General features: G+C 38.9%; 15 protein-coding genes across 20 annotated transcripts; 4 read left to right on the top strand and 11 right to left on the bottom strand.

Moving 5' to 3' along the window:
- The first annotated feature begins 8,194 nt into the window (after positions 1–8,194).
- LOC121749582 (rhamnogalacturonan I rhamnosyltransferase 1-like) lies at positions 8,195–11,835 on the top strand. The gene is made up of 8 exons (XM_042144152.1): positions 8,195–9,117; positions 9,638–9,705; positions 9,792–9,880; positions 10,004–10,169; positions 10,250–10,539; positions 10,619–10,823; positions 10,913–11,070; positions 11,199–11,835. The coding sequence occupies exons 1-8, from the start codon at positions 8,799–8,801 to the stop codon at positions 11,455–11,457; spliced, it is 1,554 nt and encodes a 517-aa protein (XP_042000086.1). The 5' UTR covers positions 8,195–8,798; the 3' UTR covers positions 11,458–11,835.
- Positions 11,836–13,685: 1,850 nt separating this feature from the next.
- Positions 13,686–19,296, bottom strand: LOC121748826 (transcription factor BIM1-like). Of its 2 annotated transcripts, none has more exons than XM_042143359.1 (12): positions 18,977–19,296; positions 18,602–18,859; positions 18,423–18,503; positions 16,803–17,162; positions 16,205–16,319; positions 15,919–16,064; positions 15,740–15,848; positions 15,119–15,188; positions 14,944–15,039; positions 14,349–14,722; positions 14,136–14,265; positions 13,686–14,051 (listed from the first exon to the last, which is right to left on the bottom strand). In XM_042143359.1, the coding sequence occupies exons 2-12, from the start codon at positions 18,624–18,626 to the stop codon at positions 13,968–13,970; spliced, it is 1,590 nt and encodes a 529-aa protein (XP_041999293.1). In that variant the 5' UTR covers positions 18,627–18,859; positions 18,977–19,296; the 3' UTR covers positions 13,686–13,967. The 2 variants fall into 2 exon arrangements, with proteins under 2 accessions (XP_041999293.1, XP_041999294.1); XM_042143360.1 differs by having other exon boundaries at positions 14,349–14,719; positions 18,977–19,295.
- A 25,909-nt stretch (positions 19,297–45,205) lies between these two features.
- On the top strand, positions 45,206–46,901 carry LOC121749110 (glutathione S-transferase T3-like). The gene is made up of 2 exons (XM_042143713.1): positions 45,206–45,852; positions 46,889–46,901. The coding sequence occupies exons 1-2, from the start codon at positions 45,206–45,208 to the stop codon at positions 46,899–46,901; spliced, it is 660 nt and encodes a 219-aa protein (XP_041999647.1).
- Positions 46,902–48,035: 1,134 nt separating this feature from the next.
- Positions 48,036–48,870, bottom strand: LOC121747616 (gibberellin-regulated protein 14-like). Its single transcript, XM_042141682.1, has 3 exons — positions 48,785–48,870; positions 48,515–48,695; positions 48,036–48,400 (listed from the first exon to the last, which is right to left on the bottom strand). The coding sequence occupies exons 1-3, from the start codon at positions 48,839–48,841 to the stop codon at positions 48,216–48,218; spliced, it is 423 nt and encodes a 140-aa protein (XP_041997616.1). The 5' UTR covers positions 48,842–48,870; the 3' UTR covers positions 48,036–48,215.
- Positions 48,871–49,755: 885 nt separating this feature from the next.
- On the bottom strand, positions 49,756–52,133 carry LOC121749756 (uncharacterized histidine-rich protein DDB_G0274557-like). Of its 2 annotated transcripts, none has more exons than XM_042144381.1 (5): positions 51,949–52,133; positions 50,723–51,771; positions 50,596–50,634; positions 50,159–50,435; positions 49,756–50,075 (listed from the first exon to the last, which is right to left on the bottom strand). In XM_042144381.1, the coding sequence occupies exons 2-5, from the start codon at positions 50,777–50,779 to the stop codon at positions 49,909–49,911; spliced, it is 540 nt and encodes a 179-aa protein (XP_042000315.1). In that variant the 5' UTR covers positions 50,780–51,771; positions 51,949–52,133; the 3' UTR covers positions 49,756–49,908. The 2 variants fall into 2 exon arrangements, with proteins under 2 accessions (XP_042000315.1, XP_042000314.1); XM_042144380.1 differs by having other exon boundaries at positions 51,674–51,771.
- A 155-nt stretch (positions 52,134–52,288) lies between these two features.
- LOC121749755 lies at positions 52,289–56,544 on the bottom strand. Of its 2 annotated transcripts, XM_042144378.1 has the most exons (10): positions 56,458–56,544; positions 56,165–56,363; positions 55,396–55,554; positions 55,161–55,220; positions 54,468–54,566; positions 54,025–54,117; positions 53,607–53,750; positions 53,266–53,373; positions 52,750–52,801; positions 52,289–52,658 (listed from the first exon to the last, which is right to left on the bottom strand). In XM_042144378.1, exons 2-10 carry the CDS (start codon positions 56,261–56,263, stop codon positions 52,624–52,626), a joined length of 849 nt encoding a protein of 282 aa, XP_042000312.1. In that variant the 5' UTR covers positions 56,264–56,363; positions 56,458–56,544; the 3' UTR covers positions 52,289–52,623. The 2 variants fall into 2 exon arrangements, with proteins under 2 accessions (XP_042000312.1, XP_042000313.1); XM_042144379.1 differs by lacking the exon at positions 56,458–56,544 and having other exon boundaries at positions 54,468–54,563.
- A 752-nt stretch (positions 56,545–57,296) lies between these two features.
- On the bottom strand, positions 57,297–59,638 carry LOC121749624 (ankyrin repeat domain-containing protein EMB506, chloroplastic-like). 2 transcript variants are annotated; one of them, XM_042144206.1, is made up of 8 exons: positions 59,346–59,638; positions 58,826–59,251; positions 58,647–58,726; positions 58,435–58,533; positions 58,269–58,367; positions 58,080–58,178; positions 57,905–58,003; positions 57,297–57,777 (listed from the first exon to the last, which is right to left on the bottom strand). In XM_042144206.1, exons 2-8 carry the CDS (start codon positions 59,211–59,213, stop codon positions 57,673–57,675), a joined length of 969 nt encoding a protein of 322 aa, XP_042000140.1. In that variant the 5' UTR covers positions 59,214–59,251; positions 59,346–59,638; the 3' UTR covers positions 57,297–57,672. The 2 variants fall into 2 exon arrangements, with proteins under 2 accessions (XP_042000140.1, XP_042000139.1); XM_042144205.1 differs by having other exon boundaries at positions 58,826–59,285; positions 59,346–59,637.
- Positions 59,639–60,210: 572 nt separating this feature from the next.
- On the bottom strand, positions 60,211–62,927 carry LOC121748811 (xyloglucan glycosyltransferase 4-like). Its single transcript, XM_042143343.1, has 4 exons — positions 62,042–62,927; positions 61,648–61,956; positions 61,174–61,578; positions 60,211–61,083 (listed from the first exon to the last, which is right to left on the bottom strand). Exons 1-4 carry the CDS (start codon positions 62,696–62,698, stop codon positions 60,448–60,450), a joined length of 2,007 nt encoding a protein of 668 aa, XP_041999277.1. The 5' UTR covers positions 62,699–62,927; the 3' UTR covers positions 60,211–60,447.
- A 20,034-nt stretch (positions 62,928–82,961) lies between these two features.
- On the bottom strand, positions 82,962–83,444 carry LOC121749109. The gene has a single exon (XM_042143712.1). It carries the CDS (start codon positions 83,442–83,444, stop codon positions 82,962–82,964), a length of 483 nt encoding a protein of 160 aa, XP_041999646.1.
- A 2,581-nt stretch (positions 83,445–86,025) lies between these two features.
- Positions 86,026–90,458, bottom strand: LOC121746635 (potassium transporter 8-like). Its single transcript, XM_042140540.1, has 8 exons — positions 90,089–90,458; positions 89,515–90,001; positions 89,339–89,392; positions 88,006–88,266; positions 87,879–87,931; positions 87,660–87,783; positions 87,319–87,573; positions 86,026–87,243 (listed from the first exon to the last, which is right to left on the bottom strand). Exons 1-8 carry the CDS (start codon positions 90,125–90,127, stop codon positions 86,255–86,257), a joined length of 2,262 nt encoding a protein of 753 aa, XP_041996474.1. The 5' UTR covers positions 90,128–90,458; the 3' UTR covers positions 86,026–86,254.
- Positions 90,459–98,603: 8,145 nt separating this feature from the next.
- Positions 98,604–102,121, bottom strand: LOC121746515. Of its 2 annotated transcripts, none has more exons than XM_042140391.1 (6): positions 101,788–102,121; positions 100,314–100,592; positions 100,057–100,163; positions 99,822–99,954; positions 99,493–99,687; positions 98,604–99,321 (listed from the first exon to the last, which is right to left on the bottom strand). In XM_042140391.1, the coding sequence occupies exons 2-6, from the start codon at positions 100,581–100,583 to the stop codon at positions 99,010–99,012; spliced, it is 1,017 nt and encodes a 338-aa protein (XP_041996325.1). In that variant the 5' UTR covers positions 100,584–100,592; positions 101,788–102,121; the 3' UTR covers positions 98,604–99,009. The 2 variants fall into 2 exon arrangements, with proteins under 2 accessions (XP_041996325.1, XP_041996324.1); XM_042140390.1 differs by lacking the exon at positions 101,788–102,121 and adding an exon at positions 101,679–101,784.
- An 8,178-nt stretch (positions 102,122–110,299) lies between these two features.
- LOC121746897 (photosystem I assembly factor PSA3, chloroplastic-like) lies at positions 110,300–111,596 on the top strand. Its single transcript, XM_042140851.1, has 3 exons — positions 110,300–110,764; positions 110,834–110,998; positions 111,072–111,596. The coding sequence occupies exons 1-3, from the start codon at positions 110,402–110,404 to the stop codon at positions 111,393–111,395; spliced, it is 852 nt and encodes a 283-aa protein (XP_041996785.1). The 5' UTR covers positions 110,300–110,401; the 3' UTR covers positions 111,396–111,596.
- Positions 111,558–113,481, bottom strand: LOC121746898 (uncharacterized protein At4g28440-like). Its single transcript, XM_042140852.1, has 3 exons — positions 113,327–113,481; positions 112,634–112,868; positions 111,558–112,105 (listed from the first exon to the last, which is right to left on the bottom strand). The coding sequence occupies exons 2-3, from the start codon at positions 112,854–112,856 to the stop codon at positions 111,915–111,917; spliced, it is 414 nt and encodes a 137-aa protein (XP_041996786.1). The 5' UTR covers positions 112,857–112,868; positions 113,327–113,481; the 3' UTR covers positions 111,558–111,914.
- Positions 113,482–114,478: 997 nt separating this feature from the next.
- On the top strand, positions 114,479–118,445 carry LOC121749524 (protease Do-like 1, chloroplastic). Its single transcript, XM_042144096.1, has 8 exons — positions 114,479–114,948; positions 115,332–115,454; positions 116,071–116,242; positions 116,766–116,803; positions 117,185–117,383; positions 117,469–117,621; positions 117,747–117,881; positions 118,157–118,445. The coding sequence occupies exons 1-8, from the start codon at positions 114,554–114,556 to the stop codon at positions 118,232–118,234; spliced, it is 1,293 nt and encodes a 430-aa protein (XP_042000030.1). The 5' UTR covers positions 114,479–114,553; the 3' UTR covers positions 118,235–118,445.
- Positions 118,446–132,350: 13,905 nt separating this feature from the next.
- Positions 132,351–133,082, bottom strand: LOC121749108. Its single transcript, XM_042143711.1, has one exon. It carries the CDS (start codon positions 133,080–133,082, stop codon positions 132,351–132,353), a length of 732 nt encoding a protein of 243 aa, XP_041999645.1.
- Positions 133,083–142,064: the final 8,982 nt, after the last annotated feature.

The following is a 142,064-nucleotide window of genomic DNA, read 5'->3' as shown; positions in this document are numbered from 1 at the left end:
TGAATGAAGAGTAAACCAAAATGTTGAAATCCTAAATAGACTTGATAGGATTAAAGAATTGAGACGTGCACACAAATATCAATTATACTAATCAAAACATGAGCTATACTGAGCATGGCAAATATCGAAAGTTCTTATTTTGTTTTCTTATTTGTTCCTCCTGTCATATTTATTCAAAAATTGATTTTCAAACTTTGTTTTCTCAAAATAAAATCCGTGCTAATTTATGATGACCGAGCCGACACTCCCGCCACCGCCACCGCCACCGCCATCAATATCTCCCCCAATTTCCCATCTCGTCATCTCTCCATTTTATCGCCTCACTACCACTAAAATTTAAGCTCCATCTTTCGTGTTAATTGTGTTACATTTTCTATAATTACAACACCAACTTTGAAAATCTCTAATTATGCCTCATCAACTTATGCTCAATTAAAAAATACTCCACATACTACATGTTTTCTATACATATTTTTACCAATTGGACTCTATGGCATGAGGAAAACATTAATTCGTCATGGAATGCACCATTTATATGATTCCTCTAAATTAACTTATGTATATATCTAAATTTATTTGTTAGCTTATTTGTTACGCTACCCCTTATCTTATGTGCTGTATAACTATTCATACTTTAAAGTTTTGAATTAATGCAATATCCCACCACGGCTCCTCGCACGACAACCATCGAATTATCTTATTACTCCCTATATTTGCTTAATTTTTTTATAAAGTAAATGTAGAGCATCATCATCTGAGATACATTTGTGTTGTCCAAATCTTGGGTTGGGATAGTCTGCTAATCATTTTTTCACTTATTAATCGTTTCTTTTTATAAGGATTTAGTAATTTATAATTAAATTTTAATAATCAATAATATGATTTTGTAATCCAATATTAAAAATATTCATTTAGGGACATCCAAGAAAGTGAGACCTCGTTGTGTGAATGATGAGGGAAATTCAGAATCTCAGATCTATTCAAGACTAGGCATTTACCTATAGTGTTAAATGTGGGTGATAATTAATTTGGTACTATCTCAAATTCAATGGTTAGGACTTATTAGGAGATGAAGAAGGCATGAAACTAGTCATTTCAATTTAGAGTAGTAGTACACGTTTGCATTTAGACTTGTGATTAGTTGAAATTTTGTGCCTGCAAAGCCTTTACTTATGTGCATTCTTAATTGATTTCTTTCAATGAGGAAACAAGGGTAAAATAGATTAGGCACGTTAGTATAGATAAAAAAAAAGTCTAATACTGGCGTTAGTAAAGGGTTAATGATTGAATCTATCTATCACAAATTTTAATGATTTTACCGAGTTTATCCCAATCATTAAATATTACTGTATAAATTTTATCTCAAACCTTTTACGGTTATATCAAGCCTATATCATTTCATCCCAATATTTACGGCACAATTTATGTATGATTATGAATTATATATAAATCTGTTTCAAAAAGCAAACTTATCTTGTAATATGAGAAAATAAGTAGTGTGTCATAAACAACGAGACCGGATAACAATTTGTTGTAAAATGGCTGTAAAGGTTATAATACCACCCAATCATATCAATACGACAGAGCCACTCATCATTGTATAATTTGTATTTGCATTCTAGTTTTTTTTTCATGTGTATACTCCACTATTTATTTATCCTCGTTGATGCTGCAAGGGGAAATTCGGTAATTGTTTTATTTTATATAAAGTTAATTAAATAATTATTGAAGCATCAGATAATTAATTATTTAATCACTTCTCGATCGCCTCTCGTTTAGTATTGGTACTATTTGGTAAAGTAGTGATGTGAGTATGCTAGTTTATACATTGATATGGTTTTCTGTATACATAATGTTGAAAATTTCGACAGATTTTAATTTGATGAAACCCCAATTGAACATGGCAGAGCAAATTATTCATGTGTAGTATATATTGTTTTCATTATATTTCCCCTTTCATTAATTGTGTAGCAGTGCCATATAAATGACCTAACAATATTACACATGCAATCCATGCCGTTGAATATTTGGAGACATTTAGAGGGTACATGTATGTTGGATGTCCCTCAATAATATAACTATTTTTAGTGCCAAGATATACTATCATACTATGACTATCTTCTATCATATACATATCTACCCCAATATTAGTGCTCTACCTTTTTTATTCGAAAGAAAAGCTAAAATAAAGGGCAGTGATAAATGCGTATAAGTTATACATACATAATAATTGAACTTTTTCAATAAAAAATAAAGGGCAGTGATAAATGCGTATAAGTTATACATACATAATAATTGAACTTTTTCAATAATTTACAATGAAAATTAATTTATAAATATTAATTAATTTAAAATAAATTACATACAGTACTTATCATTTGCGATAATTTAGTGAAAAAAAATTATTTTTTTACTAAATACTGATTCGAATCAAGCTCAAAATCATGTTAAATTTTGATATAAAGTTTCCATGTCATTTCTTTTATTGGTATAGAATAATACTCCATAACAAAATTAATTTATAATTTAGTTGGATTAAATCTAAAAATTAAGAGTATTATGTACATATATAATTTATGTACATTTATCTTTATTCATAAAGTCATTAATATATTGGTGAGCACAGAATGTTTATTACAATCAAAGATTCAAATTACTACAAAGGGAACAACTAGAATGCGTAAAGAACATAACCCCACCCAAGAAAACAGCTATCACATGTATTAGATGATAGTATCATAATTAAATTATAACACAGATAAAACAAAATATTGTAGCATACACTGGAAAAATATGAAAAGTGTACTTCTCGTAATAATACAATTTTCAAATAACAATAGAAAAATAACAAATAAAATTTAGATTGTCCTTGAGCCTTTAATAATGATTTAAAACATTTGTATTGAACCTTGATTAAAAATGTTGTTGGACTTTATTTGAAATGTAAAGTAATATTGTGAGCTTTCGTAATAAGATAAACCTAGGACTTAGCATGTTGTACAAGAATAAAAACCCTATAGTTATTCTAAAAGTATTAATAAAATTCCTTCAATTAGATTATTTCGATGACAAGTTTAAAAATAAGATTATGTAGCATATATTTGGACACGTAAGCCAAGCACTTGGTATTTTTATAAAACAAATAGACACGTAATAATATCATGCCCACCACTTTCTGTGAGATACGAATATGCAACCACCATGTTTTACAGTCTTCATACAAATATTTGAAAGGAATGGCAACAATAATAATGAAGGTGGGAAGAACAAATTTTTTTTCCACAACTCATTAATAAATGTGAAGCCAACACGGACAATAACATGGTTTCAGTTATATATAGTATTTATTTTTCTTTTCTCTTGCTTACCAATTACTCCCTCCGCCCTCCCAAATTTTATCATAGTTTGACCGGACATGCATTTTAAGAAATGTAATAGAAAGTAAGTTAGAAAAAAGTTGGTAATATGTGGATCCAATTTTATGGGACGGACGGAAATGAAAAAATGCGACAAAATTTCAGGGACAATGGAGTATATGTAAAAAACTTGTGTTATTATTAATATATTTATGTTCATGTGACGATTATTTACTTTGCTTCCCGAAACACAGAGTTTGCCCTATATAAAAATGAAGAGATGATGATTATATCGTGGCGTGAGATATAAGGAGAAATTGTCGGTTTGGTATGTATAGACGGCAGACAATGGGCGATTCTGGGTTTGTTGTACTGTCATCTCGTATCGCCACGTAGCGCCTCATTTCCGCTCGATGATTGACACGTCTGCCAAAAAACTTAATTCTCGTGGGCCCACTTAGCTGGCTTTCATTTATTGGGTGTTTTGCCATTCGATTCAATTCTCATTGGCTAGAGAAGTAATCCACCACGGACGACCTCATGCTGCCAATCCAATCACCGATGTACTATTCTTACCTTTTTTTGAAAAAGTGAAATACAGTGACTAATCTCTAATTCCAAAAAGTAATAAAAAAGAAATCATCGACTATATATTCGGTGGTTTCAATTAATTTCACAAAATTGCATATCCACAGTGATACGGCTATTATTATTATAATTATTTAGTTAGATAATTATGGATTTTCATATCTTTTTCATATCTTTTGTCTTGCTCATTAAGTTAGTATCCACTATTATAAATAGTGGACATTGTTCTTTAGTTCTATCATTCAAGAAATATCAATTATCCTTCTATTTTATTTTCTCTTACTCTCTTTCCTTTCAAACGTGCAAAACGCACAAAATCATAATTTTGACGCCGGATTGATCGACGGGCAAAAGCTCCCGCGACGTTCGACGCAAAATCTACGAGTTAAGGAACTTCATCCTTAACAATTGGTGCTTTCATCGTGATCTCTTCCTTCGAATCGCTGACATGTCGTACAACTACACCGGATATCAACTCCGGCAGGCGGATTGCCACCCATGGCAGCCTGTATCTCAACCCCTGCTCCATCCGATCAGAGATGGGAGACTCCACCCACAACACCATCCCTACCAAGCCCGTCAACCCACTTCCTGGGACCCGCCATGGCTGCGCCAGGAAACTGCGTGTCAGCAACCATCGTCCTACGAGACAGATTTGTACTCGCCACCACCGCCCTCTTGTTGGAACCCGCCAAGGTTGTGCACGCAGCAGGGATACTCTCAACCTTATCAACCGCCTCAGCAGCCACACCACACCGCGCTCAGACAACCCACTAGTTGGGATCCACCTGCCTACTGGGAGACAACGGGACAACGCCCCTTCCACGAGGTCTCGGCATACGATCATCCGCTGCCCCCCAACCATAACTCAGGATGGAATCAACCCGCGCCGCAGCCACCTTGTCCAGCCACCACCACGGCACATCCGAATCTCGCACAACTTCAACAATTGTTGGAAGCTTGCTACAGGATGGAGTCTCTCCTTGTTGCAGCCGACCGACGCATCGACAACATGCTTCCTCCCGAGCTGCCTGAACCCGCGCAGCCCTACGGCTCCCAAATTTTCAGGTTTGGGGACCTCGTTCAGCACCTTCCTCCATCAGGAAATAGCAAGGCTTCGCCGGGGCCGTCGGGTTTAGTCCCCTACGACTCATTGGCTCCGCCGCAGCAGTCGAGTACATCACCACCACCCTTTGCGCTGCTTCCCAATACCGTCCTCGATCAGTCGCCGCCACCGTCGACGTTGATTCCTGATTGTGATCGAGTTGAGGAAGGCTTTGCTGATTCTGCCAAGATGATTCCTGTTTCTTCTGTTAGTTTTGGTGGACTTGAAAAGGTTGAGAAGATAGAGAAGTCCAGTCCGGATTCCGCACGTAAAGAGAAACCGGTTCACGGTTGCATCAAGATTCTGTGTGCGCGACAATTGAATGCTTCTCAATTCAAGATTCCCCAAGTCCAGATTGGTTTGGGTAGTTCCATTGTGGACAACGCATCGCTGAAATTATTGAGTGATTCATCTCATGTAAGAGTTGTCGCAAGTATGAATCATCGATCAACATCGCTCGACGCCGATGCCCGGTTGATTCCTCCGCAAAATGACACTTTATGCTTGAGCATTCATGGACGCATTGCTGCAGGGAGACGCTCAACTATTCGGGGTATGTTTGACCCAGGAGGATTCCTCGACACTCATCGTTGCTTCATGGTGCCCACCTTGAGGACAAGGTGGATTTGAACCGTGGGGGAGTTGATACGGCTATTATTATTATAATTATTTAGTTAGATAATTATGGATTTTCATATCTTTTTCATATCTTTTGTCTTGCTCATTAAGTTAGTATCCACTATTATAAATAGTGGACATTGTTCTTTAGTTCTATCATTCAAGAAATATCAATTATCCTTCTATTTTATTTTCTCTTACTCTCTTTCCTTTCAAACGTGCAAAACGCACAAAATCATAATTTTGACGCCGGATTGATCGACGGGCAAAAGCTCCCGCGACGTTCGACGCAAAATCTACGAGTTAAGGAACTTCATCCTTAACACACAGTCTGTGTGTGGAATAGTTTCAACTTTTAAAAGACCTTCAATATGGAGTATAAAAGTAATTAATTTAGTTTTCTTGAATCTAGATTAGTCTTAAACTTATAAAAAATCTAATTGACCAATGCTTCCCGAAAAATCCAATCCCAATCTCATTTTTTTTTTATCTGACCATACAAATTTTAATCCGAAATTAATAAATAAGAGTTAAAGTTGTATATTACTTCATTAGTAGAATGACATGTGCTAAAGAGATTTAAAAAATAAAATAGACTAATTTTATTTGATGGACTAAAATGACAAAAAAAGCCTACTCTGTATTTATTAGAGACATAAAGTATAAGGTTTGAGGGAAATTTCGAACATAATAGTAATTGTTAATGGGTATTTATATATGAAACTCGCAGTTATGTTTTAGATTTAACAATTAATCCACAAAAATATGAATTAAACATTTAATTTATCACCTCCTCTATATCTATACTTGATGTTGCCCACAACGTCTCTTGCAGTGGTCAAACATTTAAGCAATCATAATTAATTATGGTGTGAAGTAAGTCCATATGTTTTTCTATTTAAAAGTTAGGGAGCAATTTAATCGCAATTGTGTCAATTTCTAAGCGGTCAAATTCATACCCCTTCGTATTAAATATCATCATAAATACATTTCCTATTTTACCACAATTTTGGAGGGGAAAAAAAATCTTATCGGTTGTAGAAGCTATTTTATCCGATTTTGAATATCGATTGGTTAAGATTTAAGAATGTTGGTGTGTCGTAATAAATATTGTTGGGCAGCAAGATATTACTCTTAAATTAATACACACTAATAAAATTTATAAAAAAACAAAAGAAACCAACCTTAATTATGTGATAGTGGTAGGGCATCAAGGCATGTAAGTGTATTTATCTTACAAATTTTACTATGTGGAAAAACTACTAATATGGAAATTATATGCGTAATTTTTTTTTAAAAAAAAGAATCAGAGCTCTTACAAGATGCTGACCATGCTTTGAACTTATTAGGGATGATTATTTGAAATCCAACTTACAATATTTGTTATTTAGTGCCTAAGATAGAGATTGCATCACGAGAAAGCTTGTAACTAATCGAAAATAGGGAGACATAGTATATCCTAAGTGTGAAACACATTTTAGTGATGATTAACGACTCTATCTTCTTCCTATTTGGCCGATTTTTTTTTGTTAACATGAAAAGATTATGATGCTCTTTAGGTGCTGTCAAAGCTACATTAGCCGTCAATTATTGAAATTGTTAACTGTTTAAGCCTTAATGGGAAATAGTATTAGTATATTTTTATCCTAAGTTAATCAAACGTTAGGCCATCCACAATGGCACCTAGCGCACCGCCTAGCCGAGCCCCGGCGCTAGACGGTCCGCTAGGCGAACCATTGTAACCGCCGAGCCGGTTTCCGGAAAAAAAATTGCCTAGTGCTAGGCGATGTGTAGGCGCTGGGCGATCCGCGGCGCCATTGCAGGCTCTGGATCACCGAGCGCATCGCCCGGCGGATTTTTTTATTTTTTTTATTTAATGTTTTTTTTTATGAAACTCATTCTTGGTTGTTTCTATTTTATAGAGACACCCGTGAATGTTTTATATTTCACTTTTGATGTGGGATAAACTCATTCTTGGTTGTTTCTCTTTTATAGAGACATCATTGAATGTTTTATGTTCCACTTTCGATGTGGGACAAACTCATTCTTGGTTGTTTCTCTTTTATAGAGACATCCTTGAATGTTTTATATTCCACTTTCGATGTGGGACAAACTCATTAATGAAGATGTTGTAATGTTATTTTAATTTTAATGAAGTGTGTTTTTTTAATTAATGCACTTTTTAAAATTTTAATATTATTATTGAATTTTTCCGTATCTGTGTTGTAAATTTAATTCCGTATTTTGTGTGATTGTTAATTATTTGTTTTATATAATTTTGAGTGATGTGGCTAGGCTATGGCTAGGCTATTTGCTTGTTTTGATAATGTGACAAGAGGATTTTTAGTGTTGATGATGGGGCAGGAGAAGTTTGTGGCTGGACTATGGCTGGACTATTGCTGGGCTATTCCTATTGTAGATGGCCTTGATATAGATTAAGAGAGTGATTCGTGTGGAGACGAGCACAGCAGATTAGAGCCCAGAGCAAAGTTAAATTGTTTTGACAGTATCACAAGATTTCACTTTCCTCTGATTTGCATAACACACACACACACAGCTTCTCTCTCTCTCTAAATACACACGCACTTGCAAATTGCAATACACCAAACCGACACAGTTCTTCATTGTTATCTCGCTCTCCTTCTTCTCTCTCAATATCCCTCCTTTTCCTCATCCATCTTCGCTCTGTGGCTTGCCTTCAGATGCCGTTTCCTCTTCTTACACTTTAAACCTCTACGCCGCCGACTTTTTCTAAAATCCTTTTCTACAACTTTGGATTCCTCAAAATTCTCTTTTCATGTCTTTCGATCTGTTGCTGGAGATCCACACAAACAACCACAATTACACTAATGCACCTTTTATTTAACCATTTTTTTTTCGATTTTCCGTCGGCTGGAACAATAATCCTGCTGAATCTGCCAGCTAATTTTCCCCCATTTCTAATTTAGATTTGGAATTCAGTTTCACCTCTGCGACGCCCCCAATTTTGGTGCATTTATACGCCCATTGTGATAGATTGGATTTTTGGGATCACGAAACTGTAAACGAAGTGGTCAGATAAAATTGGAGTTGTTTGAGTTAGCGAGGAGGAGAGATAAATATACAGGGGGAGAGTGTTTGAGCGTATTGGGATGTGCAGATTAAAGGACTGCGAAGAGAGCAACCGACGGAGAAAGTGGGGGATAATGGGGCTCAAAACGGCGGCGTTTGGGGGCGATAGATTGGAGAAGCTGAGAAATAGCGGCGTTGTATCGCGATCGAGAATGAAGCTTTGGATAATTAGAGCGACTACATCGATTTTGCTGTGGACTTGCTTAGTTCAATTGACGGCATTGAGCGAAACTCGGGGGCTTCGTGTTTTGAAGGGCTGGCCCTCTTGCTTCTCGCAGGAATCGTCGGCCGTCGCCTTGGATGGTCAATCGCATCTTCTCAGAGTTTTGCCTCCAAAGAGTGAGTGTCGGCTCTGTTAAATCTTGATTTGATAACAAATTAAACTTAGTTTATGGTTGGATTTAATTGCTTAGGTGTTTTTTTTCCTTCTAGTTCGGTGTGGATGCTTGCCTTGATCATCTTTGTAGTTTTAGTTGGCTATTTTTTGTCGAAAATTGATGGATGGTCTTGTTTTGGGAATTTGGAATATGATGATAGTGTTTCATTTGCTGCACTGATTTCCGTGCCTGATTAATTAAATGTAATTATTGTAGAGATCCGGATTTTAGATGTATTGAGTTATACGTTTTCTTTCAAAAACTTGGTTCAGTAATTGATTTTCAAAGAAGATGAACTATTCTCTTTTGATGATAGCAATTTGTGTGCTTTGATTATCACTATCATGTTCTTCTAGTTCTTGTGATTTCGACATGCTTTGTCGATCGTGTTTGTTTCTCAAGAATTGACTAAGAAATCAGAAGACTTGCCACATGAATATCGTGTGCTGACCTATGATGTGAAAACCATATGTTTCTGATAGGGATCTACAAGAACAATGGTTACCTGATGGTTTCATGCAACGGAGGCCTGAATCAAATGCGGGCTGCGGTGGGTATCTTTTTTTCCCATGATCAGAGATTGAGCTCGACGTCTATATCAAATGGTTGTCTAACCTTATCCTTTTATGCCTGTAGATATGCGACATGGTTTCCATTGCAAGATATCTGAATGTTACATTGGTAGTTCCTGAACTTGACAAGACTTCATTTTGGAATGATCCTAGGTTTGTTTACTGATGCACATGCATATCCAATTAGTTATTCTAAAATTTTTTATTTCATTCACGAGTCATGATCAACAGACAACATGTTTCGCCAGCTAAAAAGAGCTGTTTGAGTGTTTGCAGTGAGTTCCAAGACATATTTGATGTTGACCATTTCATTACATCCTTGAGAGATGAAGTTCGGATACTCAAGGAGCTGCCTCCAAGGGTCAAGAGGAGGGTTGAGCTAGGGATCATCTATACCATGCCCCCCGTTAGTTGGTCAGATATTTCTTACTATCACAACCAGGTCAGCGAATATCTGGTTGCTGCTTGTTTTCTGCTCTTCTGGATTTCAAATTTATTCACATTTCCTTCTTCTTGCTTCAGATTCTTCCACTGATCCAGAAATATAAAGTTGTCCATTTAAACAGAACAGATGCTCGGCTTGCCAATAATGATCAGCCCATGGACATTCAGAGGCTCCGTTGCAGAGTTAATTTCAATGCTTTAAGGTTTACTCCTCAGATAGAAGAACTGGGCAGAAAAGTTATTAAAATTCTTAGGCAAAATGGTCCATTCATTGTGCTTCATCTGAGATATGAGATGGACATGCTTGCCTTCTCTGGTTGTACACAGGGTTGTGGTGCGGACGAGGTGGAGGAACTAACACAAATGAGGTAAGTCTTAAGCCCTTTTATGCGTATTTCAATGATGTATACTGATTGTGCCGTAGCTAATTTGCACATTATTTTAAAGATACGCCTACCCGTGGTGGAAAGAGAAGGTTATAGATTCTGATATGAAACGGAAAGAAGGTCTATGTCCTTTGACACCAGAAGAAACTGCTCTCACATTACGGGCACTGGACATTGATCGCAATATCCAGATTTACATAGCTGCTGGGGAAATCTATAGAGGAGAAAGAAGACTATCTAGTCTTAGAGCATCATATCCAAATCTGGTGAGTATATACCATCGCTGTATATGCTGTAGTTTTTCTATGTTATGCTGTATTCATCTTCTCTTCTGTCTACTGTCTATTTATAATAGGTGTGGAAGGAAACATTGCTGGAGTCTTCTGACCTTAGGTATTTCCAGAACCACTCGTCTCAGATGGCAGCACTTGATTATCTTGTTTCACTGGAGAGTGATATCTTTGTTCCCACATATGATGGAAATATGGCTAAAGTTGTTGAAGGACATCGCAGGTATTGACCATGATCATGTTTTCTATATCTACGATTTATTTATTGATCTTGTTTCCTATAGTTGAATATCATAGTACTGTCTCTTGAGCTCTTTTATGAGACTGTTGCATTTGTCATGTGGGTTTTAGACATCTTGGATACAAGAAGACCATTTTACTGGACAGAAGGCTGCTAGTCGAATTGATAGACAAATATAATTCGGGGTTACTGAATTGGGATGAGTTCTCTACTGCTGTTAAAGATTCTCATGCTCAACGTATGGGAAACCCGACCAATAGATTGGTGATTCCTGATCGACCTAAAGAAGAGGATTATTTCTACGCCAATCCCTGGGAGTGTTTGCAAATGCAGAATGAAGACGAACCACAAAAAGTGAGTAGTATTTGAACCTTGATAGGAAGAGCAGTTGTGTGATGGACCGGGAGCACCACAGAGCAGAGCAGAGCAGAGCAGATTGACCTCTCAAGAAGGCGGCTTTTGATTGGAAGGGCACTTCTTGAAGCTTGTAGGTAAAATATGCAACTTACAGAAAATTGCAAAGAGAGGGTTTTAGGGAAGTGCTTGATGAAGTTGTTCTTTTTTGTCTAACTCAATAATTACAATTCTTGTATAGAGAAAATCTACCCCCTCATTTAAAGGGGGTTTATATCGATTCCTCCCTCTGCATTGTACACAAAGAGAAGCAAATATACAGATTTGATTTACTGTCAACTATGTAATTTAAAATTTTTCTCATTTTACATATTATATTATTTTATTTTATTTTGTGATGTGGGTTCTTTTTATTTTGATTTTCTCTAACTAGTTTTTGTATGAACGATGAAGATGACTAAGAATTAACTATAGTTAATGAATTTTCCTTTCTGAAAGTATACAAATCAATGGCATCATTTTCGCCTGAACTCATTCTTAAAGCGTGTAGAGAAAATGTGATTCATTCTGGAATTTTATTTAGAAAATAAGAGACCACATTTTAATTTAAAACAAGAGAAGAAGTCATCTTGAGTGTTGACCAATGCCAATTATAAACTTGAAGAATATCTCTTGCGATGTCATCAACAGCAACAAAGAATGTCAAATGTCCATGTGCCATCGTAATATATTTAAGAAGGAATATTCCCTCTCATGCACTTTAACCTAATTCTTGAATTTCACATGAATTAAAATTTAATTGGACAATACATTTATTTGATTTTATCACGAAATTAAATTCTGTACTATGTATTCTGTATGTCTTATCTTTTAAAAAATATAGACACAAAGTGCAGCTACTCCAATTCAATATATATATTTCAAACATCAATACAATGTTCCAATGTACATACATCGATTATTGCAGCCACACACTCCATCTTAAAATAATTAAGGAAATATTCGAATGTTAAAGACTACGATTTTGTAGAATAGAAAAGGATAAAGAAATGGATGAAGGGCGAAGTGCAATATCATGTTCTATCATTTTATTTGGTTGATAAATAATTGAGGAGGTTAGATTATTGGTCTTGTTTTTCTGGTTATTAATGCGGATCAAAGTAAATGGAACAACAAAATATTCAAGCTTATAATAGTTGTCATGAAAATATCTTCAATTATTAGTTGCATTTACTATTATAATTGGGCTCTATAACCTATATCCTTGTCTCAATTTGGCTTTACAACTTGCAGTGAATCATGATTCATGGACATTGCAATTTAAAAAAAAATATTACTAGATTTAAATCCTCTTCATGTAATCAAGAATAAGTAACAAATTGATTTTATATAAATACTTTACATTTGTTAAAATAAGAATTAGTCTAGTGTGGAAGATTTTGAAATCTAAAACCAAAAATTGATATAATTATATTAACTAAGTCTTTTCTAATATTTTAAATATTCTCCCATTTCATTCTATTTGATTTTAAAGATTGTAAGCATAAATTATAATTTAAAAAGTAAGTAGTGGAAAAAATAGTGGACCACTCAATGATTAAGGCGAGTGAAGAATTCAAGAAACTAACTTGATTGATCCCCAATAAATAAACGTTTTTACCTGAAATACATGATTTGTATGATCCAAGAAATTAGCCTCGAGTGTATACAACTCATAAGAATTTTCGAAATAAATATATGCAAACAGATATGATGATTAAATTACATTGAAATAGAATGGTTGCTTTGAGAGTACACCAAGTTTGGCTGAAGGTATTCATAACTGAATGGTTACTAAACTAATTTAAAAATCGCGACATTTCGAAGAAAGGAGAATTAATTGATTAATGGTTTATTTCCCTTCACCTTAAAGTAATAGGCTCCATCATTTTTTCCAATCATAATGCGCCTAGTTGAGTTTAAAAAAGAAATTATCCATGAGCTATACTATATTATATGCATAAAATAATAAAATAAATGACAGTTATACTTATTTTTCTTGTTAAAATGAACTTGTTGAGAGCTTTTTATTGTTAATAAAAAACACAAACAAAAATATGGCCCTATTGGCTGCAAACATAAAGAGAATATCCCTTTTATAAAATATCAGTACCTTTGTAAAATGATTATTTTTTTTATGAGGCAAAGTATTCAAGAAGTCTAAATTCAAACTGATACGATAAGCATAAATAGTAAACCAAGACTTGAAATCAAAAGCAGGGCTTCCTAATATGAGAATGGAAGCCTCTTACATATAGTAATAAATTATAGTAACATACAGATTGTAGTACATAGTAACACAACATTTTTGTGTGCTGAGATATGTGTATCCCAAAACTGGAGTTAAAACATCTGGAGACTGGAATCATAAAAAACACATGTACAACGGTTCCTGATTTTGGCGTACCTCTCTGTCGAAAACGGAACCCCGAAAAAATGAACAAATAAAACTACCAAAGAATATTACTACACTGTTACACTAGGCTTCAGCTAGTCCTTAGTTTCTTCGTACCACGCCCTGACTCCTTCCCCGTTGCAGAACGCGGTAAGGTGACATCGACTTCATCCTCCTGCCATGGTCATATTTTATAGTATCATGCCATTCAAGTTTAAATTTATACTAGTAAAGAGAAGAAAAGAAAGTCGTTTCACACCTTGGAGACGAAAGTTGAAGAATGTGTGATGCCGTTTGCTTTCTTCCCCAGATCGATTTGTACTGAGATGCTGGCCTGGGATAGATCCACTCCAGAGCTCTGTAATGCTTGTGTAATAGTATTCAACAGCCTGACATGTCGAATATACTAAGCTTAGGCAGGAATTTAAAACTATCAGTTCCTCAGGACATGCAAATCAAGAGAAGCACTCACCCTTGGGAATAGGCGCTTGAGATGTTGATCGTGCCACTTTCAATAGTCGGTTCCTGTTCTGTCATTTTATTGTCGGTGGTACATGATCGAACCTGGGATGGAGGCCTTGCAATAGTTTTCTCCACACCAGATGCCTGTTTTGGTGAAATTGGGGAAGCTGGAATGCTTGTTGTCCTACTACCAAGAGTGAAGATATTTGGCGAATGCACTGCCCCAGCTTTAGATGTTGATTCAGGAGGTTGAACCACTCTTTCTCTCAAAGTAGTAGCAGTGCTCTCATCAAACTTCTTGCCAAATACTGATGCTGGAGCAGAATCAGTGCTTGTTCCTCGTGCAAGTTCTACAAAGCCTTCGTTTCCATGACAATTCCTCTGCTACAAAGTGAAAAATCTCAGTAATTAAGTCATTTTTCTTTGCAAACACTACAATTTAGGACTAGTAATGGTGTTAGAAACCAGAAACTAGTAATTGGTGTTAGATCTTACCTCATTATTTTCATCTCATATTATCTACTAGCATAATTTTTTTTATATATACCAAAGAATTATCACACTGTTCGCCTACAAAACATTTTATCAATTGAAACCTTACTTACCCATTGCATCATTTTGGATGGCTCATGATTCCAGATGTTATATGAACTGTCATATCTGGTTACTTTCTCTTGTAAAAACTGGATGTATTCGATAACCTGTAAATGTAGTACAGCCTCAGTTTTTCAAGTTAATAAATCCTGTCTCGTTAGATGGATTTTTTGAAACTGCAGTTACCTCTAAGAGAAACGATGCCTTGTCTCTCTTCTGGTCGCTATTAGGAATGATCTCTCTCAGTCTTTGAAATCTGCATAACACCAAAAACCATCTTAGAATGTAGTAGGTTCTAAGAGATGCAGGATTGTTTTTGTGACACACTTTTGACGAGACAATACAAATCACATTAGGAATGCTGAGAAAGCAAATACTTCTACTTGCCAGTACCATCCGGAAAGATTAAAGCCTATTACATCTCCAAAAGATATTTGACAAAATAAAATGGCATAGAAAGAACTCGAGATGTAAATTACGATGCCATTTCTGTAGAAAGAAAGTTATTCAGCCCATCAAATATTGGCATAATAGAATATATTCATATTCAATTTAGTAGCAACCTTTTAAACACACATGCATCAAGATGTGAATATGCAATATTCGGGGGAAGAGAACTCATCCTAGTTTCAGAATTCAGAAAAGAGAATGTGATATGGAACTGGAAATCATTTTAAGTAGAGATATGACATATTTTGTAATAATTAAATCGAAGTTTTACGACGTTAAGATAATAGTTCGTTATAATATTCTAAACAAAGTGCATACAGTTCTTGAACTTTAAATTGTGAGGGTTGAGAAGCGTGCCTGTCATTAATCTTGCTCCTCCTTCGTTGCTCTGTAGCTGAGTGTTTTGAGCGTGGTGTATTAGGCTTCTGATCTATAGTTTTTGCTTCAATTTTCACAGGCAAATTACCTGTCAAACTTGAATATGTCAAAAAATGCAGACATGTTACACAACTAAATTTTAATGAGAAAAAACAAACCTTTCAAATGGGGCGATGGCTCTTTCTTGATGGTGAACTCTTCTTCATCTTCTTCTTCTTCATCATCATCATCGTCTTCTTGTTCATTCTTAGATGTCATTATCATATCCATGAAACTTTGGTTCTTCTGATGAGAAGATGATGGCCTGAGAAAACACAATAAGGTCCAAATAATATGATATACTATTTACTGTAGTTATATGATGGGGACATAATTTGCTCAGAATAGTGATGTTCTAAGACTACAAAGAAAAGAAAAAAAAAACTGGAATAAAAAGTCACTGACTGAGAAGATGAGAAAGAGCTGAAGTTTGTGGCATTGTTCTTATGGTTAAACGAGGATTGTGATGGATTTTCCATGAATGGCGCCCATTGCCCTCCAACCACATTAACACCCGCTTCTGTTGATCATCAACAACTTCAGCATCAGTAAAAATCCAAACTAGTGTTTCATAGTAATAAAAATACAATGGCCACCTGCAATGATAGAATATTATCTTATCTACTCTAAAATTAGTGAGGCACTGAGGCTCTGAGATGGCCCTGTTTGTGCAGCATATAAAAAGCAAGCATGATTTCACAGAATTTAGAGAATTAAAAAAAACGTTCCTTATATAGTGTCAAGACATAAAATATGGAAGACCAATATATAACTGGATGTGTCAATTTCCGCGTCGCACCATCAAAGCTTAACTATGAACTAACTAGGTCTCATCCCAAACAATGAACACAACAATAGATGTGAGCTAACTAGTGAGTAAGTAACTTGAAACAACTAATTTCACAAGAGATGTGACCAGGAATATTCCTAACTGAAAAATATAACAGCTTCTTGTTGAAAAGTAGTCACTGAATTTGCATTTCAAGAATGCAATTAAACATACCTCGCAGAATATGTCTTTCTGTGGCAATATTCTCCTTCCCTGTCTTTCCCTTTTTAACTGCAGATTCATTCCACAGAGTAAAACTAGAACTGCAGTTTGAGTTTCCGTCGTTCCTAGTAGTACTACTCGGCTGAGCAGTAAACATGCTCCCCTCAGGCTGTAACACCATTTTATTGAAATAAGAGATGCTATACGTCCCAATGCCACCAGGAAGAATATGCTCCACCGAGGCCGGAGGAGCTGGCAATGGAGGCCTATCAACAGCAACCACCGTAGCTTTAATATCTTCTTTCGTTGTTGTCACATGCTTCCCCACCCGTTCCAATGGTTGCAGGAAGTCATGCGTTTTAAGGTAGCTGCCTACAGTTTATGTAGAAAGAAATGCAGAGCGTTAAGCAGTATGATTCACATGCTACCATTTCTGCGGGACACATGTTTTGGAATACTGAACCCACCAATAGACCAGGCATGCACCCATGAAGCCTTTCATATTTTTCTTCTTTTGAAGATGTTTTAAGATGAAACGAAATACTTATACAAAGACCAAGACTTTACAAGAGGAGTATTAAGTATTAACACACAGTAAAATTCTTGATGACACTAGCACCCTTATTTCTACTTCAATTTGTGACATATTACTTGTTATTCATATTCTGGCGAGAAAAAGGAGACGACACTAAAATAAACGCCGTCTTATATAGAAAGAAAAGACCAAAAAATTCATACTTTCAGTTATGGCCAGATTAGGTTGTACTTATATTTGAAATAGGCTGCAATTCTAAACATTTTCTTAGGACTGAGTTAATACAATTTGTGTCTGCAATTTATAAGTTCTGCACTACATATCAAAATTCACTGCCTAAATAACTTTTACAAAGAAAAAACTAAAAAAATAAGTTTATGCATAAAGCCAGACATATGCCCCAGAATTTATGGGATCAACAAAAATGGAGTAAAATAATGAATTGACGAAAATGGGCAGCCCAGCAGCAGGATGGAGATGAGCTAATCGCTAAGTTCTAACCTGAGCCTTTTTGGACTAGGCAAAATCAGCCAATCCAAGGGATGGCCCACTCTGCCCAGATCTAACATACGCCGATGGGGTCACGGGTACATTTACTGCGCCACTCGTGGGTTGCCCTCCCAATATATTTTCCTATTTCCTTTTCCCCACCAACAATTACCCCACTCATTTTTCACTTATTTTTTCGATTCCTTTTCTCTTTACTTTTTAGTTTATACTTCCTCCTTCGATTCAAACCACACACCATAGGGTTTGCGAATCATCACCACTCTTAAAAAGAGTAACAACATATATATGTTGTAATTTACTAAAATAAGAAATGGAGTAATTTTTGATTGTTTATCAGTCAAATTTAGAGGAGATGTTGAATCGATCGGACTCTTATGATAAGGAACGAGATTTATCCATCTAATTTCGGAGCTTTTTCCGGAATTGATATCTCATAAAAATTTCCAGAGTTTTTGACGCGACCAATTTTGCATAAAAAGCATCGTAAAAAATAACTGCAGCATGCAAAATAAATAAAAAAGGAAAAAAAGTACGGAATTTCGCCATGGAAACTGCTTGACTGAAAACCGGCGACAAATAATATGTACCTTGCGTGGGAGACGGATCTTGTTGGGTATGTGCAGCTGATGACGAATACAGTGAGAGAAAATCATGAGTTGCCTTTCTTCCTGTTTGGCGACAAAATTCAATCATCACACCAAAATTAAAAATCACACTAGCCAATCCAATTTCCCCAGAATTTTGGTTATGAATTCGTTGTTTTTACCTTCAGTTCCAAGAGGTAATTCCATGTATAATTAATTCCTCAATCTGCAGTTTTTTTAAAAATTTTTGTTTTGGCCTGTACAATTCGAGCTCCGATTCAGATCCGCCTCCAACGTAAAGATCGGAGGCGCATTCGCCGCAAATCTTCTTCTCTCTCCAAAAATCCTCACGGAGAATCGCAAACGGCAATTCAACTATACACGAGTAGCTCCAATTCAGATGAACAGCACCAGCATGACATCCTCCACCTTCATCGAATCTGCAGTTGGACACAATTCAACTGAATTACACGCAATTCAACTCAAAAACAATGAAAAAATCGGAAATTAAGAGTCGAAAGAAGGCGTTGAGCTTGAATCGAGATTCATTTACGCACACAAAGAAAACTTAGGATGAGAAACGCAAAATTGAGCTTCAGATTCTCCAAAAGCAACACCGAGCAGTGGCTTTCGCGGGATCGATGGTAGGTCCAGCTCGAATCAAACACAATTCCCTAACAAAAAGAAATACAGAGAGTTTTGAGAGAAAGAAATTAAAGAGAAACGGAATTTCAATTATGCGTTTCTCTCTCTAAAAACTCTCATCTGTAGATGGAGAAGTCTCCTTTGTTTTACTGTATATGTATATGTATATGTGTATGTATATATGTAAGCAGAAAATGGTGGTGGGGAGGGGAGGCGTTTTCGTATTTCCGAATAAAGCGTTATTGGTAGGTTTATTGGGCGAGAGAGAGTGGAACGGCGTTGAGATAACGACGTTGCGGCGGTGTAAACGCCGTTTGGCAGCTCAAGTGTTATACTGGCACATCACACGGAAAATGATTTAATTTTTATTTTATTCTATTCGGAATGGATTATTTTAAGAGATTTTGGTGATCCCGATTAACCTTTTTTTACTACTCCATTATAACTAAATCTTGTTGTAGTAATGTGGCCATTTGCAACGGTCTCTTATCCGTCCTCTTAAGTCTTAAATTAATATTCTTGGGCATCACTATACTTTTTATTCTATCTTTTAATTAAGGAAGAGAACCTACAACCCTCAATCTATTATTCGTCTCTTAACCATCTCTTAAATTACTATTCATTCATTTTTATTTTTTTTTTATTTTTATTTCCAACAAATTCAATTAATAAAAACACATTTCATTAATAAAATAAATTTACAACATAAAATTCTTAAAAAAATAAAAATACATAATTATAGATTTGGAGTGGAAAGAGAGATGATTTGAGAAGAATAGATGTGTATTTGTGTGTAAAATGAGGATGAAATAGGGATATTTATAGAGTAAAAAAATTTTAAAAAATTGGGAAAACGGTCGAAAAACGGTAATATTACCGCTTTCGAATTGAATTTTTTTATTATTAAATAAATCATTTTTAAAGAAAAATAATTTATTGTGTCAGCGTGACGAAACCCACTCGTGGACCGGCGAGTGGGCGTCACGCATCGCGCCGGAGGGCTCCACGTCGCGCGCGTGTGGTGAGGCATCTCGGCGGGCTATCTCGGCAGGCTGGGGACGAGATGGGACTCTGCAATGCGTCCCGCGCCCGTCTCATCATGGAGGGACGGGATTCGAGCCACCCTCGTAACGCCTTGCGGGTGGCCTGACGCATCTCTCTGCACTCTATATATCTATAGGATTATTTCATTTTAAACTATTCTTATGCTAGTACTACAATGTCACATGTCAAAGTAATCATCAAATTAGATGTTCAATTTCAAATGTGTTTGTATCTTCATACATATTGACTTTCATGTTTAATTGCTTTAGAGAATTCATGTCTTTATTAATGTTAATCATGTCTTAATAAAATATGTAGCTACAGTTGCCTAAATTACTAGCCACAGTTATTGAATGGATATGAATTCCTATAAAAGGGGTTTGTGAATGGATATGTATTTACCTGTTACATCGTGCTCATAGTATATTACTTTTTTGTTTAATTAATTAGATGATAAATTGATGAGATGATCGACGAGAGGATAGGTGGCCAGAATAGTGAAATAGACTTTACAGAAAACTCTAACGGGTTGAATAAGAGAAAATTTTGAATATATTTCCTAAATTAAAAGCATTAACTTTTTTTGAATAAAAATTAAATGTATTAATACGAAAAATAAAAATAGTAACATGAATTAAATATCAGGGATATTCAGGGCAAATTATTAGAGCATCATTAACCCAAACCCAATTTCATGCCCCAAGTCCCCTCCACGTCATCATTCTCCTAAATTTGAATCTCAGGCCCCCAAGTGCTCTAACCCCGCAGGCCCCAACCCGGACCGCAACTAATAAATGACACTATTTACAACTTCAACCTATTTGACTCGTAAATGCAATACGTTGAACAATTCAAACCGGGAAAATAAATTGTTCATTCGAAAAAAGAAATTACAAATCCTAGAAAAAAAATTAAAAGTCCTAGGAAAAAAAATACAAATCCTAGAAAAACTACTTCTTCATTTGGGCGCGAAGATAGGCGATCATCTCATTGTGCAATTCGAGGTCGAACTCCGACATTGTCGAGGTATCCCTCGATGTCAACTCCGTAAGCTGGCTCATCCGCCAGGTAATACTCATCTCCGACATAGAGTCGGTGATCTTGTCCAGAGACTGATTGGCCGGCTGTGGCGGCATAACGGAGTAGCTCGCAGTTGCCTTCCCCTTCGCTTTCCTCTTTGCCGTCTTTGTTCCCATCGGACGGCTTTGAGTGCTAGGGGATGAGAAGAAGACGTCATCGTCCGCCACGTTGAGGTCGATCGCCGGACCTCCTTCACTCGAAGAGTAGTTTCCGGCGGCGGAAACTTTGGTTCTCTTCGGTGCCCTACTTCTCGTCGGTTCGGCACCACCGGTGTACTTCGGGCTCTTCTCGACAATCTTCCAAACGCCGAAGTACTTTAAGTGCTTCTTCCCGTCAGGGAAGAACTCCTCCTTGGCCTTCTCCACGAGGTCCATCTCGCTGTGCCCGCTCGGCCACATCCGGACGATGTTAGTCCACTTGCCATTCCACTTGCTCATCTCCTTCTGGACCCGACCCCAATGCTTGCGCGCAGCTTCACGTAGCTACGCTCGAATGTCCCTTTAGGACCCCCAACGTTGTACTTCTCAGCAATCCGCTCCCAGAACACATTGCCGCTCTGCTGGTTGCCGATGATAGGATCCTCGGCGACGACGACGTAGTTCTTGGCCAGCCACAATGTCTCTTGCGGATTATACTTCTTCGGCCCCTCATCATCCGCAACCTTGCCCTTGCCCCGCCCTTCAGCGGGCTCCATATCACTAATCTCGTACTCATCAGTGCTAACTGGCGATGTTATGTCGATGTTGCTACCCACTCCCGGACTAGGCGTCGGTTACGACGGGGGTGATGCCGGCACGTACCAATTGTTGACGTTGACGAACTCGTTCATCTGACGTCCATCGCTGTTAAACCAATACATTGAAGCCGAAAATATGAGAATACTAGAGGATTGAAATGAGTAATGTACGTAAGAATGGTGCACAATAGTTCCGTATTTATAGACACAAAACTCAAAAAAATAAAAAATAAAAAAATTGGGGACTTGCGGCCCGGGCCGGGACTCGCGATTTGCGGCCCGTGCACGTCTAACGCCGGCCAGGCCGGACCCCGGGACTGTCCCCAGGCCGCAACTGCGGCCCCATGACCGGCCTGGGCCGGAACTCCGTCGCCTCCAACGCGCAGCTCAGGCCGGGACTCACGATTTGCGGCCCGACCTGTTGCGTTAATGATGCTCTTAGAGAGGGTGTGTTTTATTGTTGGTGCGCACGTGCAATTGGACAAGGCAAAGCAGAGTCGCGCTCATTATAATTCGACCTTAAAACTGCCGCACTGTAAATGTGTGTGGGGTGTCACGTGACTCAGATGCATCTCTGCAGTTACTTGCACTGCAATTACATACAATCTTACTTAATACGGAGTAACACTTATCTTGGTTGACCTTAAAATTAATTAACTTAACACTAACATTTTCATTAATAACCCCCAAAACCAACATCATTACTGCACAGATCCCCATTCACAAATTTATCCTATATCCTCTCTCTTCTCCGCACAACCTTTTAATTAAACAATAGTACTAATACACTAATACTGGTAGTATTAATATTAATTCCCTCTCTTGTCGGTGCCTTCTCAGAGTAAATCCAAATTTCATACCATACCTCAACAACTACTAGTAATTAACAACTACTGTAGTACTTAACAAAAGATTAAATTTGGAATCTGATTTCGAAATTCAAATACTTGCCTCATGTACCATTCATTTGTCTTCTAACTTTTACTCTTTTTATGCTCTCATTTTATTAGTATTAGCTTTTATACTTGTATTATCTTAAAAGTAGTACTTCTTCCGTCCAACTAAGTTGAGTTAAAACTTTTGAGTACTTATGTTGAAAATGACATTTCAAAAAGGAATACTTTGTACGACCTAATTTAATTGGGATGGAGGGCGTTCTAAATTGTAATCTTATTATACGAAAACATTTAACTCACTCTCACGGAAAAGTACCTCTACAAAAATCTGAAACATGATTTAACGATGCAGAAAGTAGCTAATACTTTTTATTACTACCTCCGTCCCTAAAAGTTTGTCCCATTTTTCTATTTCCGTCTCACAAAATTTGTCTCATTTCACTTTTTACCATTTTTTTGTAGTGGACCTCATATTCCACTAACTCATTCATACTCACATTTTATTATAAAATTAATATATAAAAGTAGGACCCACATTCCACTATATTTTTTAACCCACTTTTCATTACGTTTTTTAAAACCAGTGCCGGGTCAAAATGGAACAATATTTAGGGACAGAGGTAGTATATTTTACATTGGTGTTGTTCATTTTAGGATTAAAAAAAGGCCATCACACTTCACACCCATGCGATTGATCTCAAACTCTAAATTTGTCAAAACAAAAAATTAATCGAATATTAATTCATTTTTGCAACTAGAAAAAATATAAGAAAAAACGTACATTTACCATACCAAAATTTTCAGTGCACCGAACTATTTTATATATAACGAATTTTGATATTGTTACCGCATCTCATTTTCGATATGTTGTGCCAAAGTTCGATATATCGCACTTTTGCGGTATATCGTACTTCAACATTAATGAAAATTGAATATTTGAATTTTTAGAATTTATAATTTAAAAAATATATTAAATATATTTTATATAATTATATTTATATTTTACATTAGATTTTGTAATTTTAAAATATACTATTAAATATATACCATATTCGGTATATAACGTAATTTACTGCATATACCGAATTCCAGTATGTCGCGGTATATGAAAATTCATGCAGTTATTTACCGAAATCTTTTGATAACTTATCATATCATACCGAAAATCAAGATATACCAATAATTTGATATTTTTAGTATTTTATCGATAGGATAATGCAGTTATTTTGGTACTTTTCCCCACCTATAGCAACTACCGCGAATAGTTATCTAGATCAAACAACAGTCAAGTGGTACATTGATTCACTCCATCAACGAACAAATTAAATCATTATTTTGTTTTAGTAATAGAAAATATAGTACCAAGTACTATGATGCTATGCACCTGAACTTAACCTAATTAAGATGGTTTAATATAATCCCTCGGTTGATATATTTTTGTCCATTTATAGTTGAGTCGTATTTCTTTTTACGTTGTCTCATTATAGTAGGTTCATTTCAATTTTTGTCAAAAAACAACAAATTTCTTCACTTTTATTTTATTATCTCTCTTATTTTATCCTCAATTTAATTTTTAAAAAAATGTGTCTACTGCGAAGCGAAGAGAAGAGACAGAGGGAAGTATTAGACCATCCACAACGGGTCTCGCCGGCGTCTCGCGTCTCGTCTCAGCGAGACGAGACCCCGGCGAGACGCGTTGCAGCCTCCATCTCGTCCCGTCTCGTCGCGCGTCTTGTCGCGCGTCTCGTCGCGCGTCTCGCCTCGGCGAGCCACGAGACGAGCTGTCTCGCCACGCGCCTAGGCGACGTGGCGCAGCCCGGCGTCGTGCGTGACGCCCACTCGCCGGCCCGCGAGTGGGCGTCGTCACGTGCTGACGCAATAAATATTTTTTTAAAAAAAAATTCGAATTTAAATAAAAAAAAAATTTTGTAACGGTATTATTACCGTTTTTTTTGTTTTTTTTTTTATATTTTTTTTGTTTTTTATTAAATTTTTTACTCTATAAATACTCCTAAACCCATCCTCATTTACACACAACTACACATCTATTCTTCCTATCATCTAAATTTTCTCTCAAATTTTCGCTGAAATTTTCATAACCCAACTCAAGATGTCCGGCGACGGCGAGGGCAACTATGGCGGCTCCGGCTCCGGCGGGTGGGATCTCAACTCATTCGGCGATTGGGAGAACATGATCAACACATTGGGCGGTGGAGGTTCGTCAACGCCGGGGACCCAGGGTTCGGCGACGCCGGGGGGGTACCAACCACCCAATTTTGACCTTGATGCATATGTTCGTCCCAACGTCCCGCGGTTTTCGCAGGGATTATCCCAGATCCGGGAGGATTTTCCAGTTGATCCCACGCCGGGAGTAGGCCGAGGCGGTGGAAGTGGGCGAGGCGGTGGAGGTGGCCGAGGCAGTGTACAACCCCAGACGGGCGAGGACGAGGAGGAAGAAGAGGAAGAGGATCTTGGCCGACATCCGTACAACAACCTCGAAACGATGGCGGTGTACAACGCCTGGATCACGGTCTCGTACGATCCCATCGTCGGGAATCAACAAACCCGGAAGTGTTTCTGGGAAAAGGTTGTCGAGGTCTACCACCAAATAAAGCCGAACCGCTCCCGCAAGCGCACAGTTAAAATGATCCGCTGTCACTTTGACCGAGTCGACCGACAGGTCAAAAAATTCTGCGGCATCTACTCGGCGGAAGAGGCGCGCTACCACAGCGGCGCCACGGCCACCGACATTTTGACGTCCGCTTTGCGCGCCTACTCCAGCTCGGGCTCAACCTCGAAGCGCACGAAGCATACGGCGAGTGGCCTATACTCGTCTAGTGCTGGTGCGTCTAGTGGTGACACTGCTGAAGGCATCAACCAACATGATGTTGAATCCCAGGAGTTTGCGGGTACAGTCGGCGCTGCAGGAGGATCCGCGAGTGGGCGCCGTCGGCCGCAAGGGATGAAGGCGGCGAAAGCGGCTAGAGCAAGGAAGGGCCGAGGCGAATCAAGCCAGTCGGCCTCAGGATCGGGCTCGCGAGGAGGCTCGGACACACTTATGGTGGCGTACATGACCGCCACAATGGCGGACACTTCCCGCTTCTCGCACTCCCAATTCGCGGCCTGGTGGAACGGAATTGTGCATATGGCAGCACAACTTGGCCTTCCGACTCCCCCTCAACCTCGACCGCCTCCGGAGGATGATTAGCCCTTCCGATTAGTTTTTTTTTTTATTTTGTGTGTTTTTTTATTTTATGTTTTTTTTTTAATTTTTTTTTTGTGTGTTTTTTTTATTTTGTGTGTTTTTTTTTTGTTTTAATTTTAATAAAGTGTGTTTGTTTAAATTGAATTGGGTTTTAAAAAAAAATTATAAATTAAATTGAATGAATAGTAATTAAGAGACGGTATAGAGACGGTTAAGAGACGGAGCGTTGCAGGTTCCGTCTCTTAGTTAAGAGATGGAGGAAAAAAGGACAGTGGGGCCCTCAAATAGTACTCAAATAGTAGTTAAGAGACGGTTTAAGAGACGGTATAGAGACAGCGTTGTGGATGGCCTTAGTCTTTCCAATTTTAAAGAAGCAGTAATTGAACAGAATATGCAAGTACTATATATGGATGTGGTTAGTAAAGTCACGTGCTGTAGCCCTTTCTCTGCAACTTGTGTTGCCCTCTCTATTGCACTGGAATTCGCGGGGCCTCCCTTACCCACGTGCTCCCCTTTATCTCTCTTAATCTATATCTTTATATAAATACTCCCTCCGTTCCACTATTTGTGAAGTGTTTCTATTCGGACATTGTTTTACAAAAATGATACTCTAATAAATAGTTAGAGTGAAAAGAGTAAACTAAGTAAGAGAATAATGTATATACGATTTTCTTTTATATTATTTTCTCTCTTACTTTACTTTATCTTAACTCTAACTATTTATTATCATTTTTGCAAAACAACGGCTGAAAAGAAATATCTCACTTGTAGTACTCCTACAAACTTTAGAAACTTGATTAACACGTTATATATTGAATAAGATGTTTTTTTGAGAAGATAGTCATACCATTTCGGAAGAATTCAGAATGCCCACTTTAGAAATATATAATACGAGAATGATAATAAATCCTAATATTCCCTCAACAAATACAATAATACAAGCTTGAAATAGTGGTCTAGGCATATTTTGGAGAGATTACCCAACAATAGTGATCCAAGTTCAAGATGCTACACTTCTTTGATCACTAGATTGGAAGTCAATTATATCAATAAGATTCAAATGTGATTTTTACGTAAATTCCCAAAATTGACTTTTCATCATTCATATAGAGTGAAGGCGTGAAGATAAATGTTGTACTAATTCAAGTCAAATTCAAAAGTCTTACCACATAAAGTTGTGCTCTTAATTTCTTGCAAATAATCGAATAAGCACAAAATTGGGCAATTTAAAGTTAAAGTTTTGCCAAACCAAGTCGTTTGACACTGAATAAACCAAAATCAAATCAACTTGATTTGGAGATAAATGTTGATTCATTCATGCAATTATATCGATCACTTCAAGTATGTTAGAAACAAAACATGCAAACAAGTTTAAAGGAGCATCCGGATTTATCGTTAAATTCTAAATAGATTGGATATAATATTCGAATATTACTAACCAAAAGCTTTTTATGGTTAAGAATGAAAGGACGAACATACCTATAATATTTGCCTATTTGGTAAGGAACCAAACACATATTTAACAAATTTATTACCCATTTTCCAATTCCAACTAATAGTAATATTTGACGGAAGAATTAATCATATGAATTCTAAATATTGCATCCATAAATTTGTAGATTTTGTTCGTATTTAAAAATGTAGTAATTTTATTTAACAAATTGCGACAGCACTATGGAGATTTCCACTTTAACTTATTAGGAAATCAAGTTTGAAAATAACCACTCATATACACATAGAAGCAAGAACAAATAAGATCCAAAATCAAATACTGTAGTAAGATTATATTCAAGGGATTAGATGTCTCATCGACCTTAAATAGGCTCTAAACATCAAATCACAAATGTAAATCTCCGGATTTTTCATTAATATAGGATCTTTGTATGTAATAATAAAATTGAAAGTTTAAAAATAGAAAATAGTTTATAATATAGCTAGGATCTTTGTATGGAATCTCGTGAAGCAATAATTAGGCAATTGTATGAAAAAGCATGGTGGTTTAAGTCCGACAATCAAGCTAAGCTTTTACATTAAATAAATAGTAGCAGTAGTATTTAATCAATGGTATAAGGGGGGAGGGTTAGAGCCCAAAACAGGCTGGCATCAAAGATAAATACACTTTCTTAGAATCAAAGTATGCTAGAACATGGCTTATACCACTTCCATGCACAGCTTGTTATTCCAATATCCAAATATTTTACCACTATTTTAATTTAACATTAGAGCCTCCACAATGGATGCCCGATCGCCCGAGATCGGGCTCAGGCATCCTCGGGCATCCATTGCAAACACCCGAGCCCGAGTCGCGCGACCGAAAGGTCGGTCGTCCCGATCGGGCATCCATTGCAGCGTCGAGCCCGATGACGCGGATGCCCGATCACGCGTTTTCCCTTTTTTTAATTTTCTATCTATAAATATACCTTATTTTCACTCATTTTTCACACATCTCTCAACCCTCACACAACATCTCTCTATTCCAATTTCTTTCTTTCACTCACTTTTCCAGTATGGCGGAGAATATATAAGTCGGGCTATGGAACGCGCAATGTTTGCTTTCGGGAACCAGATTCTCGCAGGTATTCGTGCAATACAAGAGCAAGAGCAAGCCGAAGAGCAGGTCCCGCGGCCCATCCACCACCGGACATCCGTCCGTCGAGAGCATCGTCTAGCTCATCAACGTCTGTTCGAGGACTACTTCGCTGATGAGCCCTGTTGGGGAGCGACGGTTTTTCGCCGATGATTTAGGATGCGACAAGAACTGTTTCTCCAGATTGTTTACGCATTGGAGGTGCGCGACGAGTACTTCCAGCAGCTGCAAGATGCGGCCCACATAAGCGGTCTATCCCCGCTCACGAAGTGCACGGTTGAGCTTCGTCAGTTGGCATACGGCACCACGGTGGACATATTCGACGAGTATCTTCACGTCAGGGATACAACTGGCCAGGAGTCTGGTAAAATTTTGTGCGGGAGAGATTGACGCCTTCGGTGCCACACATTTGCGCAAGCTGAATGCCGAAGATTGCCAGTTCCTTATGAGGATGCACGATATGGTGCACGACTTTCCTGGAATATTAGAAAGCATTGATTGTATGCATTGGGAGTGGAAGAATTGTCCGGCAGCGTGGAGAGGCCAATTCACCAGTGGGTATAAGGGTACCCACCTGACGATGATCCTTGAAGCCATTGTTGACCACCGTCTTTGGATTTGGCATGCTCACTTTGGCGTGGCGGGGTCAAAAAACGACATCAACGTGTTGAACACGTCGAGTCTCTCCACCAAGCAATGCAATGGCAATGGTCCGGTTATCAAGTTCACTGCCAACGGACGGCGGTATCATATGAGGTACTACTTAGCCGATGGCATATACCCGAGATGGCCAGTTTTCTTGAAGACGATCTCCTGCCCAACGGATGCGGGGAGAGGCCTTTTTGCACAGTGGCAAGAGTCTGCATGGACGGGCGTGGAGTGAGGATTCGGTGTTCTTCAAGCACTTTGGGCAATAGTGAAAGGCACGGCTCGGTCCTGGTATAAGCATCATATCGCTAATGTCATGTACGCGTGCATCATCTTGCATAACATGATTATTCACGATGAAGGTGTTGGAACTACCGCAGCGGAAGACACGGAAAACAAACAGGTCCTTACGGATCTATTTAGGTGATTATGCATTCGATTCCAATTTCATGCGAATAAGCTAGATCTATAGATGAACACATCAAATAAACACATAGACATGCAATTTGATGCAGATTCGATTGTTACCTCTTGATCCATCATAGGATTGACGTTGCTTGTTGATCCACCCGGAAATCCTTGATTTATCGACTACAAATCATCCATGCTATTCCCACTTCCTTGATTATTCATCCGTGTGGGTGGATCTCGAAGAATCAAATAAAAGTGATATGAGATCTAGGGAAAACCAAACCAAACACAAGATTGTCTTGATCTAATCCTATGAATTAGGATAGAACAAGAATAAAAACCAAAACTCTAATCTCCCACATGTTAGGGCACGAAAATCGAGACCAAGAGGGAGAGAGAGGAGCAGATTTTAGGCGGCTAGGGTTTCCCATCTCTACACTATTTATAAGCTTGGACTTGTTGTGCTAGAATGGGAATCCATGGAATGACTTAGATGTTGGGTTCACCCATTAGATAAATATCTAATTAAATCAATTGACCCATGATTTAATATATTATCAATGGAATATTATTTTGTTCCACTAAAGAATAATATTGCACTCCCATCTAAATCACCAAATTACAAATAACTTGGGTCCATTTTATTTTACAATATTTCCCGCGTTTAAGATTATCGTAATCCATCAATTTAATTCTTTTGTCTGCTACGTGACTTGAATTAAATTAATTCTCCAAAGAGTTTTTTATCTTAAAACTTTATTTATTATTCGTGGAATAAAATTCCAACTGCGCAGATTTCTGAATAATAAATTCCTTTTTCGAACACCTCTTGGGGATTTAATCATACCACACTAGGCACACGGATTCTATGAAATAATATTCTAATACCTTCATTTTATTCAATTACTATCACCCGAGATATCATGTTTGAGTTACGTACAAACTCTCCCATATTAATAAGTCAAAGTAGTGTATGACTGAATAAACAATATTGATATTAATATCATAGACTAGAAAATACTAAACTTTTTGAAATATATTATTTCAAAAGATAGCAATAAAGAATGCATTTCGTATTAGATCCTTTCAATGCTTTAGCACACTTGTGTTACTAATCTCTTCTTAGGCAAGAGAGAATTACCACAAACACCGCAACCTTACCAATATGTAGCCAAGACCTATCTAGGTTGTGAACTCGTTTTTCTTCTTACTAGATCTGGTCAAGTCCCCTACTGGTGAACACATGAAAGTCACCGTATTCCCCTACTTTAATTTTCTTAGTAAGAAGCCTTAAACTTGTTTATTATATATCAATAATAAACCATTATATTATATTATGTGATCTCATAATTAGGTAAACAAGTGGATGTGGCGTTTCTTGTATACATGCATGAGCTGACTGTACAAAGGCATATACGCTCGAAGCATCTTTTAGTATACAAACCCCAATAGAAGGTGCAAGAGCTGACGATTGGACCGACGATGAAGTTGAATCGATCGCAAGCCATGCAACCCCGCCGGTCGTTCGAGGTTTACCCTATGGAGTCAATCTTACACTTAGGGGGTGTTCGGTTTGCAAGATTGTATCCGAGATTAAATATGTAGTGTGTTTGGTTCATGAGATTTAATCCCACAACTCAATTATAGATGAATAATCATAGAATGATTAGTCATAGCTAATCCCCTATGACTAAAATAATCTCACAACATCTTGGTACGTATTAGTTTATCTAGAAAACCAAACAAACGTTATACTATTGTTAACACTATAGTTGGAATTTTTAATGTCAAATTGTCCATTGAAGCTTACGTATATCACCAGAAGCTGACTTGACAACACTTTTATCTTTTTCACAAAATATATTACTATACAAACTTCAATCGCATTCAATCCTTCAATGCCGAAAATCAACTTCCGGCAATGTTAGTCGGTCGAATTGTGTGAGAGTTTGCTGGTTCAACGGGAAGTTAGCTCAAACCGAGCTAATAAGAATGAGAATGCACAGAAGCCGTCAGATTGAATTAGTTAATGAACTTCTAATCTGAGCCGTAGATCCTAAACTAGCCGTTGTGTTTGAGTCTGTAGATAAAAATGATAGTTTGTTGAGTTAGTTATCATTAGCTCATTTTGTACGCTTTCAATAAGGAAATTAATAAGAGTTTTTCTCTGTTTTCTCATATCTCTTCTTCACAACAACACCCAATCTCTAACAATTGGCGCCGTCTGTGGGAATCGATCAAATTCCCGATAATTCTACGGTTGGAGACGGATCCACGGCAAAAAGGATGGCATCAAGATTTGAAGCCGAAAAATTCACAGGCAAGAATGACTTCGCCTTGTGGAGAATGAAGGTTCGTGCGATGCTGACGCAGCAAGGCTTATCTTCGGCCCTGAAGAAAGAGGCGAAGGATGATAAGGAGGCGGAGGCCTCGGATCCTAAATCTGCTTCGAAAGATGAAGAGATTGAAGCGAAGGCATTTAGCCCAATTGTCCTATGTCTGGGTGATAAGGTTCTAAGGGAGATATCCAGAGAAACTACCGCGGCAGGTATTATGGCTAAACTTGAGGATTTGTATCTTACGAAATCTTTGGCAAATAGGCTGCTAATGAAGCAGCGATTATATTCATATAAATTTGTGGAAGGAAAGGGGGTTTTGGAGCAATTGCAGGATTTCAATAAAACTGTAGACGATCTTGAAAATATAGATGTCTCTATTGGTGATGAGGATAAGGCTATATTGTTGCTAAACGCGTTGCCTCACAGTTATGACCAATTGCGTGATGCAATCTTATATGGCCGTGAGAAAACTATCACACTTCTTGAGGTGCAATCGGCTCTGAGATCAAAAGAGCTGCAGAAGGAAGAAGTGAGATTCACTGATTCAGTCTCAGAGAGCTTGAATGTTAAGAAGTTTAAGGGGAAGAGGCCGTTCAAGAAGTTCAGTGAAGCCTCCAAGAATCCACCAAGTGATCAAAAAGAAACCCGTTCCTGTCATTGGTGTAAGAAGCCCGGCCACTTGAAGAAGGACTGCTACGGTTGGAAGAGAAAACAGGAAGAAATGGCTGGAAAGAATGTGAACTCTACTCAAGCACTGGAAGGTGATGATGATACTCCAGTAGCTCTGAATATCATGGAGTATATGGAGGTTGGTTCTTGGATTATGGACTCGGGGTGTAGCTTCCACATGAGTCCAAATGTTCATTGGTTTGATGATCTAAAAGAAACCTCTGGTTCTGTGATTCTTGGTAACAATCAAATATGCCAAGTGGCCGAAGCATTATCTTGCACTCTGTCAGATACATACCTGAAGTAAAAAGAAATTTGGTATCCCTGGGATCTCTGGAGAGTAAGGGGTGTAGGGTGGTATCTGAGAATGGAGAAATGACAGTGAGCAAGGAAGGGAAGGTGCTCATGAAGGCAAAAAGGAGGGGAAGCTTATACTACATGACTGCTAGCATCATGGTGGTGAACTCCAATGAAGCACATGCTGCATTATCTTGTAGCATGGGATTATGGCATACAAGGCTTGGTCACCCTGCCATGGGAACTATAAAGGAGCTGGCAAAGAGAGGGTTGGTTGAATGTAGGGATTCTGAGGCTGATCCAGCAGAATGTGAGGAATGTATGTTAGGCAAGGCCAAGAAACTCCCATATCCAAAGGCAATGCATACTTCTTCCCAGCCTCTGGATTATGCTCACTCTGATCTATGGGGACCAGCTCAAGAAAAATCCATTGGTGGAGGTAGATACTATATGAGCATTATTGATGATTTCTCAAGAAAGATTTGGATTTACATATTGAGAGAGAAGTCAGAGGCTCTAAGCAAGTTTAAAGACTGGTGTATGGAGGTAGAAGGTGAGAAAGGGCTGAGGCTTGGTTGTCTAAGGACTGATAATGGCCTAGAATATGTATCTAGGGATTTTGATGCATTTTGTAGGTCTAAAGGCATCAAGAGACACATGACAGCACCTATGAATCCTCAGCAAAATGGAATAGCAGAGAGGGCCAACCGCACCATTCTTGAGAGGGTGAGGTGTATGTTGCTTGCATCTGGTTTGGAGAAAAGATTTTGGGCTGAGGCAGCCACCACTGCAGTAAAGCTACTAAATATGTGTCCTTCTTCAAGTATAAATGGTGATATCCCTGATGTTAGATGGTTTGGCAGACATGGCAATTATGAGAACTTGAGAACTTTTGGGTGTAGGGCTTTTGCACATGTTAAGCAAGGGAAGCTAGAAGCTCGAGCTCTCAGGTGCATTATGATTGGATATCAACCCGGTGTGAAGGGATACAGATTATGGTGTGTGGAGCCTGGAAATGGTAAAGTCATCATTAATAGAGATGTTGTTTTCTGGGAGCATGATTTACCATTCAAGAAAAGTTCTAAGGTTTCTGGAACTGAGCATGTACTGATTCCAGAAATTATGGTGGAGCAGGCACAAACTCAAGGGAGGCAGAGTACTGAGGTGATTAATACTCCATCATCACCAGAGCAAGAGCGGCAGAATACTGAGGTGATTAATACTCCATCAACACCAGAGCAAGAGCAGCAGATCACTCCAGCAGCTCAAGGTAGCTGGAAATTAGCCAGAGACAGATTGAGAAGAAATACAAGGCCATCAACCAAATATTCTGATGCTGAGTATCTATTCTTTTGCTTAATGGTGGCAGAAGATATAGAATACTCAGAACCTAGCAGCTATGAGGAAGCTATGGACAGTAAGGAGAAGGATAGCTGGATGAAGGCTATGGTGGAGGAAATTTACTCATTGTTAAAGAATGGAACATGGGTATTAGTTGAAAAACCTGATGGAAGAAGAATTGTCAGCTGTAAATGGGTCTTCAAGAAGAAGATAGAAGCTGCTGGTGGAGATAATGTGAGATATAAGGCCAGGCAAGTGGCCAGAGGCTTCACCCAAGAGCATGGGATTGACTATGATGAAGTTTTTTCCGGGGTGGTGAAACACACATCCATAAGAATCTTGTTGGCAATTGTGGCAAGGAGGGATTGGGAACTTGAGCAATTAGATGTCAAGACAGCCTTCTTGCATGGCGATTTAAGGGAAACTATATATATGTATCAGCCAAAAGGATTTGTGAAAGCTGGAGATGAGGCCAAGGTATGTCTCCTAAAAAGAAGTATCTATGGTTTAAAGCAGGCTAGTCGCCAATGGCACATGAAATTCAATAGCCACATGATCAAGAGTGGTTTTTTGAGGTCAGCCTATGATGAATGTGTGTACATAAAGAGAGCAGGTGGAGCTGTGGTTGAATATCTACTCTTATATGTAGATGATATGTTGCTAGCAGGTGCTGACATGAAAGAGATTAAAAGGGTAAAGTCTAATCTTCAATCTGCTTTTGAGATGAAAGATTTGGGGCCAGCAAGAAAGATTTTGGGCATGTCCATAGTAAGGAAAAGAAAGAGCAAGCAAATCTGGCTGACACAGGCTGATTATGTGTCAAGACTGATCAGCAAGTTCAAGATGCAGAATGCTAAAGAGGTTTCAGTACCAATGGGTCAGCATTATAAGCTTACTGCTGAACAGATGCCAAAATCTGAGAAAGAGAAAAGGGAAATGCAGAATGTTCCATATGCGAACATCATTGGAAGTGCAATGTATGCAATGATAAGCACTCGGCCTGATATGGCTCAGGCAATATCTGTAACCAGCAGGTATATGTCAAATTATGGTAAGGAACATTGGGCCGCATTGAAATGGTTGATGAGATACTTGAAAGGAGCAAGGGGTTTTGGGATTATGTTTGATGGAGAAATGGTGCTTGAGGGTGATCCTTTGGTAGGCTGGAGTGACTCGGATTATGCAGGGAATTTGGACACCAGAAGATCTCAGTCAGGATACTTGTTTTGTCTATATGGATCTGTGATAAGTTGGAAGAGTAGTCTTCAAGGAGTAGTGGCATTATCGACTACTGAAGCAGAATTCTTGTCCCTGACTTCTGCTGTCAAAGAGGCATGTTGGCTTAGAGGAATCCTGTCTGATTTTGGTGTAATTCAGGAAGTTGTGAGCATTGGTTGTGATAACAACAGCGCATTATGCTTAGCCAAGCATTCAGTATACCACGAAAGGAGTAAGCACATCGATGTACGTTTACATTTCATAAGGGAGAAGATTGAGCAAGGTGAAATAAAGGTGTTCAAAGTTGATACATCTGAGAACCCAGCGGACATGTTAACAAAGCCCATACCGAAGCAGAAGCTGGAGCTATGCATGAGGTTGATTAGCTTGCAAAAGGGGTTAAGCAATGGTTGACAGTTGAAACCATCAAGGTGGAGCTTGTGAGAGTTTGCTGGTTCAACTGGAAGTTAGCTCAAACCGAGCTAATAAGAATGAGAATGCACAGAAGCCGTCAGATTGAATTAGTTAATGAACTTCTAATCTGGGCCGTAGATCCTAAACTAGCCGTTGTGTTTGAGTTTGTAGATAAAAATGATAGTTTGTTGAGTTAGTTATCATTAGCTCATTTTGTACGCTTTCAATAAGGAAATTAATAAGAGTTTTTCTCTGTTTTCTCATATCTCTTCTTCACAACAACACCCAATCTCTAACAAATTGACTCAAGTTTTAAGTGAACAAAATACGCTAGTAATATTTATAAATTTGGAATAAATTTATAATAAATGGATTTTTTGTGAAAGTACAATAAAATTGCAGACTGTGTTATATTTTTACATATTCAATACTATTTGAAGTAGTAAAAATACATAAAGTGATGTATGTAGAGTCCCATCCCCGCAAAATTTGGTGCTGAATTAAAAGGAGTGTCGTATAGTTTTAGAAATACATTTTGATTCTGAATATTCATTTTATTTTATATAGTCCCTGAATCCGACAGATTTAATGGAATCGATTTTTTTCTAAAAAATGTGTATATTAGTTATTAATGAGTAACCGCATCGACCAAGTGTAGAAACATTGAATCGCACAATTATATGTTTCCATCTTAGTTATTACTTTCATATTTTTCTATAGTTATTAAATGTAACAAATTCATTTTTATTTGTGTGTTCAATGAAATAGACTGAAAGGGCTGACTACTTGACTAGTGGGAATCGGGACAAGACGGCGTAGGTTACTTTATATAGAGATATAGGAGTATATTTTGACCATATATAGGGTAATATACAAAATTCAGTAATTTGTGCCTTCAAGAATTTATTAATTCTGTAAAATAATTGTTCAATTTGCAGCGTTAAGTGCATTACTTGCATAATTTAAAATCATGTTAAGTGGGAAACTGTATTATTCTTTTTCTAAAGTCATTATCTAGACAATTGTGATATTGACATATTTTTAAGCATATTTAATTTACAGCCGCTAATAGTGATCAACGGAGGGGGAATTGACAGTGGGATAGTTAGGCCATTCACATCTCTGTCTCAATATCGTCTCATTCCTTAACTATTTATGAGCCTCATTGCACTTTTTACCCATCTCTTAATTAAAAGACAACACATGCAACCCTCACTCTCTTAACCATCTCATCCCTTAACTATTCATTCAATTTCATTTTTTATTTTTATTTTCAACAAATTCAATTAATAAAAATACACTTCATTAAATAAAAGAAAATTACAATTTAAAATCCTAAAAAAATAAAAAATACATAATTAAAATCTTAAAAAAATAAATAAAAAAGACATCATTTAAAATATTAGAAATTAAAAATTGCACACTTAAATTATAAAAACATTGTACATGCCCCCAGTCGACAAACGCGTTCAAGTCGTAGCCTCCCTCGCCGCCGGAGTTTTCATCACCAGACATTTTTGCAGAAATTGGAGAGGAAAGAGAGATGATATGATAGTGATGAGAAGAAAAAAAAAGATGAGAGATAGTGTGCTTGTGTGTAAAATGAATGAGGTAATGAGAGTATTTATAGAATAAAAAAATAAAATTCAACCGGTAATATTACCGTTTTAACATTTTTATTTTTAATTTTTTTTTCAGAAAATCGATTTTTTTTTAAAAAAATTATTTATTGTGTCGGTATGACGACGCCCACTCGCAGGCCGGCGAGTGGGTGTCACGCCTCGCGCCAGAGCTCGCCAGCTTCATCGAGGCGGAGGGACACGCGACGCGATGGGAGGGCTGCATCACTATCTCAATGCAGGCTCGTCTCGCCGAGATGAGTCCGAGCCCGCATCGAGATGGCGATGTGGATGCTCTAAGAGCCCACATGGAATTTCTAAAAAATCTAGATTGTTTTACAATTGTATTGTTAATACTACTAATTTATAATTCTAAAAAATCCTTATGAAGGTTCCCCCATTATTGCTATTAATCTGATTTAACTAACATTTCATTCTTAAATTTGGGACAGATGTAGTAGTAGTACTACTGTACCATAGAAACAATAATTATCTTTATATTTAACTAAAATCAATTTGGGATGAAGATAGATATAACATAACAAAACGAAAATGTGACATCAGTACTAATCACTATTGCACGATTTAAATAGCACAATAAACAAACGTTTTTATCTACTGTGTCATATGACACGACCTATTGAATAAAATGACCACTTATTATCCAATGTTTAATTAAGATATAGGCTACAACTTCCTAAGTTGATTTAATATCTACAACAAACACTATATAAGTTCTAGAGGAAACATGATACATTAGTTTGATTTCAGCTAAGTCAATAATTATGAGTCATAAATGGATGATCTAGACAAGTTCACGATTTCATGTTGACTATATTGACAAAATGAGGGACATGTGTCAAGTAATTACTCATGAAATATATCGTGTCTTCAATATTAGCATTAAGTCTATAATGATGCAAAAATTGAATAATATTGAACATGCTAAACTTTATTCCAAAACTTATGTCCACAAATTACGAAAGCATACTTCCCGTTGATTAGCATCAATGGTTCAAAAAATACCAAAACAAACTCAAGTAAGAGTGAAATTATGTTGATTTATGTGTTGAAGAGTACATTTTATAGCATAATTAATGAAATACCCATTTAAATTTCAAATTTTTGAGCTCTAAAAAATTCTCAACCGAACACTCTTAAGCAATAAACAAAAAAAATTGAATAAGTGAAAATAAAGAAAAAGAAAAGTTTGAAGTATGGTTGTGGAATTAAGAAGAAGACAAAAAAACAAGCCGCAAAATAAAACTTCAAAATTGTCCACATTAGAGCATCCACAGTGGTTATAGCACAGCAATAGTCCAGCCATAGCCTAGCCACAAACTCCTCCTGTCACATCATCAATACTAAAAATCCTCCTACCACATCAGAAATAGCCCAGCCATATCATAAATAGCCCAGCCACATCAATAGCCACATCACTAATAACACAATATACAGAATTTAATTTACGAGACATATACGGGAAACATTAATAATACTATTTTAATTTTTAAAAAAAAGTACAATAAATTAAAAAAGTACAAAAATTTTAAAAAAGTACATTAATAAAAAAATGACATTCAAAATCGCAAAAAGTACATTACTTAAAAAAAAATCACTCGCCGGCTCCCTCGCCTCAGTCGTCGCCGTCACCACCGCCGCCTCCGTAAAACTTATCTAGAATTAATATTTCAGTAAAACTTATCGGTCAAATATGTTTTGGCCAAATTAACCAGATTAATGTAATTATTTAAATGTTAAGATTTATAAGATATTTTTTACCTTTAATAAAATTTAATTAAAATTTATAAAATATTTTATAAAAATTAATTAAAATTAAAATTAATAAAAAAATTTACCTATAATAAAAATTAAATTTCTGAATACTTTATAAATTTTAATTTCAATATAACTTTTATTATAGTAGATAAAAGAATAAATATAAGTTTAATATTTTTTATTATATGTATTATAGTTAAAAATATTTTACAAATTTTAATATTAAAATAAAAAATAAAAAATAAAAAATCTGCTGGGCTATGCGCTAGGCGATCCGGGCGCTGCAATGGAGCCGAGCGGATCGCCCAGCGCATAGCCCAGCGGATTTTAACCGCCTAGCGCTAGGCGAAATTGATTTTCGGATAACCGCTCGGCGGTTTTCGGCTCCTCCAATGGTTCGCCTAGCGCCGGCGCTAGGCTAGGCGGTGCGCTAGGCGCCATTGTGGATGCTCTTACAAACCGCGGCGCTTAACACACAACACTATGATGTTGACGTGCAATTATTGGAGTTGTTTAATAAAACAGGACAGTCATTTTCTATAATTCAATTTTACGCAATGCATGGTAAAATTTAAGCAATAATATTATCGAAAAAAGAGGTTCAAGGAAGAAACTAATTACCCCTTCACATTTGCGGATTAAATAAATGTTGACATCAAGAGTTTAACTAAAAATAAAATAATCAAAAGCAAAATTAATTATATTAAAATAATAAAAAGGAAAAGGTGAAGGAGTTTCCCTGAATCATGGACATTCTCTTGTAACGCAGCACGGCAGCAGTGGTATCGTATCAGCTTAGGGATCAGTTAACAATCATTATTTTCCGGTTTAGGACAATAATATGAATGTTTATAGATACATAATAAATTTAATATTTTTATTACTGTAATAGGACAGGTGGCGGAATCACCGTGAAAAGCGGGGAAAGTCACGTGATCAAAAGAAATTGTCTGCCTACCACGTCCCGCCTCACCCATCACGTGGCCAACTAATGCCGTGATGTGGTGGGGCCCCCCACCCCCTTTCATAACGCAATACTCCTCCTGCATTATTTTACTCTAAAGTTCTCTCAGGGGCATTAACGTCATTTTGAGCGTCTGGCCACTGATTGGTTTTCCGTTTTAATTGGAATTAATTTAATTAATGAAAAATAACACTGCGTTCTATTATAAAATGTTGGTAGTGTAATTAGTAATAAAATGAATGTTGTAAAAATGGTCTCGTCTAATTTCTAATTATCAAATTGCCTACGTCTTTAAAATACTAATTTCTTTAGTCAGTGCTAAATGCTGATGCAAAATTAGCTAAAATGCCAAACGCAATGAAATTATGAAAGATGAGTATCTATAGTCTTTCACGGGTTTAAATCGACTATATATATATATATATTCATAGGATTGTGATGGTGGACTTCGCTTGTTCGGCGTTGAGGCTGACCTTTATTTGGCGACTTTTATTTAAGGATTTATCACTATATATTGTATGTAAATACCAGAGACAAATTTATTTAAAAAAAGGGTAGATGTTCATAGAATAAGTTATTATAGAGGTGTTAATTTTTCAAAGGAATTAGGTAGAAGGTCATGATTTCGGTTGACGATTGTAGTTGTAGTGTGAGTTCTAATTAAGTGGATGTGGGGAAGGTTTTATCTACAATTAAGGTACGTGAAGCTTGTGGCCCAACATGCTGGACGTGTGTTATCAATATATATTTCACTATTGCAAAATTTTACATCGATTACACTTATTTTATATTTTTATTCCATACTAAATCAACAAATAGTCAAGAATTCGAGGAGATATAAATTTAACAATTACAGCATATGCGAGGAGATATTCGGATTACAGTCTATTTCAAATCCTAAATAGCAACATTTTACTTTTACCTATATACTTTATATTTAAACAAAATTATATGTTGTTTAAGTAGTTCAGTTGGTTGGAAATCAGTTCTCTTGTTCAATACTTCGCGAGATTGATTCCCTTAGGTGACGTTTTTTACTTTCTCTTCTTTCTATTTATTCAACTTTTTAATATCTTCTCTCTTTATTCTATTTATTCAATTTTTTTATTCTAATGTGTATATATTGTTCGTCTTTGCTTTATACTTTTTGAAATATATTATCATTATACTCATAATAAAGAAATCAAAAAAAATTATTATTATATTCTACTTGCTACTATAGTTTATATTTTCGTTGATGTTTTCTATAATGACATTTAAACATTATAAAAAAAATTGGGTCCATCCATTATAGTAAAAATTGTAAATATCGATTATTTTGAGCTTTCGACGTCATGAACATCAAAAAATCGTATCACTGTTAATAGTAATTTTGGGCCCCCATCGTAAAACTTCTGGCTTCGCCACTGCGCGCAACCATGCCCACCCTAACCTCGCACATCTGGTGGTTCCCATCTCCGTTGCATCTGAACTTTGTCTTAGAGAAACGTATCACAGTTTCTCGATTAAATCGACAACCTTCATAAGAATAAAAAGTGGAGTAGATAATAAAAGTTGAAAAATACGAAAATAGATAAATTAGAGACTTTGTCCGAAAAAGAAACACAATAAATTAAATACCAAACATTACCTAAAATCTATTATAAGGGTCGGGTTCAAATGAGATGGATTCTTGTTTAACATGCTAACAGGATCTTAGTCTAATCTGAAATCCATAGAATAATCTGGACAGATCATCAATTCAATCAATCGAATTAGGTTTAAAATTTTATAAATCTAAATTTTTTAATTCAAATTATCTTGAATCGAACATGTTACAAGCTTATAAAAATAGATTATACTTCATCCGATAATGAATAAATGTCTCACTTTAACTCGACGAGAATTTCAAATTGTAAAATAATTAGATTGAAAAAATTAGTGAAATGTAGATCATAGTAATAGTATATATTTTTATAAATAATAAAGTGTGGTTATAACGAGTTTTTTAAAATATTTGTAGATCTATTATAACGAGTTTTTAAAATAAAGAGAATATATAATGGCTGAGATTATTTGGAACGAAAAGAAATGTATTGTGTCACTATTGTACTCCTCATTACTCGAAATGATAAAACATTTCACAAATTAATTAACATTTGCAAATGAAATCACAAACAAGTGAGACAACTATATCACTACAGCATAAAAATATATTAAAGCATACATACGTAGGAATTTATTAAAAACCTCTGGCTACTAATAATACCTAAGTTTGGATGAATTTTAATGTCATATCAGTTTCAACAATATAATGTCTATTTAGATTTAAGGTATTGTGGGAAATAAAAAAACAATAAAGTTCATAATTTTTGCTAAGTTTAGGGGAAAACATGGAATTCGGTTATAATTCTTGATATTACCGATCAATTTTCTGAAAATAAAATATGACTCTGTATATTACAGTATATTATAGTACTAGTAGTAGTAAATTACAAAAAAATCATATGTATTACTATATATTACGAACATGAACATAACTCTTATACTATGAAATGAATTAACTAATGTCGCTCTCATAAATATATATAAGCTCTTATATCAAAAGACATAAACTAATGTTCACACAAGTAATGGTAGGGTTGTGATCAATTGAGATTTTTTAGCCTAATTGAGAATTGAGAGCATTACCAGCCACTCATTTTTATAAAAATGAGTGGGCTAGAATTTGCCACATTAAAAATATTTTTAGATTAATTAATTATGAAATAGCAGAATGGTAATTTCATAGTACATTTTATTCAATAAATACTTTTTTATTTTTTTATAATTTTTTAAATTTTTTTTGTCAACTACGTATACAATTCATGTCAACTACACACATATAATTTCAACTACATATACAACTCATGTCAACTACACACATATAATGTCAACTATGTGTACAAATTCATGTCAACTACATATATAATTCATGTTATCTACACACATATAATGTCAACTATAAGTTGTTGACATTTGATGTGCATGCTATTGACGATAATACCCCCGAGTTGACATAATGTACCTGCAGTTCGACATTTCAAAAATATTGTGGATGAGTGGCTGAAAATGCATCTCAATTCTCAATTAAGCTAAAAAATCTCAATCTAACCGGACCCAGTAATAATATATAGAAATTTTTTAACTTATAAACGATCTCATTCAAAAGGAAAATACACACACTTTAATAGGCAAAGCATTGGGTTATGAACTTCCCACACCCAATTGTTATCATTATTTTTATTAAATTATTAATTTTATAATTTATTAACGTTATTATTGTTGATATTAGTATAGAATTAATAAAAATAATGATAACGACATTGGGTATGGGCAAAGCATTGTGTTATGCTTAGGTAATATTCATAGTAGGTAATACACCTATTAAAATGACATAGATAATAGATTAAGATATGGGAGTAGAGCTGTAGAATTGTATAGGCACGTGAGTGAAAGGCTACAGGCGGTGCGTCGCTCTCAGTCTCGTGACGGAGTCACGTGCTTCAAATTATAATAAGTGGCCCATCTTTGCCTTTCTCTCACTTTATTTTATTTTTAGAATAAGTCTTCAACATCAAGATTGGATGCCTCATGCCTTTTCTATTCATGCCATCACTCTCTTCTTAAATGATAATTGTTGAACAAATACTATGATATTCACTTGTTTAATCGATGTTGGAGTTTAATTTTTCTTACATGTATGGGCGCAATATTAATCCAAACGAGTAATTCGGTTGAGAAATAAAAAGAGGTGTAATTAGATAATTAAATTTATATTCCGTTTATATAAACATGTCAATGCTATTTTATTTCAAACTAGTAGTATCTAGAGATTCTAGACATTTCAAAATTGAAAACCATTTTGATCAAAATTATTGGAGATGGTCCTAACTCGTATGATATCACTATTATTATTATTATTATTATTATTATATGATGTGCACATAAAATTTTGCGTATTAGTATGATGTGTGTATGCATTGTTACATGATACAATATGGTTATACTTCCATAACCCATACTATAGTGATATCAAAAAGTAGAGTAGTAGTATTTGATAGTGGGGGCATGTGCAGTCCCCTCTCAACTGACCTGTCATTTTCAAAGCTATCCAATATTTTTCTGTATCTAAGTGTGTGTATATTTCTTACTGAGGATGACGTGGCGGGATATGCACGTGCTCCATTCATGCGCTTTGGTTGGTGCTTAGGGGAGTCACGTGGCCCCACCGATGTTGTGACATGTGTTACATTTGACTGTTGCCACTCATTCGAAGGATAAATTTTTCCTTTTTTCTTTAATTTCCGGATATGCAATTTGTAAATGCATCTTCGTATCCAAAAACTACCTTCATGGTTTTTAGTCTAATTAACTATCACAAAGAGTCAAAAACTCTCTTTAATTGAATTTGCAATGTATGCAAACGGATTTTGTGCATTAAAGAAAATTCGAAACTAGGATTTTTCAAAACTACAAAAATAATTCAGGTATTCTAATTTAATGTTGAGGGCATCTATAGTGGGGCGGACTATCGTCCGCACCCTATGCTTCGTCCGCGGATGATAGGGCTTCAACCATGCATCGTCCACGGTATCATCCGCCCCACTGCGGGCGAGGCGAACGATACTGTGGACGATGCAACACGTTTTCCTTTTTTTAAAATTCTTCAAATTTTTTATATATGTACACCACCATTCCTTTCACTCTTTCATTCATCATTTTCTATTTCACTTATATAAAATGAATCTCGGTGATTACCCAAGTCCGAATAGTCCGATGCTCAGTGGTGGTGCACGGTAGCCGGGTGCAGACTCTGAATACCGGCCCTTTTACTCAAACACCCAGTACGATCCCGATTTTAGTACGGATTCGTATGGGCTGTCAGACATGGAGCCGTCCCCCACCCCCACCCCGCCGCGCCTCTGCCCCCGCCCCCGCTGCCGCCGTTACCGCCTCGGGCTCCGCCACCAAGAAGAAGCGGAACAGGCAAAGGGTCCAGAAGTTGTCGCCTCCGGAGAAGAATGAAGAGTTCGCCCCAGGGAGGACGAACTACAACCCGGATGAAACCATCATCTTGGCGAGATGTTGGATTGATATTTCAAAGGACCCGGTGTTTGCCATCAACCAAAAGCAAATAGCGTACTGGGAGCGCATCGCTGAGCGCTACAACGAGGCCAAGCCACCGGCCGCATACAAGCGCCATAGGGAGCAGCTCTGCAAGCATTGGGATCAGGTGAAGAGGGATGTCAATTTGTTCTCGGCGGAGTACGAGAAGTGCTTGAGGGAGCAGGGCAGCGGCAAGAGTTTGACTAATGTGCGCGATAGAGCGCTTGCATCGTACATTTCATTGTACGGCGATTTCAAGAATTACAACTCATGGCTCCTCTTGAAGGACAAGCAGAAGTTCCAAGGAGGGATTCTGCCCCTATCGGCTGCGTGGAAGAGGACGAAGAACACCACCACCGGTGATTATACGAGCAGCGAAAGCGGCGCACATCCAATGGACCTCAACCAGCCGATGTACGAGGATGAGAGTTCCGGCACACCGATGTCCTCCCGGCGTCCCATTGGCAAAAAGGCTGCCAAGAACAAGGGCAATGCGAAGGCGACATACTCGTAAGCCCCAGCCCCGACCCCGATCGTGACCCCGACCCCGACCCCGGCCCCGACTTCGGCTGCGGGACATGCCTACGCGGAGTTGGTGGCGGCCGCCAATCAGAGGACGTTGTTGGACACGCACCACGCCCTCATGCAGTGCCAGGACCCGGCCAAAGCCGAATACCTCAAGTGGATGATCGATGATCTGCTCCGCAAGCTGTGAATGAACTAGTAATGTAGGATTTAGTGAATTTGTTTTTTATTTCTAACTCTTGTAAAAAAAAATTTAATTAGTAATGTAGGATTTGCCTTTAATCGTAGTGTTTTTTTAATAATTTTGCATGACATATTTGAAAACATAAAAAATTAATTAACAAAATAGTAGTGAAACCTATAGGGTGGACTTTAGGGCGTCCTATTTAGGTGGAATGGTAGGAGGATAGAATGCTGATGTGACGGAGCATAGGGCGCCCCATCGTGGATGCTCTGTAGCTGCATAATTTCATCCACACGAGTCGATCCTTTCACTTCTGCATAATTGGTTGATTTATTATACACTACAATTAATGATTTCACTTAATAGGGGGCAAAAACACATGTAAAAACCGTACAAAATTGACGTACTAGTGAATTATTGGAATTGACTGATAAATTTTATTTGGAAAAAAGAAAATAAAGGAAAAGTAAATGGAGTTAAATACTTTTGAATTTACTTTAATTACTTATATGAAATTCATAGCATGTGCGACAAAAACATGTTTCGGCGTTTTCTTGGGCTAATCTTCAATCTACGATTTTTGGGCCAACTATTACGCCATAGAGTTTACGAGTTTAATTATAACAAAAACATGTCATTTTTTTTACTTGATCTCGTATTGTATACAAAGTGAGTTTCTACTCAATATTTACTTACATTATTACTCCTAAGTAAGACATACTCCAATACCCATATTTAAAGGTTCAACTTCTAAATGATTATCAAATTATTTAGTTCTCATTTTGAAATACATGTATCAAATTGGACTTGTTTCAAAATGAGTACTGCACTAAATTTTTGAAAAAATAACAAGAAAATAATAAAACTTGAATACACTCAGACCTCAAATAAACCAAACCGCGTTAAAGAAAAACATAAATGGGCTTTGAGCCTGTTGCAATTGATTCAATGTTTTGGAAAATTTGGGCCTACTAGTGCAAATTACTTTGTGTGGCTAGCCTGGGGAGGTACCAATGTGTGTTGTGGTTTTTTTTAACAGTACTTTTTTTTCTTTCTTATTCTATTATTAGTAACATTAGTAGATGGACACTACACTTAATTACTCCCTCCGTCCCATAGAAATAGGCCATTTGATATGGGCACGAGTTTTAATGTATAATTGGTAAAGTAAGAAAGATGACGAAAAAGTAGTTGAAATTGTGTAGTGGATAGTGAGACCCATAATTAATAAAGTAAAAGAGAAGGAGAAAAAAGTTTCCATAAATGGATATGGACTATTTGTATGGGACAGACGAAAAAGGAAATAAGAGGGAGTAGATTAGATTAATATTGCATTGAGCATTTGTATTAACTTATTTGATCGAAGGAAGCACTTGTTATGATAATTTGTGGTCAGTCTAAACATGTGGATCTCAATATTGTATCATTTACATAAATCTCAACTAATACTCACTTAATCAGACTTGTTTCGTTCCGAGGCAGATCCAATTAAATGGAGTATATTATAATCAAACCATGCCAAAGCTGAATATATTATTAAATGTAAATTAGTTCAACATATAAAATTTTTGCATAATTTTTACTGAAATTCACTAATTCTATATTCAAGAAGAAAAATATTTTGAAGAGTGGTATGACTGTTGATTGTAATAAAAAGCTGTGACTAGTTGTTGCCTTATATTGTGCAACCGATTCAAATGGTACTGAATATATATAAATTACTCCGTATATATGAAAAAATTCAATTCAACATACACGAATCTAATATATTTTGAATATATTGAAATATTATACTTAATTCTATATTTTTTGTTTGTTACAAATTTTGAGACTAACACTCTTAATAAGTAAGCAGAATCTGAGTTGAATATGGAATAAGATGTTCTGATGCGAAAACAGACATATATATATTCGAGTTCATACAGTTAGCAGGATCAACAAATTTTCCCACTAAATTTAATTTATTAATGACTCCATTAAATATGACAGAAGCTAGGTAGAGCAAATCTCATATGCTTAGTTGGTTTTGGAGTGAAGAAAATTAGGTGAATTCAGAAAGAAGAAAGAATCAAGGACACTTGAGCTTGCCGCCGCGGGTGGTCATGTTGGCGTAGCATTTGCCGCATTTCTCTCTGTTTCCATACTGCCCCGGTGGAACACACTTGCATCTATCGCAGCATGTTACGCACGCCCTCATGCATACGTTCTTCCTCGAATGATTCTTGCACCGCACCACACACAATGGAGCACACTCTGCTCTCACAAAATGACAAAACAAAGCCCCCACCCCCCCATTTTTTGCTTAATTAGTAGTAGTACTAACAAATGAATGAATGCATTATACATGTATGGTTTGAATTTAGTTACCTTTGGTGTTCCTTGGTGGCGATGGCGGAGGTGGAGGCGGTGGTGGGGACGCCTTTGCTACTGGAGGAGGGGGTGGGCACGGAGATGGTGGTGGTGGGGACGGAGGTGGTGGCGGTGGCGGTGGCTTGTTGTAAGCATTATTTACATCACTAAGGAATCTGTTTTCCTCATCTGATGAAACCTACCAAAAATGAACACATTATTATATAAAAAATTAACAAAGGATGATGTTAAAGTAAGAAAATACTTAAAAGGTGAGGCCATATATACCTTGGTGTTGATGAGAAGAAAGCAAGCGAGGACAAGAAGCACACCTTTTGAAGCCATTTTTGGAATCAATGGCTGCTTAAGTTGAAGATTAATTGATGGTGTTAGTGATATATATAGAGTTGTTTTGGGGTATCAAATAATGCAATGAGACATATTGTAATGGGTTTTCTAGCTGTATGCCCCAGTCTTCTCACCACGTGCAAACACCTCTCGATTCTCTTAAACAAATACTACTATATCCCTTTTTCACTACACCACTAGTGAAAAACCACCACTTGTTTAACCCAAATACGAGGCTTTTACCCCTACTCCTTTTGGTTATTGAAACTTGCAATTTGATCTTGAAAGCTTCAAGATAGACTTAGACCTCTAAGTTTTAGTGGTGAAGCAATCCATTCTTGTCATGAAACTTACAAAGCATTTATAATTGTTCCAATTCCTTTGAAGCTTAGACTTGATATTTACCCATTTAATTAGCACGAGTCATTTAGGTTGTGTGAGACTATACTACTACTATTTGAGGGGATAGTATGGTAAAAGATGGAAGCACCGACGTTCTAGAGTCTTCACTGAGGTTTAAAATACTCATAAGATATTAAGTGTGACAACTGAGATATGTCTGAGTCCATGTGAGATCACATGTTACTCAACACTAGTCAAACTTATGTTTCAACACTTGAAATTTATGTGTCACAAAATTTAATCAGAGTAACATGAGTTGTTTCTTGGAAAAACTACAGTTTAATTAGTAAATTCATAGTTTATGTATTGTATTGTGCAAAAGCCTACACGCTAGTGGCTGTGGCCAGTTTCTTTATTGCAAATTGTGTTTCACATCTATTATTTTAATAATGACTGAAAAGCATTTTATACTATTCTTATTCAAACATCAAGTTGTAAGGTTTCTTGATAGTACAAAAGTATAGATTTGATGTCTGTTTCTTTTATGTATGAGAGGATGAGGCCATAAGTCCATAACAATATAGAAAACTTAGCTCATAACAAAAGATAACAAAGTTAATTTTTTGTTCTTGGTACACTGATGAACTGACACGGACACATAAGAGATAAGACGAGGAAGATGACAACGAAGTAGGAAAAGATGAATAAAAGAGTGTTGGGTTTCAAGGGCACTTGACGAGATGGCCGTGGATTTCGACACTGTTCCAGTTGTGGCATTTTGTGGAACCAGGCACACATTTGCACTTGGCACAGCACATGGTACATTTCCTCATGCAGGGCCTTTTCGGGCTAACCGGTTTGCAGTATGATGCACATTGTGCCACACAACCTGCACGTGAGATGGTTGTGAGAAAACAATAAAAATTTGTCAAGTCAAGTGCTGAAAAAGAACAAATGTTGTGAGCTCTGTACCATGTGGTGGAGGAATTGGTGCAGAGGCAGGTGCCTTGTGTGAGTGAGCAGGGGATTTAGCCGGTGCATGCTCGTGGTGGGGGAGGGGGGCATGAGCAGGAGCTATGGCATGCTTGTGGTGGTGGTGGGAAGGGGCGTGAGCCGGTGCTATGGCATGCTCATGGTGTTGGTGGTGGATGGGGGCCTTAGCTGGTGCATGTAGTGGAGTGTAGACGGGGGCAGGAGCCGGTGCTTTGGCATGCTTGTGGTGGTGATGGTGGTGGCGATGGTCGTTGTTCTGTAATCATGTGATGCACAAAAATATGAGATGAAGCACTGTTTTGCAATGTAGATTGCAAACACATGCATTTTGTGCACGGATAGTAAACTTTATAGTAATAGTACTTTATAGTGTGACATTCATATAATAAGTTAGGAATGAAGAATGGAAAAGTGACCTCGATTTCAATATTTTCGACGTCTCCTGCGGACGAGACCTGCGATGACAAAGAACCATCATTCACATATGCATAACTTTTACAAAATATTAAACATATTATCTAATTAGTGAACTTTTATACTAACCATTCTTGTAACTAAAATCACAAACGCTAGCATGAAAATTAACCCTTTAGAAGCCATTTTTGGAGATGAAACACACCAAAAAGGCAAAATAATCAACAAGAGAGGGAATTAAGCAAGTATTCGATGTTTAAATTCTGGTAAGCAGGCATGTTTAAATAGGGAGATAAAAAGGTGTATCTATAGCAAGAATATGCATGAAAAGATGGAGTAATTAATAGATTATTAATAAAGATTACAGATTGCTAGGTGTTAATTTAAAATGTTGATGTACAAAATGTGTAAACTAAGTTATTTAATCACTGGGCTCAATGGAACTTGTCCATGACTGAAATTAGTATAGTGGAGTATTCATCTTGGATTGTGATTAGGATCATTATTACCTCAGAAGCATAAACCAATGCAAGAAATCATGCTTTTTTTCGGAAAGTTTGCTGGATTATTTACCAATAAACAAACATTATCCCCATTTCCAATATCAATTTATATTTCAGCATTTTGTCTTGCATAATTTAAATAATGAAATAAGCCGAGCATGTCCGAGGAGTTGGAAACTTGGAATACTGAAATGGACTGAAAAAATGTGTATTGCAAAAAAATATGTGGGTCTTTTCATTTGGTCTAGATAAGCACAAAATAATATTTCTGTTAGGCGGAAGCTTAAACCGACTTATTGTTAGTAAACAAAATTAGATTGTTCAATTTTGAATTTAATGTTTTTATCGTTGTTTCGTTATATCTAATGGAAATGGAAAATGGACCCAGCAAAGACTGGAAAAACAAAACAAGTTGATACATGTGCTTTGCACTTCAAAAAATTGAATAATAGTAAATAAATACTGGAAAGGAATTGTCATATTTAGAAATTGTTACTCACTCTCGTAGCTCTACCATATTCATCAGCACTTTACCAGCTGATGTTACAAGTTTTCTCTCAATAATTACAGAAATTACCTGAAAAGCAGGGTGTTTCTCAACATTGGAGACTAATTTTGCTGGTCTTGTAGCAATGACAGCATGTCTCATTGCGTAAACACAGTTAGGTTCATAACCTAGCACAAAGTGAAGTGATTTCAATATGGTAGTATGTTATTAGTGTATAACAACCTAAGTTAAACTATCAGCTAACGCCTAAATGCATATTGAATTCAGTGAATACGGTAACCGATACATATGCTGCTGTCAGCCATGCTCAACATTCATAAAATGTAAGGCAGAATCTATAAAACCTGGATGCAGGCTAGCTCAAATCATCAATGTAGAAGCTCAACTCCGAACTCTGCAACATGAAGCTCGGGTAACACTGATGTAGCTCATTCCGTTGGCAGTGCATATGCTAACCATGTACCTGTAGTAAACACAACTAACCACTGCTAAACTACATGTAATATCATAAAATAGGGCAATAGGCTTGCTTGCTATGTGGTAATGCTCGTAGTGAACAGAACTGGTTTGTAGCATTTTCTTCCTGAATTCATTCCTTCTGTCCATCTTTTCAGATCATGTTTTTTTTCCTTTCATTTTGTCACCAATTTCTAATTTAAGAAAGAGCTATAGTAGAAGATGATATACAGCAATTGCACCATCAAATGATTATATAATAAACGGTTAAAATTTCTCCTTACAGAGAATAGTGGGACTTGTATCCATCATAGCAAAAATTTCCCTCCCTATGTTTCCACCAATAGAATTTACTAGTACATGTAGCCTAGATAGACCACTAGTTGAATTAACATACGATTGTAGTAAGCAGAAGCTTCCAAAAAAACTTCTCAAAAGAAGTTCCATTTTAACAGATATCTTCCCCATAACCCATATTTTACAACTTTAACTGTCAGCTCCCCCCAAAAAGTGCAGTCATTCATTTGTCAATAACTGGCGTTCTTAAAGCAGTCCACTGAGCTTCACTTCACGTCGCATTCCACTTGAATTTCGCCATCTGATACAGTAATTTGATGTAAGTTCTACAAATGCTTATATGACGAGAGACGACAAAATAGGAACTGCGGAAAACAATCTAAAGGGATTACTCTTTAGATGTAATGCAAGGTTTGCTTGGGCGTCAGCTTCAGTGTTGCACTCCTGATAACATGCAAGAGTATGCATTTTTAATGAAGATAGAATTGATGATAAAATGCTGTGCATGACCATCAGAAAATATGAACAACTTATAAATGGAGAATTTATATGGGCCCCTAAAAATTAACTAGGGAATGCATTTAAGATCAACCAGGTAGATAAAGTACATTATTTTATACATAATTCAAAGATTGCTGATCACCTACCTATTACCAGACAGTCGGAATGACACTACATTAACATGAAAACCTTATACCATGTGGCGTACAGCATCTACACTAGCCACCCCACAAGGCACAAGCTATTTCAATATGCGATGTTAATGGTTAACAGAACACTTTTTGATGTTCATACTTCATAAATTTTAGCCACCTGTAATTGAACTTAATCCCTTTATTCCTTCGTCCACAGCAGTTCTCTTTTCAATAAAAGCAGGGAAGAATCAAGTCATAATATTTTTAACTCACTCTTTCAACATGACGGATCTCAAATGATGCAAACTGATCTTTGAGCTCTTTAGCCACCTTACACAAGTCAGCCATATTCTGAGTTTTGGTTCTCCATAGACCCTGAACCTGTCCATGAGATAAAGCAAAAAGGAGGTAACTACTTGAAAGAAGACTAGAGATTATGTTCAGAATAGATGAGAAAGAAAAGCTTTTAAAATAGTATAAAGTGTGTAAGCCATTCCTACTACTATTATTGCTAACATTACCAGGTCATTTGATAGTTCTCCCTCTTCTGTTGTTTGAGGGACAAATAAAGGAAACATGAGAAACTGTAAATAGGACAAGCAAGACCATAGTACCTGCATGCAGACTAGCTTAGAGTCTCCCTGCATACGTACATATTTGAACCCTTTTGAGAGAGCATATCTTAAGCCTAAAATGGCACCTCGGTATTCAGCGACGTTATTGGTCACAATTCCTACACCTTCACGCAGCCGAAATACCTATCAAGATTCACAGACACACTGAAAAATGTAAGGAGCTCTTATGTTAGAAATCAAGAACAATAGACGAATTATGTGATGCTGAGATTATTCGGATATTTCACTCATGATTTATCATTTCAAGTTCTGAGGTAAATTATGTCAAAACTTCAACAGAGTGACACACACAAACTCACACGATGATGCAGCAGTCAATTGCAAGTTGAGAGAGAACAAGGTGTAATGAGCTGATCAAAGTAGAATGACATAGCATTCACAATTAAGATGAAAGTACCATGCCCCCATTGGCTGATCTCAGGACGGCCCCTGCGCCAGCTGGTCCAGGGTTTCCTTTTGAAGCACCATCAAACTCAATAATACAGGAACTCTGTAAATAACCGGAAACAGGAGTTGTGAGTGAAAGTATGTTTAGACACAGCTCATACAAACTTATGCCTCAGGGGATGGATTGAACAAAAGGGAAGCATAATATATGTCAGCCACCAAAACATAAAATGTTATGGCATAATAACTGTGAAGGCCTATAGTAGTAGGTTTAAGATTTTTCCTACAATTAACTTTGTCAAAACCCAGAAGCATTCATAATACTGATTGTTGCAAATGTCTGAAAACACTGTTAGAATGGAACTGAAGCTAACTATATCATTTTAAATGATCAGATTATTCTATACCATTTGCTGATGAATCAAAACACGAGAATGACTCATAACAACTTACGCAGTAAGAAGAAACTGGTAGACCTTGAAGAAAATCGTCTAATTTAGAAGGTTTTAATTGTGGACTTGCTGCAAAAGAAGCTGAACCAACTATGTCCTGCTGGAAGAGAGAGGCAGAAAGATAGAGTTTAAGAATCATCTGTTGGAAAATAAACACAAACAGCACAAAATTAATCACCTAGATCTAAATATCACAATGTCTCTGAACACTGGAATAGATTTATTTCAAGCATCTTTATAACCTTGCACTATGCAACACATAAAAGAAAATTCATATCATATGCTCCATGTCCCACATAAGAAAAAGTGAAAGAACAACAAATTTGGATATTTGGTAGGTTTGGATGTTGTGAGTAAATGATGAGAAATATCTCATAGCACAATCAAAATTAACCTACAAAATTTTGAGAGGAGCTAGATGTTTATTCAATGATCACAACAGAATCACTAAGTCTATATATAGGTCTCTATTTCAGAAGTAGAAGTGCCATAACTTGTCAGGAACAATACAAATTAACATGAAAATATGATGTGTTGGTTTCATCCAGGAAAAGCCCCATTAGCAAATAGGCATGTAAAGTAGTAAGTGCCACGTATCAACCTAGGGTGAGTGGAACAATTCACAACTTAAACTCCAACTAGATTCATATTCACATGCTTCAACGCCACAACCACAAGTCCTAACTAAAATTACCTGCGGTCTCTTCTCTTGATGATTCTTGCTAGATGATTTACTTGTGGAAGAATTTGGTTCCTACATTCAGAAATTTTGCAGGTTGTTAATAAATGTTGCAAGTCTTACCGGTTATCACACTGCTATAACACTTGGAAGGCATACTAAGTGTTGTCAGATGCATAAAATATAGCCACGTTTTAAAAAGGATTTGGACATAAAAGTCATTCACTTGCACATAAGTCCAGAATCTAACTCGAAAAGGGCATGTGATAAGTTGGCCAAAACGGTCATTTTGCGCTTCACTGGCATCAATAGAATATATAGCATTCTTAAGTCCGTGTGACGAGAGGTACTCATCAGCTTCTTTAGACAAGCCATACCCTTTGAACACGCGAACTGAAGTATCATCCACCTACAAAAGAAAGTGCATACATAAACAGTGAACATAACCTTTAGCACACTCTCACAAATTGTTAGGCAGATTATAGTTGGAATCAGGTAACTTTTGCCAATTACCAATTGCCAAGAGCCCATCCATCATTGTAAATTTATAAGACTTCATACTTTAAATAATTTTTACTTTTAGTTGATACAACCGTTCAGTATGTCAACTCTATGTCTAGACAAGATTTATGTATAGCCCATAGGAACCTTAGGAACAGAACAGAACAGAACAGACCACCATCTCTTATAGAAATTAGATATAAATGCTTCATGTACAATCTAAAACAGTCAATTTTTTACTTGTTACATTTCTACTTAAATTAAATATGGAGTAGGATGCAACTTTAAGCTTTAAGTGATAGAACGTCATTAGTTACTCATATACTACTAGTTTGATATCCACAAAAGGCTCTAGAGAATTGAATTACATACCATATCAAACATAACATAACATAAATTAGAACCAAATACAAAACTCGTGCCATTACACATATAATCACAGGTAAAAAAATTCAGATCATCGGAAATACTGGAAGACAAAGAAAGAAGCACAGATAAATCAAAGCGAAGAAAATAACCGAAGATCGAAGAACGGATTCAAGATCATTGATGCTCTTATAAACTCCAATAATATCCCCCTTCCACACAACGTAAAAGGCGTCCTTTTCATCCCCCATTCTGTTGTCTCTTCCTGGACTTCGAAATCCGAAACCAGCGGCGAATAATCTCTCAGCTCAACAAATTTTGCAGTGTTCGAATTGATAGTAGAAACCCTACCTAAGATCAACCACCACAAAATTTGGGATCATGTTCCACTAACAGAATCCAACAGAAACAGAAATTAAAACAGAGTGGAGTGGAAAATTGTCACCTTCCTCACCGGAATTTCAACTCAGAAAACTAATTGAAAATTTTCCTTTTTATTCCTTTTATTATTAGCTGAGTCCTGAGTGAGTAGATAGTTTAGGTGGACTGTATGTTAACATTTATCGACACTCAATAATATTACTGTGCTACTTACTACCTTACTTTTACTATTTACTTAAGTTAGCATGCATGAGTGATCAATTGCTAACTCATTATTTATTTGATAATTATAACTAATTTAACACCATAAGATTTTAGAAATATAGTGATCTAAAATTTGTCACGTGTAATTTTTATTTTTATTAATTAAATCGAAAAAGATAAAAAAACTACCAAATTAGGGTTTTAGATGAAAATGTCAATATAACGTTTTGAAAATATCAACACAATACTTTTAGAATGTCACATTGCTTTAAGAATGACATTCTACATATATTATATTGACATATTTTATATACTATGTTGACATTTGTTGCTGTACGAAAAAAATTGAAAATTTTTGAATTTTTTTTTTCAAATTTTGACATCGGATCATATACAAGTGAGATCTCGTTAGGATCCTTATGAAATTATCTTTAATTTGATATATGTTGTGCGAAAAAATAATTTAAATTGAAAAAGTTATGCGTTTTAAAGTTGTGAGATATTTTTCAAAAGTTAGTTATAATTAATTTGTTGTGAATTGACCTTAATACCCTTATTGACGTTATTTTATCGTATTGACATTTCGGGACTGATAATCTAGACCCTTAATTTGAATATCTAATGACTATTATTTAATTATAGTTAACAATTAAGTATTAAGTTAATAATATAACAATTCAGATTCCCAGTGAGCACAACTGAAATTATAAAACAATTTAAATTCAACCGAAGGCTGTAATAAATGAGTTGACCAAGCCAAACACCCACGGGCTGGTTGATGTCGAGCCTGGTTCGAGGCTCGAGAGCTCGTTAACTAAACATTCGAGTTTTGAATAGACTTTTTTTCTGGGTTGAATTTTAAATAGCTCACGAATGGCTTGATTTAGTTACAGCCTTAGTTTGGGGGTTAAACGACAGATCAAACGAAAGAAAACAACAAAATCACATCCTATAATACATTTTCTTCATTAGCATATGAAAGATTAATCCCATGAATGAGACAGCAACATAAGAGGGAACTCTGCAACATCATGTCTCCCATCTTTCACACTCCAATTCTGCCTAAATCGAGATGTTAGAAGCTTCTGCTACCAGCAACTTGTTTCAACATTTTGGCAAGATCATACGTCTTGAACTCTTTGCCATAACATAAGCTAATATCAAGGGGCGTACTCCCATCCTGCAGTTGAACATCCGATCAACAGTGGAGTCGAACAGCAACACCAAATTATAGAATTTACTAACATTTTAAACTTAATCCGCTGTTGATCAAAAGCTTCTTACATAAGAAAGATCCCTAACATTACCTTGTTCCTCCTGTTTATGTCAGCGCCATTAACTAACAAGATCTTCGCTATGTATCTGTTTCTCGTCTGCATTGCCACATGCAATGGTGTCCATCCTTCCTGCAAAGAACAAATTTTATCTACCATATAGGAGTATGGTATATCATTCAAAAGGTTAAAGCAGGGAGACGCTCACGTTATCAGCGACGTTCACATCAACCTTGTACTTCATCAACAGTTTCACAGTTTGCATCGCCCCTACTTGAACAGCATAATGGAGGGGAGTAACACCGTCCTGTGCAAGATCCGAAAAAATGCCCAATAATCCTTGAAACCATCCAGGAATGAAATACGATCATATATAACCACACACACAGTTGTATACCTGATCTCGTGCTTCAGGATTTGCTCCTTTCCTCAAGAGATGACTAATGACGGCCTCTCTCTTTCCAATGACTGCCAGATGCAGCGCAGTCGACCCACCCTGTCCAACCAAGTTCGTTTAAAAAATTGCACGAACCAAGCAAGAACTGGAATGGAAACACATGTACCTTATCAACTAGCTCGATATCATATCCATTCTCGAGGAGACCATCCATAAATTTTATCTGTCCAGCTAGAGCAAAGGTATGGAAAGGCTTCCATTTCTCCTGTACCAACACAACTTGATCAAGATGAGCCAATAATAAAAAAGAAACCAATATACCAATTCTCATCTAACACAAATGCAAACAAATCATAGCTACATAGCAACTCAATCTACCGTTGACAATATATCTAGGTTAGGAGTTTTGTTCTGCTCCAAAATTGCTATTTCCTCCGGCCTCAACATGTGCTCAACATCTGCATTTCACAAAAAAGCAAGAAATTGAGTTCTTTTCCTCGTTTGTAACAAACATTAGCAGAAAAACAAAAAGCAATGCAGTACTCTGAATCACAGACCTCTAACAAGACTTTCCTCGTACTGTTTCATAGACAATGCTTCAGCATTGCTAACAACACCCTTATCATTCCCATTGTTCTCCCAATCACTCCTATAATCCTCCTCTGCTTCCTTGTCTTCTTCTTCTTCCTCGTAATCATCCTCGAACTCACTGTCATCACTCCCATTGTCGGGGTCTTCCCACAACCCTTCTGCAGCAGCCCTCGCCTGTCTTTTCGAACTCATGAGCGTGAGACGAATAGGAAAACGGTTGTTCCCTTTACTCGAGCACGTGACCGCGCCACAATCACTGAAGCGGCCATTAGAAGAGCGCAATGCCACTCTGGCTGCAACGTCCCATTGTTGCTGAGGACAAAGGACTAGCGCATTGCTCAAGGAAACCATCATTTTATGACACTAGTATTGATTCTTCACCTGCTACAATACTTTTTTTTGTGGAAGAGTGGAACGAGTTCGTTTCTGCATTTTGTCGAATAAGTGGCGTGCAATATTCAAGATAAATGTATATTGGAGATGTACCTTAATGGGGAATGATTTCTGACTTCGGGAGAAGATAATTAAGAATGAATATGGAAGAATTCCGTAGTAATGGAGTGGAATCAGGTGGCAAATGGAATTGCTCCGGCGGCAGTGTGACTGTGTAAGGCTCTGTTGAACGCCGCTCTTTTTTCTATCCAAAGTTCCAAACTAGCGGTCCGGCCAAGATTATTTCTACTGATAATTTATTGCTCCTATTTAAATTTATAAGATTTAAAAAAAAACCATACAACTTCATAGTAGTAACTTTCAAATTAAAAAATTAAATTAATATTGAACCAGGGGAAATCAATTGCTTGTAAAAATTGAGAAAAATTGAAAATGAATAAAATGTATTTAATGCAAAAAAATTGAAAATCTGAAATTTTTTTCCAGTTGATTTTCTAGTTTTGTAAAAAAAATCTTAAAAATTTAAAACATAGTTATAAAATATACTACTATATCTTAATGTTAATCTTTTATCTTTGTGGCTAAATATTTTTCTTACTATGAAGCAACTATCTTGACACGTTAACACATGCATTTTAAATCCCACTATCAAAATCAATCTAGCTTGCTTTGCTAGACGTTTGATGACAGGTCTATCTTTGATATAAGTACGTAACTCCATGTCTTGCTCCCAATTACAAATTTAAACATCCCATATTTCATACTCATTTATCCAATGCCATAGTCGCACTACTCTCAACTTTCATTTCACATTTTAATCATCTTGTATCTAAAGTCACACAAACTTATTCCTTGTGCATTTTCAATGAAGCTCAATCATAAAACAAAATGTATCCTCCACAAAATCACAGAATAAGAAAGCAAAAAATAGGAATCAAGATCCCAACTTACATACTCATTTAAATTGAATACTACATATATATATATATATATAAATAATTCCAAAATACTGTTTAACCTTGGCTATCATACAATTGAAAGAATCATATCTATACCTCTGCTAACACTATCCATAAAATCCAATTGAAAACTGAAGCTTACACTTACCACTTATTCAGAACTGGACTATCATCTATAAGCATCATTACACATAAAAAAGAAGAAAAAGAACATAACAGTTATTACATTCTAGGATTCAACTAACCTGCTCTCCAATCAAATCCAGCCCAACAACCAAGAAAGACATCCCTTGAAACAGCAAGTAATAGAAATGAATACCATGAGCAGACAACAAACTCCTTGCTGCTGCAGTCAGCAGAAGGCAAGCAAGTGCAAGCTCCTTCCTATAAATCCTGTTCCTCTTCCTCACTACCGGCGCCCTGTGCTCGTTCAGTTTCTCCAGCATCTCTAGGCCGGATTCAGACAGCCTCCGCTGGATCTTCTCCTCGCCCTGATTCTTGGATTCCCTCTCAGCCAGGCTTATTAGGTCCGACTCTGATGCCCTCCCGGTTTTCTTTGTCACCACCCATTCGTAGGCGCTTCCAAGCTGGAATAGGCCAGAGATCATGGCATTGAACTTTGTGACTGACATAGTGTTCTCGAAGAGTAGGTATGGCACGAGGAAGGGGAAGGATTTGGGCGCGGGTAAGATGTTGAGGATCGACAAGACAATGGGGACGTAGCATATCACCCAGGCCGGCAGCTCAGCTTCGGGTATGAACATGGTTAGTGGCAAAATGATGCAGAAGAGTGTGAATGAGTAGAAGGGAAGCACAAGCTTCCTTAGCAGAAAGAATAGGAAGATCAAATTCGCCTTCTTCCAACCCGATATCTACAAGAATGCAAAACTTATTACTAGTTATTACACCAGTCTTGATTGTTGAAGGTATTGAATTATTCTATTACAAGATATATAGATTACCTTGGAAGTTAAGATTGCAGGGAGGCATAGCCTGAAGAGCTGCATTGGGCCGGAATGCCAGCGATGCTGCTGCTTCTTGTAGGCTTCGTACGACTCTGGCAGCTCACAGAGCACCCTAACGTCGTTGAGGAATATGAATTTCCATCCGTGCAAGTGAGCACGGACAGCTATGTCCATGTCCTCGACTGTTGTCCGTTCAAGCCAGCCACCGGAGTCCTCCAAGGCCTTGATCCTCCACACCCCGGCAGTCCCATTGAACCCGAAGAAATTCAGGAAATGGCCATTCACTTGCTGCTCCACCTCAAAATGGAAGCATAGGTTTATGTTCTGAAGCCTAGTCAGCAGATTCTCGTCCTTGTTCACGAATGACCAACGCGCCTGAACAAGGCCTAAATCCGGCCTCCCCTGAAACAACGCATAAACAGATAAACAACACAACTTTGTACAAGAAAACATCAGAATCTTGATCATTACCTTAAAATGTGGTAGTGTTAGTTGAAGGAAGTCAGGATTAGGCTGGAAGTCTGCATCAAATATGACCACAAATTCGTAGTCTTTAACATAGTCGCAGGCCATGGCGGATTTGAGGTTGCCTGCTTTGTAACCTGTCCGAATAAACCGATGTCTGTAAACTATATTCACTCCTTTCTCCTTCCACGCCACGACTTCATCCCTTATCAGATGCTGCAAGAGCTCATCGTCTGAATCATCCAAGACTTGGACAAGAAACCGATCCTTGGGCCAATCAAGCTGGCAAGCAGCACCAATTGATTGCTCATACACCTTCAAAATCCAACAAGAAAACATTAAACAGTCACATTCAAAAGCAAAAGATAATCACATTTACCTCTCTTGCATATCAACTCACCTCTTTCTCATTGCACATAGGAATCTGAACAAGAACCATGGGATAAAAACTCATCCCATCATCCTCAACATCACCACAATCATCCCTTTCCAAAACAGGCCTCAGTTTCATGAACTTAATCCAAAACCATCCCAAGCACTGCACGAGGCGATCCAACGACTGGATCATGAAGAGGACAACACAGAATCTAGAAAGAGCAGCAATGAAAGGAGCAAGATAGTCAGTTCTTGAGATCATCCAAGACATGTAGCACCACTGCACAAGGCTCTCAACCTCCCATGGATGATAAACATTCACCAAACTCAAATCCCAATTCTTGAAATAGGCAAAAGTCTCCACCACAAGGGCTATCAATGAGAGAGCAAGGAATGCTTTGATGAACATGTACAATCTGCCTCTGTACCTCGGATCCTCCGGATCAGAGGAGGCTACACGCTTCTTGATCGACCGGAGAGCTGCCCACGTGCTCGTTGCTGCCCATGGAATGCAAGCCAGAAGCCTCTGCAGCTTCAGCAGAATCACCCAAGTGAACTGCTTGGGGCTTGCAGCTTTCTGCTTCTCATGAAATCTTGCTGATTCCGGATTTTGCTCATTCATCTTGATGAGAGAGATGTTGTCGGGCCGATCAAGTGTGACTACCACACTACTTGGTGCCATTGCTGATGATCATGTAGAAACCATACTAGTTATGGAGTATGGTGTGTGTTCAAGGGAATCAGTTACACACACACAAAGAGAGAAATGTGTTAATGGCTGCGAGAAGTAGTAGTAATACAAAAGTGGAGAATCAGCATGAGTGGTGAGAGGATTAATAAAAAAGGGGATTTGACATGAAGAGTGATGGAATGAAAAGAGTTGAGAGAAGATTGTACAATCAAAGTGAAACAAAAAAGTGTGTTTCTTTAAACCATATTTAACAACCGGTTTCTTTCCATAGGTGCTAAGAAAGCACACCACTCATTATTGTGTCGGTGAGATATGAACTCGCCTTTATCCTCTCACTGTCTCTTCAATCTTAATGCATTAGAATGTATTCAGTCCCAAATGTAAATTAACTGAACCTCTAATTAAGATGTTAGTTATGATTTAAAAAAATTAACTTGTTATTTTTAAAATTTTAATTAAAAATGTAATTAGTTACAATTAGAACTTAAGTAGATATTAATGCACCCGTATCCACTAAAGTATGCGTATGTAATTCAATTGCTAATTATGGTGAGTATAATAGTAAGTAATGATTTTCTTGTACAGAAGAAAAAGTAAGTAAAATACAAAGAATACGATTTTATTAATCACAGCTCATAATAAAAACATTGTACCCCCTATGTTGTGAAGTCAACATCAACATGGAGTAATGAGTTAGATATCATAAGAAGTTGCAAAAATGAAATAATTCAAAAATATGTGATGTAGTATTGTAGTTAATCGCATTAACAAACAAAGATGCCAAGATCCGCTAAACTCACAAGTTTGCTCATGTGATTCGATTCTCAATTTTTTCCTTTTTTACCAACAAACATAAAAAATGGAGTAAATCAAATCGATGTGAACTTCATAGTTATTTTACAAAGTAGTATACGAATTGTGTCGTATATTGATGATGATATGTACATGGTCTAGTACGGCCAAAATCTTGGGAACTAGTCTAATCAAATCTCAGAAAGCTTAATAAAACATAGTATCACAATGGTTTGGTGTTGGATTTAAATAACATGTATTTACAAATGTATTTTTACTCTACTATTTCCTACTTTACTAATTATAAATTAAAATCTATACCGTCTTCAAAATCTTTAATTTTAAGGAATGTAGAGAACGCTTTTTTATATGAGGGAAATAAAATTTAGTTTTTATAAAATGATAATAATTACCTCTATGTACATTATTTAAAGTTGATCAAATTTTAATTTGCAATGTACTCCATTACGTATATAAATATATGTATTTCAATCGATTCTAATTATATGACTAAGTTTGGTTTACTTCCAAAATTATGCTGACACGACATGTTATATCACGTTATCAAATTCACGTAGCCAGACTCATTTAGTTTTGTCAGTGATAGCAAGTGAAAATATTTAAATGATTTTTCAGGCGGCCATGCATGTGAATCTTAATTTGGATATAACTGAATTTGATCGTAATATACTACAGAAATTTTTTGCACATAATTTTTTCTAATGGCCGAATCCATTAGAAAAGTATAACACCTTTAATTATTCGATAATGTACTTAATTAATATAAAAAGTAAATAATCATAATAGTTTCATCTTAGTAGAGTTTGTCGTTTCGCATAGAGTATAATAGAACATGATTAATTCATGAGTGAATTTAGTACCGACTCACAACCATTAATGTGGTTCACCTTTATAAGGAAAAGAAACCATGAAGAAATTTATTGGAACTGATGGATTTTGTCGTCACAAGCGTAAATATTGAACCCAATCATCGCTTCGTACCCATTAGCTAGATTAGATGATGTTATGTTTTTTTCAAAAGAAAAAAAAAACAGTTTAAAAAAAAGAAGAGAACTTTTTTGTAAAAAGAAATCAGAAGATAAAAGGCATATAAGTGATGTGAGTTTTAAATTACACTACTACATTGATTCAGCTAATTACAATGGCATTTTTGTAAGTGGCTGAAACATATGTTTTATATGATCATTTACGTAGTATATATTTATTCATGCTCAATTTGAGACCCCCCCCCCCCTCCCCAATAAATAAATGTATTCATTGTTTTTATTTAAGTAAATATTAAGCGCCTTTTTTCTGGTTGAAATTAAGTGATAACTTTACAGTCAAACAAGAACACATATATTTATAACAACTATACATATGTGTCCATGCTATTTATTTCTCGTTGGATTAATCTCCTCGACACCATTTATTCATTTTTTTAAGTGGGAAAAATAATTCAAAAATTAGTATAATTAGGTCTTTGGTTCTAGGCTTCTAGCTATAAATTAAGGGCACCCGCAATGGGGCACCCGATGGCACGCCCAATGACGTCCATCGTCCTCGGGCACGGACGATGGTACGCATTTTACTTAAAAAAATGTGTTTGCTGAGGATCAAACCTGGGTCTATTGCTTGGAAGGCAATAATCCAAACCGTTGGACTACAAACAATAGTTGAGATATCTTGAAAACTAAATTGTTTTATACATTTATTAAGATGATAATGTGATAAAAAATGATAATTTATGATTAAAAAGTAGAATTCGGTGAAACGAGAATTTGCTTCTTCGAGTTATTAAGATGATTATGTTGTGTGATTGAAATGAAGGTTTTTTTATAAATGTATTAATTTTTATAAATGTATTAATTTTTAATTCGTATTGTAATTTTTTAATTTTTATAAATGTATTAATTTTTAATCAATGCAATCTTCGCCGGTTTTTAGTTACTCGTTGTGTTTTTTAATTAGTTTGCATTACATATTTGAAAACATTTAAATTAATTAACAAAATAATAGTAAACATATAGGGCGCGCCTTAGGGCGCCACATTACAGGTGGGGGTAGGAGGATAAAACTGATGACGTGGCGCGCCATAGGGCGCCTCATTGCTAATGGCCTAAATGCTTACATCTACTTCTCTAATAGAAGATATTAATACGCTAGCTATAATACTGTCCCTAAATTAAGTAATTACATAGAAAGACATTAAAATTCTTAAATAAGAATGATATGTCGATTACAATCTATGAGCATCTTATAAGAGTATCATTGAAATATTATTTTTAATAATTATTTATTTTTCCTTCTGTTTTCAAAGAGTTTAAATTAATATGTCCAGTTTTAATTTTAGGTAATTATCAATTAGATTATTATATTTGATAAGTTTTACTATATAACTCATTTTACTCACATTTAATAATGAAACTAATACTATAAGTAAGCTTAACCTTTACTATGTGTAAAATTTTACATTTGTCATTGGCGGACGGGGAAGTATTAAAAGGAGAAATAAATTCTTACGTGAATAGATATATAGTATCGATTTTATTAACCATTAGAATTATTAGAAAATTGGACTGTTTTGGATAATAGAAAATAGAAAGGGAATGGGGCAACCATAGTGCACCCTATCAACCAAGCAATATCTAGCCCACGACCTTACCATACAACACACGCATATGTATAGGGAACATGTCCCATGTGAAGACCTGGCCCCCCAACTCTTATTATCTATCTCTACACAATAATTCCTCAAATTTCAACATTCTCTACTTATAATCAAGATAATAAATTAAACCAAAAGATAAAATCAAGATAAACAAGACATGTTCACATGTATATCATGTTAATAGTCTTGACGAAACTTATATTGATATCTGACATTTCCTAATTTTAAAATGACACCAATGGGACCTCATGTTATGCAAATGGACATGCATAGTAAAATCTGACCATTGTCAGATTTAAATTTAGACAAACCATCACTTGCCATAATTGGTTGAAAAGCTACTGTGCACTTATCATTATAAATGTATGTGCAAATTAAAATTTTACTATACTGAATATCATGAAAACTTCGTAGGTTCAGTTCGTCGTGTAGAGTTACATCATAGACATTCCACATGAATACTTAAAGCACAATCAAATCATGATGCCAAGTTTCTCGTTCCAAGAATAATTATTTGAAAAATGGCAACATTAAATATATCGCATCGTTTTATATATCGACATGATAAGATCATACACGCACTCGGTCCATGCAATAAGGATATGCTCACATGAGCTCAATTTCGATTATATTGATGCAATACTATAATGTCACGACAATATATATACAACTCTTAATTCAAATACAAATAATAAATAGTAATATAAATAAGTTTAGTAGTATTATAACTACACATTTAGAAATTGGACATGAATACCAAGACAAAATTAAATTATTGTAGACGTCACCAACTCGTATCTTTATCATGTGTCGGGCACAAACATGATAAGTGATAAAACAAGATAAAGATTGTGCGTGTTACGTGTATGCATCGTGTCAAAAATTGTTACTCATACAACATACAAGAATTAATATTGTAAGTTTTCAGCCCAAACAAGAATCACGTTCACAAAATAAATCCAAGGAGTAAGAGTAGTAACTAGTAAGTAAGCAAATAAATGATTGACACTTGATAGTTATTAGAAGAAACAAAGAGAAGGTGAAAGTAGCGACATGAAATTTCACATCAGACCGACAACACACACGACAGAAATATTGATCGCAAAATTAACCATAAATTACATCAAACATTCGACCCCACCGAAATTCCCTACAATAAATGTAAATGACAAATATGAAACTGCAGTGATGTAAGAGATCAAATGGTCTAGTCTTTTCCTTTTGGCCCTCATAGGCCATATAGCTCTAGTGGCGTCAACCTTCATTTTGCCAAATAATTAATGGAGCTGCAATTCAATCCAAACAAATACTCTCTTTTTGTAACGTCTAATTATGGAGTATATTTTAAATGACGTTTTGGATTTTAATATTATAATTGGCCCTAGTTAATCCTCCTACTTTACGTCTTTTTAATTTTTTTTAATATATTTTTACCAAATAGTGATTGTTTCGTTAAGGATAAATAGTCTTTAATTCAGATTAATTTGGGTACAGTTATTTTTTTCAAATTTATATTGTGAATGTGATAAGTTTAAATTCGAGAACTTGATTGTTAGACCATTAAACAACAAATGGGCTATAGATTAATTCCATACAAATCAATAATGGAATTTCAAACTCAACCTATAAATGGGCTATAGATTAATTCCAAATAAATCCATATCTGAATCTCTATATACTTAAAAACTATGGATGTCCTATAACATCTGTAATAATGGAGTGCTCATTTCAGTTGGAAGAAGCTCGGCTAGAAAGGAGTTCGGTAAGCTCGGCTTACCGAGCTGGAACTAGCCTGGAACTAGCCGAGAAGAAGAAGGCAGAAGTCGGTAAGCTCAGCGGTAAGGAAGCTCGGTAAGGAAGCTCGGTAAGGAAGCTCGGCGTTGAGCTGGAATGAGCCGAGAAGGAAGAGTTCGGTTGTAAGCCGAGAAGGAGTTCGGTTGTAAGCCGAGGAAGGAGTTCGGTCTTGAACCGAGGAAGGAGTTCGGTCTTGAACCGAGAAGGAAGAAGCAATCTAGCCGAACTAGCCGTTGGAGCAGCAGTTAGTTAGCTGAGATGTAGCGGTTATTCTTCTTGCTTTCTTGATTCTTCTTGTAGTTAGTTAGTAGCAGTTGCTACTTGATGATAGAGCTTTAAATAGCTCACCGTGTATGTAGTTTAGAGTAGAGTTTAATCAATAAAGAGTTTTCCAGTTTTCTCTCCAAGATTATCATCTTCAATACTCAAAGTGTGAGTGTGTGTGTTTTCTGCATTGTGTGATCTCATACAACAGTGAGTGTGTGTGTGATCTTATTGAGTGTGTGAAAGCCTTGTGTGTGCGAATCCTAACAAGTGGCGCCGTCTGTGGGAAAGGGATATTGAAGCTGATTTGCAGAGGATCAAACGGTTTCAGAGATGGCAGCAAGGCTTGATGCAGAAAAGTTCACAGGCAAGAATGATTATGGCCTGTGGAAGATGAAGATGAAGGCGGTTTTAATTCAACAAGGCTTGGCGGCAGTTCTTGCAAAACCAGAGGAGAAAGGAAAGGCTCCAGTGCTTGATGAAAAAGCTCAGGCAAAGATGGAGGAAATGCAGCTCAAGGCACATTCTGCAGTGATTCTGTGCCTTGGAGATAAGGTCTTGAGGGAAGTTCAAGAAGCCAAGACTGCGGTGGAGATCTTGGACAAGTTAGATGAAGTTTACTTGGCCAAATCCTTGGCTAACCGGCTGTACCTCAAGAAGAGGCTGTATGCCTATAGTTTTTCTGGAGATAGGTCCATCATTGAGCAGCTAGAGGAGTTCAACAAGATCATTGATGACCTGGGATCTGTTGATGTCAAGATCTCAGATGAGGATAAGGCCATTCTCACATTGAATGCCTTGCCTAGCTCGTATGACCAGCTAAGTGATGCAATTATCTATGGAAGAGATAAACCTATCACCTATGCAGAAGTCTATTCAGCCTTGATGGCCAAAGAACTCCAGAAGACAGCCAACAGAGGCTCTGCAAGCTCCAATGTTCAAGCTGCAGAGGCCTTGAATGTGAAGAAGTTCAAGAAGCAGAACTTCAAGAAGAAGTTTGAGGGCCCTAAACCCTCAAGTTCTGATGCTCAGAAGGAAACCAGAGCTTGCTATTGGTGCAAGAAACCTGGACATTTGAAGAAAGATTGTCATGCATGGAAGAGAAAGATGGCCTCTGAGGGACACAATCAATCTGATTGTGTGGAGAGTGCTGATCCCCCGGCTCAACTCATGAATATCAGTGATAGTGGGGTCAGTCATAGGTGGATAATGGACTCGGGGTGCAGCTTCCATATGTGCCCCAATAGAAGCTGGTTTCATGATCTTCAAGAAGCATCGGGTACGGTTGTTCTTGGTAATAATCACATTTGTCAGATCAAAGGAATAGGGAAGGTAAAGCTAAGCCTACAAGATGGCTCTATAAAGATCCTAACTGGGGTGAGGTATATTCCAGAAGTAAAGAGGAACCTCATCTCATTGGGAATGCTGGAACAGAAAGGGTTCACCATATTGATGAGTCAAGGAAAATTGTTTGTGAAATCTGGAGATGCAGTGATGATGGAGGCTGACAGAGAGCATATTCTCTATTATCTGAAGGCTAAGGCTGTTGATGGAGAAAGCAATGCAGTGTCAGATGATTCCATAATGCTATGGCACAAGAGATTGGGCCACCCAGCTGAAGGAAGCTTGAAAGAACTCATCAAGAAGGGTCTGATCTCTGGAGATTTCAACAAGATGGACCCCTGTGAGCAATGTATACTTGGAAAGGCTAAGAAGGCACCCTATCCTACAGGTATTCACTCTTCTACAGCCCCTTTAGACTACATACATAGTGATCTTTGGGGCCTTCACCGGTGTGTTCAATTGGTGGAGGAAAGTATTATCTAGCTATCATTGATGACTATACAAGGAAGTTGTGGGTATATATTCTTAAAGAAAAATCTGAAACACTCACAAAGTTCAAAATATGGTGTAAGGAGGTTGAGCTAGAGAAGGGTAGAAGTGTTAAATGCTTAAGGACAGACAATGGCCTAGAGTTCTTGTCTGCTGAGTTTGATCTGTTTTGTAAAGAGAAGGGTATGAAGAGGCACCGGACTGTTCCTGGTAATCCTCAGCAAAATGGTGTTGTGGAAAGGATGAATAGAACAATCCTAGAGAGGGTGAGGTGCCTACTTCTTGGGTCTGGTTTGAGCAGCAGATTCTGGGGTGAGGCTGTGTATACAGCAGCCTATCTCATCAATAAATGCCCATCTACTGCCCTGAAATCTGAAACTCCTGATTACATGTGGTATGGAGCTCATAGTGACTACTCAAAATACAAGGTGTTTGGGTGTGTGGCCTATGCTCATGCTAGGCAAAGTAAGCTTGAAGCTAGGGCTCTGAAATGTATCTTGCTGGGGTATCAGAGGGGTGTTAAGGGGTATAGGCTCTGGTGTATTGAGCCCGGTAAGCAGAAGGTCTTGGTGAGTAGGGATGTGGTGTTCTTGGAGGATCAGATGCCATACCTGAAAGATAAGCTGGACTCCAGTGAAGATGAGGGTGATTTCTTCAAGGTGGAGCCTGTGGGGGTTGGCCTAGGAGCAAGTGGAGTTATTGACTCAGGGAGTGAGTCTGATTCAGATAAAGAAGAGGCTCCAACTCAGGGCAACCAGGCTGGTGAGTCTATATCAGACTCTATCAGAGACTATCAGCTTGCAAGGGACAGAGTTAGAAGAGAAACAAGGCCACCAACAAAGTTCTCTGATGTTGTGTATTATGCTCTGTGTGCAGCTGAAAGTATTGATGGTGCAGATCCACTCACATATAAAGAAGCTATGCAGAGCAAAGATAGAGAAAGATGGATTGAAGCCATGAATGAGGAAATAGAGTCTTTACTCAAGAACAAAACATGGATTTTGGTGGACAAATCCAAGCTGAATACAGATGAAAGGAGCAAGCACATAGACATAAAGTTGCATTTCATTAGAGATGAGATTGAAAAGGGGAGAGTGAAGGTGATTAAGATTAACACCTTGCACAATCCGGCTGACATGCTAACAAAGTCTCTAGGTAGAGACAAGTTTGATCATTGCAAGAAATTGATCAATGTTTGTGCAAGAACTGAGATGAGCCCTCAGGTGGAGAACATCATTCTTACTTCTTTCAATCTACAAATTAAAGGTGTGTCCGCAAAACATGTATGATATTCACTTATCAATTTAATTGCAGTTTGTCTCGGTCTTGTTTTTTTATGCTTTTGGCTGTGTCTTGTTCTTTTTGGTTGGACTTCTTTTTGCGGTATGTGGTTTTCTACTCTCTATGCTTTCTGCTTTGGTCCTTGTCTGTTTTGCGAGAAGTGTAGGGTGTTTGTGGCCGACCTACTTTTCTTAGTTTTCATCTGGTTTGAGCCTTTGGTTTTTAATACTTTTAGCTCACCACCGTTTCTTGGCTTGAGCACGGTTCATATTTAATTAAAAAAAAAAGAACATGTAGATTTTACTAAGTGTAGCATTTCAAGAAGAAGCTTGATCGTTTCTGATAAAAAAAACACATACATCACCCCAAGTATAACATCTCAACAAGAACAATTATCGTTTATAACGCATAAACATCACCAAGAACTTGGATCGTTTATGATGAAAACATCAGAAAATACAAAGCACACTGATGGGGTACGTACTAAACAAGCCCAATAGCAGTGACGGCCCATCAGCCCAAAGCCCAAGGAAGAGTATCAGTTCGGCATTACCAAAGAGTTCGGCCCCAGCCTACAGCTCGGTAAAAGCCAACCAATCAGTTCGGCATTACCAAAGAGTTCGGCTCCAGCCTACAGCTCGGTAAAAGCCGACCAATCAAGCTCTACTCTCAGATCGGCAAAAGCTGCTCGGCAATAGTTCAGAAGTTCGGTCTCAGTATTCGACCGAACTGGAAGATAGTCAACTCATGCAGGATCACATGCAAGATAGTGGATCAAGCACAGAGATAGTGGACTCATGCAGGATCTCATGCAGGATAGTGGACCCATGCAGGATCTCCATGACCTCCACGACATTCACAACCATCATTAGTGGTGATGCAAGCCACGATCTTAGTTCAATGTATAAATAGAACTCAGATCAGATAAAGAAGGGTTAAGTTCTCTAGAGATGAAATATCAAATAGCAAGTCTGTATTGTAAGCTGTAGAAAACAGATCAAGCAATACAACTCTGCCCTCTTTTCTTCCCGTGGACGTAGATTTACCTCAGTAAATCGAACCACGTAAATCTCTGTGTCGTGATCTGTATTTTCCTGCATTCATCACCATCAAAAATTCGCCCAACCATCACTGGCGCCGTCTGTGGGAAACAGAGAACCAAATTTGTGATAAAGCGAATTTTTGACCCTTTTTCCACCCCAAAAAAATGCATACCAGATCACATACTACCCGTAATACCGTTCGTGAAAACCATGAGGAAGCTAGTCCAGCCCGCAGGTCCGGAAAACAGCCTCGGGAGACATCTACTTCCAGTTTTCACGATGAAGGAACAAGCCGCTCAAAAGGTCCACACACCGAGTCTTCCCAGCAGCCTGATTTGAATGAGGCTGTCAAGTTGTTTTTGGCCGAGAAGCAGGAAGAGTTCTTAATTTTCCTGCAAAAGGGCCAAAAGCCGAAGACGAAAACGGTGGATTCTCCCTCCTCATCCAGACATGAAAGTCACTACCGCAGTAGTGCCGTGTCTTCCAGGAAGAAGAATCCTCAACCCCGACATGTTCCTGTTCCTCCTCGGTACCGGAATCACAGGAGAACTCCATCTCCTCCATACCGAAGAGATGTCGGGTTCGCCATGTACGGAGCATTGAAGACTCCGTTCTCGGACGATATCACCCGAACTTCCTTGCCACAGAACTACCGAACTCCGTCGATGACTTATGATGGGTTAGTGGATCCTCATGACTTTCTGGGACGCTATCAGTATAACATGGCAAACCAAGGTCTCAATGAGGTCCATATGTGCAAGCTGTTTCCCGAGCTGCTTATCGGGAATGCAAGAAGGTGGTTCGATAGCCTCCCCCAAGGCAGCATTAGATCTTACCGAGATCTAATGGATGCTTTCCACAGGAGGTTCTTTCAGAAAGCGGAAGCCCGAATCACTTCGGCTCAGCTGCTTTCTACACGTCAAGGTCGCGACGAAAAGATCAGCGACTTTATGACGAGGTTCCACAAGGAATGCCTACAAGTAGATTATCTCAATGATCTACTTGTCATTTCGGCATTCCAAAATGGAATCCTGCCCGGAGCTCTCTACAGAAAGCTCGTGGAATGCAGTCCGCAAACAGCTCAACAGATGTGGGACATTGCGGACCAGTTTTCTCGTGCCGATGAGGCAGACCGTCGAAAACGGTCTTTAGACAGCTCATCTAGAGAAGACAAAAAGAAGCCCGATCATAGCGATCAGAGGCTTCCTCGCCGAACTCCTTCCCCACTAAAGGAGGGATAGCGGTCATCCGAGGTGATCAAATAAGAGCAAGAGTGTTTGCAGATTGCGCTTAAAAGTGCCGAGCAATCAGATCGGCACCATCAAGCATAGCAATCACAGCAGCCGGAGTCAGAGGCAGGCGAAATGACCGAAGTCACACCAGAGCCGAACTCGATGGTGTACGGCACTGAAGCCGTGATTCCTGTTGAGAACGGCGTACCCAATCCCCGAACTCTAAATTTCTCCTCAGAACTGAATGATGACGGACTGAGAGCCGAACTAGATCGTGCCGAAGAAAGAAGAGAATTGGCCTGCATAAAAGCAGCCAAGTACAAGGAGCAAGTAGCCCGGTATTATAACCAAAGGGTGAAAAAGCTGCAATTTCAAGTGGGAGATCTCGTCTTGAGAAACAACGAAGTAAGCCGAGCAGAAAAGCTGGGCAAACTCGAACCCACATGGGAAGGTCCATATCGGGTGTCAGAAGTCCTCGGCAAAGGGTCTTATAAATTGACTCACATGTCAGGAGAACAAGCACCCCGAACATGGTACGTTTCCAACCTCAAGAAGTTCCATTTGTAAGAGACAGTCCGGTCAGTCAGTCTTGTGTCTAGTTCGGTCCTAGGGGTATGTGCTTTCTTTGTTTTTTACTTGTGTTTCATGTTTGTCTATGTGCGTTTTGTTTGTCTATGTGCGTTTTGTTTGTCTATGTGCGTTTTGTCTGTCTATGTGCGTGTCGTCTCTTACAAATGTTATTGAGGTATCTTGTTCTTCAAAGGCTGATCCCCTTTTTAGAACATATATAAGCCAACGATTGTGAGTCCAAGCTTCTAAGGAGGATACAAGACCACAATTCAGCTTAAAAAACAAGCAGTTCGTCTGAAACGAACTGCAACAATAAGCCAACGATTGTGAGTCCAAGCTTCTAAGAAGGATACAAGACCACAATTCAGCTTAAAAAACAAGCAGTTCGTCTGAAACGAACTGCAACAATAAGCCAACGATTGTGAGTCCAAGCTTCTAAGGAGGATACAAGACCACAATTCGGCTTAAGAAACAAGCAGTTCGTCTGAAACGAACTGCAACAAAGGGAAAGTCCGATCCACGCGATAAAACTCGCCGAATTAGGACAAGGGAAAGTCCGATCCAAGCGATAAAACTCGCCAAATTAGGACACAAGCTTAGTCCGGTCAAAGAAATTTACTTCATAAGACCAAAGACGAGTCCGGTCAAAGAAGTTTACTTCATAAAGACCAAAGACGAGTCCGGTCAAAGAAGTTTATTTCATAAAGACCGAGGATCAAGTCCGGTCAAAGAAGTTTACTTCATAAGACCGAGGACAAGTACGATGAAATTATTTCGCTGAGCTGTTAATACGCAGTGTTAGAAGCGAAATGAAAATTTCATTTATTAAATCTTGTTCGGCATACAACTCCGCTACCCTACAAAATGGCGTTACGCTATTACAAAGGACTATTCTACTGTCCAGGGTTGCTAAAGTTGAGCCACCTATTCACAAAATCCCCATGAAGCCGAGTTCGGGCGTTCCGGGCAGCTGAAGAATAAGCAGGTTGACGAGATGCTCTGATCGACCTGCCGCCTCTTCCCTGAGCCCGAGAAGCTCTAGCACCTCGGCGGCGAAGAGTCTCTTCACGAATCATTTGCCGATCTTGCTCACTCATAGTCACCGCTCCTCTGCTAACTTCAGTTCGTCTTCGACTTGACGTCTCCGGTTGTTCCTGAGTTCGTTGCTGACTTGGAGTAGGATTTTGAGCAAGTGAATCAGAAGTTTGAGCTGGAGTGCGAGCATCTGTTGGCGGGAAATGCCTAAGGAATCTCTCGATTGAAGGACGCCGGGAAAGAATGATGTCGTACCGAGAAGCATAGCGCCGCAATGAATTCACGACTTGTTGGCAAACCGAGCTCTCCAGCGCATTGTTCCTCCGGAGTACATGATATTCCTCCCACAGTTCGTCAACTCTTTCCTGAACTTCAGAGATGGTCATTCCCCCGCGCCTGCAGATGAAATCCTCATACGCAGTCCTCTCAGCGACGGCGGTATTCAGCTCGGCCTCCAGATCTTTCTTTTCGGACTCTAAGTCCTTATTGTCGGCCTCCAGCTTCACTGAACGAGCCAAGAGTTCGTCATTCTTCACCTGGTCAGCTATGGCTCTTTTCTCAGCTTCGTCTAAAGCCGAAGAGTACAGCCGCTTCCAGTGAAGTACCTCCAGCTCCTTAAGAGTTCAGAATATAGAGCAGCTATGTCAGTTCGGCATTTCAGATTACTGAGCAGGTAGTAAACCACAACAGGAGTAAAAGAGAGTACGAAAGGCTATACGAAGACATAAGAGCAGAAAGAAGAATTTTTTCATTCATAAGAAAAAAATTTTTCTACACAAGGGCTTCAAGGCCGTTTTACAAGAAGGAAGAAACTAAACTAAGAGAAGGGAGACGAAATCATACTCCGCCAGCTTCGTCTCCGCCTTCTCGGTGAGGTTCAGCTTCCTTCTCCTTGTCTGCTTCAGCTTCAGCCTCGGCCTCCCTGCTCTCCCCAGCCTGCTCGGCGCCACCGTAGCCGATCTGCTGCGCCTCCTGCTCGGCCTGCTCATCGCCGGTCTGCCGCTCATGCTGCTCGGTATCACCCTCTCCATGGAAAATTGGAGCGGGTGAAACTGACCCTATGGAGGCAAAGATAGCCTCCATGTTCTCATCGCGGTCAGCTCGGCAACTACGAACTTGGTCTGCAGAAAGCAGGACCGAGGACGAAGCAAGCTCCTCAAGCACCGGCAGACTCTGAAGCCGAGCTGCTATCTCTCGGCCGTACAGCGGCAGGATGACTTCGGGACCCTGCTCGGCTTTATCGGTCATCAGTTTCAGCAGATCACCGACAAAGGCCGAAAATTGGTTGCTCAGAAAGAGTTTCTCCGCGAAAGCACGGAGAGCCTCTCCTTGGGCAACCACGGCGGCAGCATCCCTACGTTTCGTCTGCTCTCGCTGGATGACGAGCTGGTTTTTGGCAAACTGAGCTTCATCCTGGGCCGAAATCCTAGCAGCTCTGGCTTTCTCAAAGTTTGCCTCAGCCTGCTCGGCCCGGTGACAAGCAGCCGCCAACTTCCTCTGCATCTCAGCATAGTCGTTGGACGCTTTGGAGAGTTCGACGGCGACGAGCTTGGAGAGCATATCGTTCCTCTGAAAATGGAAAAAAGCAAAAAGTCAACAGAGGGGCTACAAAAAATACAGAGAAAAAAAGCAAGGCCAGAAAATCAAGAAGAAAGTTCACCTCGGCGAAGTCCGTGGGCCATAAAAATGGCTCACAGATATGCTCCGAAGGAGGCGCCAAGACCACGTCTTTCTCTGGCGCTCTTGGGGGTTTCTGAATCCTCCCCTTCCTACTTGCCGAAGTCGACTCCGGCTTCTTTGGATCCGAAGAGGTCTTTTGCCTCTTCGGATTCTTCTCGGCATCAGGCGCCGAGCTGGTAGCCTTCTCTTTCTCCGGCTCCTTAAGCTCGGAGGATTTGCGGCTAATCTTATTCAGCATGTACACTGCCAAAAAGCAAGAAAACAAGGTTAGTTTTCGTCGTCAAGGCAGTAATGCATAAAAAAGAATTCCTCACCCTCAGTCTCTTCGTCCGAAGACGAGGAGTCGAACACGAAGTCGCCCTTGACGAGCTCAGACTCCAGGTACTGCTTCCTAATCATAGGAATCTTATTGAGCTCGGCCTCGAGCTCGTCCAACGGTTCTACCCGAGGATGAGGAATAACGGACTTCGGCCCTCTCCAGGAAAAGTCCGAAGCCGAAGTCCTATTATAAAAAAAGAAGCGATTTTGCCATTTCGGCCATTTGGTTTTGCAGAAGGCCCTAAAGGGCTGTAAAGGGATCAAGTAAAACCAAGATCCCTTCCTCTTAAACTGGAAGAAATTAAGGATTGCCCTCAGAGACAGATCCTTATCTAGCCTACGCAGTTCGGCAGCAAAGGCCGATAAGTGCCTCCAAGAGTTCGGAGTCACCTGACCTAAAGGGAGTTGAAAAAAATCTAGCAGCTCTACAAAGGCAGGGGGAAGAGGGAAACGAAGCCCGCATTCCAAGCTGGCTTCATAAACGGTGGCGTAACCCTCCGGCGGCGAGTCAGCCCTATGAAGGTCGTCGGGAATCGCAACCTTCCCCCCAGGAAAAAAATATTTTTCGTGTAAGGATATCACAGTATCCTTACTCAAGATGCTGTGAAAATGCTCTACGGTCCTCTCCCCGGATTCTTTCCGGCTAGAAGACCCCTTACCCCCTTTCCTACCGCTACCTGACTCAGAAGAAGAAGAAGAAGACATGGTTCTTACTCTTTGAAAGTCTGAAGAAATTCTGAAGAAATTCTTGAAAGCGGAAGGAAATTTTTACGCAAAAGAGAGAGAATGCAGAAGAGGCAATAGCAAAAGTGTTCAACTGATGAAGAAAGAACGTATTTATCAGATTCGGAGAAGATTTCAAAATCATCGCACCGTTTCGAATCCCACCTTTTCAGGATTCAACGGCCGGATTTTACTGTCGCATTTAATGCAGTCACACGCAAGGCACGTCCCCTGACGTCAGCCTCCCCCGTACCTTTATCCAGAATGCCGAAGTGACTCGCTTCGCCGAAGTGATTCACTTCGCTTTTCGGGGGGGGTAGTGATGGGGTACGTACTAAACAAGCCCAATAGCAGTGACGGCCCATCAGCCCAAAGCCCAAGGAAGAGTATCAGTTCGGCATTACCAAAGAGTTCGGCCCCAGCCTGCAGCTCGGTAAAAGCCAACCAATCAGTTCGGCATTACCAAAGAGTTCGGCTCCAGCCTACAGCTCGGTAAAAGCCGACCAATCAAGCTCTACTCTCAGATCGGCAAAAGCTGCTCGGCAATAGTTCAGAAGTTCGGTCTCAGTATTCGACCGAACTGGAAGATAGTCAACTCATGCAGGATCACATGCAAGATAGTGGATCAAGCACAGAGATAGTGGACTCATGCAGGATCTCATGCAGGATAGTGGACCCATGCAGGATCTCCATGACCTCCACGACATTCACAACCATCATTAGTGGTGATGCAAGCCACGATTTTAGTTCAATGTATAAATAGAACTCAGATCAGATAAAGAAGGGTTAAGTTCTCTATAGATGAAATATCAAATAGCAAGTCTGTATTGTAAGCTGTAGAAAACAGATCAAGCAATACAACTCTGCCCTCTTTTCTTCCCGTGGACGTAGATTTACCTCAGTAAATCGAACCACATAAATCTCTGTGTCGTGATCTGTATTTTCCTGCATTCATCACCATAAAAAATTCGCCCAACCATCACACACCATACAAAAATGGTTAACAGAGACCAAAACACAGCATGCTCAATCATGGATTTCCACCAAAGCCAGGAAGCCCGTATTCATAATCTCACCCATGAACCTATAGACTTAACAAATAGAACCTCTTGTAGCATGTTCATCTCCAACGGTTCCACGCAAATTCTCTCCTCAGCCCTGACCCCATCCATCATGAAGAACAACATTTCTAGAAACAGAGCATTAATATACTAAGTTACATCAGAAGCAAAGTAACTACACCTAGGAAAAATCACAAGAGACATGGAGAGAAGGGGTGATTTTATCCACAAAATACGTAAGCATCTCTCAAACAAGTTTAAATAAGACTTCACAACGATTCCTACGGCATTTCTTGACTAATTTATGAGATTCATAAAGCCATCAGCCATCCTTACAATCAATCTACAGCCAGTTTTTAGAAGCATTGGAAAATTCATCACAGTCACAGACAGACTGTGTTGTTAGAGCATCCTTAACCCTGGCCCGGATTCAGGCACCAAGTCTCCTCCACGTTATCATTCCCCTAAATTTGAGTCCCAGACCACAACTGCTCTGACCCTGCAGGCCCCAACCCGGGCCACAACTAATAAATTGCACTATTCACAACTTCAACCTATTTTACTCGTAAATGCAATACGTTGAACAATTCAAACCGGGAAAATACATTGTTCAGTAGAAATTAAAATTACAAATCCTAGACAAAGCAAATTAAAAATTCTAGAAAATAAAAATACAAGTCATACTTTTTTTTATAAAAAAAGGATAAAACTAATACTTCTTCATTTGTGCGCGAAGGTAGGCGATCATCTCATGGTGCAACTCGAGATCGAACTCCGACATTGTCGAGGTATCCCTCGATGTCAACTCCGTCAGCTGGCTCATCCGCCAGGTAATACTCATCTCCGACAAAGAGTCTGAGATCTTATCCAGAGACAGATTGGGCGGCGGTGGCTGCATAGCGGAGTAGCTCGCAGTTGCCTTCCCCTTCGCTTTCCTCTTTGCCGTCTTTGTTCCCATCGGACGGCTTTGAGTGCTAGGGGATGAGAAGAAGACGTCATCGTCCGTCACGTTGAGGTCGATCGTCGGACCTCCTTCGCTCGAAGAGTAGTTTCCGGCGGTGGAAACTTTGGTTCTCTTCGGCGCCCCACTTGCTGTCGGTTCGGCCCCACCGGTGTACTTCGGGCTCTTCTCGACAATCTTCCAAACGTCGAAGTACTTGAAGTGCTTCTTCCCGTCAGCGAAGAACTCCGTCTTGGCCTTCTCCACGAGATCCATCTCGCTGTGCCCGCTCGGCCACATCCGGATTACGTTAGTCCACTTGCCATTCCACTTGTTCATCTCCTTTTGGACCCGACTCCAATGCTTGCGCAACTTCACGTAGCTACGCTCGAACGAACTCTAGGACGACCAACGTTGTACTTCTCCGTAATCCGCTGCCAGAACACCTTTCCGCTCAGCTGGTTGCCGATGATAGGATCCTCGGAGACGTCGACAAAGTTCTTGGCCAGCCACAATGTCTCGTGCGGACTACACTTCTTCGGCCTCTCATCATCCGCAACCTTTCCCTTGCCCCTCCCTTCAGCGGGCTCCATATCACTGATCTCGTACTCATCAGTGCTAACTGACGATGTTATATCGATGTTGCTAGCCACCCCCGGGCTAGGCGTCGTATGCGATGGGGGTGATGGCAGTATGTACCAATTGTTGGCGTTGATGAACTCGTTCATCTGACGTTCATCAGTGCAACTGCGCCCTCGGGACCGGCCTGGGCCGGAACTTTCTCCCCTCCAACGCCACGCGCGGGCCGGGACTCGCTCATTGCGGCCTGGCCCGCCCGTTATCCTTAACCCCGGCCCCGGAATCAGGCCCCAAGTTCCCTCCACGTCATCATTCCCCTAAATTCCAGTCCCATGCCACAACTGCTCTAACCCTGCAGACCCCAACCCGGGCCGCAACTAATAAATGATATTATTCACAACTTCAACCTATTTTACTCGTAAATGCAATACGTCGAACAATTAAAACCGGGAAAATAAATTGTTCATTCGAAAAAAGAAATTACAAATCCTAAAAAAAATTTACAAGTCCTAGAAAAAAAATTACAAGTCCTAGAAAAAAATATATACAAATCCTAGCAAAACTACTTCTTCATTTGGGCGCGAAGATAGACGATCATCTCATGGTGTAATTCGAGATCGAACTCCGACATTGTCGAGGTATCCCTCGATGTCAACTCCGTCAGCTGGCTCATCCGCCAGGTAATACTCATCTCCGACATAGAGTCGGCGATCTTGTCCAGAGACTGATTGGGCGGCGGTGGCGGCATAGTTGAGTAGCTCGCAGTTGCCTTCCCATTCGCTTTCCTCTTTGCCGTCTTTGTTCCCATCGAACGACTTTGAGTGCTAGGGGATGAGAAGAAGACGTCGTCGTCTGTCACGTTGAGGTCGATCGACGGACCTCATTCGCTCGAAGAGTAGTGTCCGGAGGTGGAAACTTTGGTTCTCTTTGGCGCCCCACTTGCCGCCGGTTCTGCCCCACCGGTGTACTTCGGGCTCTTCTCGACAAGCTTCCAAACGTCGAAGTACTTGAAGTGCTTCTTCACTTCAGAGAAGAAATCCTCCTTGGCCTTCTCCACGAGGTCCAGCTCGCTGTGCCCGCTCGGCCACATCCGGACTACGTTAGTCCACGTGCCATTCCACTTGTTCACATCCTTCTGGACCCGACCCCAATACTTGCGTAGCTTCACGTAGCTACGCTCGAACGACCCTTTTGGTCGACCAGTGTTGTACTTCTCCGCAATCCGCTCCCAGAACGCTTTGCTGCTCTGTTGGTTGCCGACGATAGGATCCTCGGAGACATCGATGAAGTTCTTGGCCAGCCACAATGTCTCCTGCGGACTATACTTCTTCGGCCCCTCATCATCCACAACCTTGGCCTTGACCTTCCCTACAGCGGGCTCCATATCACTTATTTCGTACTCATTAGTGCTAACTGGCGATGTTATTTCCATGTTGGTAGGCGTAAGCATTGCATTAGGGCCCGGCGACGGCGGGACGTACCAGTTGTTGGCGTTGACAAATTCGTCCATTTGTCGTTGATCGCTGTTAAACCAATCCATAGAAGCCGAAAATATTGTAATGTAAGAGGATTGAAATTGAGAAAGTGTGGAAAAATGGTGCAAAAATGGAGTATATATAGGCAATAAAAAATGAAATTGTTGGGGACTTGCGGCCCGGCCCGGAAGGCATCCAACGCCGGGCCGGGACTCATCGCGTGCGGCCCGTCATGATGCAACGCCATGCAGGCCGGACCCCGGGACAGTTCCTGGGCCGCGACTAAGTCCTCGGGACCGGCCTGGGCCGCAACTTCGTCATCTCTAGCGCGCGGGGCCACGGGCCGGGGCCCAGGTGCGGTCCGGCCCGTAGCGTTAAGGATGCTCTTAAGCCTCACTAAGATTATAATGTGTCAGGTTGCTACTCGACCAACAAAATTTATGAAAAAATGTGTCACGTAAGATGAGTTTGTGCGGACCTAGAAACAAAGCCATAACTTTTATACTAGAGCCAAAATATTGTTAGTGATAATTTCGTGATATTTTTCAGACTAAGTTAATATTTTTCAAGATATAATTTTTTTAATAATAAAAATAAATGAAAATTTGATGATCCTAATAGGATTCAAACACTAGCCTATAGGCTATAGGGCTGAAGACCAAAACCGCGCCACAACCATTTACACTATCACTTGTACACGCATTGATATAATATAGATTATAGAGTATATAAATTCATCATTCATAGAAGTACTGCAAATAAATTATTTTGAAGATATTCAACCGTCTTTAACATGTACTTTAATAGAATAAAATTAAATAACTAAAAATGCCTAAAACAAGTATTCACTAAAAATAAAATAAATGTGCCGACCCAACTATATTCCATTTGCGTTACCCAACCGACTTTCTGCACGTCACGTCAGCTCAGATCGGACCCACCGCAAATTAGGGGTCACGTGCCTCACGTGAGCGGCGCACCGTCATTCAATAGGCTGTTCTGCGCCGGGATCGCCGCATACCGCGACGGAAAGTCTCGGAAAACACCGTCGTCCTCGAATTGACCGTTTTGCCCCGGTCCTTGATCGAAATTCAACGCGTAGCTACAAGGATCGTACTGGAATTTCCCCGACTTCGGCCGCGCCGGCGCCTTGTTGAACCGCCTGATGAACGTCTTCCACTTCGGCCCCGCCACTAGCTCCGACCATTCCCTCACCTTCTTAAACGCCTCCACTCCATCGCTCCACCAACTCCGGTCGCCAGCGACATCTTCGGTCTCCGATGTCGAAATGCGCTCCCAATTTTTGGTTTTGGGCGTGCCGTAGCAAGGGAAAGTCCACACGCAGCAGCAACGGCGCAGGAAGAATGTAGATTCGTCGAAACCGTCGGCTGAAACGTCGGATTTCCAGTCCGATTCCGGGGTAGCTGTCTGCAATTGCGACGCCATGAGAAAAGAGCCTCCCGCGAACAATAATGCGCTCTTCTACCTCACAGGTTTAGTCGTCTTCTTTTATAACGGGATTACATCAAGTGTTCGTTGAGAAGAGTTACCGGATACCTGGAATGCCGGTCAAAAGTGTTATTTCTCACATAACGGGAATATTGGTCTTCTAGATTACATGACCTGAGTAATAAGTACTATATTCTTCACTTTTTATAGTATATACTAGAGTTCTGTATACTAGTAAGTACTAAATTTCAAATAGATTTCACATTTTCACCCCATAAATAATATCATTACCCTTTATATGGAGTATATTTGAGTTCTGTAGTTTGGTTTCTACTAAATTTCAATCTTTATGTCATCTTTATAACTCACCAGAAATATATTATTATGCAGATAAAAACAAAACATCAGCTCTAGAATAGAATGCGAGACAACTTTGTAATATTTATAAGCATAGCCAATAAAACTATAGTAGTACATTGGTTATATATATACATTTTGGCTTAATCATTAATCTTCAAAGTAATGGTAATAGATTAATCATTAATCTGATACAGTAGAAATTCCCCAATCACGGTGAAGACTATGATCAAAACATCCATTCAAAAAACTCGACCCAGTAATAAAAACACTTTTTTTTTCTTTTAGGTTGGGACAGGTTAGCCTTTTTCCACACTAAATTGTTAAAAGGAGAAATGTGCAGAAATAGATGAGTAATCTACACCAAGTTTTCGGCTAGCTTTTTTTTTTATTTATTTTTGAACTCTGAAAATCACTTGTAGATTACATTATTAAGACTTTAAGCGAAATTTGAGTACAAATGCACATTGTTGAATTTGAGATAAAAGACTCTTGGCAAACATTTGGGAAATCAGACTGTTATTACACATGGTTTAGAATCAACCAATCACATTTATCACACATAATATAATTTTGGGATATTGACACCTAATATCATGTAATTTTCAAAAAGTTGAATTTTTTCCAAAAACTTTGAAATTGACAAATAATATCACGAATTTTACCCTAGGTTTGTTATTTTCCACCAGTGAAAAAATTCCGGCTATGTTAATAGATTAAGAACAAATTTGGAGAGTGTGCTTCAAGAAAAACTATTCTCAAATATTGAAAATCTTGAAACTCTCAAAGTCGTTGTCGAGAAATTACAAAAAAAATCCGTATCATGGAATATTTTCATTGGTGAGAAATAACAAACTCATGGTAAAGTTCGTGATATTATTTGTCAATTTCAAAATTCGTGGGAAAAATCCAACTTTTTGAAAATTTCATGATATTAGGCGTCAATATCCTTATAATTTTTAATAAATTAATGGTAATGGAGAGGGGTACCGGTTGGTGATTGTGAGCGTGGCTGGAGCCAACTAAGTCGGCGGCCAACGGTCTCGTTTAGGTATGCCGACGTGGCGGAGGGCTCGATATAGAGCTGTACCAGATAATATAATCTGTTCAATTGCATATCTTCCATCCATTTGGTTTATTTCAATCCAACTATAATGATATAATATAATATAATCATTTAATTTTGAGATTGAGTAGGTTTCACAATAATGAAGATTCTCTCTTTATATACATGAATAGCATATTCGTTTTTCTTGTTAGTTGCCAACTGACAAACCTTAACTGGTTAAAATGGCTTATATAATCATATTTTACTTTTTTTTTGCTTTAAGTTTCTTTTAAATGTTGGATCCACCGGGCAAGATTCTATTCCTACAATTATATCAATCTGGTGATTTTTTTTATTAGTATATATAATATAAGTATAATGAACTACTTCTAAACTATGATATAACTCATGAAATAAAATTGAAAAGATCAACATTCATTTCCCTTTATGAGTTCATTCAATTAATCTCTTATTTTTTGAGCAATATTTCATGGTGCAATATATAGATGGCATTCATTAGTTATTTATTTTGATTTCATTAAGTATTAATTAAATGCATTAATTTGCTATTTGTAATTTTCCAAAATATACATTTCTGCAGTCCCATCAAAATTTTCAATTGTAATTTATGTGATTTGCTTGGTAATAGTACAAAATAAAAACACAAAATCTGATGATTGTTTGTACAAAGTGTTGTATTTTTGTTGGTATTAGGTGCAATTATGTTTGATTTAATTATTGGTAAGCCATTTCTTTAGGGCTAAGCAATTTACAAACCACACCTACCACAACGTTTATATGTAGATATATGTAGTTGACATAGTTTATATATATAATTGACATGGATTGTACATATAGTTAACATGAATTGTATATGTAGTTGACATTATACGTGTGTAGTTGACATGAATTGTATATGTAGTTGACTTGGATTATACACATAGTTGACATATATGTGTAGTTGACATGAATTGTATATGTAGTTGACATTATATGTGTAGTTGAAAAAAAATTAAAATTAAAAAAAGTATTTATTGAATAAAGTACCATGAAATTATCATTCTGCCCTTTCATAAATAATTAATTTAAAAATATTTTTCATGTGGCAAATTCTGAACCACGATAATACATCTCAATTCTCAATTAGACTAAAAAATCTCAATTGATCACAAGTTTCAATAATGTGTTCAGTGTTTATAGTAAGATGTATACGCTATATTGTTTTGTGACCGCACATACTTGAAAAATACTCCTCCTAAAGTTTAGTGTTTTTATATATTTTTTAACACTCTTAAGCTAAAAAAAACGTGTTATTTTAGATTTGAATCCAAGGGAGACAAGAGTGAGTTTGGGTTGTGATAATTCACTATTTACACGAGTGCTTAGCAGTTAGCACCAAGTATCATACATGGTAAATCATTCCCACCTCCAACGTTGATGCACAAGGAAAGCTCTTCATATATGTAGGCTCCCTCGAGTTCCTTCTCAAGAAATCGTACCCCACATCAATGCCTATCCTCTTCATTAAACCCGAACCCGCCTTCGCCTTCACGTGGCAGTGCCCGAGTATAAACGCCATCCCCGCCTCCCTCGCCTCCATCAGCTCCTCCACCTCTGCCTCCCCCCTTTTGTCTATCTCCGGCTCCACAAACCTCACCCTCTTCATCGGAACCTCGGCATCCTCACTGTCATCCCAAACGCTAAATGACGAGGGTCTCCCCACGACCGTCATCTTCTCGTTGCTCTCGAACCCGTCCTCGGAATGCTTATTATGATGGCTCCATTGCGACCGGATGAAATAGGCTATCGTGCAAACCAGATCCTCTTCGAACGCAGCCTCATCCAAGAGGGCGTCGTGGTATCCGTAACGGGCTATGCACCGGTACACTCTGTACTCCCTTGGGCCGACTCTCCCGACGAGGAACCTCTCCTCGGGTCGAACGTGAGGCACTGGGACGTACTTGATGCACAAGAAGACCAAAACCTGATGGAAAGCCGGGAGGTTGGCGACGAAATGGGATAAGATGGCCGGGATCCCGGACACGAGTTCCGTGTGGATGAGGCCGATGCCCCGGACTCGGACAACGCCGAGTTCGGGGCCGGCGCGGAGGAGCCAGTTGAGGGAGACTTTGTTCTGTACGTCGAACTCGTACTTTTTCCGTGTGCCGTAATGCCAGACGGACATGACGATGAGGAAGACGAAAGACAGGGCGACGGGGACCCAAGCACCTTCGAGGAACTTGATCAGCGCAGCCGAGAAGTAGAGCGCTTCGATGGAGCCGAAGAAGAGCATGAAAGCGATGGCGAGAAGGGCGCTTCTGTTCCAGCAGATTATGATCACGAGAGACATAAGGCATGTTGTCACCAACATAACGGTTATCACTGCCAGTCCTGTTATACGAAACAGAGCGTTACACGTTAACACATTTGACTGGTGATCGAGTATTTATCGGTTGTGAACATTACCCGATGCATTGCTGATGTGCTTTGTGTTCCTAAAGCCGATTGTAACAGCCAAGCACAGCAGCATCAGAGTCCAGTTGATTTCTGGGATGTAAATCCGGCCGCATATCTTAGAGGATGTGTGGATTATCTTGACCCTCGGGAAGCAACCGAAAGCGCTGCATTGCTTAATGATGGAAAAGGTCCCGGTTATCATGCCTTGGCTTCCAACCACAGCTGCGAGTATAGCAATAGCAAGCACCGGCCAACGCAGCTTTTCTGCACCATAAAATAGCTATATAAGAGCCCCAACACCGCGCTTACATAGCTCAAGTTGAGATGGAACGATGAGGAATATCGTATACCAGGGACTGAAACATAGAACCCAATGGGGTAGTCGTTCTCGATTATGTGATGCATTGAAAGATAAGCCGCTTGTCCCATATAAGCCAAGACCAAAGATGGGTAGACCACAAAGCTAAACGCCATCTGCAACGAGGCAGGAATAGCAATATTTTTCATCTTTGCTAACATGACACATATTTTGCAATCGACTCAAAGAAAACCAGCCAGTTCGAATTTACCTTGATGGACAACTGGGAAAAGTGACCAAGATCAGCATACATAGCTTCCGAACCTAAACGTATAACTGCATTTAGCTATTGGTTTCGAGCAGGCAATGGAACTACAAAAATCGTGAAGTCTTAATACCTGTTATACATAACAAGATCCCGCCCAACGACATCCAGCCTTGTCCCCGTGTCTTCTTCAAGAACTTATACATGTAATAAGGAGAGAGTGCCTGGTAAACATGGGGATTCCAGTGGAAAATATTGTAGATCCCAATGGAACTGATGCACAACAGCCAAGTTATAACAACTGGTCCGAATAGAAATCCGATCCGGTGGGTCCCAAAATGTTGCAAAGAAAATAGGAACACCAGAATCATGCAAACAACTGGAACTTCTATATCTGCAGGAACATGCAAATTTAATAGTATGTAACCTTTGCAGAATATCTTAAATCAGTTGCACAACAGATTTTATAGTAGGAGTATGAGATAAAAGTTCGAAGTTCCTGAGCAATTTTATTCTGCCTTTTACCCTATAAGTTTCTCTTTTTCATCCCAATTCTTTTCCAGTTTGTCTGTTCTTGGAGCACTGGAGTAAACAAGTGCACTAGAATGATAGTACTCCTACAATATACCTAAAAGAGAACCACATAAGGGACAATAGACGACGATCCAAGCAAAACAAATACTAACATTCTTTTCTTTTTCAACAAAGCCAGAGTTCAGTTCCACATTATGTTTTTACACGTGGATCACGGAATGAATGAGCCAACAAATATTAGCATGATGCAACAAGGCTTAATACTTTATACTGTATTTTAACATTTTCAAATCCACAGATGTACTCGTCTTGTAGACTAGAACTTTTGGGATGTCGCGATCATACTGCAAAGTTAACCTCGTTTCATAAGGTCATCGAACACAAACAAACAACGTTGTCTTAATCAGAGTTGCATCTCTACTTTAGCGTACCAAGAATGGTCAATACTTAGATAATGCTGATATATTTAACTTTGATGAAGACCAAAAAACTTGTCCTGGTATAACAAAGGCCCCACAGCATTATCCTTATTTTAGTACTGGTTCCGACTACAAAAAAAATTCCAATCCAACGATAATCTCTAGAAATTCAAAACAATTTTGGAGTATGACTTCTTTGATTCCAATGAAAACCTCAAGGATAACATGCCTTTTACCCTTGTTTGACCAATCTCTACCAATTCACGCTGTTCACAGAGTAAAACATGCTTTTAACCTCGGCATCTAACTGAAGAGCTGAAAACAAACTCTTAAGACAGAGCTAAAAGATGGCAAGGAACTAATTGATTTACACTGTCGTGTGCAAAAACGAAATCATAAAAATTCTACTACAGTTTACCACCTAACAGAAGAACTAGCTATCTAATTTGAGCAACACATTGGTTCCGAACATATATATACACATTATAAGCTTGACAAAGATCAAAGACTCACATTGGTGATGATGCTTAGAAACAAGAAGCTCCAATCCTGATACTGCTGAAAACACTGTACAGTCAAACAAATTAAAACAAAACAAATCAAAAGCAATTCTCATATCACATCCAACCATTTCATTCCCTAATCTTTTGCACCATGACAAATTCAAAGCAGCGGAGGCCTTATCATACCCGAAATTGCAGGAGTAAGAACTCCATCCCCAATCACCATACAAGCCCCAAGTAAAGCCAAAGTGAGCAAAATCATCTGCAACACCCTATGCTTCTCCAATGCTGACCTCAATTTCAAACCAACACCACTGTTACAAGATTCATTATTTTCCTTCCGGTATTCATACAAATCCTCATCAGCAAGCTGCCCATTGGGTAGAGTGCTCACTCGGGCGTGACGGCATAGCAATGAGTAGAGAGCAAAAGTCCCACCCTCACCATTGTCATCAGCTCTAAGCACTATGAACACATATTTAACAAGTGGTACCAGGGTTAGCGTCCAGAACGCAAAAGATAGAACCCCAAATATCTCTTCATTGGTTTCTGAGTGTTGAATGTCCTCTGCAAAAGTGCTCTTGTAAACATACAATGGAGATGTACTTAAATCCCCATACACAACTCCCAGGCTCTGATAAGCCAATGCGAATACTGTCCGCCAAGATTCTTTCTGCAACAAATCCACAGGGAAAATAAATAGTAACAAATTATCAAAGTTGATGCTTTTTTTTCCAAATATTTGGGTTCAAGATTTTACCTTTAGTGTGTGTTTACCACTACATCCTTCGTTATCCATCACGGGCCTCCTTAAATCCACCTGAAAGTCAATTCTCAGCTAACATCTGATCTGAATCAACACCTAAAATCTGGTTTCTGTAAAACCCAATTCAAGAATGCTACAAGGAAAAGGGGCACTTTTGAAATAGGGAAAATCTGAAGAGCAAACACTCAAATCTACACAGAAGATGGTGGGAAATTGAGTTGAAGGCAGTTTTCCAAAATATAATACTACTACTACATACATATATATAATGTGCAATTACTGTGTAATAATAAAATATTATTATGAGAGATTAGTGTAGGTCCTTAGCTGTCGGTAGAATATTCACTTATATGATATCAAGAAAAGTGAAACCAATTGAAAAAATTAAGAGGTGTCAAGCATATAAATGCGTGTAAATTGGATAGAGAAAATAAAGTAGTCCAATTTTGTGGGATAATGGATGAGTTGTGTAATCCACCTCAATTTTCTGTTGTAGTTCAAAACCACCACACCAGAATTAATTAATACTTTCTGACCAACCTTCCTTGTCTTATTTGCTCAACACAAGTTTCAGATGTTTGTAAACACACACACACACACACACACACATACGTGCGGGTATCTGTGCATTTTTTAACACATACTGTAGTTATTATAATTATGATGGGCCGTTACTTAGCTCCTTAAAGTAACGTATGATGAGAAAGTATTTGGGTTTTATACATAAGTTTTTTCTTCTTCTTAAATGTTTGGTTTGATTTGATATTGATAATGGCAGGGAAAAAGAAAACGTGGCAATGGGCGTTAACATCTCCCTTATCAGATTCAAAACAGAGATTTGTATCTTGCTTTTTTCATCTTTTTTCTATACTATTATTTTTATCCTCTTTAATTGCAAATTTATTACTATGAGAATTTCTTATTTTTTTGCATGACGATTAATCCAAATGTTAGTAATAGTATATATTTTATTTATGCACCAAGAAAAATAATCTACTTTGCATTTAAAAAAATGTCAGTTGTGGAATTCAACCCAAGCCTAAAGACAGCTCTTTGACTTTGACCACCATATTTGAGAAGTCTAGTCATCATATTTTATTGAATATTTTTATCCATGTTTTGTGGAGTAGAAAATACTTTCTCCGTCCTTAAAATATTAGGCAACTTTTAAAAAGATGTGATCTATTTTTAAGGAATAAGAGAGTATAAAATAGTATCACTTCAATACTTCAGAATGTTACTAGTAAAAATTGGAAGGAATTTAATGAAAAAGAAGATGCCTGAATTTTTTTCCTCGTCTGAAGAATTACTCACTAAGTTTTTCAATTGTTAAACAACTGCGTATGTATAAAAATGTACTTTCATCTATTTCATTCTTATAAATACTCATAGAATTTAATTTGTAAGGTTGTAATTTAGGGAGGAGTGCTGTTGATTAGTCTAGGAGGGATAAGTCATTGAAAATAAAGTATGAATCAATATTTATCAATAAAATACTCCATACATTAATGTAGAGCTAATCAGCTAAACAACATAATATGCCCTTACAAATAACCTATGCTAATAGTATCAAAATAAAAGGAAAAGCCTTATTTGAAATAGAGAGTTTGATGAAATTGTGTGTACACACTCGAGAAGAGTCGAATGACAATGAAATATTCATCAATACTAGTCATGCAAATGAAGTAGGCATCAGAATAATTGATAGAGAATGACATATGTCCATTGCTAGAAAGTTCTACAAAACAATAAAGAAAAATATTAGCTAGTACAAAAGTAGATAGGAATAGTATAAGTTACATATACCTTTTTTGCTCTTTTTACAAGAATCTTTCATGATTGTATGAAGATATCATTTAACTTTAAACTTAAAAGCATGACATTTATTTTTTGAACATTAATTTTCTATATATGTATGATTATTACATAGTATTTCTCTACTTTTAAGAAATAAAACTGAAAATCTTACTACAAAACAGTAAACTTGAACGCACGTTTATCATTTTAGTATGTTTGCGATTTAATTTTTTATTTACTTTTTAAATTTTTTGCTGAATGAGCTTGGCAATCTACTAAATACACGCTGTTATAATTTCATTTTCAGTAAGAAATATATTTAGTATATTAAATACTTTCTAGAAAAATAAATAAATATTTTATCTGTTTAGAAGTCTCATTTTTACACAATTAATTTTGTTATTGTAAAGGATAGGTATGTTTGTATTATTTTACTAACTCATTTTACTCATATTTTATTATAAAATTAATTTATACAAGTAGAATTTATATTCAACTGATTTTTTTTCACTCTATTTCTTTTATATTTCTTAAAATATATAGCGAATCAAATTGAGACTCTTAATAATTCCAATATATAGTTCTAAATCCAATGATACAATTAAAAGCCAACAAAATGGTGAAAATGGACAATTAATGATTAGTAGGAAAATCGGATAGAGTACTTATCCTTGGCATTAAATATGAGGTCCACATTAATAAAGTGGGCAATAATGCTAATGTCCAAAATAGCTAATTCAAGAGTGATTTTCGTATTTAACGCCTTTTCGATTGAATTAAAGCTGAAGTTGTAATAAAATGAAATCCCCGACAACGTCTTAGGTTTTGTTCTTATTCGTATTTCATTTATACAACTCCATCTGTCCAAAATCCTCAGTTCATAGTGTGTAACTCTCTAATTGAGCTTCAGCTTGAGCTTTCACTCTATGCAAAGCTATCCAGATTTAGGTGATCTTATCCACAATCAAATTCTTAAAACCAGAATCTATATCAATCCTCTGAAAATATAACTCTTCATCCATCCATAATCAATAGTCTACTTTTCATTTTGGTTCAGCCATTTTTCATTTAATTTTGATAATACAAATCACCACTTTTTTATCTCCTACTTTTGAATCTATCAATAATTTCTTTTATCAACTAGTGGTAACATTTCATAATAATTTTTCATTTGACTGATATATGTTACATAGTACTTCTTTTACTCTTTTACAAGAATCTTTGTATGATGGTATGAAAATATCTTTTTACTAAAAAACTTGATAGTGTATTTATATTACTATATAAAACTATATTTAATGGTTTCTGTACGTTGTTACTTGTTATATCCTGTTATGTTATGATTATTACATATTTCTATATTTTTTAGACAAGTATTTCTATACGAGGTCAATTACAATTCTCAGAATTCGCAATGAAACAAGCTAGTACAAATTTGTTTCAAGAATCACATAAACAATTTGCTTAAATTAAAGGATTAAAAAATGTTATAGAATTCCCTTTTGTCAAAAGGTACAAGGCTACAAGCCAAATAATGAGGTTTGGCCTCTAGGAATATTTTGAATCTCGAAGGTTCACAAAAATGCAACTACTATGGTTAGTTAATTCGATCAAATGGGGATCCCATTTTTATTTCTAGTTAGGGTGGCATTATAATTTAAGGTTATTTATTTAAGATAATAATTATATTGAGAGCGAATATTTTCTTTAAACTGTTAACTTGAACGCACCTTTTCTCCGGGAGAAATAGAATGATTCCGTTGAGAAATATAATAAATATATATGATATTAAATATTAACAAGAAAAATAAATAGATACTACAATAGGGTCATGTTAAAATGCATTTAGTATCAATCCACAACTAAGACCAATCTTACACCATTAGATCTAAAAATGGGTAGATGAGATTACAACTCACGTATTTCAATAAATAGTTGATAAAATATCAACAAAAAGGTAAAATAGTCAATCTGTTATAACATAATAATTTTTACGGTTTTTATATCAACATAGTGTATTACAAATCTCAACATGAGAATCTCAACACAAGTACCAGAAAATATCAACACAATTTTATTGATATTGTACAAGCATTATATTGAGATTGTTTGATGCATTTATTGATATAAAATCTGATTATTAACATATACGAAAATTGAAATAAAAATTATAAAATTTCATCATCCGATCATCTTCGAAACATATACAATTGAGATCTCGTTAGAATCCTTATGAAATTACCTTTAATTTGATATATATTTTACGAAAAAATAATTTAAACGAGAGAGTTACGTAAATTTAAAATGTTAAGACGATTTTGAGGAGAGAGAAATGGTTAATTTTAACTACCATAAATAAGAATCTACATTAATACCCTTTAAGTTTATTTAAATATTTTTTAATTTAAATATAATCCACTTTTATTTCAACCACTAGATCTCTTAATCTAATGACTAAGATTTGTTCTTAATTTGTGATTGTTAATTAGTTAGCAATTGATCATCACCCTACTACGATATATAATAATAAATGATAGGGTAATGTTATAGAGCTACTACGTCCACGTGCATAACTAAAGATCAAATCTCGATCACTAGATAAAAATATACTCCGTCCATTTCCTATTAATTGTCCACTTTTGTTTCGATACGAGTTTTAAGAAATGTAAAAGAAAGTGAGTAAAATAGTTAGTGGAACATGTGTTCCACTTTTATTTCTTGATTTTATAATAAAATATAAGTGAAATAAGTTAGCGAAATGTGTGTTTACAGTTTAATAGATAACTTTTCACATTCAAGCACGAATGAAATGAAACATATATTCTGTCAATCTTTTCATCTTCAGAGTGATTTGTCTTATGTTATGAAAAACCCACAAAATAGAAAAAGACATCATGTCTTGAGCTGCATGATACATCTCCGAGTTACAACTTCAAGCCTTCTTGAAGATTTCCTACCTGCCCTAGTCATATATGTTCCTGAAGTTTTTCAATAGCTCCGGAATATCATAGCCGAGCATGTCGTCCACAGCTTGAATCATCTTTGGCTTCAACTTTTCAAAGTCAAGACCTCCCTAAATTGCTCCACATTTGGAAAGGCTCCGGCTGGGAGATGGTGTTCTCTTTGAATCTGCACACAAAAGATCGGCGTCACAAAGAACTCAAGGGCATTTTGGTGGGAAGCAAGAAAAGAGAGGGAGGGAAAAAAAGAAACAAAGATGTACCTTTTCGAATTCACCCTCAAGATTATCCATTAGTCGTCGTTGAGCCTTAGATTTGCCCATTAACGCCGGCATCTCTTTCTTGAGATGGCTAATGATATAAGCATGGATCTTGGCCGCTCTAGCACGTTTTACGAACTCATTAATCTGACAACAAATTTATAAAAGAAAAACAACTAGTGGTATTAGATTAAATTACCAAATCAAAAAGGAGAAATGAATGCATTTTTTGAGGTATTTAAAGCTCAGCTTACACGACGATCGCAAGCCTTTTTGGGTATATCGATCAAGTCTACAAGGAGGTCATCTTGCTCTTTCTCAAACAGTTCCTTTCCTACAGGACCAGTAGCTGCTTCGTTCACAGGCTTGTCATTAAATGATCTGGTAGAATCATGCATGAAAAATCAATCATGAACTGAAAAAGTGACATTTTGGCTATAGACTTAATCCAAGATGTAGAAAACGAACACTAATATGTCAATGAGAGTAGAAAAAAGAAAGACCTTGGAAAGAAGAAGATTAATGTCAATGGAAGCATATACCACAGCACATATAGACCAAATATAGGTTAGTAATATTTTTGGAGAGCACAGACCACATATAGGTTCTAATATTAGTTTGCTGCGAGTCCAACCATTGATCATTTAATTATATCATGTTTTTGAAATAAGATTTGAATCCAATAAGAGAGTGTATCGAATTAGCCAAAAAAATCAATAGATTTCCTGTACCGGGGTATACCGGTATACCGATTGATTATTATATATATAAACATATATATATAGGGATGTATTCATTTCCTTTTTCCATCTTTTGTTCTGTTCTTCTTTTCAATCTCGGCCATTCAATCTGAAGATCTAACGGCCCCAAATAATGCCAACTGATTTTAAATTAAATCAATTAAAAAACCGAGAAGGCTATTTTAGGTACATGCAAATGTGGTTGTTATGGAAACTCTCATGATTTTCTCTTCCAAAATCTCAACGGTTATTCTCTATTGAGATCACGTTACGTTCAATCTGTGTTATCTCCCAAAAAGTTATGCGTCTGTACTCCATTTAAGAATCGGAAGAGAGGGAAGAACGAAGCCGATGACGAGAAGAGGGAATTGGTTTTCAAGGAAGACGGACAGGAATACGCGCAGGTCATGCGAATGCTCGGTAACGGACGGTGCGAGGCCACGTGCATCGACGGCGTCAAGCGCCTCTGTCACATCAGGGGCAAGATGCACAAGAAGGTTTGGATCGCCATCGGCGATATTATCCTCGTCGGTCTCCGTGATTATCAGGTAGTACAAAAGATTTTAATCCTTTCTATGTGCTTTATCTTCAATTCTAGATCTTGAGCTTTATGCGCCTTGTTATCCCGATGATTTTATGATGTGTTGATTAAATTAGTTGTGTTTTGCTAATCTTAGCTTTGCCAATTTCATATGTTATCTGATAGGTTTCGGTGTGATTTTTTTAGCTTCTATTTATCTGTAAGTGGTCCTTTCTTTGCAAATTAAAATTCCACGCCTCAGCAGTTTGTTGTATGGGTTGTTTCAATCTTGAATGTTTAGTTTTCAATTGTAAGTTTTCGTTTTGAAGAATTTGGTTCTGACAATTTTAGGTGAAGACGGTTTCGTGTGAGAACTTAGTGTGCATGTTCTTTTTCTTACTCAAAACTGTTGATTTGTTTTTGTACCGATGACTTCTTCTCACTGCGTTTATGGCTATTTAGGATTTTTTTCGTCTGTATTTCGCGGTTATTCCCTTTTCTAATTGTGTTAGATTTGAGTAGTTTTGTGGATTTGGATGAGAGGTGATAAAGAGTCCAAAGATGCTTGTTTTTCATATTATCATGTTATTCTGGTATTGCTTTCTTTGTGTGCTATATTGTGTTGATGATTCTATAATAATGCCGAATTTGGTAGCTTTATTTACGTGCGTGGGCTTGGGGTCCTTATTTTGGTCCAATCCTACCCCTCGATTTGTCTCAGGCTACTGTTAGATTCCGTTTTGTGGATTTAGATGGAGAGGTTATAGAGTATCAGAGAATACACATAATGTACATATATTGTAATATAATGGTTGTTTTAGGTTCTCTTATGCATCATTTGTGATCTATAATGTACATTTTTCATGACCAGTTTAATTTAAGTTTTGTCGTGTTTGCTTGTTCGGCGCACGTTTCTTGTTTTTCCAAAGGGTTTAGCAATCCTTGGGGCTAGGGTATAGTATGTACTAATTGAAAAAATCATTACCAAAGTCCATGAGTTTCAGTTATTAAACGAGGGTGTAGATATCATCGCGGCTAGGGAGTAGTTTTGACTGATTTACATAATGTACATATTATACTAAATAATGGTTGTTTTAGTTTCAGTAATGGTCGAGACATGAGCTGTAATGTATATGTTTGCTGAGCCGTTTTTATTTTCGTTTTTGTACAGTGGTGGTTGTACCTGATTGTTCTCCTGAGTTGAAGCATGTCGTCGGTCAGAAATTCCAATCCCTAGAGATGGACGACGTTACAACCTCGTATTATGTTGTATGCAATAGGGAAGGCAAGAAGAAGTCGAACGAGGATGACCAATTGAATGCACGAGTTTCACTCATTCATCTAGGGTTTAGATATCATCTCGGCTAGGGAATAGTTTTTAACGATACACATAATGTACATATATTACTCTGTAATGGCTTTTTTATTTTCAGTAATGGAGGATTTATGATCTGTAATGTAAATGTTTGCTGAGCACGTTTCATGTATTCCCCAAGGATTTAGCAATCCTTGGGGCTAGGGTGTAGTATATATCAAGTTACAAAACTGCCGCCAAAGTCCACGTGTTTCAGTCATTCATCTAGGGTTTATATATCATCTCGGGTAGGGAAGTAGTTTTTACTGATACACATAATGTACATATATTACTCTATAATGGTTATTTTAGTTTCTGTAATGGACCATATATGATATATAATGTAAATGTTGGCTGAGACGTTTTTTTTGTGATTTTATACAGTGGTAGTTGTACCCATGTACACAAGCAGTCAATTAATGCATAATACTTGGTAAATAATGTATAATACTTGATAAATAATGTACAGAAGCAATGAAATAATGCACACAAGCAATCAAATAATGCACAATTCACCCTTCACCTATGTACACAAACAGTCAAATAATGCATAATATATGATAAATAATGTATAATCGTTGATAAATAATGTACACAATCAAATAATGCACAAAAGAATATTACATTCACCCATTTACCTATGTGCACAGCAGTAAAAAAAATGCATAATATTTGATACATAATGGATAGTACCAGTTTAATAATTTACAGATTCAATCAAATAATGCACAAAACAATATTATACAAGCATATTGGGGAGTTGTTAGCACCCATTCACCCATGTACACAAAAGTCACATAATGCATTATACTTGATAAATAATGTATAATACTTAATAAATAGTGTATAGAACACAAGCAGTTCAATAATGCCTAATATATGATGAATAATGTATACTATTATCAGTACTTGTATAACTGATTTTGGAATATAACATGAAACATTGTTAACAATGTGGCTCAAAAAAAGACCAAAAAAGCCAAATGTAAACACGTACTGTACTTTTCATAATGCTAGATCCACATAACAGCCCAAGGGCGGAACAATTTACAACCAAGCACAAATCAACAACACACAACGTCAAACCTAAAGGAAATATTGCTATTCTTAAATTTCGCCATATACGTAAAATCGTAGGATCTATAGCACCAATACGTGCTTCACCTGCTGCCTCTGCAAACACTTCAAACTTCCATGGTATATACAAGTATAAAACTTTTCAAATCTCACCACGACAATGGATTGGGGAAAATATTACCAGCTAAAAACTTGTGTATCTTTATGCTATAAGCCTTCCTCGCGAGCAGAGTTGGTCACACGAAGGACAGCTTGAGCACTTAAAGGCGAAAGCTTTGATTGGCAGAAATCCTCCCAAGAAGCTACAACAGGCTGCTCGGGTACATCAGTTGTTTCTGGGACTACAGATTGCTCAGGTACTGCAGTCAGTTCTGGGACTCGAGATTTTTCGTATGCAGACTGCAGCTCTAGCAACAGAGCACGAGCTGCATCCCTGGACTCGGGAAGCCGATCACTTAGCTGGGAAGCGCCTATTACAATCAGTTTGTCTATACCGAATATTTCAATTCCATCAATTCCCTGCAAATAATACCGCATGAGGACAATTGAGATGCCACGAAAGGACTTTTTACATATTTAGGGGGAATGAGAATTTTACAGGGTTGCACTATTCGAATTTTGAAATACACAAAACAACACGAAAAATAATAAACACACAGTAAAGACAACACCATGTCCAAGAGTTCTTACCAGCCGTGGGACACTTCGAGAAATACATATAGAAGCCTTAGCTCGAATTCGAGGATTCCTATGTGTAATGTAAGGCTGCAACTTGGGTAGCAACAGAACGGGAGAAACCCAGCTTGTCAAGGCTACTAATGCACTTTCAGCTGCCTCACAAACAAATTTCTTGTCTTGTGAGGACTTGAGGAGGAGTTGAACAAGCTAACAATAGAAATGAAAAATCAATAATTGAAATCTGTAAATAAATTATATTCAGAAAAGGAAGGTTCACAAGAAGCACAAGTTGAGTTTAATAGCATAGATCTAAGTTCAAATTTTCGATAAAAATATATTACCAAAGGATCCAACAAATCAATGATGCTGTCTGTATATGCTTTGAACAGGTCTGCGGCAGTCATAATTGCAGTTTTGCAGACAGCACTTCTTGGATTCTTTAGGGATTTCACAACTAAGGAGATGACTTCATCCCTGGTGTGAAGCAAGGAGTCATATAATAGCACGATCAGCAAACACAGTTAAAACAACGAGATAACATTTTTTCTGCCAAACCAAAGAGAATATAATACTTACAGAATATTAGCAATAGCTTCATTGTGAAAGATAGACAATCGGCGAACATTGCTGAGTGCGTCACACACTGTAACCCAGTCCTTGGAGCCAAGTCCTGACAAGAGGGCCTGGAACCAGAGTGCAAGATAAGTATTAGCATCATATCACATTATTCATTCAAGGATGGAATCATGATACTGAGACATCTCAGAAATCCTCTTCCGCTTTAAAACAAAGAATTAGTGAAGCCTGTAAAGATTTGTAGAGAACACCCTTACCTTCAGACAATCATCCACGTCTTCTACATCTTTCAAGTCCTCGGACTCAATGTACTCTACTTCTATACTGGCTATCGCTGCTTCAGAATTGTCTGTTTCGTCAATCTTAATGGAAGTGCCAACAACTGCAGCCATCCCTTTCCTTTGCCTTTCTTCAGTGATTTTGCTCACACCTTCTACCTGAGATTTCACCATGCTTCCATTACTGAAGCCTCCATTTATCCTCTGAGACTCGGGGACATTATTATCTCTGACAGCTATTTCAGACATTATGGAAGCCTGAAGCAACAACAATAGGAATTCAATGGAGTTTCAGAAAAGTATACATAAGAAATACGATAGGTTTTATGTCAATAAGTAGGCAAGCCAAAGTTATATCTGAAGAGTTTTGCAATTTATATAGGACAATGCAAATAAAATCTAGATGTCTATATTTATAGCTTCTGTTCATGTTACCACTAATTTATTGCAAACCAGTAATGACAGAAGGGGCAAAAGGTGGAAATATACTGTAATAGTAGTAATTATTAAGCAATGTGTAAAGCAAACCACTGCTTGCTCAGAGTTCATGAAATGAATCACTTTCGCATCTAGGAGTAATTCCGATAGTAAATGTTTTTAGGAGCTCACTAACGATCAAGACGTCCGAGCTCCATAGCAGTACCAAATGCAATGATCAAAACAGAGGCTGCAAACTTTGGCGAGTTCAAATCCAGATTATGTTCCACAGTTACTAATAATCTATCAATCCCAACCCCCCGTGCTCATCACCAGTTAAGCACAACAGAGTCTAATTTAAAATTATTGAAAGAAGTTGCATATCAAAGTTCAAATGGCAGAGCGAATTGTATATACATCAATTCATTATCTGGCAATCTAATCACTATGATGCAAACACAAGTCTCAAAACAAGAATTTCTGTCAACCAATTGTACTACACTTGATGCTTATCCCAAAATTTCCAGAAGATTAAGGGAGCATATCACCAACGCTTAAGTTATTATCATCTTCAAATCAGTAACAGCAACATCTAGCTACAGACAGCAAATTACTAGATCGAGAAAACTAAGGCTTCAGCCACAGGATACTATTCAGTATGTCACCAGAGATCAATCGAAATTAGCAGATCGCTTGAATTCGAACTACAAAAACCACACCAAGCCAATAGCTAAAGCAACAAATCAAACAACGAAAATTGCTGGCATTTGGAAACTAACGATTCCTAATTAGAACAGCGATCCAGCACATAAAATTTAAAACACAAAAAGGCAAAACAGCAGCAAAATGCCACAAAAAGAGAGTGCGAACGAACAAATGCACAGAAGAATTAAGTACAATTTCGTAAAGATCTCACGCATTCACTACCATTCACCACGAGAAGTTCGAATTCGATCTATTCCGAAGCCGATTCGAAATGCTGTGCGATGAAATTGCAATGAATGCCTAAAATGAGTAGGCAGATAAGAGTAATTACCAGGAGAAGAAAGAACTGTGGCCGCCGCAACAACGGGAAAATGGTGAAAGTATTTATTGCAGACCTCCAGAATAGTTAAATCTTCAAGGAGAACAGGAATCTCTCTCTTTCCTTTTAGATATAGTAGTATGAGTTGTGTATGAGTGTATTATTTAAGTGTAAAACTGTAAAATGAGGGAAAATATATTAATGAGTTTTGGTAACCGGCGGAGGAGGCGGGTAGATAGAGACGGCAAGTTACGCTGCCCGAAACAAGGCCGGCCCCTCGGTTAAATATAATCACGTGACCGGCGGTCAGAGTATTTAAATGACAGATCTGCCCCTGGGGTTTCTCCCAATAGTCAAATGACTCAAATCTGCCTCCAGCGGCTTCAGTAGTGAACAGTGAGCATTATTTTGCAGAGTAGGTGTTTTTAGCCGGACTCCTCAGTGTTTAAATGACGGATCTGCCCCTGAAGTATAAGTTTTAGAATATTTAATTAATTACTCAACTAAAAAAATATCAAAACAATAAGTAAAAATAGTGGAATAATTTTTTGATTTAGGATACAATTTCCATATTTTATACTCCCTCAGTCCCTCCATCTCAACTTAATTGTCACTCTGGGAGTGGGCACAGTTTTAAGAAATGTAATGAAAAGTCGATTGGAAAGTTAGTGGAATGTGGGACTCACTTTTTTACATTGATTTTATAATAAAAATGTGAGTGAAGTGAGTTAGTGAAATGTATAACCTAATTACCATTTATGGTAAAAATGAAATGGGACAATTAGGTTAGGACAGATCGAAATGGAAAAGAGTGACAATTAAATTGGAAAGGAGAAAGTACTATAGTATATAGAATTTCCTTTTGTTATGCGAAAAAAATAAGTAAGTACTATAGTATATAGAATTTCCTTTTGTTATGTGAAAAAAATAAGTAGATTACTGCCAGCAGGGGCAGCGGAGTTAGCAATGGAGGGTCAGATCTTGCTGCAATGAGTCTGAGTTCAAATCTCACTGATGTCGTGTAGTTGCTTCCATCTCTGAGCCTGGGTTCAAATCTCACTGTTGTCGAGTTGCTTCCATCTCTCAGATACAAATGTGAGGCCTTGGAAACGGGCTTCTGGCAGCCAGTGGGGTTAAGGATAAAGGCCTCCCCTTAACGGGCTACTGCGTACCATGATTAAACCCCCTCACATGATGTCAGGTCGGAGTGTGGGGATCGCCAAGGCAATGGAATATGATGTTGTCTTTTCAAATTATAAATGATCATTAAACACTGAAATATGATGTTGAAGTTTGAATTCATCTTACCATATTGATAGAGTGACGTAATTATTGTCTCACTAGAATTACGGTAGTTTAACGTATGCCATAGTATATTATACTCCTAAGAATTTATTTTGATACTTGACTCGGTCAAGAAAATAATTGTGATTGAAGATAATATATGCACTGCTTAATTGTTTTAAGCTGGACGTTAGACTTTTACATTTGTTTTATCTAGAACATTCTCTTTCAAAGTTTGACTTAAAATGAATAGTGATTTACTAGGTTGATTTAAGTTTATTTGTAACCATGTACTACTAATCTTTAATTAATTATTGTCAATTTAATTTCCGGAATAATCGGGTGAAAGTTGACTGAAAGTGATCATGGTTTGAATTCGTTTCGTTTGGATTTAATTACCTCAATTTGAATACGGAGTAATAGTACTTCATTATGCAATGAAACTGAATCTTTAGACCATCCGCAACGTTGTCTCTTATTCGTCTCTTAACCGTCTCATCTCTTAACTATTTATGAGTCCCACTGTACTTTTCACTTCATCTCTTAACTAAGAGACAGCATCTGCAACCCTCCATCTCTTATCCGTCTCTTAACCATCTCACCTCTTAACTATTCATTCAATTTCATTTTTTATTTTTATTTCCAACAAATTCAATTAATAAAAAAACACAATTCATTAAATAAAATAAAAATACAACTTAAAATATAAAAAAAAACACATAATTAAAATCCTAAAAAAAATAAAAAAATTACATAATTTAAAATACAATTTTATAGAAATTTTAAAAACTACTCCGCCCACGAATCATCCCCCGAAGGCGGTGGCGGTGCACTAAAGCTACCTGGAGGCGGAATACCAATTTGTCTTGCCATATACTCAATTCCAGCAAGATGGGCTTGATATTGTAGAGGCGTCATGCGGGAAGTGTCCGCCATCGTGGCGGTCAAGTACATGGACAATAGCGTGTTCGAGCCCGAGTCCGCCTGGCTTGATTCGCCTCGGCCCCTCCTCCCTCTAGCCGCCTTCGCCGCCTTGGTCCCTTACGGCCGACGGAGCCCACGGGAGGACCCCCTGCATCGGTGGTCGTGCCCTCAACCTCATGTATGGCAAATTCTTGTGCAGCGCTGCCTGAACCGCCCTCACTAGACGAGTATTGGCTACCCGGCGTGTGCTTCGTGCGTTTCGAGGTCGAGTCTGTGCTGGACTGGACACCACCAGCCCATCTTTCCTCGTCTCTGGCCACATCCCAAACATCGACATGTTTGAATTCTTTGCCGTTGTCGTCAAAAAAGACTCGCAAAGCCGCTCTCAGAATGTCGGCTCCACTGGCTCCGCTTTGGTAATTCGCCGCTTCATTCTTGTAGATCCCGCAAAATTTTTTGACTTCTCTGTCGACTCGGTCAATGTGCGGCGGTGGGACCCCTGTGGCTTAATCTCGTTGTAGGCGTCGATGACCTTTTTTCTAAAAACACTTCCGGGTTTGTTGATTCCCGACGATGGGATCGTACAGAGCCATTGTGTCCTTGCGGCTGTATGGATGACGGCCTACATCCTCCTCCTCGGCCGCCTCCACCTCTTCCTCCACGCCGTAGAATGCGCGAGCCCTGGAGCTTCCACCGCCTCGTCCTCCTTTCGGATTGGGTTCATCCGGATAATCCTCCCTAATTTGAGATAATCCCTGTAAATACCTCAAGGTTGAGGGACGAGCGTATGCATCCACATCAAAATGGGGTGGTTGGTATCGACGGGCCTTGGGTGCCCGACGTCAATGAACCGGAACCGAAACCACCCAAGACATTGTACATGCCCCCCAGTCGCCAAACGCGTTTATGTCAAAGCCTCCAGAGTTTCCGTCGCCGGACATTTTATGATGAAAATTGGAGAGGTGAGATGAAAATTGGAGAGGAAATGGAGATGATTTTAGAAGAATAGATGTGTGTTTGTGTGTATAATGAGAATGAAAGAGAAGTATTTATAGAATAAAAAAAGAAAAAAAATAACCGTTGAACGGTCATATGACCGTTTTTTAATTTTTAATTTTTTTAAAAAATTGAACTTTTTAAAAAATGATTTATTGCCTCAGCGTGACGACGCCCACTCGCGGGTCGGCGAGTGGGTGTCACGCCTAGCGACGTGGCGCTGGCACGTGGCGAGCTGGCGCGCCAACCGTCTCGCTGGGACGAGACGCTCGCCGAGACCGGGACGAGACGCGGGGCTGCAACGCCGTCTCGATGCCGTCTCGTCTCACCGAGACGAGATAGAGATGGCAACGAGACGCGTTGCGGATGGCCTTAAAATCGAGATGACCGTTTTTTAATTTTTAATTTTTTTAAAAATCAAACTTTTTAAAAAATGATTTATTGCCTCAGCGTGACGACGCCCACTCGCGGGCCGGCGAGTGGGCGTCACGCCTAGCGCCAGCGCGCGCCAACCGTCTCGCTGGGACGAGATGCTCGCCGAGACCGGGACGAGACGCGGGGCTGCAACGCCGTCTCGATGCCGTCTCGTCTCGCCGAGACGAGATAGAGATGGCAACGAAGGGTTCAAACTTCAAAGCTTAAGATAATGTTGAAGTGACGCTGCAACGCTTGAAAGGCAAAAAAAAATTTGAGAAAAAGAGAAATATTTTATATATATTAAGATGTTTCTTCTAATACAATAGTCAAAATGTTTTTAGGAATAAAATTTACACCCACAAAATTTGGACATCTAGATACCAAGTGAGCAACACGATTACAGGCTCTAGGGATGAAATTAAATTCGATGACGTGAACTCTCCTCGCAATTGCCAAGATATCATCCTTTATCACCTCACCATAAGGATCAAGTTCAACATCCCCATGTAATCCTCTGATCAAATTTTGGTTATCAGTTTGCACATATAAATTGAATATATTTTGTAAAATGGTCATATTCAAACCATAACGAACAACAATACCTTCCATCAACGTTGTCGAACCAGTTGCTTTAACTTCAGTCTTGCATGCGAAGATAACCATCCCCTTTTCATCTCTAAATATCACATCTAGACCAACTTGACCATCGTTGAGAATATTTATATCACTATTCATAATAAAAGTGCCCGTTGGAGGAGGTTTCCATCTCTGCAACCTGTGATGTTCAACTCTATTTTCCGTATCTCGTTCAAATGTATCAGACATTTCCATCCAACTTTTGTGTGCCCTCAAAAGAATTTCTTTCCAATGAAAAGATTTTTTCTCAAAGTAAAATTCATTTCTCCTCTTCCAAATATTCCATGCAATACAAGCAAAAAGTGTAAAGGCTTTTTGAGGTAATTTCTCCAAGAGTGACCCAACCACTCGTTTAAATGAAAAATTATTAAGGAACTGAGATTCAAAACGAAGAGGACCGTACCTCCAAATCTTTGTCACTTCAATGCATTGTAACAAAAGATGGTCACTTGATTCACAGCTTAAGCCACATATCTCACATACAGACCCTGCATCAATGCCTCGACGAGAAAGGTTATCTTCAGTGGGCAAGTTGTTTACACATGCCCATAAAAGTGTTGAATTCTAGGTGTGACTTTTGAATGCCACAACCTTTTCCAACCTTTTTCCGTTTGACATGAGGAGGCTCTATATTCATGACTTTTATCAAAAAGTGAGCCTGCCAAATGATAGGCCGTCCTAACCGAATATAATCCTTTCTTGTCGTATCCCCATATTCGCTTATCATCCAACAATCGAGTGCTAAGTGGCATAGCACAAATGCGATCTGCTTCCTCCTTACTAAAGAGCTGGTACACTACATTCTCTTTCCAAATCATATTTTGTTGGTCAAATAAGTCAGAGACCAACGAGAAATATGTTTCTAAATCTTGGAAAGTTTTTGGTGCTGTCGGAGGCAGACCATTAATCCATTTCGCGCCAATAATTGGAACTTTTCTCCCATCACCAATTCTCCATGCCATTCCTTCACTTACCAGCTCGCGGGATGCTATTAGACTTCTCCATAAATAGCTTGGTTGATGACCTATAGGAGCACTGAGGACATCTCTCCTTGGAAAATATTTTGCTTTAAGAAGTTGACTAATGAGAGAGTCTGGCTTCTGTAATATTCGCCACAATTGTGTACCCAACATGGCCAAATTGAATTGATGAAGATCACGAAATCCCAAGCCTCCCTCAAACTTAGATGTAGTTAGACAACTCCATGCATTCCAGTGGATTTTATGCTTTTCCCGCACTCCACCCCAAAAGAAGTGTGTCATGGCTTTTTCAATCTTATCACAAATTGAAGTTGGGAGAAGAAAACAACTCATGGTATATGTTGGAATAGCTTGGATGATTGTCTTGAGAAGTATCTCCTTACATGCCCGTGATAGTGTATTTACCTTCCAGTTCTTTAATTTTTTGTGTACCCGCTCCAGTAGCATCCCAAACACTTGTTTCTTCGATTTCCCGATCACAGTTGGAAGGCCTAAATACTTTTTATGGAAAGGCACATCGTTAACCCCCAAAATCTCACGAGTTGTGTTCTTTCATTGGTCATCAATATTTTTGCTCACAGATAACTCGAATTTGTCAAGATTAATCTTCTGCCCAGAGGCATCATCATATATGCGGAGAATATTTTTCAATGCCAAAGCTTTCCTCTCACTTGCACGGCAAAACAAGATGCTATCATTGGCAAAAAAGAGGTGAGACACTGGTGGTGCAGAGCGTGCAACCCGAAAACCATGGATCTGATTACGTGCTTCAGCCTGATACAAAAGAGTAGACAAAATTTCTGCACAAAGGATAAACAAGTAATGAGAAAGTGGATCCCCTTGTCGGAGACCTCTTTCTGGGCAAAATCTATTGGTAGGTTCACCATTAATAATGATTGAGTAAGAAACAGGTGAGACACAATTCATAACCGTATTTATCCAAATGTCACAAAATCCTAATTTAGTGATAGCGACACATTAGCACTGCTTTATGAATCAATCATTATGTGACTCTTATATCACATATACTGGTACCTATTTAAAATGTTAAGGGATATTGACACCTAATATCACGTAACTTTCAAAAAGTTGAGTTTTTCCCACGAACTTTGAAATTGACAAATAATATCACGAACTTTACCCCGAGTTTGTTATTTCCCACCAATGAAAAAATTTGTGCTATATTAATAGATTGAAGAACAAATTTGGAGGGTGTGCTTTAAGAAAAACTATTCTCAAAGATTGAAAATTTTGAAACTCTCGAAGTTGTTGTCGAGAAATTACGAAAAAAAATGATATTATTTGCCGGAATTTTTTCATTGGTGGGAAATAATAAACTCATGGTAAAATTCGTGATATTATTTGTCAATTTTAAAGTTCGTGGGAAAAACTCAACTTTTTGAAAGTTCCATGATATTAGGTATCAATATCTCAAATGTTAATCATTCGAACAACAAAAAAAGGGACTACATTTATTGGTGTGTTGAAAACTCAAAAATCCAATACTTTTCTTTTTGTCTTTTCAGTTGAGAAGATATCCTACGTTCTCTCAAATATTTCTTTTGGCCACGTATTTTTAGGGATGAAATAAAGTAAAGATAAAAAGCAGAAGATAGGTCATAAAGTAAGAGAAATATAATGTTTTTTTGCAAAAAAAATGTCTCACTTTTAGTGGGACGGCCTTAAAAGGAATACGCCCGAAACCCTAAACCCTCAGTTATAGTGAGACGGAGAGAGTATATTATAGGAGTATCAACTTCATTATTTGGTACATCTACAAAGGTAATCCAAGTCAATATATATATACGAAAGATTGGCTCGATTAAATCGGGGAAAATTAAATTTGTTTTTTTTTAAGATTCAATTTAATTTGTTTGTAGTATTTGTAAGATTGTGGAATAGTGAAGCTTAAAATCGAGTATGGAAAATTTATCGATCGTTTAAACAACTCCATTGCTTTTTATTGTATAAAAATGATATTTGCGAATTAAATTAAACTTTAATCCAATTTATATTTGGATTCAAGTACACAACCTTTCAAATAGTGCAATTTAATCGTTCCAAGCCCCTGATTAAAAAGAATCAAAAGCTAGATCTATTTTGATAGACTCAATAGAATGAACATTTTGCCATACTCGTATCACATAATGTTCCTTTTACATTGAATCTGTCAAACCTCAACCTTCAAAATCTTAAATTAGGGCCTTCAATAATGGGAATTTCAAAGTTTGAGTGGTTGCAATATAGTAGTACTCATGATCCTGTGCTTAGAATAATTAGTTAAATACTTAATATAAGTACAAAATTAAAACTTATAAAATTATTACCCTTTTTCACCAAACATGGTGCAAGATTTGATGCACCGGGCGGTGGAGGGATCTGGTGTGAAATACAGAGTCGAATTTTTGGTGCTTTGGGAGTTAAAAATTTAATGTGCATATGGAAATTAAGCAAAGGTTCTATATTTTGATTATTTTTCTATTAGTTTTTATAACTCCTAATGTTTTGTTTTAGATAGGTCCTTGTACTTTTAATTTTATGTTGTTGTTTTCCTTGGCGTTGCTAGAGGTGCTTTTTGGCAGTCGTGGCTTATTCCTTGCAGCGTGACCATGATGATCTCTCTATGAATTTGTGATCCTGAATTCCTGATCTTAATTTTAATATGAATCTGTTAAATTTGCACCCATCAATTTGAAACTTAATACAGTATATTCTTCTTTATGCGGACTATTTTACATTCATATATTAGTATATATAATGTATAACAAATAAATATGACCTGGCATGCCAATAATGCAACCGAAAGAGGCAGGGTATTTTTCTTATTAGTATTAAATTAAGTAAGTATTAAATTTATGTCTAGCAACGTGAGACAAAAAAGAAGCAGCAAGATTTAGATTTGGAATTGCATGTTTGATGTCGATCGGATCCCATCGCACAAATGGATCAATGAGTGCCGTGCCCAATTCAACGAAACAACGTTAAATTCCAAAATAGCACTATATGCAATTGTAACCATTAATTATAATTTATAAGTACATAATATTCATGTCCAAATATATTTATTATAATAATATTTTATCAAAATTTTTTTTAAAATATTTATGTTCAGTGACCAGTAATTTAGAATATAAAATATATAGTCTTGTTATTTATGCATAAAATATGTGATATTGTCATGTATTGATAAAAATATAGAGATAGATAGATAGAGAGAGAGAGAGAGATTTTTTTTTTTTTTCATTTCAATTTTATCAGATGTCCCCAGAGAGAGAGAGAGAGAGAGAGAGAGAGAGAGAGAGAGAGAGAGAGAGAGAGAGAGAGAGATTAGTAGCAGTAGCATACATGATCCGAAAACGAGAGGTTAGAACTGAACAACGAAGGCAGTAATGGCAGTCCTCTCCTCCCTCCAAACAAACCCTCACTCCTCCCACACCTACACCACCATCTGCAAACCCACCCTACCCTCTCTCCTCCGCCTTCGCCACCTCTACGCCGCCCGCCGCACTCGCCGCAAGCCACATGGCCTCATCGTCCGATCATACATGGAGGACTCCAACACCCTCTCCGGCTTCGCCAACAAGGTCCTCGGCTCCCTCCCCGTCATCGGCCTCTTCGCCCGTATCATCAGCGACGAAGGCGGCATCGGCGGCGACATCATCGACTTCGCTGAGTTCCGCCGCAGGGTCGGAAACAAGTGCTCCGTCAATGACTCCCGAGCCCTCTTCGAGCTCCAAGATCGACGAGGCAAGGTGCGTCATAAGTAATAAAGCTCGACTTTGGCATTCGATGAAGATGAATAATTCTTGATTTGATTGCAGGCTGGGGATCCTCTGTATGTGCTTCTCTGTTGTTGGCTAGCTGCAGTTGGAGCTGGTCTGCTTAAATCTGAGGAGATACTGGAAGGAGTAGCAAGGCTTCGGATTTCGAATGATATCGAATTCGAAGAAGAGAATTTCATTGCCATGATCAAAGAATCAAGAGAGGTTTCTGCATTTTCTGCATTGCTAGGTTAGCTTGTTTCATTTACTGCTAAACACAGGATTGTGTTGCTTGCAGAAACGAGCGCGGCTCAATGCTCCCGTGCCCAATATCCCAATGGCAGTTCGGGCAGAGAAAGCTCTAGAAGCCATATATGTGTGTTGTTTTGGGAGAGATCCTATAGAAGAAGAAGATGAGGAATTGCTATGTACCATATTGAATGCTGTGTTTCCGGCTGCTGGAAAGGAAGAGGTTGAGAGAATTGTGAGAGAGAAAGCACAGAGAGTTGCAGATGGAACCGATGAAATCAAAGTCCCTGAGCCCAAGCCCTTGCCCAAAGAAGCTGTGGAGCTGCAAATGAAAGATCTTGAGTTTCTCAAGAAGGGAAGCGATACATCGTAAACACATCTTTTCTCCCTTCATCTTCAAACAAAAACCATGAAATTTACTAGCATCTTTCACACACTATGTTTTGGGTATAGAGCCACATTTTGAGTAGCTAGGGTCGTGTGTAATAAACCTCAAACCACACGGACTTTACACAAAAAAAACAAAAACAAGGTATGACCAAGATTTATGATACGAAGTAGAATAAGTATATCATACCAGTTGTTCATTACATGAAGCAATACAAAGTTATTCCTTTCATCCATACAAGAAGACATGATTTCTTGACAAGAGAGAATCCATGCCGTTAGAATGGACAAACTAAAGCAAGTCTGGACCGTAAGCCAAGCTGCGACGATACCTGCTTTTTACGTCCAGCTGCAATGCGTACTTACCATCGAGTAATACTTAAGATCTTCTTTCATAGAGGTGGGATCAACATCTTCACAAAAACGACAAGCAGTCTCCTAAACACACTCCATTTCCCAGCATTTCTTTATGAACGCTGATCTAAGCAGAGAAGGATGGGCAGCTTCATCCCTCTACGTTTACTAATTCATATTCAATCAGTGAAAGGTTATTTTCCTCTTTGACAGTGAAGGTGGCAGGATCAGCAGCTGCTTCCACACGCCCCCATTTGTCAACAGCTAGTCTCATTGATCCTTTGAACATGTCAATTTTGGCGTTTCTCAGAATTACAGTTGTTTCGGGCTTCATGGTTTCCACTGCACATTGGAGTTCACATCAAGATCATGAATTTGTGACAAAGGGGATAAGGGCCATAGGGCCAACATTTATGAGGCATTTCCCGTAGTGGGAACAAAACTGCACTTAATGTCAAGAAAAGAATAGAAGAACAAAACTGCACCTAATGTCAAGAAAATAACAGAACAACCACCTATTGGCGGGAGACCAGTCGGGATATAGTTTTTCTAGAGTATTTTATTTCCTAATAGTCAACTACAAAACTTCACTGTCTCACATTCAAACATTGTGAAGACCTGGTAAAATATTACTAACACACAAGCACACTCATGTACCTTGTGATTCCATTATCCATTTATTGGCAAAATCACATATTGTGATAACCAAATTGATATGTAAAACAAAAGCCAGCTTTCATAATTATAAGATACTAAAACAAATCCACCGTTTTCAACCTCAACATAGAAACCACCACAATTTGATAAGGTTTACTCATAAAATGATGAATACACATATCATCCCAATCACTCAAGCACAAAGCACCATACCTTGTTCATTCCTCGCAGTAAACAAAATCGTTCCAGTTTCATCCCCAACCAGACACTCAGCAATCCGCATCTGATGAACTCGAGGCCCATCCGGCTTACCCTTTTGCAATACCATCTTCGAACTCAAAACCTTCACGATGAGATTGTGCCCATTCGTGCCAGGACTCAGTTGATCAACCTTGGAAAAAACTGGCTTCCTCATAGATGATTTCTTTTCAGCCATTTAGATCAAAACCTAAAATGATAAACCCACATTAGCCGGAAATGAGGAAATCCATAAGCCCTCCTCAAAAAATGCCATTAGCAGAATCACTACTTGAAACACATTCGGAGATAAAATTCCATGCATAAATCATCTTTAAATCAAATTTCATACAAATAAGGCAGAATTCATCATGATCAGAGCCAACGACTAATCATTAAAAAAAATTGAATACAAATGGACTGAAAGCATGTTCGAGGTCCACTCGGCCATCACTGATAAAATTGATGCAATCGTAATTGAACATAACAACAAATATGATCTGAATAGATTAGACCAACACTCTACACTAGTAGCGATACTCAAAACAAACAGCAACAAATCAAAACCCTAATTATCAGATCAAATGCCGATAAAATGAAAATTCTATTCAGAATTTTACACAAATATACGACGAATTGCACATATAAAAATTGAAGGATTGGAATCACCTTGGCAACAGAAATAGAGAAGTGAGATCTTTTGCTGGCGACTTAGTTCTGGTGAGTGAGACGACCGTCGAAATGGAATTTGAATAGAAAAATTAATCTAGTTTTTGACCGTTGATCTTCCATACTTTCTTAGCAGATCTCAGCCGTTGCCTGTAGTAGTACTAAAAACGCGAAAGCTGAAGAGAATCGCACTAAAGTCGTTTATAAAACAAGGATGTATAAATTGATTTAAGGCACGCGATGATTTCATTTTCCTTTCTTTTTCATTATCAAAAACTCTAAAACGTAGAAATTGATTTAAGGCACGTGATGATTTCATTTTCCTTTCTTTTTCATTATCAAAAACTCTTAAACGTAGAAACTGGTTATATAATTATATGCACTTAATTTGCAATATTACTAGTATCAATTTGAATCACTTTGGCAGAAAATATAGCTTAATCTTCCATTCTTTTCTAAAAATAGAAATTCTTTTCTTTTTGGTCCATTATCTAGAAACAAATTTTTTTTATTTTATGAAATGGAGACTCCACAATTCACTAACACTAATTTCACTATTTTTTCTTCTCATCTCTTTTATTTTATCCATTTTTTTCTCATCTCCCTAACTTTACCAATTTTACATTAAAATCTGTGTCGTTCCAAAATTTCTATTTTTAGAAAATAGAGGGAGTAATTAGTTATCAAGTGTTCCCACGTCCCACTCAAGATGTCTACCTTTTCTTTTTAGTTTGTCGCATTCAAGATGTCTACTTTCTGTATATAGAAATAAATCTCTCTTTCTTTTCTCCTCATTAAAACATTAAACTACTTTTTTATTTCTACTTACTCCATCTAACAACTTCTCCTAAAATCTCGTTATATCAACCGTATTAATGGAAGACTTGTCGTGTGAGTATTCTCATCTTAAGTTATTTTTTATTGTTTTATTAAGACGTGGTTCCTTAATTGAAAAAGAAGGGGAAATAACTAAAATATGTCGCAATTTTTGTAGTCGTCTTGTGTCGGATGTAGACTTGCATGAGTAGGTGTGGAGTGTGGATTAAGTCTTGTTGGATTGGAAAGGGCCCATATTTGTAGTTATGGGCCGAAATGAATGCATCCAACAACTTTCAAAACTCTAGAAATTGTTTTCAATCACTTCGAAAAACACACATCCACATATAATTCTGGAGAGAGAGAAAATTTGAGAAATTACCGAAATCCAACTCCCTCTCTCACTCCCCAATGGCTGCACTCGCTTCCACGTTCTTCGCGACAACTCCAAAAGTGTCGCGCTTGAATTCACTCCCCAAATTGCCGCTCGGGAGATCTCTGTCTCACTTCAATCGAGCTACTTTGATCACTCCGATCGTCGTTTCCGCTCTCCTCGATGAGTTTATTCGGAACAATTCCGCCTCGGAGGTCGATTCCAGCAATGGACTGAAGAAGCTCGTCGACTCGCTGTTCGTGCTCTGCACTTCGGTCGCTCTTTCAGCGACGCTGTTCGTTGCCGACGTTGATTCGGCCTCGGCTTTCGTTGTCACTACGCCGCGGAAGTTGCAGACCGATGAGTTGGCTACAGTTCGCCTCTTTCAAGAGAACACTCCTTCTGTTGTTTACATTACTAATCTAGCTGCGAGGTACTCCGTTTTTGCTTATTATGTACATAGATATCAAATATCTAAATTTGGTATGCCTGGATTCGAAAGTCAATTTTTAACCAGCTTAATACTGTTTGATTATTATCTGTGATGATGTAAATATGTCCAATTGTGCTGGCTGCATTATTACCTCGTGGTCCTCATCACTGGAGAATTAATGCTACTTCATCAGCGTGTTCTAATTTCAACTACCTAATGATATGATCTAGACAAAATAATCTGCTTTGTGGCATCCAATGTACTTGTTAGGGTGTTGACTGGCAGAATGTATATACTATAGGTGATGTTGGCACTTGGCAATAGATTTTGGTTCTGGAATGAGTTGTTGATAGAGTGAATTCATACTGTGCGTTTTGTTTTAGGCAGGATGCCTTTACGTTGGATGTGTTGGAGGTGCCGCAAGGATCAGGATCTGGATTTGTGTGGGACACGCAGGGCCATGTCGTCACAAATTATCACGTGATTCGTGGTGCATCTGATCTCAAGTACTACTAACCTGTCTTGTGATTTTACGGCCCAGTATTTAACTAAGTACTTAGTTATTGTCCGAAAAGTTATTGAGTTAGTTAATTAATTATTTCCTTCTGGCTTGTTTTGCATTGCCTGTTATTGCATACTTTCTAGTATATATGTTGGTTTTCTTGTTGACATAGACTATATAGTTCATTATGTGTTTTCTTTGAGCTATAGTTTTGCTTTATAAAGCTTCCAGCATTTCACATTTTCAGTACAAAAGTAAAAAAGATTGTTTGATTACTGCAAGATCTTCAGCAACGTGTAGATATCTGTATGCACAAAGCCTTCCTTTCTGTGAAATAGGTAGAGAATTCATTGGTGATAGGAAGACCAATAATCTCAAGATGTGATCTCTATGTAGGAAGCTTATTAACTTACTTTATGCAACTGTGGTAGAGTTTGTGATGAGTCTGATGACATGAAAAAGCTGTCATCTTGAATATTAGTATTCCATCATATTGATGGTTAGTAAGTTGGCCATGTCAACTGTTGAATCAGTGTAATACAGAGTATTGTTTTTGAGTTTCTAGAATATGTCCTTTAGGATACAATTTTAGTGTTCTGATGAAGGGATGTTGTGTTCAGGGTCACTCTTGCAGACCAGAGTACATACGATGCAAAAGTTGTTGGGTTTGATCAGGATAAAGATGTCGCTGTTTTGAGAATTGAGGCCCCCAAAGGCAAATTGAGACCGATACCAATTGGTGTATCTGCAGATCTGCTTGTTGGTCAAAAAGTATATGCAATTGGAAATCCTGTAAGTGCACTTCCCAATTAATTGTCTCTGATTATGCTTTCTGGCTAATATCTTCTAATTTTTCTGGATTCTTATCAAATTTACCATTTCAAACATACACAAATGGAAAGTGTCAAATGTTGTATTTGGTGGATGTGGAATTTCACCCTCTAATTCCATTCTTGATATCCCATTGGGGAGGAGTCCATAATACTCATTGTTATAAAACATAATGGCATGGTTACAGCTAATCGATACTTTTGGATAAAGTTTATTGATGCAACCAAGTCCTGTCTATCACTGATGTCATGTGGTTTCCTCTGTGTTACACCAAGTTCTTCCTTAAAATGTCCTTTATAACCACAAACTTGTCCTCCCGGTTCGTTATGTTCTGCCAATGTTGAATGGCATTCCTTTTAATGACTCGATAAGACACATAATGGTATTAATGAATTCAAAAGTGGCAAGCTTCTTTTATACGTCACCATATCTTTTCCCTTCTCTGACAATACACATGTTTGTTTTCACTTTTTTTCCTTGGCAGTTTGGACTTGACCATACGCTTACAACTGGTGTTATAAGGTACTAACAGCACGTATAAAAATAATGTAACAAGTTATCATCATACTATATGTCGGATCCAGATTATTGGTACCTTTGAGCGAGCAAGTTTGTTGGTTTAGACATGTAGAAAATACTTATAATATTTATAATTTTCAGTTTCTAGAATATATATTAACATAATTTTAAAATATCCCCACATCACCTTGTTTACTTTTGCTTTTTCATGATCGCCAATCAATACCAGGATCACGATTGAAGCTTATGTATGTTAGCATAAGTCGGTTATTCCAACCTTTAGATTAAACCAGCTTTTACAAAACCTATTTGACTATTCATATAACTGGCTAATAGTGTATCAGTATTGAATTAAGGTGGCTAACGAATTCAATCCTTTTCTAGTGGACTGCGACGAGAAATCAGTTCGGCTGCAACTGGCCGTCCAATCCAGGATGTCATCCAGACAGATGCTGCGATCAATCCAGGCAATAGTGGAGGACCACTGATCGACAGTGCAGGCAATCTTATTGGGATAAACACAGCTATATATTCTCCTTCTGGTGCTTCTTCTGGAGTGGGCTTCTCTATTCCGGTTGACACAGTGAGTGACTGTTTTAGTTATGAAGATTTCTTATGAGTTACTCCTACTATGTAAGCTTTTCCTGAAACTTTTCCTTTACGTCCAGGTAAGCGGTATTGTTGATCAATTGGTCAAGTTTGGGAAAGTCACCAGACCAATTTTGGGGATTAAGTTTGCGCCTGACCAGTCAGTGGAGCAACTAGGAGTTAGTGGGGTTCTTGTCCTGGACGCTCCTCCGAATGGGCCTGCAGGCAAAGCAGTATGTCCAATTCTAACATTTCATTTTGGTTATGAAATTTCCTTTTGCTTTACAGGATTTTCAAAATATGGCGTCGTATAAATCATGTAATGCTGATTACAGCTTCTGTATTCTTGGTGCTGCAGGGTCTTCAATCAACAAAACGTGATGCCTATGGAAGACTTATTTTAGGCGACATAATTACATCTGTTAATGGAAAGAAAGTTGCAAATGGTAGTGATTTATACAGAATCCTTGACCAATGCAAAGTAGGTGATAAGGTAAGCGTTAATAGTAACTTCCACTATTCATCCTCTAAAAATAGGGAATGTGTTTGGAGAATTTGTGGCCTTTAATGCCTAATATTGGATATACAGAAATCGGCGTCTCATTTTGTTTTTGGAATCAAATTGAACATTATCATATATATTACCATTGTAGTTTAAAAGTGTGCATAGTTATTTGGAATGAAACCACTGAACGCAATATAAGATGAAGATGTAAAAGAATTATGAGAACTGAGAACTAACTTCATATCGAATGTTTCACTTTGCAGGTGGAAGTAGAAGTACTTCGTGGAGATAAATTGGAAAAGATCCCTGTTGTCCTTGAACCAAAGCCTGATGAATCCTGATGTAACAAGCATTGTAAATTGTGATTCATATTTATATTCATATCGGAAGTGTCTATTGTTCTGTAGTATTATTTATCCGATTTAGGCCTCAACGTTGTACATAATCGTGGATCTTGAAATGAGCTACTGTATCAAAGCGTTATCTCTGTAGTCTGTGCTGTAAAGCTATTATTATCCTTATGAAAGTAAAACTAAACTAGCTGATCCTCAATCTTATTTGCATGTTTGACTACAATGTATACACAATATCGCTGCATAGGTAATGTAGCAGCCCCGTAAACTCTGTATTGAAGTTAAAGTTGAAGTATTTGGAAGCATGATTATTTATTTCCACTGTTACCAGGAATTGAATCTCTTGTTACATAATTAAGTGTGCTTTGCAGGTAGGACTGTACTACAAAAGCAAGGCCACTGGAATTGCTGTAGCAGAAACTACCAGGTAAACTGAGGGAAATGAGGCGACATTGACAGTGGTAGTAATGGCTTTAGGTTCATAGAGATACAGGTGGAGAAAGTCTGAAATAGAGTATCTATTAAATTTTACACCTTTGTCAATTTTTAAAGTTAATTAAGTCCCTATTACAGAAAATAAGTTGTATATTGGAAATATCAAAGTATTAACATTTACAGTTTTACACCTCAGAATCCATTTTCGACGACTGAATACATGATCTAAACTCGTTTTGTCATCAAAACAACGTCTTCAAAAATCCTAAGATATATATATTTTCTTTAGATTGAAATATGGTTGTGTAAAAAAGTCCATCGCTTAGGTACTTGTAAAGTGTGTTTTAATAATCTCTATCCAAATCACTGAGGGTGACACCCAAAATGAAAAGATTCATTATTCCTTTGTTTTATGATACTAGTTGACAAATGACAAATCAAAATGAAATGATTTATGGTCCCTTTGTATTATTATAGGAGTATCATGTGTTTAACTTGTATATAATGTGATAATATATAGAATGAATGAAGGGGATAAAAGTTTGAAGGCAATGAAGGTGGTGAAATCCAGATGCAAGGAGAGAAAGGAAAGTATAAAACCATGAATAAGACATAACTAAAGATGAAGCATTGAAGGTAACACCAACACATGTAACACAATTTATGGCAGCAAGTATGTCATTGTGTAAATCATGTCCACTCAATCCCACTAAGCAACCATTTTGATCAACCACGTTTTCTAAACTTCGAGAAAATGAATGATTATCTTCACCTTCATCCATTTTTATCAATCACCATGACTGAATAATGCACTTACTATCCACATTTAATGTGCGTCACTCGTCACTTAATCTCATGTTTCATGAATGTTACATCTTACAGTATTTAATTTTACCAATTCGTCTCGTATGATTTTTGTTGATACAGAAACAAAAACCAAAAAAATAAATTGGAAAAACAACTAAAAACTAAATAAATAATTAAACAGTAGCATGCCATCAATTCTCACTTGGAGTACGATTTTTCAAGAATCATTAAAATATTTAGACTTAACATTGTATCATGCGCATAATTATTAGTATAATGTACAAACACTCAATTTTGCCTAATGAGTGTATGAAAATTAAGGAAAAAAATCCAACTCATAAGCTATGTTGTCAAGATTGGATTACGTACATTTTAAATTGCTCCGTTGTTTTCCCACAAAATCTACATCGAAACTTCTTTTAGTTACATGTAAATTGCTTCGTGGTCAAAATACTTGGATTAGAAGATATGACCGTCAATGTTGAGAAATATTAATTAATGGCAGCCTATCGACTAATATGGCGATTCCAAATTAATCAATAATATATGCTTAGACGTGACTAATCATTTAATCTCAATAGCGATAGATATAAAATATTACTCCTATGTTTAACTCATTTCCATTATAATTGTTTTGTATATTTATTTTTCTTAAATGAGAGATTATTCTGTATTCAACTCTGGAACAATTAATTAATCATGAATTGGTGTGACTCATATCTGAACTTAATACGACTATACGAGCAATTATTAGTAATTTTCTTTTTTCTAGAGTGGAGTAGGGTTTTCTTTTCCATGTTCAATTAAACACAATAAAAACACATATATTGCCAAACTAGCTTTTTTTTCAAACACAATAAAAAAAAACACATCTCCTGTCAAACTATCTTTTTCAAACACTTGAATAATGGTCTGTCAAGCAAAAGAAATGTTTCAATCAAATATTTGCGTAAACTTTAAAACTAAGAATTTATCGTACAGAGTTGGATGTCCTATTAAATCCAGTAATTTTCAAAAAGTAGTGGGTAGTTTGTTAAGTGGGATTTAGTTTTCACGAGAAGTGTTACTGTGTTACAGTATCTGTTGTTGCAATAAAATCCTCACTCAGTAATGCTTGACATTATCATTTAAATATTTTGCCCCTTTTTACACTACATTTGTCTTATTTTTACTATTTCAATGGATTATTTTGGGGTGATGTCACTGACAATGTATGAATAATGCAAATCATTACACATTTTCTTGTGCAAAGTATAAATATTATTTTCAAACATTTATAACTATTGATTAACATAATAGCTGATAGTGTTGAAAAATCAAAGAATAGATCAAAAAACTATCAGCAATCAATTCATCTTCGCATTTGGAATCAAAATGAAGTGTGTAAAGCCGTTTTGCCAGTTGTTTGAAGTAGCGCTTACAATGGTAGATAGGAGTACTTGATAAATTCACCAACAACTCGCTGCTATAAATATTAAATTTAATTAAATTATGTTCAGTAATTATTAATTTTATGATATGAATTAATTCATGCATGTTTACTGATGGGGTACGTACTAAACAAGCCCAATAGCAGTGACAGCTCGGCCAGCCCAAAGCCCAATAGCAGTGACAGCTCGGCCAGCCCAAAGCCCAAGAGTTCAGTTCGGCATTACCAAAGAGTTCGGCCTCAGCCTACAGCTCGGTAAAAGCCAACCAATCAAGCTCTGCTCTCAGGTCGGCATCAAGCTCTACTCTCAGATCGGCAACCAAAGTAGTTCGGTCTCGGTATTCGACCGAACAAGGAGTTAGTGGACCCATACCGGATGTCCAACACACCCACTACCACGTGATGTCAGTTCAGGCCACGATCGTAGGCCATGACCTACGCTTCACCCACGATCTTAGGCCATAACCTACACGACATCCACGACTTAGGGTGGTGACGCAAGCCATGATCTGAGTTCATTATATAAATAGAACTTAGATCTGATAGAAGAGGTTAGAATCTCTCTAGAGAAACAATCATATAGCAAGTCTGTGTTGTAAGCTGTATTTGGCAGATCAAGCAATACAAACCTGCCCCCATTTCTCCCCGTGGACGTAGATTTACCTCAGTAAATCGAACCACGTTAAATTCTCTGTGTCGTGATTTATTTTTACGAGCATTTATCATCATCAATAATTCGCGGAATCATCACTGGCGCCGTCTGTGGGAAACGAAGAACAAAATTTGTGATAAAGCGAATTTTTGATCCATTTTTTCCACCCAAAAAATGCATACCAGATCGCAGAATACCCGCATTCCTGCCCGTGAGAACCCGGAGGAAGCCAATCCATCCCATAGGTCTGGAAAACAGCCTAGGGATAAATCCACCACCAGTTCTCATGGCGAAGGAACAGGCCGCTCCAAAAATCGTCCCACTGAGTCTTCCCAGCAGCCTGATCTGAATGAGGCTGTCAAGCTGTTCTTGGCTGAGAAGCAGGATGAGTTCTTAGCCTTCCTGCAAAAGAGCCAAGAGCCGAAGACGAAAACGGAGGATTCTCCTTCCTCATCCAGACATGAAAGTCACTACCGCAGTAGTGCCGTGTCTTCCAGGAAGAAGAATCCTCAACCCCGACATATTCCTGATCTTCCTCGGTACCGGAATCACAGGAGAACTCAATCTCCTCCATACCGACGAGATATCGGATTCGCCGTGTACGGAGCACTGAAGACTCCGTTCTCGGACGACATCACCCGAACTCCCCTACCACAGAACTACCGAACTCCGTCGATGACTTACGACGGGCTCGTGGACCCTCACGATTTCCTGGGGCGCTATCAATATAACATGGCGAACCAGGGTCTCAACGAGGTCCACATGTGCAAGCTATTTCCCGAGCTGCTCATCGGGAACGCGAGAAGGTGGTTCGATAGCCTCCCCCAGGGCAGCATCAGATCTTACCGAGATCTAATGGATGCCTTCCACAGGAGGTTCTTTCAGAAAGCGGAAGCCCGAATCACTTCGGCTCAGCTGCTTTCCATTCGTCAAGGTCGCGACGAAAAAATCAGCGACTTTATGACAAGATTCCACAAGGAATGCCTGCAAGTGGACGATCTCAACGATCTGCTTGTCATCTCGGCATTCCAAAATGGAATCCTGCCCGGAGCTCTCTACAGGAAGCTCGTTGAGTGCGGTCCGCAGACAGCTCAGGAAATGTGGGACATTGCGGACCAGTACTCCCGAGCCGATGAGGCAGACCGTCGCAAACGGTCGTTAGACAGCTCATCGTCCCGAGGAGACAGGAGGAAGCCCGATCATAGCGATCAGGGACATCCTCGCCGGACTCCTTTTGGCGATCAGGGACATCCTCGCCGAACTCCCTTTGAAAGGATTCAAAGGACTCCGGTGCAAGACAGATTGGGACCCCGTCTCAATCCCGAGAAGCCGCCCGCTCAGTTCGTACCGCTGAACAAGCCGAGAGCGGAAATTTTCGAACTGCACTCTGACCTGTTCGAAAAGCCAAAGCGGATGACGAAATCAGCCGCGCGCCGACCCCAGGATAACTACTGCTCCTACCATCAAGACCACGGTCACGATACCGAGGAGTGCAGAAACTTGGCTGCAGGTATCGATGTTCTTGTGAGGGCAGGGACATTGAAAAAATACCAAAGCAAGCAGTCAAAGAAGAATAAGAAGCAGAGAGGGGCGAACTGCGCTCCTCAGGATCCGAAAAGGCAGCCGGATCCCGAAGACGATGACGAGCCGCAATATGATGGAGTAATCCTGACTATTGACGCTCTCCCTGCCGGGAAGACCAAGTCGTCCCTGAAGTCAGAGCGCAGGGGCTCCAATCGAGAGGAGCCAACGCATAAAAGGCTGAAGCAGGACGAAGTGATTACGTTCTCGGATGCTGATCCCGTCCCGGCCATCTCTCCTCACCAAGACGCCATTGTCATCCAAGCCGGAGTGGCAAACAAACTGATCCACAGGGTGTTTGTGGATACAGGAGCGTCAGTCAGCATTCTTTTTAAAGAGTGCTTCGACAAACTAGAAGTGGACCCAGCTCGGCTCAGCCCGGCTCCGCTTCCCCTGAAGAGCTTCGCCCAGGAGGACACCCGCCCTGAAGGTATTATCAGCCTTCCGATCACGGTGGGGAAAGCGCCTACTAGCTCCAGTACGATGATTGAGTTTTTCGTGGTGAAAGCTCGGTCCCCGTACAACGTCATCCTGGGAAGAGACTGGCTCAACACAGTTCGGGCCATTTGCTCCACTTATCACCTCACCATCAAGATCCCTACTAAGGGAGGGATAGCGGTCATCCGAGGTGACCAAAAGAGAGCAAAGGAATGTCTGCAAATTGCGCTTAGAAGTGCCGAGCAGTCAGATCGGCACCACCAAGCATAGCAATCACAGCAGCCGGAGTCAGAGGCAATGACCGAAGTCATACCGGAGCCGAATTCGAAGACAGTTCAGCTGTACGAAGACGATCCATCCAGAACGGTTAAGATCGGCTTCGCGGGAACGCCTCTACTTCGGGAAAAAACCATCCAGCTCCTCAAGGAGTACAAAGACGTCTTTGCATGGTCTCCGTTGGACATGACCGGAGTGCCCCCCGAGGTAATCACTCATCGTTTAAATATTGATCCTTCGGTCCGGCCGATAAAACAGAAGCAAAGACTCTTTGCGGCAGAACGAAGTCAAGTCATCCATGACGAAGTCCGTCAATTATTGAAGGCGGATGTGTTATTCGAAGTGAAGTATCCTTCGTGGGTGGCCAATCCTGTCATGATCAAGAAAAAGGAAGGAGGATGGCGGATGTGCATAGATTTCACCGATCTAAATAAGCACTGTCCCAAAGATTGCTATCCCCTTCCGAACATAGATAAAAAAGTAGAAGCTCTGATAGGCTTTGAAATTTTTTGTTTTCTTGATCTATACAAAGGATACCATCAGGTTTTAATGGATGAGATTGACGCTTCAAAAACGGCCTTCATTACTGATTTCGGCATTTTCGCTTATAAAAAGATGCCATTCGGTTTAAAGAATGCCGGAGCCACTTATCAAAGGATGGTAGACAAGCTTTTTCGGCACCTGATTGGAAAGGAGGTCGAAGTGTATGTTGACGATATAGTCGTCAAGAGCAAAAGCACCTCGGAGTACGAGCACAACCTCAAGTCCACTCTCAACGTGCTCAAGAAAGCCAACCTCAAACTTAATCCCCAAAAGTGTACCTTTTTGGTAGATTCGGGAAAGTTTCTGGGTTGTTGGGTTTCAAAAGACGGACTCAAGGCAAACCCCTCAAAAGTTCAAGTCGTTCAGAACATGGCAATGCCGAAGTCCATACATGACGTGCAAAGGCTAACCGGATGTCTAGCCGCACTGAGTCGATTCCTTTCACAAGCAGCCGAAAAGCAACTGCCGTTCTTCAAGGTGTTGAAAAAGGCACCAAAGTTCGAGTGGGGAGCCGAGCAGAAAAGGGCCTTTGACGAGCTCAAAAGTTATCTAGCCGAGCTTCCTATTCTCTCTGCTCCAGCCGAAGCCGAAGTACTGTTCTTATACTTAGCGGCATCGGATCAAACCATCAGCGCGGTGCTTGTACGAGAAGAAGGCCTAAAGCAGCTTCCCATCTATTTTACAAGCCGAGCATTAAGAGGTCCAGAAACCAGGTATCAACCTCTGGAAAAGATTGCTCTGGCATTAGTAAATGCAGCAAGGAGACTGCGGCCATACTTCTATGCTCACAAGGTATGCGTCCTAACTGATCTGCCACTTCGGCAAGTGTTGACCAAACCAGAAGCATCAGGCAGAATCGCCAAGTGGGCTATAGAGTTGGGAGAGCACACAATTGAATATCTACCTCGGAAAGCCATCAAGGGACAAGCCTTGGCGGATTTTCTTGCAGAAGCGAAGTTCGATCAAGCAATTCCTGTTATTGCCGAACAGAAGAATTCTGCCAATGCCGAACTAGCACAGCCCTTGGAATCCGAAGTAGAGCCGCCGGACTGCTGGAGCGGATTCGTAGATGGAGCTTCAAACAAGATGGGAAGTGGAGCTGGTATTTTACTTGTCGCTCCCGACGGACACGAGGTAACCTACTCACTTCGTTTCCTATTCCCCACTACTAATAATGAAGCCGAGTACGAAGCCCTCCTGGCCGGACTCCAGTTAGCGCAAAGTCTGCTCGTCAAATCTCTCAAAGTCCATTGTGATTCACAAGTCATAGTAAATCACATGTTGGGTACAAGTGAAGCTCGTGACGAGAGAATGAAGAAGTATTTGGACAAAGCGCAAAGCATCAGCCGAAGTTTCTCCTATTTTCGGATAATCCGCATTCCCAGAGCGGAAAATAGCCGAGCAGATGCCTTAAGTAAGTTGGCCTCAGACCCGAGCTCAAAGGCGGAAGAATTAATGCATCGAAGCATTGATGAAGCCGAGGTACATTCAGTATCCAGCTCGCCGAACTGGATGACGCCGATCTTGCAGTATCTGGATCAAGGACAATTGCCCGAGGATAAGAGAGAAGCTCGGAAGATCACGTGCCGAGCTCTTCGGTACGAACTTCATAAAGGAGTCCTCTTTAGAAAGTCTTACCTCCAGCCGTTATTGCGGTGCGTAGGACCAGAAGAGACGGACTACATCCTCAGAGAAGTTCATGAAGGATCGTGCGGTAGCCACATCGGAGCCAGAGCTTTAGCTAAAAAAGTTCTGAGATGGGGATATTATTGGCCAACCATGGTACAAGAGGCAGTGCAGCTCGTCAAGAAGTGTACGAAGTGCCAAATTCATGCAAATGTCCCAAGGATGCCGCAGACCGATCTGTACACTATGCAAAGCCCTTGGCCTTTCATGCAATGGGGCATAGACATAGTGGGACCACTTCCTCAAGCTCCTCGGCAAATGAAATTCCTTATCGTTGCCGTGGACTACTTCACGAAGTGGGTGGAGGCGGAACCATTAGCTACGATAACGAGCTCAAAGGCATTGGACTTCGTCTGGAAGAACATTGTGTGCCGATTTGGCATACCCCACATCCTCATTTCGGATAATGGGACTCAGTTCACCGACAAGACGTTCAAGAATTGGTGCCAAGAGCTGAACATTCAACAGCGGTTCACTTCGGTCTCCCATCCCCAAGCAAACGGACAAACGGAAGTAACGAACCGGATTCTGGTGAAAGGGTTAAAAGCTCGGTTAGAACAAGCCAAAGGACAATGGGTAGAAAATCTCCCTCAAGTCCTATGGTCCTACCGAACTACACCCAAAACCTCCAACGGTGAAACTCCGTATAGTCTGGTGTACGGCACTGAAGCCGTAATTCCGGTGGAGATCGGCGTACCCAGTCCCCGAACTCTAAATTTCTCCTCAGAAATGAATGACGACGGACTGAGAGCAGAACTAGATCTCGCCGAAGAAAGAAGAGAATTGGCGTGCATAAAAGCAGCCAAGTATAAGGAGCAAGTAGCCCGGTATTATAACCAAAGGGTGAAAAAGCTTCAATTTCAAGTGGGAGATCTCGTCTTGAGAAACAACGAAGTAAGCCGAGCAGAAAAGCTGGGCAAACTCGAACCCACATGGGAGGGTCCATATCGGGTGTCAGAAGTCCTCGGCAAAGGGTCTTATAAATTGACTCACATGTCAGGAGAACAAGTACCCCGAACATGGCACGTCTCCAACCTCAAGAAGTTCCACTTGTAAGAGACAAGTCCGGTCAGTCCGTCTCGTGTCTAGTTCGGTCATAGGGGTATGTGTTTTTATTTGTTTGTTTTTTACTTGCACCTTTTACTTGTCGTTTTATAAAAAGTTTAAAGTTTTTTCTTTCGTCTTTTTCATTTTTTCTCTATGTGTTTTGTCCCTATGTGCTTGTCGTCTCTTACAAATGGTACCAAGGTATATCGTTCTTTAAAGACTGATCCCCTTTTTAGATCGATTATTAAAGACTATTGTGAGTCCAAGCTTCTAAGGAGGATATAAGACCACAATTCAGCTTAACAAGCAGTCCGTCTGAAACGAACTGCAATAAGCCAACGATTGTGAGTCCAAGCTTCCAAGGAGGATACAAGACCGCAATTCAGCTTAACAAGCACTTCGTCTGATACGAACTGCAATAAGGGAAAGTCCGATCCACGCGATAAACCTCGCCGAATTAGGACGACCAAGTTCGGTCAAAGAAGTTTACCTCATAAGACCGGGGATGACCATGTCTAGTCAAAGAGGTTTACTGCATAAGACCACTTCGGTTAACTGGGAAAGTCCGATCCACGCGATAAAACTCGCCGAATTAGGACAAGGGAAAGTTCGATCCCGGCGACAAAAATCGCAAAATTAGAACACAAACCAAGTCCGGTCAAAGATGTTTATTTCATCAGACCAAAGACGAGTCCGGTCGAAGATGTTTATTTCATCAGACCAAAGACGAGTTCGGTCAAAGGTGTTTATTTCATCAGACCAAAGACGAGTCCGGTCAAAGATGTTTATTTCATCAGACCAAGGACCAAGTCCGGTCAAAGAAGTTTACTTCATAAGACCGAGGACAAGTACGATGAAATTTTTTCGCTAAGCTGTAAATACAGTGTTAGAAGCGAAAACAAAATTTCATTTATCAAATCTTGTTCGGCATACAACTCCGCTACCCTACAAAATTGCGTTACGCTATTACAAAGGACTATTCTACTGTCCAGGGTTGCTGAAGTTAAGCCACCTATCTGCAAAATCCTCTGGAAGCCGAGTTCGGTTGTTCCGAGCAGATGAAGAATAAGCAGGTCGACGAGATGCTATCCTCGACCCAACGCCTCTTCCCCGAGCCCGAGAAGTCCTAACACCTCGGCGATGAAGAGTCTCTGCAATAAGCATCTGCTGATCTTGCTCGCTCATAGTCACAACTCCTCGGCGAATTTCAGTCCGTCCCCGTCTTGACGATTCCGGTTGCTCCTGAGCCCGTTCTCGTCTTGACGTTTCCGGCTGTTCCGGAGTTCGTTGTTGGCTGGGAGTAGGATTTTGAACAAGGGAACCAGAGGTTTGATCTGGAGTGCGAGCATCTGTTGGCACGATATGCCGAAGGAATCTTTCTATGGAGGGGCGCCGAGAAAGAACAATGTCGTACCGAGAAGCCCAGCGCCGTAATGATTTCACAACTTGTTGGCAAGCCGAGCTCTCCAGCGCATTGTTCCTCCGGAGTACAAGATATTCCTCCCACAGTTCGTCAACTCGACTCTGAACATCTGAGATGGTCAATCCCCCGCGCACACGGATGTAATCCTCGTACGCAGTCCTCTCAGCAATGGTCGTATTCAGCTCGGCCTCCAGATCCTTCTTATCGGACTCTAAGTCCTTATTATCGGCCTCCAGCTTCACTAAACGAGCCAGAAGCTCGTCATTCTTCGTCTGATCGGCTATAGCTCTTCTCTCAGCTTCGTCTAAAGCCGAAGAGTACAGCCGTTTCCAGTGAAGTATCTCCATCTCCTTGAGTACAAAGCAGCTATATTAGTTCGGCAGCTGTACCGAGCAGATAGTAAAATACAACAGGAGTAAAGGCGAGTACGCAAAGCTATACGAAGACAAGTGTAGAGAATTTTTCATTCACAAGGAAAATTTTTTACACTAGGGCTTCAAGGCCATTTTACAAGGAAGAAACTAGACTAAGAGAAGGGAGACGAAATCATACTCCGCCAGCTTCGTCTCCGGCTCCTCGGTCTGGTACAGCTTCTTTCTCTTGGGCTACCTCAGCCTCGGCCTCGCCTCCTGCCGGCCTCGCCTCCGCCTCCTGATCGGCTTCCTCCTCCGGATGCCCGGCCCGCTCGACTTCGACCTCCGGCTCCAGTGGCTCGGCCTCACCCTCTCCGTTGTAAGTCGAAGCGGGTGAAACGGGTCCCACGGAGGCAAAGATAGCCTCCAGGTTCTCGTCCCGATCAGCTCGACAACTCCGGACTCGGTCTGCAGAAAGCAGGACCGAGGATGAAGCGAGCTCCTCAAGGAGCGGCAGATTCTGAAGCCGAGCAGCTATCTCTCGGCTGTACAGAGGCAGCACGACGTCGGGCCCCTGCTCGCCCTTATCGGCAATTAGCCTTACCAGACTACCGACAAAGGCCGAGAACTGGCTGCTCAAAAAGAGTCTCTCCGTGTAGGCACGGAGACCCTCTCCTTGGGCAACCACGGCGGCAGCATCCCTCCGTTTCGTCTGCTCTCGCTGGATGACGAGCTGGTTTTTGGCAAACTGAGCTTCATCCTGGGCCGAAATCCTAGCAGCCCTGGCTTTCTCAAAGTTTGCCTCAGCCTGCTCGGCCCGGTGACAAGCAGCCGCCAATTTCCTCTGCATCTCGGCATAGTCGTTGGACGCTTTGGAGAGTTCGACGGCGACGAGCTTGGAGAGCATATCATTCCTCTGAAAATGGATAAGGAAAAAAGTTAACAGAGGGCACCAAAAATACAAGACAGAAGCCAAGCCAAGGAATCAAGAAGACAATTCACCTCGGCGAAGTCCGTGGGCCATAAAAATGGCTCACAGATATGCTCCGAAGGAGGCGCCAAGACCACGTCTTTCTCTGGCGCCCTTGGGGGCTTCTGGGTCTTCCCCTTCTTGCTTGCCGAAGTCGACTCCGGCTTCTTTGGACCCGAAGAGGTCTTTTGCCTCTTCGGATTCTTCTCGGCATCAGGCGCCGAGCTGGTACCCTTCTCTCTCTCCGGCTCCACAAGCTCGGAGGACTTTCTGATAGCCTTATTCAACATGAACACTGCCAAAAAGCAAGAAAGCAAAGTCAGATTTTCTTCGTTAAAGCAGTAGAGCATAAAGATAAAGAGAAATCCTCACCCTCGGCCTCTTCGTCCGAAGACGAGATGTCGAACACGACGTCGCCCTTGACGAGCTCAGACTCCGTGTATTGTTTCCTAACTATGGGAATCTTGTTGAGCTCGCCATCGAGCTCGTCCAACGGTTCAGGCCGAGGGTGACGGATAACGGACTCCGGCCCTCTCCAGGGAAAACTAGGAGCCGCGGTCCTATCATAGTAGAAGAAGCGATTTTGCCACTTCGGCCACTTCGTTTTACAAAAGGCCCTAAAGGGCTGTAAAGGGATCAAGTAAAACCAAGACCCCTTCCTCTTAAATTGAAAGAATTTAAGGATCGCCTTCAAAGACAAATCCCTTCCTAACCTACGGAGTTCGGCAGCGAAGGCCGACAAGTGCCTCCAAGAGTTCGGAGTCACCTGGCCTAAAGGAAGCTGAAAAAAATCTAGTAAATCTATAAAGGCAGAAGGGAGGGGGAAACGAAGCCCGCATTCTAAGCAGGCCTCGTACACGGTGACGTAACCCTCCGGCGGGGAGTCAGCCCTGTGATCACCGTCAGGTACCACCGCCTTCCCCCCAGGAAAAGAGTATTTTTCGTAAAGGGATATCACAGTATCCTTACTCAAGATACTGTGAAAATACTCTACGGTCTTCTCCCCGGATTCTTTCCGGCTAGAAGACCCCTTACCCCCTTTCCTAACGCTACCCGACTCCGAAGAAGAAGAAGAAGACATTTTTCTTACTTTTTGAAGGTGAAGGTAGTCTGAAGAAATTTTTGAAAGCGGAAGGAAATTTTTCACGCAGAAGATAGAGAGTGCAGAAGAAGCCAATAGCAAAGGTGTTCAAATGATGAAGAAAGACGGTATTTATCAGATTTGGAAAAGATTTCAAATCATCGCACCGTTTCATATCCCACCTTTTCAGGATTCAACGGCCGGATTTTACTGTCGCATTTAATGCCGCATTTAATGCAGTCACGCGCAGGGCACGTCCCCTGACTTCAGCCTCCCCCGTACCCTTTTCCAGAATGCCGAAGTGACTCGCTTCGCCGAAGTGAATCACTTCGCTTTTCGGGGGGGGTAGTGATGGGGTACGTACTAAACAAGCCCAATAGCAGTGACAGCTCGGCCAGCCCAAAGCCCAATAGCAGTGACAGCTCGGCCAGCCCAAAGCCCAAGAGTTCAGTTCGGCATTACCAAAGAGTTCGGCCTCAGCCTACAGCTCGGTAAAAGCCAACCAATCAAGCTCTGCTCTCAGGTCGGCATCAAGCTCTACTCTCAGATCGGCAACCAAAGCAGTTCGGTCTCGGTATTCGACCGAACAAGGAGTTAGTGGACCCATACCGGATGTCCAACACACCCACTACCACGTGATGTCAGTTCAGGCCACGATCGTAGGCCATGACCTACGCTTCACCCACGATCTTAGGCCATAACCTACACGACATCCACGACTTAGGGTGGTGACGCAAGCCATGATCTGAGTTCATTATATAAATAGAACTTAGATCTGATAGAAGAGGTTAGAATCTCTCTAGAGAAACAATCATATAGCAAGTCTGTGTTGTAAGCTGTATTTGGCAGATCAAGCAATACAAACCTGCCCCCATTTCTCCCCGTGGACGTAGATTTACCTCAGTAAATCGAACCACGTTAAATTCTCTGTGTCGTGATTTATTTTTACGAGCATTTATCATCATCAATAATTCGCGGAATCATCATTTACACCGTCCCTTTTGGGAAATGGCAAAGAAAAGAAACTAGCCTTAATAGTTGTCTCACTTCTTTCTTTATTGCACATGATTCCAAAATCCTTATCTTTCGGTTATTTTTTTACAACTAAGATAATCGAAACTGTTAGTTTATTGTTTCCCGGATTCTACCTTAATGTAGAAAGGAGAAAGAAAGAAAGGCTCATAATATGCTAAATATATTTTACAATAAGTGAAGCTTTTCTTGATAAAATTCATAAAATATAAACATCACCACAAATATTTATTTAGATGTTTAAAGTTGGTAGATCAGTAATAAATAAAATAGGCAAAAATCTGTTGAAGCGCAGCAGAGTAAAACTCCAATTCAATTGGCGTGCAACGTACAATCCTTCGATGCACTGCCCTAGACGCGCGAGAAACTCGTGCGCACACCGCTCACGTTAGCGAAAAACCCGACGAGGTCTCTCCGGTACGGCAGATACGATTTTTTCCTATCCTCTTCCTTCATCGCCCTGTTCCGCAAGTAAAACGCCTCATGCGCTGACGCCGCGGAATTAGATCCTTTGCCTCGCCCTTTCTCCGGAGATCGGAGCATCACTTTCACCGGATTCTCTTCGCGCTGCTTCGGCGCCAGGAACACAAAACTCTCCTTCCCGTCGCTTTTGCTCCGCCGCAACAGATCTCGGATCTTCCACCGCCTCGAAGCCGATCCAGTCGATTTGCTCTTCTCGCACTGGCTCGGCAGAGGCGCCGCTCTAGGCCTCCACACGCAGTACGTGCCTGCCGGAACGTTCTCCAGCTCGTCGGCCTCCGACGAGGAACACGACGGCTGAGAATCGCGCTCCTCGTTGTCCTCTTCGGCGAAGAGTTTGCTCAACGGAATCAGATTGCTCGACTCCGACTGCTCGATTCCGCCGCATTCTATCATATCGTGGTTAAATACGGGGAAAACCGGGCCGTCGTAGAGAAATTCGACGGCGGAAACCTCCTTATCTTCGCGGAGCAAAGCGAATTCAAAATCGTCGTCAGCGCGCGGCCTGTCGCCGGTGACTCTGATTGCGATCTCCGGTAGTCGATCTGATGAATAGCTGTTGAAGCTAGGACATATGCAAACATCGTGTTGAGCGTTATCCATATTGCTGTTGTAAATCTCAATTATCACTATGCAATCTATTTTTAGGAGAGAGAACTGTTGAGGGTTTTAGAGAGAAGTAGGGGTACCGGAAAGAGGTTGAAGGAGGCTGCATTTATATATGGGATGAGTCATTTATGGTTTACTTGCCTCGCACGAGTGATGTGATGTGATGTGATGTGATGTAATGAGAATAAGTGAATTATTCCATCCACAATGCTGTCCCTCCGCCCCCACCGTCGGTTCCACTATACTTTATTCCTCCATCCCTTAATTAAGGGACGTAAGCTGCAACCCTCCGTCCCTTAGACCATCCACTACGCGTCTCGCGTCTCATCCCGGCGAGACGGAACGCCGGCGCGATGCGTTGCAGCCTCCATCTCATCCCGTCTCGTCCCGCGTCTCGTCCCGGCGAGCCACGAGACGGGCGGTCTCGCCAAGCGCCGAGGCGACGTGGAGCAACCCGGCGTCGTGCGTGACGCCCACTCGCCGGCCCGCGAGTGGGCGTCGTCACGTGCTGACGCAATAAATATTTTTTTTAAAAAAATTGAATTTAAATAAAAAAAATTGTAACGGTAATAATACCATTTTTTGTTTTTTTTTTTATAATTTTTTTGATTTTTTATTAATTTTTTTACTCTATAAATACTCCTAAACTCATCATCATTTCACACACAACTACACATCTATTCTTCCTATCATCTAAATTTTCTCTCAAATTTTCATAAACCAACTCAAGATGTCCGGCGACGGCAACTACGGCGGTTCCGGCTCCGGCGGGTGGGATCTCAACGCGTTCGGCGATTGGGAGACTATGATCAACACATTGGGCGGTTCGTCAACCCCTGGGACTCAGGGTTCGGCGACGCCGGGGGGATACCAACCACCCAATTTTGACCTTGATGCATATGTCCGTCCCTCCGCCACGCGGTATTCGCAGGGATTATCCTAGATCCGAAAGGATTTTCCCGGTGGCACTGGCGGTGGAGGTGGCCGAGGCGGTGGAGGTGGCACTGGCGGTGTACAACCCCAGGCGGGCGAGGACGAGGAGGAAGAAGAAGAAGAGGATCTTAGCCGGCATCCGTACAGCAACTTCGAAACGATGGCGGTGTACAACGCCTGGATCACGGTCTCGTACGATCCCATCGTCGGGAATCAACAAACCCGGAAAGGCTCCCTCAAGCGCAAAGTTAAAATGCTCTGCTCTCGACTGACAGATCAAAAAATTCTACGGCATCTACTCGACTGAAGAGGCGCGCTACCAAAGCGGCCCCACGGCCACCGACATTTTGACGTCCGCTTTGCGCGCCTACTACCAGGACGAGGGTCATCAATTCAGATTTGTTGATGTTTGGCAGGCCGTCAAGGACGAGGAACGGTTGGCCGGAGGTTTCCGCTCCAGCTCAGGCTCAACCTCGAAGCGCACGAAGCATACGGCGAGTGGCCAATACTCGTCTGGTGGTGCGTCTGGTGGTGACACCGATGGCATCAGCCAACCTGAGGCTGAATCCCGGGAGTTTGCGGGTACGGTCGGCGATGCTGGAGGATCCGCGCGTGGGCGCCGTCGGCCGCAAGGGACGAAGGCGGCGAAAGCGGCTAGAGCAAGGAAGGGCCGAGGCGAATCAAGCCAGCCGGCCTCGGGCTCGCGGGGAGGCTCGGACACACTTATGGTGGCGTATATGACCGCCACAATGGCGGACACTTCCCACTTCTCGTACGCCCAATTCACGGCCTGGTGGAATGGAATTGTTGCTATGGCAGCACAACTTGACCTTCCGACACCCCCTAAACCTCGACCGTCTCCAGAGGATGATTCGCCGGCGGAGTAGTTTTTTTTTTATTTTGTGTGTTTTTTTATTTTGTGTCTTTTTTATTTTGTGTGTTTATTTAGTTTGTGTGTTTTTTAATAAAGTGTTGTTTTTAATAAAGTGTGTTTGTTTAAATTGAATTGGGTAGAAAAAAAATTCTAAATGAAATTGAATGAATAGTAATTAAGGGACGGTTAAGAGACGGAGCGTTGCAGGTTCCGTCCCTTAGTTATGGGATGGAGGAAAAAAGGACAGTGGGGCCCTCAAATAGTGCTCAAATAGTAGTTAAGAGACGGTTTAAGGGACGGTATAGAGACAGCGTAGTGGATGGCCTTAACCGTCCTTTATTCTGTCCCTTAAATTACTATTCATTTAATTTAATTTTTTATTTTTTTTCCAACCCAATTCAATTAAAACAAACACACTTTATTAAAAAACACAATTTATTAAAAAACACACAATATAAAAAAATACACAACATAATTTAAAAAAACACACAACATAAAAATTGAGATGATAGAAGAATAGATGTGTAGTTCTGTGTGAAATGAGGATGAGTGTAGGAGTATTTATAGAGTAACAAAATTAATTTAAAAATAAAAAAACAAAAAAACGGTATTATTATCGTTAGAATTTTTTTTTAATTTTATTTTTTATTTTTAAAAAAATCGAAATTTTTTAAAAAAATATTTATTGCGTCAGCACGTGACGACGCCCACTCGCGGGCCGGCGAGTGGGCGTCACGCACGACGCCGGGTCGTACCACATCGCATAGGCGCGTGGCGAGACGGCCCGTCGCGTGTCTCGTCGACACGGGACGCGGGACGGGACGGATGCTGCAACGCGGCGCGTGACGGACCCATCTCTTCGGGACGGGTCGCGGGACGCCGGGGCGCTGCGTAGTGGATGATCTTACACAATTAGATCATCACATGCGTATGCTTCGATAAAGAAACCTCTTCTCCACGCCTCTACACTTTGATCATATGCCCCCAAAAAAATAAAAAAAAAATGACATCGTCGACTATATATTTCCTTCTAGAAGCGATATTTGGTTAATTAATTTCGAAATATAAGTACTATATAGTAGTACTACTAGTGTCATCGAATTTTTTATTTCAACAAAAAATTCTTTTTTTACATATGATCAGCCTTCAATCAAAAAATAATACTCCATCTGTCATGTCCCAAAATAGTTGAGTCGTATTCCTTTTTTATTTGTCCCAAGGTACTAGGGTAATTTTCATTTTTGAAAAAAAAAACTTTATTCTCTCTATTGTTTTACTCTCTCTTCTTCTCTCTTTACTTACTTTATTCTCTATCTTACTTTACTCTCTCTTATTTAATTTTTAATAAATCAATTTTTAAAATCTCGTGTCAAAAAGAAATGTCCCAATTACCTTAGAACGGAAGGAGTATTAACAACTGTAGTACTTGAGATTATAATCGAGATGTTCAAGATCAAACCCTATCATTCCCTCATCCTAAAATAAAGAGAATGAATTATTCTGTTTCTCCAGTTACTTGACTTAATGATATAACGTATAAATCTGAAATACTAACAGTCTATTAAGGGTTCGTTTGATACCCATGATATACCCAGAAAATGTGTTATTTCTGGTCAAACTCATATGTTTGATACACTAGTTAAAATTATCGTTGGCCCGTGTAAAATATCGCAGCCCGCTGAAGCCCATGAATATAAACTGGCATACGCTTGTTAACTTATCGGGACTATTGCCCCCGATAATTATCACCCTCATTAATTGAATCCAGAAATTAAAACACTCTTCCCGTCACTGCCCTCATTCCTATTTAACGCTAGCTTGAAAACTTTACCAAATTAGTTCATAGCAATTTTTTTGAACTTCCGTCATCGGTGCTATTCGTGAGAAGGTGGTGCAGCGTTTGAACGAGACAAATCCGAGTTCAGTTCACGGTAATTTACGATTCTCATGTAATTTGGTGCTACGTTTTACAATGATAATATGTGATGTTTCAATTTTTTAAATGTTACACAGATAGCTGATCTGGAAATTGAAGGAGACAAGTCTGAGTTCAGTGACGAGCACTCACCCTCAAATTTTGAACAGTAAATCAAATTCTGAAAAGGTTTTGTTTCACCATAGTCGTAATTTTCACATCTTCTTTGCTCTTAAATTTTGTGCAATTGGTAATATAGGTTGAGGAATAATGTTATATGTCTTTAATTCTTGTTTATTGTAACATCGAATTGAAGAATATTACAATTCTACTTATTTTGATGCAAGAATTATATTCAATTTGAATTGCATCAAATTGATTTGTGCGTTTAGAGTGTTTCCAAACCTTTTTTAAAAGAAATTGATTAGTGCAATTTTAATGAGTACGGTAATTGCATCAAATTGATTAGTGAATTACCTCAGTTTGAATTGCATCATTTCTTTGTTTAAAATTAATCGAGAGACTAAATTTTGTGTGGCAACATTTCCATATACAACAAAAATGCCTACTAGTGGATTAAACACAGAGTCTCTGGTTGTGATTATTTTGGATATAATTTGTATGCATCAACTACGGATTATTTGTTGTTTGGATGAGAAAGGGCTGCTCGGAAATGGAGATGCAGTTGTAGACGCAAGGAGGATGCGCAGTAAATTTAGCCGACTGCAAAGGATCCCCACTCAAGTTCATCGATTCACAAGGTTGGCAAAAGTAAGTGACCGAGAATGTGTTGATAACCTTCGAATGGATCGAAATTGTTTTGGCATATTATGTATCCTACTTCGCGAGCGGGTAGGTTTGGAAGATGGCAATATGTTTTTGTTGAATAACAAGTTGCAATGTTCTTAAGTGTTCTCTCACACCATACAAAAAATCGGATTGTTGGCTTTAATTTTTGGAGATCTGGTCAAACAGTGTCACACGATGTTCACGTTGTCCTTAAAGCCGTTATCATGCTTCATGAAGTATTCCTTGCTAAGCATGTTCCTGTGGATGCTCAATGTCAGGATTCCAGATGGAAATGGTTCCCGGTGCAATCTCAGATATCAACTCATGCCTTGTATATTTTTTCTATTTTGCAGCTCAAAAAACACATGTTTGATGTGGCATGTAGGGTTGTTTGGGCGCTTTAGACGGTACATATATTAATGTGTTAGTCGGGAGTAATGATAAGCCACGATATCGAACGAGGAAAGGGCAAGTGGCTACTAACACATTGATTGTATGTACTATAAACATGAGATTCGTCTATGAATTTAAGAGAACGTAATTTTCATGAATTGGGAAATGCAAATTTCTAGAAGATAGCAGCTAAAAAATAAGACGTTTGAATTTGGAAAATGCAAATATCTACTACATAGTAACATAACTACTAAAATAAGTCATCGATGATTTTGATTGAGTATTTTATATATTTTGAACCGGAAATCAATTAGTAATAAACTACTGCTAATTAGTTAAGTTAGTTTCACATACTATCGGTAGAATCTATAATAGCATATCTATAGTTCATTTACACCTTTATTTATTTCTTTTATTATGTTTATGTATAGAACGACAAACTCTTTTGTTTTTTTTTTCAAAATTTCATACTTTAAATATTTAATCTTATTCGTCATTTTAACGAATCTATATCTACTCACTACTCTCATGAGGTGATTGGTTAGTGGAGTAAGAATGGTCTCATAGTCAAAATTAAATTTAATTACATATATAAAGGAATCAATCAATATTTTCTAAATCGAAATGCTTTACGTGCATCTACAACAACGGCTAAGAGCATCTCATAACATTTTGCAAGTTACAACATAGGTTAAAAGCTCTAACAACTGTTAATATGATGCATTAGAACTTTTAAAAAATAATATTTCTATAACTTTTCAGAATTGGAGTGAGTATTGTTAGGGTCCAATAAAAAACATTAACAAAATGAGCTTAGGTGGGTGAAACAATATCAGCCAAAACTAACAAAATAAACGGATCGGGCTTATGATTAATTTAATTGAACTTGGGTATAACAAATAAGTGAAATTCGGCCCCATACAATGATAACCTGATTTAATTGATTTCGGGCTCAACAATTTATGATCAACAAGCTTCATCTGCTATTAATCTATTATACATTTATGCTTAGCCCTTTTTTGCTTCCAATAAAAAAAAATAAGAAAATGAGTAATTAATTACTTGACAAAGTCCTGAACGAGACCCTGTAAGTCGTCATGGGATAATCATAAAGTACGCTATAGTGCAACTACATTTTTGTTCAACTTTCATAAGCACCACCAACGCTTTGCCGTTGCGGTGCCTATGCCGTTCCGGAGGAACGGTTCCGCGGCGGCACGCGTTGCAGCCGTTGTGTCGTGGCCATTCCGTGCCTATGCCGTGCCGGGTGTCGTTGCCGCGGCACGCAGCACGACATGTTCCGCCACGCGCCGAGGCGACGTGGCGGGCTCTCAGCGCACGCGTGACGCCCACTCACTGCCCCGCGAGTGGGTTTCGTCACGGTGACGCAATAATTCATTTTTTTTAAAAAATTTGAATTTAATAAAAAAAAATTGCAACGATATTGTGACTGTTTTTTATCCGTTTTGTATTTTTTTAATTTATTTACTTTATAAATACTCCTATTTCATATTCATTTCACTCACAAACACACATCTATTCCTCTCAAATCCTCTCTATTTCCACCCCAATTTTCATCTCAAATCAACTCTGTTTTTCTTCTCTCAAATTTAATCAAACTAATGGATCATTTTGAACAAATGCGTCAAATATTGGAACAATCACTTGAAGAAGATCGACGACGGGAGGCGGAAGAAGCCGCGCCGCCCCAACGACGCTCCCGTACGTACATCCATCGTAACCGGGAGGAAGCCGCCGCAAGGTTAGTACGCAACTACTTCTGCGATAACCCGGTCTGGGGAGATACGTACTTCCGTCGCCGTTTCCGCATGGGGAAACCGTTATTTCTCCACATCGCGAATACTTTGGCAGCCCGGGAAGAGTTCTTCCAGGAATGGTTCGACGCGGTCGGCCGTCCCAGCCACACGACGCTGCAGAAATGTACTGCAGCAATCCGCTAGCTTGCGACTGGACAAACGGCCGACATGTTCGACGAATACCTCCACATCGGAGACAGCACTGGGCGAATGTGCTTGCTCAAATTCTGCAAAGGCGTCCGGGCAGCCTTCACCGACGAATTTCTCCGGCGGCCAAGCACGACCGATTGTCAGTTCCTGCTCGACCTTCACGAAACAGTGCACGGATTCCCCGGGATGCTCGGCAGCGTCGATTGCATGCACTAGCAATGGAAGAATTGCCCGGTGGCGTGGAAGGGATCCTACACGAGCGGCCACAAAGGCACCCACCCAACCGTTATACTCGAGGCCGTTGCCGACTACCGCCTTTGGATCTGGCACGCGTACTTCGGGGTCCCCGGGTCGAACAACGACGTAAACGTGCTCCACCAGTCCGACCTCTTGACCGAAGTTTTGGATGGTAAAGCGCTGGCCATCAACTTCGTCGCCAACAACCGGCTTTATAAAATGGGGTACTATCTCGCCGATGGCATCTACCCGAAGTGGCCTACTTTCGTGAAGACGTGCAATGGGTCTGCGAACCCAAAGCAGGCTCTTTTTGCGCAGAAGCAGGAGGCTGCTCGCAAGGATGTGGAGAGGGCTTTCGGGGTTCTCCAAGCGCGCTTCAACATCATCAAAGCCCCGGCTCGTACGTGGTTCATGGAGAACATGGTCGACATCATGTATACGTGCATAATCTTGCACAACATGATTGTCCAAGACGAAGGACCCGAGGCGGGAAATTGGTTCGACCCCGAATCCCCCGGAAGCTCAACCGCAAGAAGTCCGCCTCGAAGTGGAGCGCATCCGTCTATACAAGAACGGTTATCTATTCATGCAAGGACACGCGACTCTAGCGCCCACACCCAACTCCAACAGGATCTAATTGAGCACATTTGGGCAAACTTTGGCGGATGAAATTATTAAAATTGTGTACTTTTATTTTTTTAGGATTTTAAGTGTGTGCTTTTTATTTTTTTAAGTTTAAGTTGTAACTTTGTTTTAATGTTGTGTGTTTTTTAATAAAGTGTGTTTGTTTTTTATTAAAGTGTGTTTTTTAATTGAATTGAGTTGGAAATAAAAAAAAATGAAATTGAATAAATAGTAATTTAAGGAACGGTTAAAGAACGGAGGGTTGCAGGTTCCGTTCCTTAGTTAAGGAATGAAGTAAAAAAGTACAGTGGGACCCGCAAATAGTAATTTAAGGAACGGTTTAGGAACGGTATAGGAACAATGTTGTGGATGGCCTCCCCTTTAGTTTTATTTAAATATAAAAAATGAGTGACATTTTAATAGTTAAATAGAAAAGTTAATAATCTCAAAAACATGAGAAGCTAGGCAATGTCTGTATTATACAGATACCGAGATACGTGAGATTTGTTTACCATCTATGAGGTGAGAGTGAGATACACTAATTAAATTATTGAACTAAAATGTCACTTCAATAATTTATGGGATAAGTATAGTTTCTGTTTTCAATTTACAGAAACCTATTTTTTAAAAATCTTGAATTACGATTCCCAACTTTCAAAATAGTTACAATTTTAATTTTTATAAGAGACATTAGTACATTACAATAATAACCTAACTTCAAAAATATAGATTTATTTGATAATTTGTTCATAAATTGAGATTAATTTAACTTTGCAGCATAAAATTCTACATATATAGCTACATAACATCAATCATTGAAAGTTGACTGTAGTCAACTATTTGTATCCATACTAAGAGCATCCACAATAGCGCCTAGCGCACCGCCTAGCAGAGCGCCGGCGCTAGGCGGTGCGCTAGGCGAACTATTGCAGCCGCCTAGCCGATTTCGCGGAAAAAAACCGCCTAGCGCTCGGCGGTTCCGCGGCGCTAGGCGGTGCGCTAGGCGATCCGCTAGGCGCTATTGCAGCGTCCGGATCGCCTAGCGCACCGCCTAGCGCCAATTTTTAATTTTTTTTGTTTCCAAAACACTATATATACGCGACTTGCCCGTCATTTTCATTCGCACCATTTTTAATTATGTATTTTTTTTAATTAATGTACTTTTTAAATTTTATTAATATTAGTGAATTTTCTCGTTTTTGTGGCGTAAATTTAATTTTGTATATTGTGTGATTGTTAATTAT

This window comes from Salvia splendens, chromosome 9, assembly GCF_004379255.2.
Source record: "Salvia splendens isolate huo1 chromosome 9, SspV2, whole genome shotgun sequence".
In the NCBI taxonomy this organism is placed as follows: domain Eukaryota; kingdom Viridiplantae; phylum Streptophyta; class Magnoliopsida; order Lamiales; family Lamiaceae; genus Salvia; species Salvia splendens.
Note: the sequence above shows the minus strand (reverse complement) of the source record. Positions and strands in the feature narration are given on the sequence as shown.

Coding starts and splice junctions, on each gene's coding strand:
- LOC121749582 (XM_042144152.1), top strand. CDS start 8,799: ATGTGCAGATTAAAGGACTGCGAAGAGAGCAACCGACGGAGAAAGTGG. Junction 9,118..9,637: donor CAGAGTTTTGCCTCCAAAGA/GTGAGTGTCGGC, acceptor TGTTTCTGATAG/GGATCTACAAGAACAATGGT. Junction 9,881..10,003: donor TCATTTTGGAATGATCCTAG/GTTTGTTTACTG, acceptor GAGTGTTTGCAG/TGAGTTCCAAGACATATTTG.
- LOC121748826 (XM_042143359.1), bottom strand. CDS start 18,626: ATGGAATTACCTCTTGGAACTGAAG. Junction 16,320..16,802: donor AGAAAGACATATTCTGCGAG/GTATGTTTAATT, acceptor GATGATCAACAG/AAGCGGGTGTTAATGTGGTT. Junction 14,052..14,135: donor CTTCAACTTTCGTCTCCAAG/GTGTGAAACGAC, acceptor TGACCATGGCAG/GAGGATGAAGTCGATGTCAC.
- LOC121749110 (XM_042143713.1), top strand. CDS start 45,206: ATGGGCTGTCAGACATGGAGCCGTCCCCCACCCCCACCCCGCCGCGCC.
- LOC121747616 (XM_042141682.1), bottom strand. CDS start 48,841: ATGGCTTCAAAAGGTGTGCTTCTTGTCCTCGCTTGCTTTCTTCTCATC. Junction 48,696..48,784: donor TTCTTCTCATCAACACCAAG/GTATATATGGCC, acceptor CATTTTTGGTAG/GTTTCATCAGATGAGGAAAA. Junction 48,401..48,514: donor GCCACCAAGGAACACCAAAG/GTAACTAAATTC, acceptor TTGTGAGAGCAG/AGTGTGCTCCATTGTGTGTG.
- LOC121749756 (XM_042144380.1), bottom strand. CDS start 51,745: ATGAGACATGCTGTCATTGCTACAAGACCAGCAAAATTAGTCTCCAAT. Junction 50,635..51,673: donor AGAAACACCCTGCTTTTCAG/GTAATTTCTGTA, acceptor TTGTCATCGCAG/GTCTCGTCCGCAGGAGACGT. Junction 50,076..50,158: donor ACCAATTCCTCCACCACATG/GTACAGAGCTCA, acceptor TCTCACGTGCAG/GTTGTGTGGCACAATGTGCA.
- LOC121749755 (XM_042144378.1), bottom strand. CDS start 56,263: ATGGGGGATGAAAAGGACGCCTTTTACGTTGTGTGGAAGGGGGATATT. Junction 55,221..55,395: donor TTATCACATGCCCTTTTCGA/GTTAGATTCTGG, acceptor TTCTGAATGTAG/GAACCAAATTCTTCCACAAG. Junction 53,374..53,606: donor CTAAGCTAGTCTGCATGCAG/GTACTATGGTCT, acceptor TCTCATGGACAG/GTTCAGGGTCTATGGAGAAC.
- LOC121749624 (XM_042144206.1), bottom strand. CDS start 59,213: ATGATGGTTTCCTTGAGCAATGCGCTAGTCCTTTGTCCTCAGCAACAA. Junction 58,727..58,825: donor CGAGGAAAGTCTTGTTAGAG/GTCTGTGATTCA, acceptor TGTGAAATGCAG/ATGTTGAGCACATGTTGAGG. Junction 58,179..58,268: donor ATCCTGAAGCACGAGATCAG/GTATACAACTGT, acceptor GATCTTGCACAG/GACGGTGTTACTCCCCTCCA.
- LOC121748811 (XM_042143343.1), bottom strand. CDS start 62,698: ATGGCACCAAGTAGTGTGGTAGTCACACTTGATCGGCCCGACAACATC. Junction 61,579..61,647: donor TAACACTACCACATTTTAAG/GTAATGATCAAG, acceptor GCGTTGTTTCAG/GGGAGGCCGGATTTAGGCCT. Junction 61,084..61,173: donor CTGCAATCTTAACTTCCAAG/GTAATCTATATA, acceptor GCATTCTTGTAG/ATATCGGGTTGGAAGAAGGC.
- LOC121749109 (XM_042143712.1), bottom strand. CDS start 83,444: ATGGCGTCGCAATTGCAGACAGCTACCCCGGAATCGGACTGGAAATCC.
- LOC121746635 (XM_042140540.1), bottom strand. CDS start 90,127: ATGGATAACGAAGGATGTAGTGGTAAACACACACTAAAG. Junction 87,784..87,878: donor TTTCCCAGTTGTCCATCAAG/GTAAATTCGAAC, acceptor GCCTCGTTGCAG/ATGGCGTTTAGCTTTGTGGT. Junction 87,574..87,659: donor GTTCTATGTTTCAGTCCCTG/GTATACGATATT, acceptor TTTATGGTGCAG/AAAAGCTGCGTTGGCCGGTG.
- LOC121746515 (XM_042140390.1), bottom strand. Junction 100,164..100,313: donor ACGTGGATGATTGTCTGAAG/GTAAGGGTGTTC, acceptor CTCTGGTTCCAG/GCCCTCTTGTCAGGACTTGG. Junction 99,688..99,821: donor TTGATTTGTTGGATCCTTTG/GTAATATATTTT, acceptor TTCTATTGTTAG/CTTGTTCAACTCCTCCTCAA.
- LOC121746897 (XM_042140851.1), top strand. CDS start 110,402: ATGGCAGTCCTCTCCTCCCTCCAAACAAACCCTCACTCCTCCCACACC. Junction 110,765..110,833: donor TCCAAGATCGACGAGGCAAG/GTGCGTCATAAG, acceptor ATTTGATTGCAG/GCTGGGGATCCTCTGTATGT. Junction 110,999..111,071: donor TGATCAAAGAATCAAGAGAG/GTTTCTGCATTT, acceptor TGTTGCTTGCAG/AAACGAGCGCGGCTCAATGC.
- LOC121746898 (XM_042140852.1), bottom strand. CDS start 112,856: ATGGCTGAAAAGAAATCATCTATGAGGAAGCCAGTTTTTTCCAAGGTT. Junction 112,106..112,633: donor TACTGCGAGGAATGAACAAG/GTATGGTGCTTT, acceptor TCCAATGTGCAG/TGGAAACCATGAAGCCCGAA.
- LOC121749524 (XM_042144096.1), top strand. CDS start 114,554: ATGGCTGCACTCGCTTCCACGTTCTTCGCGACAACTCCAAAAGTGTCG. Junction 114,949..115,331: donor ATTACTAATCTAGCTGCGAG/GTACTCCGTTTT, acceptor GTTTTGTTTTAG/GCAGGATGCCTTTACGTTGG. Junction 117,882..118,156: donor AATGCAAAGTAGGTGATAAG/GTAAGCGTTAAT, acceptor TTCACTTTGCAG/GTGGAAGTAGAAGTACTTCG.
- LOC121749108 (XM_042143711.1), bottom strand. CDS start 133,082: ATGGATAACGCTCAACACGATGTTTGCATATGTCCTAGCTTCAACAGC.